This window comes from Oryctolagus cuniculus, chromosome 15 (assembly GCF_964237555.1).
Source record: "Oryctolagus cuniculus chromosome 15, mOryCun1.1, whole genome shotgun sequence".
Classification (NCBI taxonomy): Eukaryota; Metazoa; Chordata; class Mammalia; order Lagomorpha; family Leporidae; genus Oryctolagus; species Oryctolagus cuniculus.
The window spans coordinates 61,499,715-61,641,267 of NC_091446.1; the positions used below are offsets into that span (position 1 = coordinate 61,499,715).

The following is a 141,553-nucleotide window of genomic DNA, read 5'->3' on the forward strand; positions in this document are numbered from 1 at the left end:
CTGTAAGGCAGGGTGATGGCGGAGGGTGTAGACAGAGGAGCAGGGCAGGACAGGCGTCCCAGGCAGAAGTTTGGAAAGGACTTGCATCTGCAGGGGTGGAGGTGGGGGTAGGGGTGAAAGGCACAGAGAGGTGCTGCACAGAAGGGGCCAGGAGCTCTGCCAGCGTCTGGCTGCATGGCCTTGGGGTACCAGTGCCTGGCTGCATGGCCTTGGGTACCAGCGCCTGGCTGCATGGCCTTGGGGTACCAGTGCCTGGCTGCATGGCCTTGGGGTACCAGCGTCTGGCTGCATGGCCTTGGGGTACCAGCGCCTGGCTGCATGGTCTTGGGGTACCAGCACCTGGCTGCATGGCTGGCCTTGGGGTACCAGCGCCTGGCTGCATGGCCTTGGGGTACCAGCACCTGGCTGCATGGCCTTGGGGTACCAGTGTCTGGCTGCATGGCCTTGGAGGAGTCACTCACTTTCTCCTCTGTAAGCTGGGGTGACGCTACCTCCTGTGCAATGGCAAACACTTAGCATCACGTCAGGCACCTAGTGATGACCACAGAGGTGTGTGCACTGGCGATGGTGGTGGTGGTGGCAGTGATGGAAAAACCCTTGGCATCGTCACGAGAGTCTCTCTCACTCCAGGGGACCCAGCCATCTGCATTCCTGGCAACGGCTGAGGGCTGAGTTCCATAGAAGCTCCCCCACAACACCTGGTGATACCTGTGCAGCTGAGGCTGCCCGAGCTGCAGCCTGTGTCCTCTGGGTCGCCCCAGAGTCTGGCCTGACTCAGGCCCTCTGCCCTCCGTGTGACAGCCCCACCCACAGGCCGCTGTGGTCACCAGCCTGCTTCTTGTGCTGAGGCTGCTCCCCACAGCTGGCCGGCTCGGCCCCTCTGGCAGGCTGAACTCGGGGGATATTTTCAGAATCTTGGTGACATTCCCCTGCCCCTCAGCTTAATCGGGCCCAGATGCCTCCCTCCCCTTCTGTGCTCCTACTCCGAGGTCTGGAACCCTGAGTGTCGGCCCGCCTGGGGCGTGCTCTCCCAGCCACTGCAGCTCTCTACTTTTGTTTGTTTGCTTGTTTTGAATTCAAAACATTGTGTTCCCCTTCACATGCTGACTTGACAGTGGCCAGCGTGAGTCAGGCTGTTGCCTCCTGGGTGGGGACCAGGACGGAGAAGCAGGCAGGTGAAGGAGGGGTGAAGGCAGCGGCTTGGGGAATGCAAGCTGCGAGGGAGACCCAAGGAGTCTTTATTGGCCGCTCATAAAAGCAGCAGCTGAGGTCCAGTGGCCAGGTCACCAGGGCCTGGGCAGGTGCGCCGTGGGGCCCAGCGAGGACTTCTGGTTCCCTCTCTCCGTGAGCTTATCCGTCCTCCCTCCCTGTCTCCCTCTTCTTCAGAACACTTGAATTTGCAATTCTCTGTCTCTTGTCAGTAAGGAGATAGCGCTGCTACTGAGGCCTAGGGGAGGTGGGAGGGCGGGCGTGGTGACCAGCAGGCGTGGGCAGCAGACCCAGGGGGATAGAGGGCCTGATTCATGGCCCAGCAGAAACCAGGGCAGCCCGATAGACATCGGCCTCCCTCAGCCGCTCTCCCAGCCACTGTGTCCTGTCAGAAGCTGGTGGGGGCTGGGAGGCAGTGAACCATCCTCATCTCTGGACCTTGCTCGTGCCCGTGCCCACGTGTGCACAGCAGCCTGGAGCACGGGTTTGCACAGGTTTTGTGCGATGAGAAGCTGAGGTCTGGGGACCACGGCTGGGTCTCCGGCAGGCTCTGGATTTCTCATCTAATCCTGAAAATATGGAGATGAAATAAAGGGGGAAGAGATTATGCTGGTGAAAGTGGGCCAGGAAAATACAAACTTCGAGGACCAGATGCAAACCCCTGCACTGAAGAATTCTTGGACGCTGCTGCTCTCTCCGCCACTCCCCTCACAGTGACACTGACTCCGGAATTCTCTCTCTCTCTCTCTCTCTCCCTCCTCTCTCTTTCAGGACCTCCTGTAAGTACTCAGGACGCAGCCCGGTCTCATGCATCTGGAAGGCCTGTGTCGTCTGCGGGTAACGGGTCGGGTGCTGACAGTGCAGGCTGCTCGGGCGGGGGTCCCTCCAGATAGTCACACAGGGAAGGGGGCTGCTGTGAGCATCCCACCCACTCAGCACTCCCAGGGCAAAGCAGGCCCCAGGTTACAGTCAGAAGGGCTGACAAGCCCCCACCCCAAGAAGCATCTGGAACCAGGTATGAGACAGGACAGGTATGAGTTCACCTGTCCTTGGCTCCACTTCTTGAAAGTCCTCCTTCCTGTCAGGAAAATAGGTTGGGAGGCAGCTCTGGGGCAGTTGTCTGCACCCCGACATGGTGGCTCCATCCCAGCCAAGTCACTCGCGCAGGTGCTGGTGGAGGTGCCTGTCAATTGGCAGAGCGGCGTCAGCCAGTTAGACTGGGGGACGGCATGGAGATCCCAGGCTGCAGGTCGCCGTTCTTCCCTGGCCTCGCTCCCAGCACAGGGTGGCTTCCAAAGAACCTGAGAGGAGCTCAAGGAGCCGCCTCCCCTAAGTAAGGCATCCAGGAGGGGAGCACGCGCCCTTGCGGCCAGCATTTGATATCCCCATGGAAGCCCTAGGGGCCCTGGGGGCTGGAGCTGAAAGGACCCAGCCCGCATCAGATCTTTCCCAAGGTCCCTGGAATCACAGGCATGGTCCCTTCTTCAGAGAAGCCATGCCCATAGCTCTCTGCTCCTGTCCTGCTTTGAACCAGACCTGTGTGTGCCTGGCCAGGCCCCTGCACGCAGCTGAGGATCCCGCAGGGCCTCCCAACCGAGCAGGGAGAATCCTGTCGGAGAGATGGATCGTGGTGAGCTGGGGATGTCAGCTCAGTTCCTGCCATCTGTCTTCCAGAGTACACTGCCACACGAACTTTGACAGCCACCTGCTGGGAACGGAGAGGGGCTGCTTGTCCCCCACCCAACCCTGGGGCCCCCTCCATGCAGTCCCCAGGGCTCACCACAGCAGTGGTGGCTCTGGGTCTTTGCCCGACTCAAGGATCCTTCTGAGAGCTCTACCGGGCTGTCCCCTGGGCTGTCCCCAGCCAGAGAGGCGCTGCCACTCACTTGCCACTCACCTGAGCAGGCTGCAGGGAAGGGGAAGGTGGGGACAGGAACTGAGTCCCACAGTTTCATCCACCTGGCCACCAACTGAGCCATGGGGATGGGAGAGGCCAGCTGGGGTCCCCTCGTTCAGAGGCCAAAGCCAAGAGCTCTGGAGTTTGGCCCGGTGCTGGCTGAAACCCAAGGCAGGAGAAGGAGGGAACAGGAAGCTGGCCAAGGTGGGAATCACCTCCTCAGCCCCGTCCTCTCTGCTTCCTGCAGAGAAGAATACCAGTGGCCATGGTCAGGGCCAGCCAGAGTCCCATCCACTGCCCTCTGCGTGTATCTGGGGGCTGGCTCTGCCCTCCAGCTCAGACACAGGTTCCTGTTGGCACAAGGCCGGCCAGCACCTGGACAACAAACCCTGGGGGAGGCACTGAAGCTACAGCAGGAACCATTTAAGTGGAAGCAGATTTGTGGCCGGCACTGCCCCGCTCCTGGTGCCCATGGCAGACATTGCTAATCAATTAGGAAGTTTTTCCGCATAATCCATTAGTCACTCTCAATCCACCAGAGCTAGCAGTGCTCAAGCTGACATCTATGGGCCTTCCCTGGCTTACATTTAAAGGAGAATTTCTTAATACTGGGAGCTGGGAGGCCAAACCAGGCCACCCAGGGGAGAAGGGATGTCTCTTTCTGCAGAGGAATACAAGGAAATATTCAATGTCAGATGCCAGGCCCGGCTGGATCTCCTTGCTGAGACACTGGCTGGCGCGTACTTGGTGCCAGGCCCTGTTAGGTTTCAACATGGCCCAATAGTGGAGTGACAGTGAGCACAGGCCCTGGGGCCAGATTGCCTGCTTCCCGAGCTTGGCACAGCGACTTCTAGCTGGCTGACCTCGGCAAGTGACTTAACCTGCCCGTACCTGAGTTCCCTAAACTGTACCACGGAGAGTGACAGCATCTGCCTCAGGTGATGTCGGGAGGGATGTATGTATTTGTATGTATTATGTATATGTATGTATCAGTTCACCTTGGGCTTCCCTAGATGACCCCAAAAGGTTCTTATAAGACCTTTTTAAGGAGGAAACTATTATTCTGAATTGTTATCAGTTTATGATTTTGCCTGTTTCTAGCCCATCTCATTGCAAGAAGCATGTCGCTAAGGAAAGGGGGGAGGGTCTGGGGCACGGAGAGCAGGGGTGGGAGGTGCTGAGCACAGCCGTGACGTCCCCTGCAGGAGAGCCGCGGACTTGGCTCTCAGCTTTCTGGTGGGCAGAGCAGGAGGGAAGCAGAGCTCTTGCAAGAGGCAGGCTGCGGCAAGGGAGGCAAGCAGCTGACACGTGGGTGGTTACCGGGCCCCGAAGCACCTCCTTGTCAGAGTGGTTCAAGGTGCTGGGAGCAGTGAGCAAATGGCCCCTCTGTTCCTGCGAGCAGCTGTGTGGGCCTGAAACTCCACCCCTGGCCCCTTCCCCTCCCGCAGGGGGGAGGCAGTCCCCAGCCTGTAGCTGGGCCCCTTCCCTGATGTAGGTAGCTGGGCTGAGAGGTGCGAGCAAGAGGACCAGGGCTCACAGCACAGAGGCTGTGCCTCCAGGAGGGCTGCCCGGCCCCTGGGCTGTCCTGGGGAGGTGGGGGTGGTGCTGGGGCTGGGCAGGCAGGCGACTGCGCTCCCACGGGCATCCATGCGCGAGCGTGGACTCAGCCCTGAGCTCAGCACTCCTCCAGGCCCTCGGGGAGCCTGCCTGGGAAGCTCATGCTACAGGGCAGAGTGAGCCGGTGAGTTTGCTTCAGCAGCCCTGCAGGGGACGGCCTGGTCTCCTGGCAGACAGTCTGCAGCCCATTCCCTGTCCTGCTTTTGTTCTCCAAGAACAGTGTGCCTGGCAGGTGAGGAGCCGTGTGAGACGCTGAGGCCACCTTCCTGAATCTCTGCTACCGTCCTCGGCTCTTTAGTAATCCTGGTGCTGCTCTAGCACTTGCTAGACTAATGCTAGGGGATGAGTCACAATTGTCCTTCATGTCAAACTAGGGAAAATGAGGCACAGAGCGACCCCTCCCCCCCCCCCCACCACGACCAGTTGCTCAGACAGCCACATAAGAGGTGGCAGAGCCAAGAATTGGGCACAAATGGGCCCCAGCGCCTGTGACCCTGACATAGACGGCACTGTCCCACTCACCAGGATGGCCCCACTGCCCTAGACCCCAGGCCCTAAGGCTCTCCCTGGGGATCTCCTCCCATTTTGCAAGGGGCCCCATTATGTCCCAGGAGGCAGCTGTTAGGGCCCTTGCCCCACCAGCCCCTTGTACCAGAGCCGTCTTGGGCTTGGCTTGGGCCCTGAGCACCCCCTGTAATATTGTGATGGTAAGAATTATTAGACTTAGTAGCAGATTCTGTTGAGTTGTGTCCTCTTTCCAATCCAGTTTCAGACCCATTTCATGGAGCGTTCTGTCAGTGCCCAGAACCAGGCTCAGCAGGAGCCCTAGGTTACAAATAAAGGATTTGAGAAAGACAACTGTGGTCAGGGGAAACCGGTGCTCTCAGATGGGGGCAGGAACATCCCGGTGTGTGAGAAGCCCTGCACCTGGCTTCCCCTGGGTAGTGGACGGGGAAGACCCTGACTTTCCCCACCCCCAGCCCTTTCCCACCCCCAGCCCAGCACACTCGAGTGGGCCAGAATCTTGCACTGGGCGAGGCAGGACTCAGAGGGCACACTGGCGAGATCACAGCCCTGGGTGAGGTTTGAGGCATAAGAGGCGTCCTTCTCGTCTGGTCCGTGGGCCTGGCAGGGAGGAGAGCCATGCTAACTGGCTTTCTTTGACGCTAGAACTGGAAGGAAGCTTAGTGGTCAAGACCCCCCGCCCCCCACCTTTATTCATAAACTACCAGAGGCTCTCCTAGCACAGGTCACTTGCCAGGGCCACCCAGCTGGCCGGGGCAGTGCTGAGCAGGTGGGTGCGGTAACAACCCTGACCTACATAAACATCGCTCTGTCACCCTTTCTTCTAGGGTCCCGCTGGCAGGCCTGGACTCCCGGTAAGTAATTTGTGTTTTTTTTCTCACCTTTACATCTCTCTCTCTCTTGTGTGTTCTTTCCCAGCCTGAAAGACTGACTGGGGTGGGTGGGGGTGGGTACCTATGAGACCATCCCTCCAAGCGTCTCTAATCTGTAGCTCAGAGTGCAGCCCACTCTCAGCTCCTCCCCCTCTGAGACCTGGGGCAACTCCAGCCTGCAGCTGCAGGTGCAGGGCCCAGGCACATGGCTCACAGCACGCAGACCCTTGCGGTGCTGGCAGCAAAGGTGGGGAGGGGTTCAGCGGGGCTGGCAACCCCCTGGCTCACTGAAGACCACCTTCTCCCATGGCCTCGGCAAAAGAGCGGACTCAAAGCCTTTGTTTTCTCCCTTGACCATTTCCGAATTCCAGAGAAGGTATCTTGGGCGGACTTTAGGACAAAAGTAGAAGAAATATAAAAATAAAACTTTAATAGGTGCCTGGCACCAGGCAAATCATTCCTTATACATTTGATTTGCTCAACAACTCAGTATAACAGGTGTTATACCCATTCTGTGGATGAGAAAACTGAGACTCAGATGAGACTGACAACACTTTGGTTGTAAACCTGCTGGCACCCGCCCTCCTGTGTCTTGAAGTCATGCTCGATATTGAGAACCACGTGCAAAGGCTTCATGGGCAGTTGCTCCGTGGAGTTTACCAGGGGCAGAGAGGAGCTAAGTCCCGGATGAGGGTTGTGTGGGTGCTTGATGCTGGAGCCAGTCAGAGGGCAGAGGTGGGCATGGAGTGGGGCCCAGGGCTGGCACCTGCTGCCTTGCTACTTCCCTCAGATTCCAGAACTTTCAGTGCATTCCTCTTACCCAGTCATACCCTTTGAGACGTGAATTATTCTGTAGCCCTTTGACGGCTCCAACAGCTTCTAGAAGTTGGGCCGTCTCTGTCTGTCTTAATGAAATGCATGTGGGAGAAGGCCCAGCCTTGAAAATGGGCACCTGCCCAGCAAGGAGGAGTCTGGGGCAACCAGGTCCCATGAAATCCAAGGAGGGGAGCAGTCAGATGACCGAGGCGGCCGTGGGCAGCCTGTGTGTGTTTTCTTACAACACCCACCTTTAAAAGGCATTCCGGGGGCAATCACAGAGCAGGGGCCCTGTGCATATTTTCCAGTCATTGGCCATGCCGTGCCTGTCCCTAACCCAAGCACTTTTATGGCCAGGACTGCAAAGAACATTAGCTTTTCCAAAGAAATGAAAAAGAAACAGAAACACACATCCTGAAATATCATTCACAAGCCCAAGAGTGGATGGACCGTGGGGATGTCACAGCCGACTCCATGCATGGCCTGGGGCTCACAGCAGGCAGAAGCCAGCTTGGGTCCCTGGGTTACTGTCCTGTTGATGCTGAAGAGTCCTGGGAGTGACCCCTGAACAGCTTTGTGGACGCCAGCTGCTGGTTGTGGGATAGGAAAGGTGTGACATTCAGGCACGCTGATGTAATCCATGTGCTGTGACCGTTCGGGGCCCAGCGCTGGCAGAGGACACGCTCACCACATGCCAGGCCTTGGGCATAAGCCCCTCCAAGGCATCATCTCCTAGGGTCCCCTCAGACAGGTTTCCCTTGTGCCTCTGTGGGGCTGGCAGGTGCAGTGTCCCCAGGAGCTCCCCCATGTTTCTCACCGCAGAGCCCAGTTCTCTGCCTAAGGGACCACATAAACCCCATCCCATTCCCTCCACCTCTCCCAGGCCCCACCCCAGATTTTATGATGTCTGCATGCGAGTGATTGCAAAAAAATGTTTTCTACCAAAAGAGGGAGGAACAAAACTTAATAAGCAGATGTCCAGCGTGAGAAGATGTAACCCTGGCTACAAAACAAAGCTTGCTTGCAGGCCTCTGAAGCCAGTGATGTAGCCGAGTCCACACGGCGCGAGGTCCTCCCTGGCCGGCTGGAGGCGGTTGTGAGGAGGGAGGAGTGGGGAGGGCGCTGCTCTCCAGCTCCAGCAGGGACAGACCTAGGAAGTGATCCATCTGCTTGTCTGCCACATGGGAGCTGCCACTCATCTTGCTCTGTGCCTTGAAGTTAGGTGTGGTGGGGGTGAGGCACAGCCCGGCCATGGCTGGAAAAGGTGTCTATGGAGAGAGGGGGACAGGGCCTTGGAAACACTCAGGGAAACTGAGGCTCAGGCTCCTACCTTGTGCTCTGTGCACACCCCAGGCCTGAGTGCCAGTAGCCATAGGGATGGCCATTTGCTGGACAGTCCGTGATGGCCACAGGGGAAATCCATCCATAGGACATTTGCATATTACCCGGAAGTTGCCCCAGCTGCCCCTTGCAGAGCAGGCTGGCTGTGCCCAAACTCGGGTGCACGGCCAGCTCCCAAGACCCTCTGGCCTTGCTCTGGCCACTTCTCACTGCTTCTGCCTCCTTTATCAGGGGGAAAAAGGTGCCCTTGGGATGCCTGGACGTGTGGTGAGTTGGCCTGTTTGTACCTGCTCGTGTGGCCACTGCTTGCTTCTCCACGCTGGCCCATCCTGCACACCACGGCCAGGTGCTGCCTGCCACAGCCATGAACAGAGGCAGGGCTGGCCCACTCCCTTCCCCAAGCCCCAGGCTGCTTCAGGGTTGGTGGGACGGGGAAGCAGTTTTAGCCCAATCCTTTTGAGCTTGCCTGACAGCTTCCCAGTAGTCCCTGAGTCTATGGTTTCATTGACCTGTGGACAACCCTGACCCAGACATTACCTGTACAGGGAGAGAGTGGACATTCCCATAGCGTTCCTTACAGTGCATTATTATAATTGTGCTATTGTATCATTAGTCCTGTCATTAATGTCTCTCTGGGCCTAATGTATCAGTTGAACTTCATCCTAGGTACGTCTGTGTGGGAAGAACCTAGCACAGGTAGGGTTTGGTCACAGCTGCAGTGCAGGTATCCACGGCACGTCTTGGGCCACACCCTCCCCCACCCCAGCCCCCAGTTGAGTAGGGACTGCTGCACTCTCTAGCAGTGCCACAGCAAAGGAAAAATCCCGCAACGTTGCATGAACAAAGCTCTTTGCCATCAGCAAAGATGGTGATGGGCTGGGGCCTGGGTCCCCACATCAAAATGACTGCCACTGCACCCCAAGGCAGGCGGCCCAGCCTCCCTCACTGGAGTGGGCATCTTGGGTGGACAGAGATGCACTAGAAGATGGTGCTGCTGGCTTTGGGACCCCATTGGGCCTCCAAGCCTTCCCTAGGGGAGCTGAGCCATCTCCTCCCGCCCACTGAAAGATAGAGACCGGGGCGGGGAGGGGGCTGTTTGGAGAGTGACTTCTGGAAGCTTCAGAGGCACCTGGAGTTTTCTGGGGGCTTTGGGATGACAGTCTCCCAGTCTCCCAATGGCTAGAATGGGGCAGCCTAGGGCAGTGATGGCCACAGCTGGCCCCACTGCTACCCATTCTGGTCAGGCATGGCCAGGCCTGCACTGTCCATCTGTCCTGCATCATCCCAGCAGCCATCAGTTCCTACCTCCCCCAGGCTCCCCAGGCCCCTGACCGCCCCATGTCTTCCCCTCAGGCAGCCTGGTGTGAATTTGCCGGCCTGGTGTGCTGAGAGGTTGAGAAGAGGCACCAGTGAGAGCTAACACTTGCAAATGCTAACCGCATGCTGGGCTTTGTGCTAAGATCCTCACGCAGCAGAGGGAGGCGCGGCGCCCACCTATTTTCCAGATGAGAAAAGTGAGGCTCAGAAGAGAAATATCTCTCCCAAGGTCGCACAGCCAGGAAGTGGCTGAGCGGGTATTTTAACCCAGACAGCACTTGGCCCAGCCCGTGCCTGTGGACATCACAGCTCTAAGCGGGGACTGATCTTAGGATAAAGCCCCAGAGCCCTGTGACCCCTCAGCCCTTAGGCCAAAGGCTCCATGTTACAGACCTCTGAGCTCCCCAGGGCCACCCAGAGCCTGTCTGCCGAAGAATGGAGGCTGGCGGCTCTGAGCCACCCCACAGGACGCCCTCTCACTCCTTCCCGGACCAGAGCATGTGCAGTTGCTGCCCGACCCTCTCACTGCTTCCGTTGTCCAGCTCCAGGGCCCGAGTCCACCGGAGCAGTGGCTGGGGCCTGTACAGAGCAGGGACCATCATACAGCCATCCTCGCAGGGACTGTGTGCAGGTTCGAGCCCGGCGTGGTCCCCAACACAGCCCTGTTTTGTGGATAGATTACGGCTCAGCTTACGATGTAGGGGCTAGAGTTGGGTTTTGTACCCAAGCCGACTGGGGGACAGAATCCTTGCTGCTGATCAGTTAGCACCAGGAAGCTCCAAGGGCAGCCGCTGGGCCACAGGGGGGCCTGCAGGGTGCCTGCCCCTCCTGCCTGCCCGCTGGAGCCCCAGGAAGTGCCCGGTGGCCCACAGAGGGTGGCCCACTTCCTTTCAGGCAAGGCTATCTTCCAGCCACTTTGGGCTCTCCTGCTGCTGCTATTTTACATGTGGCAGTGGGCCCATTTGGCTGCCCAGTAGGGACCCTGGCCTGAGCCCCTAGGTGTGAGATGCCTGGGTCATTTCCCTGCTTCACCAGAGGGGGCGCCACTGGCCTGCCTGGAGCAGAGTGGATTGGGGCTGTTGGTCTAGCAGTTTGCTGTGGTTAGGAGGGGGTCCTGGGGGACTACCCAGCGGCCTCTGCATGGCTGACCCATCCTGCCTTCTGTCCATTCACGGCCCCCAGCTTCTCCCTCCACCTCGGGACCAGCTTCAACAGCTCTGGGTTTGTCTGGCTTGGCAGAGCTTTGTCCTTGGTGCCCCGCTGTCCAAGCCTCAGCCCCCATCGCATCACAGCCCCAGAGTCTCCCCAGCCCTGCCCTCCACCCAGGTGGACTCGGCCGGTGGGCCCTGGCTTCTCAGACACACTTCCTGCCCTAGGTAGGCTCTCTCCCTCTCGCCCCCTCTCTCTCACACACACACACACATCCCTTCTGTTTTTCTCTCTGTCACGAGGAGCAGCCACAGCCGCCTGCACGCTGACGGGACCGGTGGTGTGCCAGCGTCTGTGTCCTGCTGTGTTTCTTGTTTCATGAGGATCTCTTCTGTTTGGTCCCTGTGCCATCGGCACAGGTTCCTGTGGGGGTGCCTCGCTCTCATTCTTCTCCTTTTTCTCTCCCTCCCCCTTGCACCCGCACCCGCGTTGCTCATGGCTGCCCCAGGGGGTCAAGGGCCAACCAGGCGAGAAGGTGAGTCCCCCTCTGCCCTTGCCCTCCCACCCTCCTCCCTGCCCCCTCTTCTGCCAGAGGACTCCAGGGGACGGGGAGGGGGCTTTCAGAGGCACCCCTCATCAGCCCCTCCCACCAGGCGGGCCCCAGCAGGGCATGCAAGGCTGCTGTGCCCTGGCAGCCTGTGTGGGTCAGTTCCCTAAGAGCTTCCATTCCACCCGGTGGGAGCCTCCCCTGCCCTGTTGGGGCTGATCATGGCCTCATCTCCGCTCCCATCCTGGCCCCCAGGCCAGGAGAGCAGCCCGGGGCTGTTCTGTGTAGCTGGGAAATGCCCAGGGGAAGCCCAAAGGTCGCAGACCCGATACCCTTAGGAAGCCGGAAGTCCAGGAGGCCTGAGTGCGACACATATGGCCAGCTTGTCATAGATGAGAGAGGACCAGAGCCGGAGCCAGGCCTCCTCGTGCCCAGCCCTGTCCTTCCTTGCTTGTCTTGTGGCATTTCTACCATCGAGTCTCTCGTCTCCAAAATAACCACATGGCAGCTGTGGTCATCGCAGCTACCACATGTTAAAGCGGAAGTACGTCAGGCTGAATTCTAAGCGTTTTGCCTCTGTATTCCCAGTTGACTTGGACACAGCCTTTCCAGGGAAGCTGGACGAGAGGCCAAGTCACGTGCCCAGGGTGGCTCAGCTAGAGAGTGGCAGAGCTGGAGAGGGAACATGCGTGTCTGACTCCAAGGCTGGGGCCCTTGACCCCCAAAAGGAACAAGCCCATGTTCATACACACATGTATACATATGCACATGCCCTGGACACATGCGTGCAGACATCGCTGCCCACGCATACAGGTGTCCCTGCATATGCGTGCACGTATACACATGTGCAGCCCATGTGCACACACACATTCATGCACAGTCCATGCGCACACACACAGTTTCTCCAACTGGCACAGACACTCATCCCTGATGGCGCTGAGCTCCTAGCCCGGCAGTGCCCACCAAACCTCTTGGGGCTGAAAATGCTCCTGCTCCAGTGTTAATCCCTGCCCAGCATCGTCCTCAAACCAGGGCCAGGAAACTCACCAGCCCACCCTGCACGTGAGCAGGTTGCATCCCCACCCTCTGTTTTTGCAACCCCCACCTCCCGTTCAGAGCAGGTCACTGTGTTCCAGCTGCAGGGGTGCAGCCTGGTGGGTACTTAGGGATGGGGAAGAAGGCCCTGGGGGCTTTAAAACTTGGGTCGGGCCCAGCAAGGTTGGACGCATCCTGCTCAGGCCCATGGGGGTGAGGCCCAGCTGAGACCTGGGCAGCCACGGCTGAGCCTCCCATCCCTGGCCTCCCTCCTCCTGTCACTCCGTGGAGCCTGTACCCCTGCTGACCTGAACTGGACCCTCCCTTTCCTCTGGACCCCATGTCTCATGTTCTTGCTGGCCTCTCTTCTCCCTTCATCCCTGCTGGCCCTGCCACCCTTCTCACCCCTCCCTGAGGCTTTTATGTCCCTCCTGGGGTCACACCTGCCGCACCTGTAGGCTGCTACTTCATTGTCTCCCCCCTCCCCACTTCCACAATCCCTCCTCCCACTTCCCTCCTCTCTGTCTCACAGGGTGCCCCTGGGGACGCCGGTATGTCCATCATCGGCCCCCGAGGCCCCCCGGTAAGTCGCTGTTGCTCTTCTTGGGGTGTGGTGGGGGATGGGTGGGTTGATGAAAGGGGGTTATGGGGTAACCAGGGAGACAGAGGTCCGGCTGGGCCTCTGGGTATGGTGGCCACTATATGTGCTGTGGTCAGCCTGCCCGGCATGGGACTGCTGATGTTAAAGGCAGTGGCCTGACTAAATACACCCAAATTACAGCCTGCGTGGGGTGGGGGTGATGAAGGGCCTAGACCGGAGCCAGGAAACTCAGGCAGACCAGCAAGTGCCTGCTCCCCTCCAGCGGGCGGTTCCAGCCATACCCAGCAGGAGCTTTGAGAGAATCCTTGTTCACGGACCCAAGCACCCACTCTGGTGCTCAGCAGAGGCCCAACCCACAGCTTGCCGCCCTCAAAGGCTCACTCCTGGGTTCCTGTGGTAATCAGCACCCACCCAGCACAGGGAGGGAGCGCAGGAGCATCAGTGAGGCCGACAAGGGTGTCGGTGATGAAGCTGGCTGGGCCTGCGGCAACCACAGGGAGGAGCATACCCGGGAATACAAATCAGATTGCCAGTGTCAGGGGAAGGGACCCCGCAATGGTCCCTCGCAGAAGGGGAAACCGAGGCCCAGAGGGAGGAAGCGACTTGGCCAGGGTCCCATGCATACAGGCAGGAGCAGGATTAGAACCCAGGTGTCCTGGCACTCCAGTGTCTACCAGAGCAGCAGGCTGCAGGCTCCATGTTCTGCTGCACTGGCCCTGACCTGTCACACACAGCGAGGGGTGGGGAGCACAAGGCTAGCCCCTGGGAGACCTAGGCTAGCCCGGTGGGTGGATGAAACCAGTTGCCAGGGCCCATGTCATCAAGAGATAGCCAGGGGAGGAAGGAGCCTCTTCTACCCACCCATGGGCTGAAGAGAGGGAAGAGAGACTGGATTGCTGCAGAGTGCTGGGAGCCCAGAGGTGGAGCAAGTCTAGGGAGCCCAGGGTCCAGGGAAGGAAGGAGGGGCAGCAAGATGTACTGGGCCAGGCAGGCCTGGGCAGTGGAGATGCAGTTTCTCAGCAAGGCTTCCTTCCAGGCTCGGACCACACGACGCTGAGGACTCACGCTTGGCGCTCATGCCACGGCAGGCGCGACCAACTCACTTAACCCTCCCCGGGAAACAGGCACAGAGAGGTCAAGTGACTTGCCCAAAGAGCGCTCGCTCGCTCTCTGGCATTGCAGGCAGTGGCTTAGCTCACTGTGCCACTGTGCCCAAAGACTGCATTTTTGCCCCAACACTGCCTTCCGTCCTGGGAGTCTTCCTCTTTAAAAAGGATCTTTGCCTTCAGCAGAGCCGAAAGTTCTCCCTGTGGGTTCCTACACTGGTGCTAGGAGAGATTTTGTGGACCAGGCCTAGCCTCCTCCAACTGTGGCCTATGGGAGTGACCATCACTAGATGGGTCAGGCCCTGCCTGCTGTCCTCACCGCACAGCAGGAGCAGCTCCCAAGGCCCCTCCCAGGAAGCCCCCCTGAGCTGGTGAGAGCAGGGACAGGGAAGACAAAGGGTCCCATTGTCATTAAGGGGCAGAGGTCAAGTGGGCCAGCCCAGCAGAGGCTGGGGACTGCTGGCAGACTGTGGCTTCCTGCTGAGCCAGGAAGGGCCTGGAAGAGCTGCTGCTGATTGGAACCAGCCTTTCGTGGCTCCTCGGACCGCCTGCCTCCTCTCACACTTCGTCCAAGGGCTGGGCAGAGGGCAGCCGTGCAGGCACCCTGCTGGAGCAGCGTGTCCAGGCATGTTGGCATGTAAGCGAGGGACGGTGGGCACCAAGCTGCAGGCTGTGCCAGCAGGCACTGGACAAGTGATCCACCCAGTTTAGGAAAAAGCCCCTAACTCAAGGTAGGCCAAAAAAAGGTGATGGTTTGCAGGCTCCGCCCACAAGGTGCCAGCTCACACCAGGTGGACACCAGTGCCTCCCAGGGCCAGGCAGACCACAGAAACCTGCACAGCCTGCCTGCCCCTTCAGGGCCTGTGATCGCTTGAGAGACAAGCAGACACATCAGCCTGTACCATACAGAGACACAGACAGTGCTAGGACAGGGGACGGTTAGGGAGCTGGGGGGCCCCGGGCTTGGGGTTGGGGACAGGCAGGGAAGGCTTCCTGGAGAAAGGGGTGACTACACTGCAAACAGGGATCTGCAGATATTACTCAAGTAAGGAGGCCTGGGCAGGAGATGCCCTTGCAAAACACTGAGGAGGGGGGAAGCCTTCTCTGGAGCAAAGCAAGGCCAGGCTGATGAGCAGCAAGGCCGGTGAGGTGTGCGAGAGCCGGTCTGCAGTGAAGGGGCCATGTGAAGGCTGTCCCTGAGGGCGGAGACCCACAGGTTGTCTTGGGCTGAGAGGGACAAAGCAGACTGGCAGTTTCAAAAGCTGGCCCTGTGCTCCCTGCTGCAGCACGGAGCATGCTCAGAAGAGGCTCAGTCCGGGGGGGCTAGTCTGTGGCACCTGGGAGCTCCAGCACCTGGACAGGAGAGCGTCCGTGGGCCTGGGTTGGAAGAGTGGGCTGGAGAGAGGTTTCAGAGGTGGACTGTGGGGAGCAACTGGGAGCAACTCTGACTAGACTAAGTTACTGGAATTAAGACTTATTCTATGCATCTGCTCTCCCACAATATGGCGCTGGGAGAGGAGGAAACAGCTTCTACGCAGCTGCCTCTTGCCAACTTGAGTGATGACCTCCAGGAGCTGATCCTGCTCCTGATTGGAGGAGAGCAGCGTACTCGGCGTGTGGGTAGCAGAGTTGGGATTGGCGGAGGAGGACTATAAAGGAGGAGAGAGACAACATGCACCAGGAACATCTAAGGGGAACATCTAAGAGGAACACCTGTGCAGCCCCCAGGAGAGCCGGCCGGCGGTGTGCCGCTCCCCCGCGGAAGTGGGGAATGTGGCAGGGGGAACCGCCCTTCCACGGAGGTGGAAGGGTTGGTAGCCAACCCGGGAAGAACCAGCAGCAAACCCAGGGAGGGCCGAGCAGACAAAAGAACAGCGCAGGGTCCTGTGTCGTTCCTCCACGAAGACGGGGAGCGACAGTGGACCGCTGGGATTTTGTGATGATGAAAACGGAGCACAAGGGAGAAGCAGGAGCTCAAGATGCCACCATCTCTGCCTTGAGTGACGGATGGGGGGGAGCAGGCTTGCTGGGGCCTGAGGCCTGTGAGACGGCTTGGTCCTGTGCCAGGGAGCTGTCCATTTGGTGCAGGAGGGCCAGAGTGTGAGGTGTGCGGGAGAGGACAGAGCAAGCCCCTCCCAGCTGTGTCCCAGGGTCCCAGGGTGGCCGCGGTGGAGGCTCTGTGCCACAGGCAAGGGCCACATGGATGCTTGTGGGTAGGCGCCGACGGGGCCTGTGCAGACAAAGGACGCACCCTTTTCTGGGAAGGGAGACTTGCTGGTAGGCTGTTTGCATCTAGAACTTTCTGTCTGCAGCACACCACCCTGCACGAAGTACAAGCAGGGAGAAGGCAGGGAGGAGCAGAGCTTGGGGTCCCTTTCAGAAAGTGGGGCACACACTGCTCCCTTCCCCTCCCAGCTGTGAATGAAGGGAGATTTCAGAGGTGAATAAGAAGCTCATTTGTGGGGCCAGCGCCACGGCTCACTTGGCTAATCCTCCGCCTGCGGCGCCGGCACACCGGGTTCTAGTCCTGGTTGGGGCGCTGGATTCTGTCCCAGTTGCCCCTCTTCCAGGCCAGCTCTCTGCTGTGGCCAGGGAGTGCAGTGGAGGATGGCCCAAGTGCTTGGGCCCTGCACCTGCATGAGAGACCAGGAGGAAACACCTGGCTCCTGGCTTCGGATCAGCACTTTGAATCGATGTGGTGCCCTCTGTAGCGGCCATTTGGGGGGTGATCCAACAGAAGGAAGACCTTTCTCTCTGTCTCTCTCATCGGTCAAATGAAAAAAAAAAAAGAAGCTCATTTCCTTTGTTCTTATATAGAAGGATATGATGTTAATCCAGAAATTAATCTATAAGCAAAGCTATTACCTATAAAATTTTTAAAAATCTGTATTCATTTGAGAAACTAAGAGCTCCCGTCTGCTAGTTCCCTCCTTAAATGCCTACAACCAGGCTGGAGCCAGGAGCCAGAGCTCAATCCAGGTCTTCCACATGGGTGGCAGGAACCCACGCACTTGAGCCTTCGCCACTGCTGTCCAAGTTCTGCACTGCCAAGACGCCAGAGGCAGGAGCCCGAGCTGGGCACTGAGCCCAGGCACTCTGATAGGGGCTGCAGGCATCGTGACCGCCGGGTCGCCTGCCTCTCCCATTGCCTGTACGTTAGTGCACTCCTGTCCCAGTGAACCTCTCATGGGGCTGGGAGGCCAATAAAATACTAAGTTTCATCTGGAAGAAAATGAGTATGTGAGAATGTCAGGAAAATTCTGAGAAATGAAGTAAGGGAGACAGAGTAGGAAAGGACCAGGTGCTCTGGGCAGTGAAAGGCAAGAAGAACACAGGGCAATCAGGGCGCATGAATGTGACGGAGCAGGGCCAGAAATAAAGCCAATGCCTACGGGGTTTGGTCCATGAAAACTTATTTCACCATAGGAAGAGAATCAGATTATTCCAGAATTTATGCCTGGGCAATGGGCAAGTCATTTAGAAAAAGGTAAAATTTTTAAATTGAATCTCTATCCCACTCTATCAGAATAAATTCCCAACGAACGAAGCACTAGGAAGTAAAGCGTGAAACAGTAAAACACAAGGACAAAGCACAGATGAGTGTTTTATAATTCTGAACTGGTGAGGACCCTTTTGTAACATGACTTAAAACCCTAAAACCAAAGGAAACATCTCAAAGTCTGTCTATGTAAACATAAAACCTCGGTATGACAGCAGATGTGGCACAGACCAAATCAAAGGCAAATGCCAAGGTGCCAAGGGTCTGCAATACCTGTGACTATCCAAGTTATTATCCTTTTTTTTAAAAAAGATTTATTTATTTATTTGAAAGTCAGATTACACAGAGAGAGGAGAGGCAGAGAGAGAGAAGTCTTCCATCCGATGGTTCACTCCCCAGATGGCTGCAATGGCTAGAGTTGCGCCGATCCAAAGCCAGGAGCCAGGAGCTTCTTCCCGGTCTCCCACGTGGGAGCAGGGGCCCAAGGACTTCGGCCATCTTGTACTGCTTTCCCAGGCCATAGCAGAGAGCTGGATCAGAAGAGGAGCAGCTGGGACTAGAACTGGCGCCCATATGGGATGCCAGCGCTCCAGGCCAGGGCATTAACCTGCTGCGCCGCAGCACCAGCCCCAAAGTTATTATCCTTGACAAAGAGCTTTGCTCAGATCAGTAGGGAAAAGACAAATAACCTTGTATACAATATTAGCAAAGAGTTCAAACAAGCAGTTCCCAAACAAATAAGACCGGCAATTAGCACTGGAAGACAAGCCTAAACCCAGCCTGTAATTGAGGAGATGTCAATTCAAATCCAGCTCCAAGTCTCCCCAAGTGCCCTCCCCAGACCCACCCTCTTCAGGAAGTGGAGTGCTGGTTTATGACAACATTCTTCCCGAGATCCCCCAAAAAAAACCCTGGTCCGCCCGGGCCCTGGCTCTGGGCTGGAGAGATGCCGCCCGCTCCCAGTCAGGCTCTGTAATTAGCCGGCCGTGTGATTACCTCCACCGCGGCTGCTTTCCCCGGAGTGGGAGTGGGACGTGAAGACGGTTCTTGGAAGCCTCTCCTGCTGACCTTAGCTTGGGGCTCTCAGCACAGTTTACAGAAAGCTCGCTGGAGGCTGCAGAGATTACATTGCACGGTTTCCGGGGTTTTCTCCTGAGCGCTATTCTTAGCCTCACTTATCCTTGCGGAGAGAGGCACTGGAGTGGGGGCAGCGGCTTCTCTTCCCCCTTGCCCTTTTGGACGCTGGCCACGAGCCCACCCGAAGCCCATTCTCTCCCTGCAGAGCCAGTACACCTACCAGGGTCCCATCCCACCCAGCTGGAGGGACTGGCATGTGCCCTGAGCAGAGGCCACGGGGCACTGATGGCCAGCCTGGAGATGCTTCAGGGCCACCGCACAGGGATCCAGAGAAATGGCGCTCTGCACAGGATCAGCTCTGGAATTACTGCCTTAGCAGGACTAACAGGCATTGGTCCCAAGATGCACAGGACTCAAAAGCCAGTGTGCTGCATTCTGGTGCTCCTCTCTGCTCAGTTCAACAAACGCCCAGAGACAGCAGCTGCCCCCACAGGACTGAGTTCACTTCAGGGGCCCTGTGAGCTTCTACTGTTGTCCCCTCTGCAGAGGAGACTCAGAAAGGGTAGGTAACTTGCTCAGGGCCACACAGCCCTCATTACTGGAGGCAGCATTAGAATCAGTTGGCTGAAGTCCACACCCACGCCTGGGAAGAGACTGTGGCCGTCTTGGACAAGGGAGATCCCAGGCTGAGAGCTGGATGTGAGGGTGCTGGGAGCCTGAGCAGAGTGGGCGGAACAAAGGGCAGGAAAGGACGGTGACGTGGTTGATGGGGACAAGACGGATGGTGGCCTGGAGTGACCCGTAAGTGGAAGGAGCCCTTGCTGGTTGAGGAGAAGGGGAATGGCATGACTCGCACTTCACCCCGTTACCCTTGACCTCCTGGTCAGCCCTCCACGGCCCTGTGCTTTGCGTCCCCTCAGACTAGTGTCCCGCCTGAGTGTCTGTGTGCACCACATCCTGTACCTCGAGGAAAGGGGCATGGATTGCCCTGCATCCCACAACGTCTGGGATCATCCAGGGCTGATCTAGCTTCTAGGAGGAGCTGCTGGCCAGAGAGAAGAAGGAGCCATCTCACCTCTTCCAGCCTGTGAATATCCATTCCAAAGGTCAAGTTCTCTCTGCTGATGTCCAAACCATGCTTAGATAAGTGGCTGGGAGCAAAGACTGTGTACACGGAGAGGACTTGGAGGAGCTCAGGGCGCTGTGTCCCTGCTGTCCCCGCCGTCCCGTGTTTACATGCTGAGGCTCCTCCGAGTGTCCGCAGCAGTGAAGAGCTCTCCAGCGCCTGCTTGCTGGACATAGATGCCAAGAATGCTGGCCCCGGCTTTCTCTGCCCACTCTGCTCCTTCAGGAGACGTCCTATGCTGCCCCAGCTTCTCCCTGCACCTCTCCCCCCTGGCTCACGTGATGGGTGCCCCCTGGGTGAGCAGGCAGGAGTGGAAAGGAGGGAACTAGCGACTGGCTCCTCCCCCTTCACGCTCACACTCACAGCTCTCCCATTCTCTGCAGGGCCAGCCGGGCACGCGAGGCTTTCCTGGGTTTCCGGTAAGTGGGGCAGGCCTGGGTTGGCCGTGTGGCCTGGGTGGGCTCTGGGCTTGGTTGGCTTAAACGGCAGGTCAGCCCTGCCACGGCTTATCTGCAGGAAGGCCTCTGCAACCTTCCGTGGATCCAGCTCACGCGTTGCTCAGGGCCCAGCTCGTGGTGCGAGAAAGGACAGGGCAGTACTCAAGGAAGGACCAGCAGGACAGGACAGCCCTGGGCAAGTGAGGCCACAGGCTGATACGTCCCAGTGCTCTCTCAGAATGTGGACGGCGCACTGCAGGAAGCAACCAGGGCTCTGAGCAGGGACCTTGCCACTGGCCAGGTGGGGGTGCCTACTGGGTGTCCTTTGACCCCAGCCCACAGGGTATAGGGTGAGTTTTGAAAGGCTCTCTCTTCTTGGGCTTGGTGCCAGCCAGCGCCAGGCCCTGTGCACCCTCCTCCAGAGGACCCCTTGTTAGGGGTTCTGTTGTCCCCATCTTAGGATGGGAAATTGGGGCCTGGACTCAGGCATAGCCACGTAACTTCTGCTTTTCACCACTGCCCCCCAGCTGCCTGGAGTCTGGGACCCTTGATCTTGACACCTGCTCTTTCTGCTTTCAGGGTCCCATCGGGCTTGATGGCAAACCGGTAAGTGGTCCAACTGCAGGCTGGGGGTCCCTCCCCCATTTTGGCAGGGAAGGTTCACTAGCCTTGAGTCTCTGTCCTTCTGCAAGACCCCGACTCCTCGCATGATGCTTGACATAGAAAATCCCTGGCCGGGAAGGGGAGGGGCTTTGCAAAATCACCCTGCCTCCCAGGGCCTCCCTGAGGCACAGGCCTACAGCCGCAGGCTGGGCTCTCAGCAGTGGAGTCAAGGCCATCCCTGGAATATGCTGATTCTGGGGGGGTTCTTAGAAGGGGCCTGGTGCAGGGAGCGAGGCAAACAGAGAGACCAGAGCTAGTCCTGAAAGGAGCCTGGCCCTCGTCCACACACGTGCCCTTGCTCCCCTTCCCCCCACCAAGGTCCTGTCATCTCCTGTCCTCTGGGTCAGGGTCTCCCGCCCCCGCCAAGGCCCCACGCCCACGCCCAGGTCAGCATGGAGCTGCTTCCCCGCCAAGATCCCTCTCGGTTCATTTGAATCCTTCAGACCTGGTCCCCTGACACAAATGTTCATGGAAGGAGCCTCCGCCCACCCCACTCCTAGAAGGAGTGAGCTGGAGGAGGGCAGACCCCTCCCAAGCCCTCAGAGACTCCCACAGGGGAAGACAGGCTGGGTGTAAGGTGCCACCACCCCTTCCCCCCAGGCCACAGCCAGGCACACTGATGGTTGTGTCCACTCACCTCTCAGGACCAGGCAGTCCTGTGTGTGTGGACAGGGTGAGGCTGGGGTCCCCGGAGACCACTCCCCTCCTCCGTGCCTCTCCCCTGCTGTAAGGTGCAGAAGGGCAGTGGGCCGGTGAACCTGTGTGAGGCGGCAGGGTAGGGCCAGCGGGCGACCACCCAGGGAGGGATAAGGGCAAGCTCATGCCTGGAGTGTGGGAGTGGGGCGGGGCAGGGGTATTCCCGTTGAAGGTGCCTCACACTGTGTGCTTCTGCTTCCAGGGCCAGCCCGGGCCGAAAGGGGAGATGGTAAGACCTGAGCTTGCCTGCCTTCCTGGGATGGGTTGGGGCCGGGTCTGGCAACCCTGCCTGATGAAGGGATACAGGAGGGGCTGCCCCTCACCGTCACACCGCACAGGAAGGAGAGGCAGAGGGGGCTCCTCTGACTGAAACAGGAGCAGGGGAGGCCCAGAGAGAGCCAGTCCTCCACACCTTGCTGCTCGCAACCCCGGGGAGTCCTGGGCAGCTCAGCACATGGCCAGAGTGGGAGAAAACGGAGGCAGGAGGCCCCGAGGCAGGGCTGGCAGAGCCGTAGGGACATCATGACACCCACAAGCAACAAGGCGGTCATCCCCAGGCGCTGCTCTGTGATCCTCAGCATGGCCTAGCTCCCCAATCTCAGCGCTGAGATTCAGGCACACTGGGGCAGGGTCTTCCCCTGGGCAGCCCCTCCCCTCTGCAGGGAGGCCTGCACTGCGCCCCTCACCTGACCACCCAGGAGCCTCCCCGTCTCTCTGGGGTCACAGCTAACCCAGGCGAAAGGGCATGGCCGTCCCATCTCCCGGGAGCCCACGTCAGAGCCGCCGGCTCCGTCGTCATCCACCAAAATCCCACCGGCCACCGAGCCACTAGGCTCCTGTTTGCCTTGGCACAGGGAGCCTGAGCTATTATTCACCCGGCCGCCAAGCGTAACGGTCTTGGCCTGCTCATCATCTGTCTGTCTCTGCCTTGGCTCCCTCCCCACATGGCCTCCCCGTGCTGGGCGTCCGGCGGGAGGAACCGGGGCTCACCCTTCAGTGCCTAGCTCGTGTCCTCACCTGGAGCCCCGTGGTCCTGAAATAAGGTGTTGAGAGGACACGGCCCTACAATTGTGCAGTCAGGGGATTAGAAAAGATCAGGAATGCCAAGCACTGTAAGCAGAGCCTGGGCTCTGAGTTCAGATCCTACCCTGCCACCCAAGGGCTGTGCTCGGGTAGGAGGCACTTCTAAGCATTGAGCGCTGAGAACAGCACCTGCCTCACAGGAAGCAGAACAAGTGCTTCCCCTTGCTCAGGTGGTCCTCATCAAGGGAGGGCTGCTGGTAGCATGAGAGAGAGAGAGAGAGAGAGAGAGAGAGAGAGAGGTGTTTTATCTACTGGTTCACTCCCCAAATGGTCTCAACAGCCAGGTCTAGGGGAGGCCAAAGCCAGGAGCCTGGAGCTCCATCCAGGTCTCCCACGTGGGTGCAGGGGCCCAAGCACTTAGGGCATCTTCCACTGCTTCCCTAGCTCTAACAGAGCTGGGCCGAAAGTGGAGCAGCCAGGACCTGAACAGGTGCTCCAGCATGGGAAGCCATTGTCACGAGCGGTGACTTAACCCACTGCACCATGACACCAGCCCCTCAACTGTGACCCTTAAAGGGCAAGCAGTTAGCTAAAGTTAATTGATATCATGCGTGCTTGGACCTTGACCTATTCAAGATAAATTCAAAATTCTGATTTTTATTTGCATTCTTTTTGCCTTTCAATGCTGGAAAGTAATTGAAATAAAACTAAATGGGATGCACACAGTGCCCAGAACACTGCTGGGGCACCTGGACTCAACCTTCCCCAATCCCCAAGGTCTTAAACCTGTGTGTTCTCTTTCTCACCACGCATCCCACTGCTCTCTGTCCTGGGGCGGGATGGCCAGGGTGCCCATGGTGTGGCCCTGGCTCCCTGCAGGTTAGTCTCACGGTGCTGAATGGATTGCAAACACTTCCATCCACTAGCTCACTCCCCAGATGGCCACAATGGCTGGGGCTGGGCCAGGCTCGAGCCAGAGCTGGCAGCTCCATCAGGATCCCCCGTGGGAGGCAGAGGCCCAAATATTTGGATTATTTTCCACCACCTTCCCATGTGTATTAGCAGGGAGCTGGATTGGAAAAGGAGCAGCTGGGATTTGGACTGGCACCCATATGCGATGCCGGCGTTGTGGGTGGCAGCTTGACCTGCTACACCACAATGCTGGCCCCAGCCCTGTGAACTTGACAAGATAGCCTTCAAGGAAGCCCCAAGACCCCTGCATTGCTCTAGGGAGTCCAGAACATGGCTTAGGGTGCCCCTCTCCTGCCGAAGGTTTCCCCAGAGCTCCCAACATCTGCAGCACTGGCTGGGCTCCCACGCCCACCGTGTCCCCCAGAGCCCTTCGGGCTGGTTGGTTCCACCAAGACTGAGGGTAGAAGGAGATCATGTCCCGCAGGCTGGGTGCGCCCAGGCCGGGCATCCTTGGCAGCAGGACGGCACCTGGCACCCGGGGGCGGCCTCCCACCTGGCTGGCCTGGGAGACGGTGATTCTGGAGGAGTGAACGGAGGGTAGCCTTTGTTCCAAACACGCCCTGCACGGGAAGAAGCTGAGGCTTGGTGTGTGAGGCCACATCACCCTGGAGGCATCGGGCACCAGACGCCCTGCCCCAGGCGTGTGTCTCTGATCTGCCCACTGACCTGTGTCTCTTTCCTCCCCAAGGGCCCGACAGGTCCCCGAGGACAGCAGGTTGGTGCCTCCCTTCACGTCCCCCAGCAGCGGGGTTTGGGGCTGCGGCGTCCCCAGCTCTCATCTTTACCTCTCTCCTTTCCTTTGCAGGGACCTCAAGGACAAAAAGGAGAAAAGGTCAGCATGGTGGGGTCTTCCTAGAACCTCTCCCAGGCAGCTGCCTTCCCCCGGGGGACAGGGGTTCAGAGTGGCTATTCTCAAACTTGAGTTTCTGTCCCCAGCCCCTGAGATGCCACCATCTGTAAGAGCAGTGGAGGGGAGCTGCTCCAGGGGGCACACGGGGCCCCTCCAGCTTCTTCCTCTGCAGCTCCCTTCATGTACCCTCTGCTGTTTGTGACCCACCTCCGTGAACCCCCGGGGTACTGAGGTGTCCATTAGTGAAGTGCTCGCTGGGCCCCTTCCTGGCCTCCTCTCTTTCTGTCTCATTGAGGGGCTTGCCCCTAGGCGGATGGCATGGCGTCTGGAACTCCTGGCCTGGGGACAGCTTCTGCTGCTCCCTTCCAGGAGCTCTTGTCAGTCTCCAGCAAGCCAGGGAGCATAGCTCCTGGGCAGGCGGTATGTGGCAGAGTCCTGCCCCCACGTACCATGACGCCACTTCCAGGCAGGCCCCGGGGACTTCTTGCCTGCTGCCAGCCAGAAGTGAGGGAGGGAACTGGTTCCCCCGCCTCCGAGGGCTCAGCCCAAGACCAGAGCAACAGGTCTGGTGGGTGATGAGTCTCAAGGCAGGTCAGCAAGTTCTGGGGGTGCCCCTGAGGGACAGATAGCTCCACAAATACCTCACACCCCCCTCTCTTCTTTCTTTTCACCAGGGTCAATGTGGAGAGTACCCACATCGGGTAAGTGAACCCCACAATCTGAGCGGGACCCTCTGACCCATCCCAGAGGCACAGCTCCTGTGCTGCCTCACCTCCCTGGGGTCTCCAGCACTGGGCAGAGCTGGGTAGGGGGAGGAGCAGCAGCAAAGCTGACAGGTGGGCTGCAGTGTGGCCAGCAGGCATGGCTCCCCAGCTCCCCGGCAGGGTGCTGAGGGACCCCACTGGGCATCTGTATGGGGCTGGCCTCAGGTGGGCTTGTCCACCTGTGTGTGCGGTTCTGTCTGCCCTGCAGCTGGCCGGGATTCTTGTGGGGAGACTGTGTGGGGCCTGTGGTTCCCGGCCCAGCCCCTCCTTGCTCTGCCATGTAACAGGTGTCAGTCCGTGTGTCCCCTCCCCCTCAGCGTGCGTGTGTGTGTGTGTGTGTGTGTGCGTGCGTGGCTGTGTGGGTAGCCACCCGCCCTGGCCAAGGAAGAGGGATGTGAGGGCGAGTCAGTTTCAGCTGCCCTAAACCTTGATGCGAGGAGGCAATTGAGAGCAAGTGTGTCCAGTCAGGGACACAGCCTCAGCTCTGCCGGGTGAAGATCAGGGTGCTCCCAGCTGGGTGGGGGCTCCTGCGCTGAGATGGCTCCTCCCCCAGTCCGCCCAGCTCCTCCCTTCTCCACCCTGAGATACAGGACCCACCCTGCCAGGGTCCCCCAGCGGGAGTCCAGGGTTCAGCCTTGCCGCTGCCCGGCCTGAGCAGTGGGCATCAAGCCGATGGGCATCCCCGGGTGTCTGTCCCTCCGCTATGGACCTCAGCATGCCCAGAAATAGTGTGGTTCCCCTGGCCTCTCCCCTGTGTCAGGAGAGTCCTAGAGGTAGGACTTCGGGGTAGAGCTGACCCTGGGTAGGCCGAGGCAGGCCAGTTCCTGGGCCAGGCAAGGTCCTGGAAGACCTGGCATGTGAAGGGGCAAAGCAGGGCTGGACCTGGGCGTGGGGGGCGCACAGGCGGGCAGCAGTGCAACCATGGCCGGCCCACCATCAGCGGCATGTACTCCTGCAAGGCGGGGCCCGGTGTTCCGGCCGGCCTGATCCCGATACAATAATAGAAGGTCAGCTGTGTTTATTTGAAACGATGGGCTCACAGGCTTGTTATGTTATCCGAAAGAAAGGCGCGTCCCCCGGCGCAAACCACAGCACAGATGCAGACACGTTGGCGGCGTGTCAGCCGTCCCCTGGACACTTGCGGTTGGGGGCAAGGAGGAGGGGGCTCTCTGCCCACCCCAGCCCAACACAGGAAAGGGAAGGGGACAGTGAGAGAAGATTCCAGAAGCATCCAGGCCACAGGCTGCCAGGAAGCACAGTTAGGACCGCACAGTCTAGGGGTGAGAGTGGCTTGGGGCCCCAGCTGATGGGCAGAGCAAGCTTATTAAGAAGGTGGGAATGCAGGTGGCTCCTAGTGGTCTGTGGGCTTTCCAAGGGGTCTGCAGGGACGGTGGGGGAGGAAGAGCTCAGGCCCAGGAGACACCAGGGCAGGTGCCCACCTCTCTCCCAGCCCCAGCTTCTCCGGGGGGGTGGGGTGGGGAGCAGGCGTCTGGGGGCTCCCCCTTACTCTCCTCCTGTTCCCCCGTCTCTGCCCTCGTTCCCACCACCTCCCCCCACTAGGAGTACCTAAGCAGCACGCTAGCAGCTCTGCGCTCCAACCAGATAATTACCTTGAAGGTTTGTGAGTTCTAGAAGGTCTGCGAACCTCTCTGCTAAGAGGCTTCCTGCACGGTGCCCAGCACTGCACGTGCCCAGGCCCCACCCGCGGGCGGGGTGCGGTTCTTGGGGTGACCTGGGAAGGCCAGGGGTGGGCTCCCAAGCCCTGAGCTGGGTGCATTCACAGCCCAGATGGCCCCCGGCTCTTAGCACTTGCCCAGGGGGGCTGGTGTGCATTTACGTGCCTTTCAAAGCAAGTGGCTGATCCTGCGCTGTCTGCTCACTCGTGGATTCTAACCACTTCCGAGAGCCTCGACAGGCAGAGGGGCGGGAAGCAGCAAACAGAATCAGAAACCAAACTTAGAGCAGATAACGTGACTGCAAGTTCCTTCCCCCCTCAAAGTGGTTGAACGTTCCAGAGGCTTCTTTGCCCAGCTTTTATTTTCCAAGCCCTCCAGCCACAGGGTGAGACCTCGGTAGCACTTAGCAAGTACCCACACTGGCCACACCCTCGGCCTTGGCCTCACCCTCGGCCAGCCTCCTCAGTTTTGCCGACATCAGCCTTTTGCATTCAACCAAAAAAAGAACCCCAAAGTGGCCACACACCAGCCGGGCCTCAAGTACCAATTTATCTGGTCCTGCGGCTCCCTGGCCAGAGCCTCTGTCCACCCTGCGGGCATGGACGGGGCTGGCTGTGCAATGCTGGGCCACGTGTCAAGCAGCCTCTGTGGCTCAGGCAACCTAGCCGAGCAGGGCTACTCTCGCTGCCCAGGGAGCTGCTGACCACCACCCTGAGCTCCAATCTGGAGGCGGAGGCAGGGTGTGGACCGAGGGCCACTCCTTCTTCCGTGGGATGGTCACACGCTGTGAGAGTGCCATGTCCACACCGTCCCTCCTGGACTTGCGGCTCACGCTGATCTCTCTTCTCTCTTCTCCTCCTGTCCTTCCTGGCGACTCGGCGTCTTTCTGGATACCTACGATCTTTGGCCTTTGCCCTCTGACCTTCCAACTCATCTTGCTCCTCAGCTGCTGCCTCTGCTCAATTCAGTGCGACTGGCTCCACCCCCAGTCATAAAAAGGCGGACCTTCCAGGTAGACCCCTTCTGTTTGCCCGGACCGTGGGTGGCTTCCCTGAGGGGCTCAGCAAACCAGCCCGGCCCTGCCAGGCCAGCAGCGGCCACAAAGCCAAACCTCCATCTAATGCAGCTCAGTTAAATGGGCCCATGAACACCGTGCACATGGGAAGACACAACACTCCCAGGAGAGTCGCACCTGCCACCACGCCACTACTCCCATCTGCCGCCACACCAGCTATCCCTGTGTGCCAGACACCGTGGCATCTATTTGATAGGCTGGTTTCCATTCTCTGAACGGTTTCGTGCATTGGGCACGATCATCCTTACTTCCCAGACGAGGAAAGCAAGGCTCAGAGAGGTTAGGTCAGTTGCCCAGGGTCACACAGCCCATGAGCTACAGAGCACCCGAGTCCCCCCACCCATCCTATGCCATGTGCGTCAGCTTTCTCAACTACAAAATGAGGATGATAGCAAGGTCTACTGCATAGCACTGCTATGCTGCATCTGTAGCTCTGGGAACGGTTCCTGGTCCGGTCCCAGTGCTTGGTTGAATGTTAGCTGTCACCTTATGTTGGAGACCAGGAGGGAGGCTCAGAGAAACAAAGGGCATTGACCAAGTCACCCCAACAGCTGGAGGCAGAATTGGAGCTGGCAGCCGGGTCCTCAGACCCCACACCAGGGTGCTCTCAGGTGGACCTCTGTCCTGCACACTGAGAAATGCGCACTGCCCGGGGCCTGCCCCTTGTACCTGAATCTGAGGGCCACGGGAGTCTGCAGACGGAACGCAGCCACAACAGACAGGTGTCCTCCCCGGGAGCAGCTGCTCCCGCTTCCTGCCTCGTGGACCCGTGGAGGCTGGGGCAGGGCCAGGTCGCAGAGAACGACACAGTCTCGGGCCCGCCCTTCACGTGACCAGGGCTTGATTCTGGGCCAGGCGGTCCAGGTCTGCCCCGCACCCCGACCCCTGCCCCCTCACCTTCCCTCCACTGCCAGGGCCCAGGGCTCTGAGCTGCTCTCTGAGAGCCAACTGGGCGCCAGGGCTGCAGACTGCCTGTCAAGTTACAGCAGCCAAACCCTCCATGGCCTCCGTGGGCACCGAGTAGGGCCGCTGGCAGCTCCAAGCAGCACCAGGCCTGCCTGAGCCAGCCCACATCCCGGGAGCGGTGAGTTCCTGTGGCCTTGGTTGTAACGACTGCTCCCTGCTGAGCCCCCGCTGGGCTCCACGCCCTGCTCTAAGAGTGCTCCAAGGGTTCTCTCCTGGGATCCCCACCCCAGCCCCCCAGTGGTGGGGTGCCACCACCCTCATCCCCAGGAAGAACTGGAGAGGGGCACAGAATTGGGTCTAGGCCCCTGCATGTTCCTGCCTCCCTTTCCAGGAGCTAGGGGGTAGGGGGAGGGGGTCTAGCAGAACTTTGTGTGCTGCCCTCACCTGCTGTCCTAACTAGTAGGAGATCAGGGCCCCTGCTCTGCCTGCTGCAGATCCTGCCTGGAGAATGAGGGTTTTGTGCTGGCAGCCATCAGGGGACATAAAATGGCTTATCCATTTCCTATCAATAAACCCAGTATTGATTTTACAGGCTCTGCAAGACGCATGAACACAGGGTCTTGGATGAGTTGAAAGAGGAAACTTTCTATGAAATATGATGTGCTTAGCAGATGCTGTTGGAGGTCATTTCCAGAGTGCAGAAAGCTGGGCAGGGGGCCCGGGTGGGTGGGGGCTCGTTTGGAAGAACCAGAAATACAGTCTCAAGCTCTGAGCTCCACGCTGAATTCTCTGTATGGCCCGGCAGGGAGCTCAACTTCTCTGAGCCTCACTTTTCTCTTCTGTAAAATGGGACTTGTGACCATTCTAGGATGTCAGGGTCAGAAGGGACTTCAGGGTGCTTATTCCTGGTCTTGATAGGTGTCCTTCAAAACCATGGACACCCTGGGGAGACTCTGAAGCCTCTTGGAGCCTGAGGGTTCATTAGGCTTTCTTGGTTCAGGAGAGACACCAAGAGACCCATCCATATTCAGTAAGAAGCTGGTGTGGCCTGGAGGCAGGGCTGGCACCAAAGCAATTTCTGTGCCTGTCTCCCTAAGCCGGCTTCTCCAAGGGGGTGGCAGGACGAGGCCCAGGTCCAGGTGATGCCTCAGGGTGCCATCTGCCCTGGGATGTTGCAACCATGAGAAGGTACAGGCAGGTGTTGCTAAACTCCTACCTGTCTCCTCCCAGCGTGTGCACTCCTATGACGCCCACGGCACGGCCCAGAGAGTGCAGGGCAATCCCCCTCAGCTGGCTCCCTCATGGGGAAGAGGGAGGCCCAGGGAGGGGTGCCTGTGTGCCCTGCTGCCTCCAGGCTGGGGCTGCTGTTCTCTTTAAGAGCCAGTGGGCCCCTCCCTGCAGGAGCTGAGCCCAGATGGTCCCTAGTGGCACTGTTCTGGCAAGATCACAGTCTCCCAGACCAGGCCCCTGCCTCCTGCTCCCGTGAGAACACAGTGGCACTCATGCCTCCTTGGGCTCTTGGCACAGCTAGGGACAGGCACGGGGGCAGTGAGGCTGGGATCAGAGAGCTGACGGAGGCAGTGGCGTGGGACAGGAGCAGTCAACCCATACAGACGCAAAGCACCCAGCAGCTACGCTGCTCTCTCCACCAAGCCTTGGGCTGCACACAGCTGCCCTCCAAGGCCAGGCACATCACAAAGTGACAGGTGCAGGCTGTATGTAAGAAAGGAGTGGAGGACTCGGCCCCTTTCAAAGGGGCGGCTACCCCTTGACCCAGGAATGTGCGCCCGGCTCTGCCAAGGCCCCAGGTTTGCATCTGAAGCCACCGATCCACATGTGTTACGTGCAGTCTCCCGCTTGGCTGCAGCGTGGCTGCACCAAGGCCCGTGGCCTCTGACGGAAGGATCACGCTTGATCCTCTGGGCCAGACAACCAAAGACAGCAGAAAACTGGAACAGCAAGTGAGCAGGCTCTGCTCCCGCCCAGTGACCCGGAGGCTGGGCTCAGAGAAGTGCTGAGACTCGCCACGTGGTGAGAGGATGACAGATGCAGGCCCAGGCCGCTGACCCCCTGGGCTGGATGCTGGCCATCTGGCCAGGCTAGGAGCAGACTTTTGGGCAGGCTGGGCTCACCTCTCTCCCACAGCCTCTGGCTCTGCACAGCAGGTCCTCTCCTCCTGGGAGCCTGGTGTCTTGGCCATCTTCTCACTGCCACCAGCCTCTGCATGTAGTCCCCGCCCCCTGCGCATCACCGGCATCACTCCCCATCTTGTGCCCACTGTCACCGCTGCCTTCCCAGCAGAGCCCACGGCAGGCCCTTCACTGGGTGCATGGCGCTGGGCTGGGAACCAGTCCACAGCTCCAGTTCTTCTCTAACATTTGTCTCCATGAACCTCAGGGTGAGCAGGGCCAGGCCGGCATCCAGGGCCCACCAGGGCCACCGGGCCCCCCCGGACCAAGTGGACCTCTGGGGCATCCAGGACTGCCAGGGCCCATGGGGCCACCTGTAAGTATCTCCTTCCCTCTCTCCTGCAAGGTTTGTCCCGAGAAGTTTCTGGAAGCTTCCAAACCTTGAATAACTGATGGGAACGTGGGTCCCCACCAAATGACAGAAATACCTTGGCAAGGCTGCTGGAGGCAGGCGGCCCATTCAGGGAGCTGCCTGTCCCCGCACACCTGCCAGTGGCTCCGAACGCACACGTGGTGGGGCCGTGGCCAAGTCCTCACCTTCCAGGGAGGAGACATCCATTCATGGGCTACCCCGTTCCCAGCCTCAACAGTGAGCAGGCTGCCCATGACCCCGGCACTGAGAAAAGCCCGCATCAGAGGCAGTAGGTGCTGAAGGTGCAAGGGGGCGTCCCCCATCCACAGCCTGCACAAACATGGCTTTCAGGGAATGTGCAGGGTCGCACTGCTGGGCCAACCCAACACCTCCCCCACACCCTTGCTGGGCTGGGTGCTCGGGGCCCTCCATGGGGCCTGCCTGGCTCCAGGTCCGTCAAACTCCATTCAGGAGGCCTGGCTGGGCCCCTGCTGTCTTGCCACCTGACAAGCTCAGCAGAGCCCCTGGGCTTCCTTGGAGAGAGCGGATCCTGCACCCACAGGGCAGACGAGGGAGGGGAGACCCAGAGGGACAGGGGTTGGACACCAGGTTTGCCTGCCTTGCAATTGCTGTTTCCCTCCCAGGTGGCAAAACAAAGCAAGCACCTGTCCTCCCTGTGTCGTCCATCTGTGTGTCCCTGTCCCCCCCCCCCGCCCCACCCCAAATGTGCAGAGAGCGCCCCTTCTCCCTGGTCCTATCTGCTCCTAAGCCTGCTCCAGGTTGGTAGTTCTGAGCCATCCGACAGTTTGTGTCCTGAGCTCTTCGCTCAGGGTCATAAACCCGGCCCTTTGCTGCATCAGGAAAGAGCCTCCCTGTGATGCCCCTACGAGAGAGGGGATCTAGAGCTGTTTGTACTCAAGTGCGAGTCCCTCCCACCAGCTACGTCTGGAGTAGAGATGCGGCGCGCCCCTGAGGGTTCCCCTGACACATATCCCTGGAGGTGGCATCCTGGGGCCTGGGTGTCCCTGACAGATAGCCCTCTCAGGCTGGGCCACATTCACGACCCCGGGTATGCCGCCTGGCCCCTGGGCTGCCCCAGCTGCTGGTGTTGGGCTGTCTGGGCTGGGCAGCAGCTGTGGCTGCCCACGGCATCCAGTTGATCAAGAAAGGCTGGTGCAGTGCTGTGAGAGCCAGGGCTGTTGGGAGCCGGCTCTCCTGTTCAGCTTGCCCCCTCACTCCCGCCCAGCATATTTTAAAGTTTTCATCATGTTTCCCCAAAACCCCAGAGAGGGAGATTGGTCTTGCTCACATCAGTTTTTAGATGGGAAGATAGAAAACCTGAAAGGGTGTGAAATTCAGAAAAGTGAACCCAACCAAGCCAAGGATACCGAAAGTGCTCAAAATCCACTTCTTTGCCGACCGTTGCCCTCACACCCAGCATCCGGGGCCCTCGCTCGCGGACCCCACGCCAGGTGGCTTTCTCTGTGAGGTTGTTTGTAAGGGAGCAGCAGAGAAGAAAAGCCCAGACAGCAGGAATAGGCAGGGTGGTTTTCTACACCCGTGTGTGCTGTCCAGACTCACACCCGAGACGGTGGTGCAGCCAGCCGTCCCCCTCCCCCGGGCAGGGGGAGACAGTGGCTCGTCCAAGGGCCCAGTCCAGGCTGTGCTGGGCCAGGTCGGGAGGGGACCCAATTAGGAGGTGGGTGGGTGGGAATCTGCACCAACCACACCATCAATTTAGCGTGATGCCACTGACCTACTTTCCAGTGGGCAAGCCCAGCAGGGCTGCCCATGGCGCCCACACGGCTCCAAAGAGGGGCCCGAGCCTGCTGTCCCTGTGTGCCCTCTGCAGGTTTCAGATACCCTCCTGGGACCCTCCAGTGCCAGTCTCTCACGGCAAGAGGGGATGTCAGAAAGTTCTTGGCAAGACGAAATTTAAAAATAAGTTTATTTTGCTGCCCCCAAAAAAGTTTGAAATCCATGCATAGCTTTTTCTCAGTGTGCCTTTTCCATGGACATTTCAAATACCCTCTCATGGTTATGCGGGGGCTACTCCTGGCTAACCCCAACCAGTCACCAGAGGAAACCATCTCCACTCACCCTCTCCTTGCTTCCACAGGGCTTACCCGGGCCTCCGGGACCGAAGGTGAGTGCCTCCCTGGGCGATGCGTTGAAAGGCACAGGGGCCCCGGGGAAGGAGCTGAGGGCCACCTTGGCTGAGAAGTGGACCGAGCTTGGCTCACTCCCCAGACACCATGCTCCTCTTGGGAGTGACTTTGCTTCCAACAGAAATTGTCCCTCCTGTGTGCCCCAGCCCACCTGGCGAGTGCCACAGCTGGTGCAGAAAGCAGAGCCTGCTCTCTAAGGAGCTTAGAGTCTGGCTGGAAACTCGGGGCCCAGCCACAGCACCCCAGTAAAAATGTGTGCCACCAGGTGTCAGGACTGGAAGAGGCCTCCCGGCTCAGGCAGTCTCTCGGGGAACCTTGTCCACAGGTCCACGGCATGGCATGGGATCTGCCTGTGCAGCTGGGACCCCAGAGCTCTGGGGTGAGCAGGTGCAAAGCCCTGATCCTGCCCAGCCATTTTATCCACGTGGGAGCTGAGAGTTCTGGGGAAAGACACTGCCCGGGTTCCACAGAGTCGCAGTAGAACAAAAACTGGCCCTTAGGTCTCTGGAGTCCCTCCCAAGCTGACCCTCCTGCTGGTCCTGCACAAAGCAGAGCCCATTCTGTAGAGCAGAACCATGTCTGTTGGCTTCAGAGGAAGCCGAGGGTGGCTCTTTGAGGCAGAGATCTGGGGGGTGGGTGCGGAAAGGTTGGGAGGAAGAGAGTTGTGGGAGACACCAAGAACCACAGTTTGGCATTGGGAAAACTGTTAGAACCGCTTCTCTCTGTTCCCGCAGGGAGACCCAGGGATCCAGGGCTACCATGGCCGGAAGGTAAGGAAGAGGGGAAAGACCCCAGCACCACCCCTACTGCTCGCCCGAGGGGGCCCCCACAGTGCGCCCAGGGTCGGGACTTGGCCGTGCACTGTGCACACGTACACTGAGTGTGAGTCTTGCGGTGTTTGTGAAGTTGGCTGACTAGGACTTAGCGTCTGTCTCCACTTGAGCAAGAAGGAGGGACAGAGAGGGCAGGGCCCCAGGCAGCGACCTCACCCAGGAGGTCTCTCCTGCCAACCGGAGTGACCACGTCCATGGCACCCGGGTTGTCTTTGGTTCCCTGAGAGCCTGATAGACGGGAGCTGGATCCCTGGGGTCCAGCCCAGGCAGAACTCCATGCTGAGCTCGCAGGGAGCCGTGAGGGGGCCCAGCCTGCAGCCCCCACGCCAGCCAGCCACAGTATTCCTGCGCAGACAGCGCTGGGAAGGCCGGCTGTGCTGACTGCCAGCGTGCCGGGGTGCAGTGCGAGCACAGGAGGTGGAGAGAGAGATCTGGCTCGGGAGGATCGCGGAACCTTCCAGGAGGGACAGCCTATGGGCCCCACCCTGGTGTGTGGCAGGTGTATCTGCTCTTGATTGGCATGTAACATGCCATCCACGCCTCCTGGCTGAGCGTGGTGACGTGTTTTTCCTGGTCCCGTGCATTGGCAGTGTGGGAGTCTCCGCAGGGCTCACTCGCGCAGTGGTCTATGAGTTGGTGGCTGGAGGCACCCAGAGGGGCCAGGACCCCTCCCTCACAGCTGTGGTGGTTGCTGCTGGCTGGGGCCAGAGGCCTCCGTGCTGCGCGTGGCCCTCTTCCTCCAGCTAGGTGGGCTTCCTTACCGTGGGCAGGCTCGAGGCAGCCGTGGCACCTGCTTGCCTCACGTGTCCTAACACCGTAATGACCGGAGCAAGTCACATGGTCGAGTCACGTGCATCAGGGTGGGAGGGGACTCGGTCGCCACTGCTTGGTCTCTGGAGTAGCAAACGTTTGTGGCCACATTGAGCCCATCAGAGTGGTCCTTGGACCAGTGGATTTGAGGTCTTGGTGTCTTAGGCAGGGTCCTAACGTTAGCTGTAATAACACGGTGATGATGCCAGGAGCGGTCAGTGCTCACTGGACACTTCCTTGTGCCAGGCATGGTTTCTAACCCTAAACCCACCCCCGCGAGGCCGTCAGCACTGTTCCGTTTAACGACAGAGGAGACAGAGCCTTGCCCAACTCTCGTGGCTTTTAAGTGGCAGAGCAGGGCTTGGAGTCCAGCTCTGGGCCTTTCCCGTGGACCTGCTGTGCCCAGCCCTGCCCACCAGCCCTGGCTGGGAAGACTGCAGCCTGCGGGGGAAGACATGAGGCAGGGGGAGGCGCCTGGAGCGGCAGGAATGCCGGGAACGGAAGCGTCCGTCCAGAGCCTCACGTTCCATGCACGCCGCAAGCCGACGGCTGCCGTCGCCCCGTTGTTTTATGGGTGCTTGGTGGGCGACCCGGTAAGACCTGAGAGGCCTTTAATTAGTTCTGCATAAACCGAGACGCTGCCTTGTGTCAGGAAGTGGGAGTGACAGCGCCCACAGTCGCAGTCGCCTCCACCTGCTCAGCGGCTCACAGAATTTACGGCCCGCCGCCGCCCGGGGCTGGTTTTCCCATTAGCCGGGAGCCCCGGGCAGAGGCTGTGGGCTGGCAGAGGGGGCCTGGGGTCACAGCCGGGCCTGCGGCTGGCTTTGTGGCATGACGGGCGGCTGCTGTGCTGTGAACCGGAATGCGGAGCTGGGAGGCCGGTTGCTCTGGGCTGGGGTGTCACGACGCCAGGGGCGCGGTGCGGCCAGCGTGTTGTCCCCATCGCAGAAGCGTCCCCCTGGTGCTGCTGGACTTGTGTCACGTGGACAGGTCGCTCGCTCTAGCTGGGAAGAGGGGCCTACCTCTGTGTACAGCTAGGGGCAGAGCAAGCGAAAGGAGAGCCAGGGCCTGGGAGGGTAGGCGCGTCCGTGCCCTGCCGCGCTCTGGGGTGTGCTCAGAGCCACCTCCCAGCTCAGGGACGCCGTGGCTTCCTCCACAGCCCCTGGAGTAGGGCAGGCACCAGCTTTGGGACAAGCCCCAGGCTTTGCCAGCCTTTGTCCGAGGCTTTTCTCACCCATGCCCGGGGCTGTCTAAGCATTGCTGCTCTCTGGGTGCACAAGCAATGGAGAAGTAAGTCCCTTGCCTTCCTGCCCGACCCTCGCCCCCCCCCCTTCCCAACTGGGCCAGGGCTCCCCCCTCCCGCTTCTCTGAGTCTCTGGAAGGCTCCTGCGGCCTCCACTCCTCCCCCCGATGGTCTTTTCAGTGGCCAGGGCTGGGGCCGGCACCTGGCTAAGTCAGCTGGCCCACAGGTGGCCTCAGGCCCCTGGTCTCTGTTCCAGCCTCTCTCTGGCTGTCCCTGGCTCACCAACGCCTCCTCATCCACCAGCGGCCAGGGAACAAGCACTGGGGAGTGCTTCCGGGACTGGGGGCCCCTCCTTGGGAGGCCACAAGCGCCTGACCCACTACTGCAGCCCATTGACCCCACGGAGTGCTGAGCTGAAAGGAATTCCTGTCTTTGAAGCCAAGTGCAATGATGCTTCACATCTCTGGATTAACCCCCTGCCGCACTCGGCCCTAACCAAGGCTCAGCGGCCAGAGGAAGAGCTCAGAGAGGCTCACATGTTGCCCAAGGCTGCACAGATGGGGAACCCCCAGGCTGGAGCTAGAGCCAGGTCCCGGGAGTCCAGACCCAGCCGCCAGCCTCTCCCTGTGGTTCCTCTGGGTGTGGGGGGCTGGTCCCCCAAGCTACCTTCCTTTGCTCTTCAGCCCTGTCTCTTGCCTTCGCCACTCCCTGCTTGGAGTAAGGCTCGCGGAGGAAGCATTACCCTAAAGGGTGCCTGGGGCCCAGATGCTGGGAGGAGGGATCAGCCCTCTCCCTTAGGGAGGAGAGGGTGCTGTGAGTGCCAGCCCCTGGTGGCCTGGGCGTGGTGGGGGGGCGTGGCCTCCGCCTGAGCATCACTGTCACTCACCTACACTCCGGGAGGTGTGTCTGACCAGTGAACTGGGCTCCCCACAGAGACTCTCCCTGCCAGTGAAGGGTGCTAATCACCCGTTCCTAGGAGCCCCTCCTGGGCCAGCGAGATCCACCCTCACCCCCCCCCCCACCGCCCTCTCCTGGAGAGCATGCTCAGAGTGGTACTTCTCTGATCCACACTTATGACCCCGATCCACTTCAACTCTGCCACGAGACGCAAAGTGTGTTTAAAACATTACAACCTTGGCTCCCTTTCAGGAGCTCCGAGTGCTGTCCATGTTTGTCAGGCTGACTGGGGATCGCAAACGCTGGCCAGAGCTTATCTCTAAGTGCATGGGGCGGGGGTGTGGGTGTTAAGCCTCAGGGTCTCCTGCTTGCAGTGTTCAGACCAGAGGAGGAGGGAGGGGAGAGACTCGGGCTGCAGCACTGGTGACTGCAGTTACAGCTCCTGGAGGCCTCGGGGTGCCCTTCGTTCTGGCAAAGGGCGTGAGGATTCTGACCTGCAGGGCCGTGCGGGGGATGGACACGCCTCTGTAGAAGCACGCCGTGCTGAGCCTCTTCAAGTGTCGGGCTGGGGACACACGCTCGGCACGCACTGCTCTCGACTCTGGGAGGCAGCTTTCACTCTTGTACCCAGTTTACAGGTCAGCCAACTGAGGCCCACAGAGACCGTTTCCCCCAAGGTCCGCAGCAGGGAAGTGGCGAATGTGGGTCTTTCCGCCTTCTGGCCGCCGGGGATGGAGCCCGTGGCAGGGAACGTGGTGCTGGGTGCCCCGTTTCAGCCGAGCTGCTAAGGAAGCGGCGTGCTTTGCCCACTGGTACTGGCGTCGCCGCACACCTCTCCTGGGGACCCGGGTGCTCCCAGGACTGCGCATCTTCCTGTCCCCAGAGCACAGAGTCACTCAGCCCCATGTGGGGACAGCCTTTTCCCTGCAGAGTCATGAAATCCCCGCGGGGACACCCAGACCATGTAAACTAAAACAGATCAGAAGATTCAGCCCCCGTCTGAGGCCTCCGCCCCACCCTGGGCCCGCTCGGCCCTGTTTGTTTTGCGCTCAAAACCCGCAGATTAATTAGAGCTGACTTTTCCCTTTGGAACTAACTACAAAATCAACCGATCTCAAATGGAGATTACAAGCCAGCCGCCCTTCCAAAGCCCGGCCTTGAGCGGGGCGGCGACCCCGGGCATTCCCTGGCTCACTTCCTGCCGGCCTAATTGCCGGAGCCCTGGGATTTCCATGCTTCCGGGCCTCCGAGCTCTGCTGACTGCCTGGGGCAGGGAAGCAGGAACCCAGCTGCCCTTTTCCCGGAAGAGAGGCCTGGGAACGCAGCCGGGGTTAGGACAGCACCAGCCCTGCTCACCTGGCTGGGGCAGCCAGCATGGGGCTGTGGCCCGGGGCTGAGCTGTGTGCTCCCTCCCTGGCCCTCCCCGCTGCCCCTACTCCCCCCGCCCCTGCAGAGAACAAAGAGTCTGTACAGAGCCGCCTGGGCCGGGGGCTCCCCGTTCCCCACGCAGACCGAAGCCGGCTTCACGTCAGGGGTCGGGCACTCCATTCATCTCCCGGGCCTGACCTCCGCGTGGCTGCGGAGCTGACCTTGAGGCCCCCACCTCCATCCAGACTGTGTCTTCTTGCCAAGTGCCTGTCCAGCTTGTTCAGCCAACAGTCAATCACCAATTAAGAGGCCATTCCTGCGGGACGGGAGCACCGCCGGCTTACGCTCCCAAAGCTCCTTCCATCCGTCCCGTCGTCCGTCATGCCTGTGAGAGATGGGTCCTCCCCCCGAGCCCCCGCAAGCTGAGCAGGAATAGAGGAGCTATTGATTGTGGAGGGGGCCCCGCTGGCGGGGGTGGGCTGAGGGGCCAACTCAGAGGCTTCCACGCATCCTACAGCGGGTCCTGGCGCTGAAGCTAAAGAGCCAGTCCCCCAGCCATCACACTCCTCCCCCGTCCCAGGATGGCCCAGATCAGGGGGCTGACAGCCCCCCTGGGAGCCCCGGGGAGCCCCCCTGGGCAGGAGAAGGCAGAGGCGGAGGCGAGTTAAAGCCAGCAGTGAGTGCAGCTGCATGGAGCCCGCTTGCTAAGGGAGGCGTTTGAAACAAGAGAGGAGTTAACGAAGAAGGCGCTGTCCCAGGGGCAGCTCTGTGCACAGAGGCGCCACCTCCAGCCCCCGCAAATGTGCCCTCGGCACTGTGGGCCGCGAGCCCTTGGCGGTGACCCTGGGCCTCTCCCACCTGCCCCATGCTAGCTGGTTTGGGAGAAGCCCCGGTCCCCCGCTGGGAGGTCAGGCAGGGCAAGCCCCTGAGAGGAGCCTCAGAGGAGTGAGCCTAATGAGAGTGGAGTGAGCTGCACGGTGGGGCAGCCGGGAGCCCTGCTTCCTGGGATGGAGGGAGGCGGGGTCATTGGCGGAATTAAGTGACCTGACCCAGAGGGGAGCGGCAGGGCGGAGGTCAGCCACCCAAACAGGAGGCGGCCTCCCTGCCGGGTTCCCAGGTTCGGCCGGGCTGCAGACAGCTCCAATTAGCCTGCAGACTGTGGCTCCCTGGGGCTGCTCTGTAGTCGCTTAGGAGGCTGGGATAAGATGACCCTCTCCATGTTGCCTTGTGTTGCTTCTGGTGGTGGTGGGTGGGGGAGTGGAGTAAGGCCCACTGAGATTCCCTCCTATGGCCAAGGCTCCCGCCTCCACAGAGCCCTTCTCTGGAGCTGTCACCTGTCACCTTGGCCTCTCTTCCTAAGGGCCTTGCAAGGAGCAAAGACAGTGCTGGGGCTGTTGAAAAAGATACAGGAGCAGGTATCTTGTCTACCCTAACTTCGCAAATAAATAGCCAGCACAGCGAAGGACAGTGGCTTATCAGTGGTCACACGGCCTAACTCCCCTCATGGAGGTAGGCAGAGGTAGGTAGAGGAAGACAGGGGCACGGGGGAAGGTGAAGAAAAGGCAGAGAGAAGGAGGATAAACACGAGGCCCCCAAACAGCCAGGTACCCCAAAGCTGCATCCCCCAGGATGGGAGCCTGTCTGGAGGCCCCTGGGCTGAGTTGGCTTGTGGGGGGGGGGGCGTTGGCATGTCCACTGGGAACCTTGGTCCCAGAGTAGAGTGATAGGGCCTTCCCCTGGAGCCCCCAGCCCCAGCAGGGGCTTTAGGAGGGCAGTGCCACTGTGGTCAGACTTCAGATGCGATCCTGCAGCGCCCTCTGCTGGCCACATGCAGGACTGCGTGCGGGCAGGGCTGCGCCATGGTGGGGGCAGGCCTGGGGCGCTGGCTTGCCTGATGTGTGTACCTCCTGAGTCCAGCTGTGCCACCCCCGTCTGTGGCTCAGGGACAGTCACAGGGGGGTCAGAGAGAGGGAGGGCTCTGGCACTTGGAGCTACAGATTCTTGGCCTTCTGCCGAATTCAGAAACTTGGCCCAAACAGGGTGACAGAGAAGCCATTGCAGACAGATCTGAACCCATGCGTGCGGATCGCAGATGCCTGGTGGCCGTTGCTGCCCTGGGGAGCTGGCTCCAGCTAATGCGGGAAGAGCAAAAGGCTTCCGAGGGGACGGTATTTGGCTGGACTTGGAAAACTTCAGAAAAACGTGGGGTCAGGGAAATGGGTGTTTTTCAGAGCCACAGATAATAGTTGTTTTGCAGATGGGGCTGGGGAGGAAACTGGGCAGAGAGGCCCTGCCCGGCACAGAGCAGCGGGTGTTCTGCAATCACAGGGCTTGCTACCCAGCCTGGGCATTGGGAAGCTTGCTTGGAGCCAGTCTGGAGCAAGTCGTTCTAGCCTTGGATGGCGAGAAGCGGGGAGTAGAAGGTTGAGGAGGTGGGGCCAGGCAGAACCAGCTCTGCCCTCCAGCAGTGCACCTGTGGGAATTGCGCCCTGGCCTGTGGGCCACAGCCCTCAGGTGCTGCTGGCAGCTCTCGCCTGCTGCTGGACAGCATCCTGAGCCAGGCTGGATGTTCATGCAGGGGCTCCATGTGTGTCAGCCGCCCTCCTTCGGCCGCGACACACACAGCAGGTTATAGTCTGGCCCGCCCACTTCTGGCCTCCCGTTTGTCACTGGTTGTCAGCCCCAAGCCCTTCCCCTTACGTGTGCCTCTTCCAGATCTCACATCTCCCCTGGGCTGGGAAGATGGACAATCGAGCAGGGGCTGCACACGGCCAAGGCCCCATGTCCTTGGGAAGGGTTAGACCTGGGCACTTGGGAAGAAAAGGAGGAGTGGGACGGGAAGAGCAGGTGGCGTCCTAGGAAGCCTGCTGAAGGCCGAGAATGTCCAGGCAGGGCCAAGAGGGCAGGTGCACAGCGGGTGTACAGCCGGAATGCAGTAGGTGAGAAACAGGTGTGCAGGAGGTGAGCAGAAGGCATGCAGTAGGTGTCTAGCAGGAATGCAGGAAGTATACAATAGGTGAGCACTCACTCCTGCCCATGGCTATCCACAGCACACCAACTTCCAGGCCCAGTCCAGCAACTGAGTGATGATGGATCTTGAATAGTCACTTCCCTCACTGGACTCTCTCCTCCCCTCTCTCTCTCTCCCCCTCTCCCCTCCCCGGCCCGAGAACCTGCCCTGCCTTGTGATCTGTGACTCAGGCCCCCCTGCAGGCCCACACAGCTGCCAGCCGCCACAGGGGCCTCGGAGCTTATCACAGGCGGCCGGCGGCCCAAGCTTCCAGACAAGCCATTGCTGTGGGCCACAGGGCCGAGTGTGTGCCTCTCCTCATCATCTCTCGTTTCCTCCTCCAGGGAGAACGGGGCATGCCAGGGATGCCGGGCAAGCACGGAGCCAAGGTACCTCCCTCCCCATATCCCAGGCAGTGCCAGGACGCTCCCCCAGCACTCTGCCCTCTCCCTCCTTTCTGCGGCCCTCTCCCCCTGCCCCTGCCTGCCCTCCCAGGCAAAGTGGTGCTTTGGAAATAGATTGACCTTCAAGGAGGTGGTCTCAGGCTATTATGTTCACCCCTTGCCTGTTGGGGACCCCTGCCCAGCGCCATCCAGCAGCCCAGGGTCCCCACGGTGCCTCCCGCAGAGCCTGGGAGCTGAGCAGGTGGGCAGGCAGCCCAGGGGGTGGAGAAGGGTGGGCTGCATGGAGCCTCCTCTGCAGGACACACCGCCCCCTCCCCCGGGGCCCTGCTCGAGCCCACATCCTGGTGAGGGAGGGGGCGGGCAGCAGGCAGCTGTGGGCAGCCCCCCTTCCCTGGCCACCCCTCCCCGCTGCCTCTGGCTGCAGGAAACCTTCACGCTCTTCTCTCTCTCTGCCAGGGAGCTCCGGGCATCGCCGTGGCTGGGATGAAGGTCAGTGTAGCCACGTCCCTCGGGGCAGGGGCAGCTCTGTGGGGTGACTGTGCGGCACGAGGGGCAGCTGTGATGCCAAGTCCCTTTCCCAAGCCTTGCTGCCCACGCACAGCCCTCAGTGGGAGCCGGCGCTGGCCCCCTGCAAACCACACACCTTCCCGCCCCAGCCCAGGGCCTGCCAGCCTGTCCGGGGCCGGGGGACCCCAGCTCTTGCCTTTTCATTTTAGAATTCAGCCATACCGAGCTTCCCCCTCTGAGCTGATCGACAGGCAGATGTGCTGGGAGAACAGGAGCTCAGTGTCCAGGCCTGACAGGCCCCAGCCTTCCCCGGACTCCTCCTGGGGGGGGCCGCCCCCCCATACCTGCCACAGCCCTCACAGGTCGGAGGAGGCAGGCAGCCCGGCCAGATGCTTCTTGGTGCTTTGCTCATTCTGTCTCTCTCCCTCTCCACGCAGGGTGAGCCGGGGAGCCCAGGAGCCAAGGTACTGCTGCAGGCTGCGTGGAGCAGAGCGAGGTGGGGCGGGGCGGGAGGGGCGGCTGCTGTTTTGCTCTTGGTCCCCATGAGGCTGGCCCGGGGCCCTGCTGAGCGGACAGGGGCTGGCTTGTCGGGAGCTCCTGCGAACGCCGCCCGCTCCTCTGGCTCCTGGCCTGTGCACCTGCCAGCCGGCCATGGCAGGCAGCGGCTGTTGGCCCCTGTGTACCGGCAGGGCTCTCCCCACCCCGCCCCCATCACGGACAGTTAGAGGCGTGGTCAGAGGAGTGGGAGAAACGCGGGGTGGAAGGCATGACCCGGGCCTCTGCCGCGAGCCTTCTCGAAGCCTTCCTGTTCTCGGTTCACACCTTCTCTGGACCAGAGGACATGTGTTCCGTGGTCGCTGCCGCCCGCCCCTGCCCCCACCCCTTCCTCTCACCACTGACTCTCTCTTCTTCCCTCAAAGGGGGACCCAGGAGCAGCAGGGAAGCCGGGGCCCCCAGGTTTGCTGGGAACGAGGGGGCAGAGGGTAGGATACCGTGTACTGAGCGTGTGTCCCTCGTCCTGGCCTCGCCATGTGCCTGCTCCCGGCCCCGCTTGCAGCTGCGGTGTGGCCTGCCACGTGCTGTGGGTGCGTGTGTTCCAGGCAGAGGGGAGTGCAGGTTGGCCGGGCAATGCTTCCGAAGCCCACGCTCGGGGGGAGCGTGCCCCCCCAGAAGGTGCTGGGTACAGCACAGAGCCTGCAGGAGGGAGCTGCCTCCCTCCGCCGCTCCCACGGGACCCCTGCAGGGTGAGGCTGGCGTCCTCGTCCTTGATGCTGGGCCTGGGGCCCGGGATGCCCAGGCTAAGGCACATCCAGGAGCCGCTCACGCAAAGGCAGGGCAGCGGGGGCCTCCTCAGGCCTCACCTCCCTCCCTGCCAGGGCCCTCCCGGGCCCTCTTTTCTCTCCCTTGGCCGCCTTCTGCTTTACCCAAGGGCAGGTGGCAAGCAGGTGACGCCCCGAGACCTGGTGTGGCGTCTTCCGTGGCTGCAGCTGGCACTCAGCTGCTCAGACAGTGGCCACAGGCCACTTGATCATGCAGAGAACTGTGGCTCCTGGGTGCGGGGGGCCTGGGATGTCTGCTGACCTGATACTAACACCTGCTGACAGGGTGCTCGCCTGCTGCGGACTGACCTGGGTCCCTGCTTCATGCGTATGTTGGAGCCCCAGTCCCCAGTGCCGCCGGGCAGGCGTGCATCCCATGACACAGGGGTACGTTCTGAGAAACGCCTCGTCGGGCAGTTTCACGGTCATGCACGCGTCACACACACAAGCATGGTGTCTGTCAATCACTCGACGTGGCCTCTGGAGGCAGGCGGAGACTGTAAACAGGAGATGTCCCGGGGGCCACCACCCGTCACTGGCAAGTGACATCGTGGCCACCGTTGTTTCAAGCGCCGTGGGCCACACGTGATTGTGTGGGCCACACTCTTAAGTGATGGGCAGCGTCACTGGAGGTTTGTTGACGTGTGCTTCACAGCAGACACGTGGGTGATGCCTTGCGTGTGACATTAGGGCCATGTCACTGGGGGAGAGGACCTGTCCAGCTCCGTTGTAACCTTAAAGGGCCGCAAACGGTGTGTGTGCACCGAGAGTGCCGCTGTGTGCCGGGCGGCTACCCTTGGAGGTAATGCTGATGGCTGAATGAGGTCGCCACGGCGAGCTCCAGGCCGCTGAGATCAACAGCCTCGTACGGAGAGAAGGCGGCTTCCTCTCTTCTCTCTGCCACGTCCTCTCCATCTCCCGCTGCGAGCCAGGAAGAGCCCACACCAGAACCCAGCACCCTGCCTGTGGCCTGCTAGCCTCCAGGCCACTGTGACACGTGCTGGAATGACGGTCGATCAGCACCTGAGCGCACACAGAGTGAGGTCTCAGAAGCCACCGCCCCCACCTGGCGTCCCGTGTGCGACGCTCACTCTGCTCCCCCCACAACCAGCCTGCCCGCTGCCGCCTTTCTCAGAACCTGTCCCGACGCCGCATCCTGTTCCAACTCTGCATGATTGCAAGGGGGGCCTGGGTGCCGTGCACAGGGGAGGCGGAGCCCCGGGGGCTGGACCAGCAGAGCTGGCCAGCGAGGGGCCGTCACCAGTCCCAGGCTTCCTTTGTGGAAGGAGGCTGAGTTCCGGTGTCGCTGAGGGGCGCGGTAATTAATGTTACAGGGACAGCTGGTGGTGGGAGCCCCTGCTGGGGGAGGCGGGTTAGCCTGCTCAGGCTGGGGGCTTGAGAACCAGGAATTGACTGTCTAGCAAGGAACCAACTGGAGGCTGGAAGTGCCAGCGCAAGGCTTCGGCAGGGCTGGCTCCTCCCGAGGGCTGTGGGATTCTGCCCTTGCCCATGGAAGTTGCTGGTGACCTTGGTGGGCCAGGCTTGGGGAAGCAACACCCCAATCTCCACCTCCACCTTTGCACGGCCTCTCCCTGAGTGCAATACAACAGGTTAGGGACCCGCAACCCCCACCCTGAGTGACCTCAGCTTCCCTAACTGCATCTGCAGTGACCCTGGCCCCGGAGAAGTCTCGTTCTAGGGCTGGGGCTAGGACTTCAGGCTGTCATGGGGGGGTCGGGGGAGGGACACTGTCCAAGCCAGCAGGAGGCCGGCTCCTCAGAATCCTCCTCCCAGGGAAAAGCTCCGGTGGGGTGGCCTTGGTCTTCCCCAGAGGCAGAGGGGAGTAAGCAGAAAAGCGGGGGTCTCTGATTGGACTGTGAGAATGGGACCAAGAGCAGGAGGCAGGGGGCACTGGGACACGGAAGGGACCCAGCGCTGCTGCCCGGTGTTGCCCCTGGGGACAGGGAGAGCAGTGGTACAGGTGCCTGGGATGAAGCTGCCCTCCCTGGGGGTTCAGGAGGAAGTGCAGCCCCGGGTGGGGACAGGGAAGCGCAGTGAGGAAGGCCAAGGCCCTGGGCCCAGGAGGCTGGGCCTTCCCAGGCACCCTGAGAACCGGTTCCTAACCTGCACTGTCTACCTCTTCCCCACAGGGTGAGAAGGGGGCTGCAGGTCCCCCCGGGCTCCTGGGACAGAAAGTAAGTATGGTGGAGCCCTGGGTGGTGGGTCCCTCCTGCACAGTCTCAGGCCCCTGAGCTGCTCTGGCCTCTCCCAGAGAGGGGCTGGGGCTGGGGGAGGAGCCAGAGGATAAGCCCTGATTGGCTAAACAAGAAGCTGGAAGTGGGCAGATTTCCTCACAGCAGCGCAGAAGGCAGCCCTGCAGCCCACCCCCCACCCCTGCAGCCCCCGATCCCCCTCCCACTGCCAGCTCTGCAGTTTCACTTTCTGTGGTTTCAGTCGTCCACATCAGAAACTACTCGGGCCAGGGGGCCGGCGCCGTGGCTCACTTGGCTAATCCTCCGCCTGTGGCATCAGCATCCCATGTGGGCGCCGGGTTCTAGTCCTGGTTGCCCCTCTCCCAGTCCAGCTCTCTGCTGTGGCCCAGGAAGGCAGTGGAGGATGGTCCAAGTGCTTGGACCCCTGCACCCGCGTGGGAGACCAGGAGAAGCACCTGGCTCCTGGCTTCAGACTGGCGTAGCACTGACCGTAGCGGCCATTTGGGGGGTGAACCAACGGAAGGAAGACCTTTGTCTCTGTCTCTCTCTCTCACTGTCTATAACTCTGTCAAATTAAAAAAAAAAAAAAACACTACTCGGATGCGGTGAGGAAGGAAAGAGACCACATTCCCATGGCTTTTACTGCAGCAACTTGTGGTCCTATTTTATTGTTGTTGCTGCTGATCTCTCACAGTGCCTGACTTACAATTAAGCTTTATCACAAGTGTACCTGTGTAGAGAAGTCATTGATTATGCTCCTATGGGCAACCCCTGGTGGTCTTGAAACTTGTCCCCTGTGGGTAAGGGGTCATGGCTGCATTGCTTCTCCCTCCCTCCCTCCCTCTCTCTCTCTCTCCTCTCTCTCTCTCTCTCTCTCTCTCTCTCTTATCTCTTTCGTAAGATTTGTTTGTTTGGAAGAGTTACAGAGAAAGTGGGGAGAAACAGGGAGAGGGACTCTTCCATTCGCTGGTTCATTTCCTAAATGGCCACAACATCCAGCACTGGGCCAGGCCAAAGCCAGGAGCTTCTTCTGGGTCTCCCAAATGGGTGCAGGGGCCCAAGTGGCCATCCTCCACTGTTTCCCAGATGCATTAGCAGGAAGCTGGATAGGAAGTGGAGCAGCCAGGACTTGAACCCATGTCCATATGGGATGCCGGCACTGCAGGCTGCAGCTTTATCCGCTGCACCATAGCACTGGCCTCATATTTCATTTTTTAAAAAGACTCCAAGTCAAGTCAGTTTGGGGAGAGCTGCATGGCTCAGGCCCCCCAGGAGGTCCATGCACCCCGGCTGCGGAGGCTCTGAGCCCCGTGCAGTGAGGGGGACCCAGAGCTCCACACGACTGCATTTCTGGACACTGTTTAGCCTACAGACCTTTTGTTCATGTTCCCAATGTTCCCAGCCCCTGAGCAGTGTTCCGCGGAGCACACATTGAGAGACGCGGCTCAAGCCCCAGGTGCCGATGGGTCTCTTGCCTCAGCTGCAGGCTTAGCTCCTTTCTCTCCTCCAACCCCACGGCCAGGTCCGACCAGGCTGGGTTCTGAAGAGCTCTAGGGCCCCCAGAGCCCTTGGTGTCCCCCTGTGTTCAGCCTGCACTGAGGGGTGGCCTCTGCCGCCACCCCTGTAGACCGGGAGTGGGGAGAACAGGCGAGGGGCCCGCCATGCCCCGAGCATGGGAGAGCCAGTGGTGTGACTGCCCTTCCCTTTCCCGCCCCCCACCACCAGGGAGAGAAAGGCGATGCTGGCAACGCCATTGGAGGAGGCAGGGGGGATCCTGGCCCCCCAGGGCTCCCTGGCCCTCCGGGGCCAAAGGTAAGTCTTCCTGGGGTCGGTGTCAGGGAGATGCCTGTCCCTAACCCCTGCCTTCTGCAGCTCTGCCCTGCTCCAGGTGTGTGGTTTTTCCCAGTGAGTTCTCACAGGGTCATGCGCACTGAGCTCCTGCTTCCAGGCAGGTGTCGGCTGGCCCCCGGGGAGAGGTGCCCGTCCTGGAAACATGGATGGTCCCGTGGACTCGGGTGGAGATGATGCAACTGGGTCAGCCAGAAAATGCCCTTAGCTCAGCTCTGAATAGGCTACAGGGCAGCGGTCCGCTGGGCCCACCGGAGCTGGCAGGCGGGGAGGCACGTGGCAGCAAGGGGGCTACAAAGGGGACCACCCTCACCTTCCTTTCACTGGCTGGAAGCTGCCGCGGTGAGACTTTGGTTTTCCAAAGCAGATCTCCCCCATTGTTCGCTTTCCTTCAGCAGCCAGGGAAGCCGAGGGAGTCCCTTCCAGCTCAGAGGGGGAAAGCATGAGCTCCTGGCTTCTTTGAAAGCAGAGAGAGAGGTCTTCCACCCACTGCTTCACCACAGCTGGCGCTGTGCCGGGTCACAGCCAGGACCCCGGAACTCTATCTGGGTCTCCCACGTGGATGGGCAGGAGCCGAGTACTCGGGCTGTCTCCTGCTGCCTTCCCTGGCGCCCAGGGGCAGGGAGCTGGGTCAGAAGCAGAGCAAGCGGGGCTCCAGCTGGTGCTCTGACCTGGGATGCCAGCGTCACCAGCGTGGCTCAAGCCCTCTGTGCCACAGCCCGGGTCCCATGGGAGCTCTTCACCGTTTGAGGCTGTGCACTCACAGGGCTGTAGGGAAGCTCCTCGTGGCTTGTCCACTACCCAGCAGGAGGGACAAGCCCACAGTTCCAGGGGCACAGCAGGGCCGGGGGGCCCTGGAGGCACCCAATGAAGGGGTGGGAAGGGTCTCAGGCTACGCCCACATGCCCATCCTACGGTAGCCCGAGCCCCTGCCTCCTAGGCTCCAGGGTCAGCCCCTCTGGCCCCACAGGGCCTGGGCATCTGGTGGTCTGGCCACTATTGTCCTGCATCCTGAGACAAGAGAGGGGGAAATCTAGAAGAATTCAAATCCAGTTTACAGGCCCAGACAAAATGTTGGATAAGTGAAGCATTCGGAGTGCGCTCCTCCCCCTCCCCCTGGGCCTCCTGGGTCCCCCCACCCAACCAGGTGCCCAGGGCCTTCATGCTCCCCCCTGTTGCTCAGCTGGGACCCAGCAGGTGTCGCTTCTCAAATGATGCAGGCTCCAGAATGACTTTCCCCTACTACCCCAAGACAGCTAGGGACTGCGACACAAGTGACCACATGTGTGCTAACCAAGGACAGAGGAGGGCCTGGCAGGGTAGGTGGACTCCAGAGCATGGCACACAACTCAGAGGAGGAAGGGAGATAGCAAGGAGGGCTCTCAGAGGAGGTGAGACCTGAGCTGCGCCCAGACAGAAGTCCGTTAGACAGATGAGATGTTGAGAGTTAGTGGAAGCCAGCTGGGAGGTGGAGGAAAGACACCCAGACAAGCGGCAAGACCATCTCAAGCAGCTATCCCAGCTGCCCTGTATGCCCTCATTCCACCTCTCTGCTCTTTCCCAGGGAGAAGCAGGTGTCATTGGCCAAACCGGCCCCCCAGGACAGCAAGGAGAAAAGGTAGGAGTCCCACCTCTGGGAGATGTAGAGTGAGGCCCATTCCCCTGCTTGGAGACACTGTCTCTGTTGTCCCTCGGGCAGTGGCCATGACCCCTTGCCTCTACTTCGCCTGGTTGGCTTGGGCTTTAGAAAACCATCCCTCAAGAGAGCAGGTGTGCAAAGCCCTGCCCAGGGATGGGACATTTGGAGTGACACAGAACCCTGGCTTCTGGTAGCTTCCCCAGCCTCTGGTCCAGGTGGGATTCTCACTTCCCTCCAGCTACAAACGCTGCTGTGTCCCTCACAGGCACACCACAAATGAAATGCTATGGGGCGTGGGGGAGTAGGAGGGCAGCTTACCTGGAGAGGGCAGTGGCTTCACACCCCCCTAGCTGGCCGGCTGCAAACATTCATTTTTCCTTTCTATCTTATTTTTTAAGGGTCTTCAATTGGTAACATTATCCCAGAGAAATTGGAACTGTGACTTGTTTGTCACAGCTGTACCACAGTTTCATCCATTCCTACCCCTTTGTCCTATTGCAACAGGAACAAATGCCCCAGCCCACTCTGGGGGTTTGGTATCCCCATGCCTGTGTCCTCCTAGGACCTCCCTGGCCCCCATGCTTCATGCTGCAGGTCAGGTTTTGTTTTGTTTGGAAAGCTTTTATTTAATAAATATAAATTTCTTAAGTACAGCGTTTGGAAATAGCGGTTCTTCCCCCCATACCTGCCCTTCCTCCTCGAAACAGTCCCACCTCCTATTCCCTCTCCCATCCCATTCTTCATTAAGATTCATTTTAAATTATTTTTATATACAGAAGATCAAATCTATACTAAGTAAAGATTTCAACAGTTTACACCCACACAGACACACAAAGTATAAAGTACTGTTTGTAGACAAGTTTTACCATTAATTCTCATAGTACAACTCATTAAGGACAGAGGTCCTACATGGGGAGCAAGTACACAGTGACTCCTATTGTTGATTTAACAATTGACACTCTTATTTGTGACGTCAGTGATCAACTGAGGCTCTTGTCATGAGATGCCAAGGCTATGGAAGCATCTTGAATCCACAAATTCCAACATTATTTAGATAGGGCCATAAACAAAGTGGAAGTTCTCTCCTCCAGAGAAAGGTACCTCTTTCTTTGATGGCCCATTCTTTCCATCAGGATCTCACTCACAAAGATCTTTCATTCATTTAGTTCATTTTCTTTTCTTTCTTTCTTTTTTTTTTTTTTGGCCACAGTGTCTTGGTTTTCCATGCCTGAAATGCACTCATTGGCTCTTTAGCCAGATAAAAATGCCTTAAGGGCTGATTCTGAGGCCAGAGTGCTCTTTTGGGCATTTGTCACTCTATAAGTCTGCTGTGTGGCCCGCTTCCCATGTTAGATCATTCTCTCCATTTTAATTCTATCAGTTGTTATTAGCAGATACTTGGTCTTATTTATGTGATCCCTTTGACACTTAATCCTATCTTTATAATCAGTTATGAACTTACACTGATCACTTTAACAAGTAAGATGGCATTGATATCTGCCAACTTAATGGGATTTGGAGTCCCATAGCAAGTTTTTAGCTTTACCCTTGGGGTAAGTCCGAAGGAATGTGTGCTGAACTGTATATCTCCTCCTTTTCTTATTCCCACTCTTTTTTTTTTTTTTTTTTGACAGGCAGAGTGGACAGTGAGAAAGAGAGAGACAGAGAGAAAGGTCTTCCTTTGCCGTTGGTTCACCCTCCAATGGCCGCCGTGGCTGGTGCGCTGCGGCCGGTGCGCCGCGCTGATCCGAAGGCAGGAGCCAGATACTTATCCTGGTCTCCCATGGGGTGCAGGGCCCAAGCACTTGGGCCATCCTCCACTGCCTTCCCGGGCCACAGCAGAGAGCTGGCCTGGAAGAGGGGCAACCGGGACAGAATCCGGTGCCCCGACTGGGACTAGAACCCAGTGTGCCGGTGCCGCAAGGTGGAGGATTAGCCTAGTGAGCCGCAACGCTGGCCTCCCACTCTTATTTTTAACAGGGATTATTTTTCTATTGGTTTGAAACACCTAAGAATAATTTTGCATTAAGTAAAGAATTCAACCAATGGTATTAAGTAGAAAAAGAAAATACAAAAAGAATAAAATAGTAAACTGTTCCTTGACAGTCAGGACAGGGGCTGATCAAGTCATTGCTCCTCATAGTGTCAGTTTCACTTCTACAGGTTTCCTTTTAGGTGCTCAGTTAGTTGTCACAGGTCAGGGAGAACATATGATATTTGTCCCTTTGGGACTGGCTTATTTCACTCAGCATTATGTTTTCCAGATTCCTCTATTTTGTTGCAAATGACTGGATTTCATTTTTTTTTGCCGCTGTGTAGTATTCCATAAAGTACATATCCCATAATTTCCTTTTTTTAAAAAGATTTATTTATTTTTACTTGAAAGAGTTACACAGAGAGAGGAGAGACAGAGACAGACAGACAGACAGAGAGGTCCTCCACCCGCTGGCACACTTGCCAATTGGCCACAGCAGCCGAGTTATGCCAATCTGAAGCCAGGAGCCTCTTCTGGGTCTCCCATGTGGGTGCAGGGGCCAAGGACTTGGACCATCTTCCACTGCTTTCCCAGGCCACAGCAGAGAGCCAGATTGGAAGTGGAGCACCTGGGACTAGAACCGGCAGCCATATGGGATGCCAGGGCTGCAGGCGGAGGATTAACCTACTACGCCACAGTGCCAGCCCCTCCCATAATTTATCTAGTCTTTTGTTGATGGGCATTTAGGTTGATTCCATGTCTTAGCCATTGTGGATTGAGCTGCAATAAACATGGAGACGCAGATAGCTCTTTTATCTGCCAATTTAGTTGCCCTTGGGTAAGTTCTAAGGAGTGGGATGGCTAGGTCCTATGATAGGACTATATTCAGGTTTCTGAGGGATCTCCAAACTGTCTTCACAGTGGCTTTACTAGTTTGCATTCCCACCAACAGTGGATTAGTGTGCCTTTTTCCCCACTCCTCGCCAGCATCTGTTGTTTGTTGATTTCTGTATGAAAGCCACTCTAACCGGTGTGAGGTGAAACCTCATTGTGATTTTGATTTGCATTTCCCTGAAGGCTAGTGATCCTGAATATTTTTTCATGTGCCTGTTGGCCTATTGGATTTCCTCTTTTGAAAAATGTCTGTTTAGGCCCTTGGCCCATCTCTGAAGTGGGTTGTTTGTTTAGTTGTGGTGGAATTTCTTGATCTCTTTGTAGATTCCGGTTATTAATCCTTTATTAGTTGCATAATTTGCAAATATTTTCTCCCATTCTGTCAGTTGCCTCTTCACTTTCCTGACTGTTTCTTTTGCAGTACTGAAATTCTCAATTTGATGTAATCCTAGTTATTAATTTTGGCTTTGGCTGCCTGTGCCTCTGGGTTCTTTTCCAAGAAGTCTTTGCCTGTGCTAATGTCTTTCAGGATTTCTCTGATGTTCTATAATAATTTGATGGTGTCGGGTTGTAGATTTAGAACTTTAATCCATGTTGAGTGGATCTCGTGTAAGGTGTAAGATAGGGGTCTTGCTTCATTGTTCCACATGTGTAAATCCAGTTTTCCCAGCACCATTTGTTGAAGAGACTGTCCTTGCTCCAGGAATTGGTTTTAGCTCCTTGATCAAATATAAGTTGGTTATAGATGTTTGGATTGATTTTTGGTGTTTCTATTCTGTTCCATTAGTCTATCTATCTGTTTTTATTCCAGTACCAGGTTTTGATTACAACTGCCCTATAGCATGTCTTGAAATCTGGTATTGTGATGCCTCCGGCTGTGTTTTTGTTGCATAAGATTGCTTTAGCTATTCAAGGTCTCCTGCACCTCCATATGAATCTCAGCATCATTTTTTCCAGATCTGACAGGAATGTCTTTTGTATTTTGATTGGTATCACATTGAATCTGTAAATTGTTTTCGAGGAATGTACTTTTTAAAAATTCTTTTTTAAAGATTTATTTTTATTTATTTGAAAGAGTTACAGGCCAGCGCCATGGCTCAATAGGCTAATCCTCTGCATGCGGCACCAGCACACCGGGTTCTAGTCCTGGTCGGGGCGTCGGATTCTGTCCCGGTTGCCCCTCTTCCAGTCCAGCTCTCTGCTATGGCCTAGGAGTGCAGTGGAGGATGGCCCAAGTCTGTGGGCCCTGCACCTGCATGGGAGATCAGGAGGAAGTACCTGGCTCCTGGCTTTGGATTAGCACAGTGCGCCGGCCGCAGTGTGCTGGCCGCAGCAGCCATTGGAGGGTGAACCAACGATAAAGGAAGACCTTTCTCTCTGTCTCTCTCTCACTGTCCACTCTGCCTGTAAAAAAAAAAAAAAAAAAGAGAGAGAGAGAAAGAAAGAGAAAGAAAGAAAGAAAGAAAGAAAGAAAGAAAGAAAGAAAGAAAGAAAGAAAGAAAGAAGAAAGAAAGAAAGAAAGAAGAGTTACAGAGAGAGGTAGAGACAGAGAGGTCTTCCATCCGCTGGTTCACTCCCCAGATGGCCGCACTGGCTGGAGCTGTGCTGATCCAAAGCCAGGAGCCAGGAGCTTCTTCCAGGTCTCCTACATGGGTGCAGGGGCCCGAGGACTTGGGCCATCTTCTACTGCTTTCCCAGGCCATAGCAGACAACTGGATTGGAAGTGGAGCAGCCGGGTCTCGAACCGGAACCCATATGGGATGCCGGCACTTCAGGCCAGGGCTTTAACCTGCTGCGCCACAGCGCCAGCCCCAGAATGGACATTTTGATGATATTGAGAATGTTTTTCCATTTTCTTGTATCTTCTTCTGTTTCTTTAAAATTTTGCAATTCTCATCATAGAGATCTTTGACGTCCTTGGTTAAGTTTATCCCAAAGTATTTGATTTTTTTTTTTTTTTGTAGCTATTGTGAATGGGATTGATCTTAGAAGTTCTTTCCCAGCTGTGGCATTGTCTGTGTATATAAAGGCTGTTGATTTTTGTGTATTGATTTTATATCCTGCTACTTTGCCAAACTCTTCTATGAGTTTCAATAGTCTCTTAGTACAGTTCTTTGGATCCCCTAAATAATCATATAGTCTGCAAAGAGGGATCGTTTGACTTCTTTCTTCCCAATTTGTATCCCTTTAATTTCTTTTTCTTGCCTAAGGCTCTAGCTAAAACTTACAGTATTATATTGAATAGCATCCTGCCTGGTACCAGACCTCAGTGGGAATGCTTCCAACCTTGCCCCATTCAATATGATGTTGCCTTGATTGTGTTGAGGAATGTTCCTCTATACCCAGTTTGCTTAGAGTTTTCATCATGAAAGGGTGTTGTATGTTATCAAATGCTTTCTCTGCATCTATTGAGATAATCGTATGGTTTTTCTTCTCCAGTTTGTTAATGTGTATAACATTAATTGACTTGAGACTGTTAAACCATCCCTGCATACCAGGGATAAATCCCACTTGGTCTGGGTGGATGATCTTTCTGATGTCTTGTTGGATTCTATTGGCTAGAATTTTTTAAGGATTTTTGTGACTAGGTTCATCAGGGAATTTGGTCTGTAATTCTCCCTGTTGCATATTTTTCAGGTTTAGGAATTAAGGTGATGCTGGCTTCAAAGAAAGAATTTTGGAGGATTCCCTCTCTTTCAATTGTTTTGAATAGCTTGAGAAGAATTGGAGTTAGTTCTTCTTTAAAAGTCTGGTAGAATTCAGCAGTGAATCCATCCGGTCCTGGGTTTTGCTTTGTTGGGAGGGCCTTTATTACTGATTCAATTACTGTGTTGGTTATGGGTTTGTTTAGGTTTTCTGTGTCTTCACGGTTCAATTTAGGTAGGTTGTATATGTCCATAACCTGTCAATTTCTGCTAGATTTCCCAGTATGTTGGCATACAACTCTTTGTAGTAATTTCTGATGACTCTTTTTATTTATGTGGTATCTGTTGTTACATTTCCTTTTTCATCTATAATTTTATTGGTTGGGGTTTCTCTCATTTTTTTTGGTTAGTTGGGCCAATGGTGTGTCAATTTTGTTTATTTTTTCAAAAAACCAGCTCTTCGTTTTGCTGATCTTTTGTATTTTTTTATTTCAATTTTGTTGATTTCTTTAATTTTAATTTTTTTTCTCCTACGAGTTGGGTTTGGTTTGCTGTTGTTTTTCTAGATCCTTGAGATGCATTGATAGTTCATTTGATGCCTTTCTAATTTCTTGATGTATGCACCTTTTACTATAAAATTTCCTCTTAACACTGCTTTTGCTGTATCCCATAAGTTTTGATATGTTGTGTTGTTATCTTCATTTGCTTCCAGAAAGTTTATTTCTCTTGATTTTTTCTACGAACCACTGTTCATTTAGAAGCATGTTGTTCAGTCTCCATGTGTTTGCATATGCTATAGAGATTCCTGAGTTGCTGATTTCCAGCTTCATTCCATTGTGGTCCGAGAAGATGTGTGGTATGATTTTGATTTGTTTTAATTTGCTGAGATTTGCTTTATGGCCTAGTATGTGGTCAATCATAGAGAAAGTTCCATGCACTGCTGAGAAGAATGTGTATTCCGCAACTGTAGGATGAAAAGTTCTGTAGATATCTGTTAGATCCATTTGGACTATAGTATCAATTAAATCTGCTGTTTCCTTGTTGATTTTCTGTCTGGTTGATCTGTACATTGCTGAAAGTGGTATATTGAAGTCCCCTAATACTGTTGTATTGGAGTCTATGTCTCCCTTTGAGTCCCTTAGCCTTTCTTTTAAATAGCCAGGTGCCCTGTAATTAGGTGAATATACATTTATAATAGTTACATCTTCCTGTTGAATTGATCCCTTAATCGTTATATAGTGCCCTTCTTTGTTTCTTTTAACAGTTTTTGTGTTAAAGTCTATTTTTCCTGTTGAATTGATCCCTTAATTGTTATATAGTGCCCTTCTTTGTTTCTTTTAACAGTTTTTGTGTTAAAGTCTATTTTGTCTGATATTAAGATGGCTACACCAGCTCTTTTTTTGGTTTCTGTTGGCATGGAATATCTTTTCCCAACCTTTCACTTTCAGTCTGTGTGCATCTTTGTTGGTAAGATGTGTTTCTTGTAAGCAGCAAATAGATGAGTTTGGTTTTTTAATCATTCTGCCAGTCTGTGTCTTTTAACTGGATAGTTGAGGCCATTTATATTCAATGTGACTATTGATAAGTAGTGACTTTGCCCTGCCATTTTTCCAAAGATATTTCTAATTTATACGTTGAGCTTCCTGTGATCTTTTATTGAGATTTTCTTCCTTTACCTTCTTTCATACTGATGACCATGTTTCTATGTTTAATACATCTTTAAGCATCTTTTGCAGGGCTGGACAAGTGGTGACAAATTCTTTTAATTTCTGTTTGTCATTAAAGGTCTTTATTTCACCTTCATTCACAAATGAGAGCTTTGCAGAGTATAATATTCTGGGATGACAGTTTTTTTCTCTTAGGACTTGGGTTATATCTCACCATTCTCTCCTAGCCTTCAGGGCTTCTGATGAGAAGTCTACTGTGAGTCTAATGGGAGATCCTCTAAGAGTAATCTGACATTTCTGTCTTGCACATTTTATTTATTTTTTTTTAAATTTTTTGACAGGCAGAGTGGACAGTGAGAGAGAGAGAGAGAGAAAGGTCTTCCTTTGCTGTTGGTTCACCCTCCAATGGCCGCCGCGGCCAGCGCACTGCGGCCGGCGCACCGCGCTGATCCGATGGCAGGGGCCAGGTACTTATCCTGGTCTCCCATGGGGTGCAGGGCCCAAGCACTTGGGCCATCCTCCACTGCACTCCCGGGCCACAGCAGAGAGCTGGCCTGGAAGAGGGGCAACCAGGACAGAATCCGGTGCCCCGACCGGGACTAGAACCCGGTGTGCTGGCGCCACAGGCAGAGGATTAGCCTAGTGTGCCACGGCATCGGCCTGTCTTGCACATTTTAGAATCTTCTCTTTATGTTTCACTGTGGTGAGTTTGATTACAATGTGTTGTGGCAAGGATCTTTTCTGGTCATGTCTTTTGGGAGTTCTGTGTGCTTCCTGTACTTGGATGTCCCTTTCTTTCTCCAAACCCAGGAAGTTTTTTGCTAGTATTTCACTATAAAGGCCTTCTAATCTTTTCTCTCTCTCCATACCTTCAGGAACTCTTAGAACCCTAATGTTTGGGTTTTTTAAATGGTATCCTGTAGATACCCAACAGTGCTTTTTAGATTTCTAATTTCCTCTTCCTGTCTTTGGTTTGACTGTATACATTCCTGTACTCTGTCTTCTAAGTCCAACATTCTCTCTTCTGCCTCACTGATTCTGTTGTTAAGGCTCTCCACTGCATTTTTTATTTGTTCTATTGACTTCATTTCATTTTGATTCTTCCTTAAGATCTCAATTTCATGGGAAAGATTTGCTTTCATGTCCTGCATGGATTTCAGCATTTCGTGTGTTTGCTTTTGATTACTTCTATGTACTCTTATGATCAATTTTTTTTAACTTTTTTTTGACAGGCAGAGTTAGTGAGAGAGAGAGACAAAGGTCTTCCTTTCTCCATTGGTTCACCCCCCAAGTGGCTGCTATGGCCGGTGTGTTGTGGCCAGTGCACTGCGCCAATCCAAAGCCAAGAGCCAGGTGCTTCCTCCTGGTCTTCCATGTGGTGCAGGGCCCAAGCACCTGGGCCATCCTCCACTGCACTCCCAGGCCACAGCAGAGAGCTGGATTGGAAGAGGAGCAACTGGGACAGAATCTGGCACCCCAACTGGGACTAGAACCTGGGGTGCCAGTGCTGCAGGCAGAAGATTAGCCTAGTGAGCTGCTGTGCCAGCCTTAGGATCAATTTTCTGAGTCCCATTTCTTGCATTTCTTCTATCTCATTGTCTTCATAATCTAGCATTGAAGTGCTGTGTTTTTTGGGAGCGTCATGTTGTCTCCTTATTCTTGTTTCTTGGATTGTTGCATTTGTTGTTTGGCATTTGTGGAGATACCCGTCGGTTTCTTCTTTTTTCCCCTGCTGTGGTGGCTTTTATCCTTGTACTATGACTGTAGATAAGTGGACTGTCTGCTTTCAGTGAATCTCTAGAGGCTTGTGATGGGTGTGGTCAGAGAGCTCTGTTCAGTTCTCCAGGGTTAAGGGCATGTCTAAGGTGACACTCCCAGGTTGGCATGGTAAGTCTTCTCTCTCTTTATTAAATCAGAAGGGAGGTATATTCTGCTCAGCTGAGCTCTTCTCCTCCATGGAGACCAGTGCCTGAGCACTGGCCCCAGTGGGTATAATATTCATCTGCTCTGTCCCAGGGACCACACAAAGGATCTGTGCGGTCCTCAGTGTGAGTTCAGATTCCCCTGCAGTGTCTCTCACCAGGTAACCAGGAACCCCACAGCTTGTGGCGTCTCCCACTGAGACTGCTCAAAGTCCCTCCCACACACCCTCAGGTTTTTTCACAGTCCCTGCTCAGAAGCTTCACACAGTCACAAGCTCCTAGCCCCCTGCTAGTTCTCCCTAACAGAATCAGGAGTCTCCGCTCAGCTGATTGCTGGGTGCAGATATGAGCTGGCACAGTTGTTATATATGTCCAAAATGGTGCCCACTCTATCAGCTTGTCAAACTACACCTTTGTAAAGTGAGCAGAGAGAAACATGTCCATCCTTTTCTTTTTTTCCTCTCTAGTTTGGCTGGAGCATTTTCCCCCATGGGGCTTCAAGCCTCATTCCCTCTAGGCTCTCCCTCTTTTTCACCAGTGGCTTGGGCTACTGCAGTCTCGTCTTACCTCACTTTCCAGTGCTGGTGCGTAGGCTCTCGGCTGTTGGAGTCCTGAGCCATGGGCACCCACCCTCTCCACGTAGGTCCACTTTGTCCCTCCAATTTTGGTAGTTTCCTCTGCCATTTTTTTCCTAACTCTTCCCTGAGACTACACTATCCCCACTTTTTAAAAATTATCTTCTCCTGGGCTAGAGCAGTAAGCTCCCTCCCTACTCCTCCATCTTGGAACCAGTTCCAAAGTTCAGGTTTTTTCACAAGTACAGTGGGCTCTAAAAGAACCTCAGAGGCTCCCCACAACAATTGTTGGCCACCCAGGAAATGGGCAAAATGTGACTGGGCCCCTCGTACCTGAGCGGATTGGACAGAAAGCAAGCAAGGGTTGAGGTCCCTATTCCAAAGGAGGTAGCTGACCTGGGGGACTGGGGAGAGGTGGCCAGAGGACATAGGCTAGCAACTAACCCAGGACAGACAGAACAGCACTCCAGAAGACCACAGGGAGCCCAGGGGAACTCGAGTGAGGGCAATGTGGCAGGTGCACTGGGACAGTTTCCTGAAGGGGTGGGATCTGTGCCTCAGTGACAGGAGGTCTGCGTGCTGTTGGCCTGAGTTCACACAAGCCTCCTGCCCCCACTCCACATCCCCTAATGCGTGATATGCCTGGGGATGTCAAGTTCTCTGTTCCCAGCTTTATCAGCCAGGGTGCAACAGGGGGAGCCTGGAACAGCCAGGGAGGAAGACGGAGCTGGCCCCAAGGCCCACGGCCAGACCACAGCATGACGTGGCTTCACCCTGGTGTCTTCCGTGCAGGGAGAGTAGGGGTGCGGAGGGGAGAGCACCCTGCCCCCACATGAGTGGGCTGCCATGGCAACTGTGATCAGACTCAGGCTTCTACAGACCCAACTGACCTAGACTGCTTCACCTGTTTGTTCTATGATGCCTAGGCATCCCCTGAGAGTGTATGGGGTCCCAGGCGGACCCCCTGCAGCTGCTCAGGATGCACTGTGTGCAGGCAGGTGCAGCCAGTGGGCGCTGCAGGCTCCGTAGAAGACAGAGCAAGCAGCAGCTGCTCTCCTGAGCCCAGCCCTAGGGTGAGCTCTTGCACTTGCCTTGCAGGGCTCCAAGGGTGAGCCGGGGAAAGGAGAGCTGGTGGATTACAATGGCAACATCAGCGAGGCCCTCCAGGTGAGTGGGGTCTCCCAGAGGCAGGAGGGCTGGGGCTGGAGGGGGGGAGGGGGGTGGGTGGAGCTGCTGCTGGCTCTCAGCTCAAGGCAGCTGATGGCCGGGCCCGTGGCCGTGCACCATATCACACTAGATGAGTAGCACCTGCCCTCAGTGACAACCAGAATGCGTCTCCAGATGTGACCAAATGTCCCTGGGAGACAAAATCACCCTTGGTGAAGAGCCACTGGGGAATCTGGGTACATGGATGAGCTCATTTACCACGTATGAAATCTCTTTTGCAGAGGCAGGACTCCTCCCTCACTTTCAGGGCTCTGCATGTTGCCATGTTGTGTCTCTTTAAAGCGAGGTAGCATTGCAACCTTGACAGGGGCTTGTGGGAGCCCAGGAAGGAGCAGGCAGAGTGAGAAGGGCAGAGGGCCGTGTGAGGCCCAAGGGCCTGGAGCCGCCGAGAGCGGACGCTGGCAGTGACTGCAGCTCTGAGCCGGGGAGACGTGGCATGAGGCTTCCCCTTCTCCCAGGCTCCTTGGAGGGCTCCAGCTCCAAGGCATCCAGGCACCTGCCCCGTGGCTCTTGCTTGCCCGCGACTGACTGCGTGGTGTTGGTTGTTTTTTTTTTTTTCCAGGAGATCCGCACATTGGCCTTGATGGTAAGTCCTCCTCCTTCCTCACTCCCAGGGCCCGGGAGGGCAGCGTGGAGGCGAGAACAGGCGCCCTCACCTCCAGAGAGCACACGCGGGGCTGCTGATGAGGGCTGACTGGCAGAGCAGGGCCAGGACTCGCACGGGGTGGCTCTGAGCTGCCCTGGCCTCCGGGCCAGCTCTTCCCCAGGCCTGCCGTGAGCAGTGCTGGCGGCGCTGGGGCTGAGTGCCAACCCCACGCAGCACCGAGGCTGCCTTCTCACCGTTTCCTTTTTCTCATCCTTCAGCTCGTAAAACCCATGCCCCTAAAGCATCCGTAGCAGCATGCACACTTCCCCTTTCCTAGACGCCCGTGTCACGATCGGCTGTTAGAGCCCGGTGCATGCCAAGCTGGGTTTTGTACCTGCGTCTGCCGGCAACGGCTGTCAGTAAGCGGCTGTGGTGAAAGCAGCCCCCACCATGTGTGACCTCCGAGGTGGGGGTGGGGGTGCTGGCTTCCTGCGGCCTCGTGCCCCAGGGCACGCTCAGGGCTGACAAACCCGGAAGCAGACACCGGTGTGTGACACCCCAGTCCCCGGGCAGGCGGTGGGAAGAGGGGTGGAGACACTGCAATGCATTGTTGGGCTAAAACTTCACTGGAAACATTTTTCCTTTAAAATCGACGCAGACCCAGTGAAATGGGCCCATTCCAGGGGCAGAGCTCGGTGAGGGTTGACACACGCATGTGCCACCCATCCCAGTCCCTCCAGAAGGTCCTGTGGTGCACCTTGGGAGTCAGGGTCACACTGAGCCCAAACATGGGCCACCACACGGCACTGCGCCGACTCCGCAGTGTCGTGTTGTGTCCCCATTTCCCTGCCACATAGACACATGGTGCATTCTCCCGTTGATGGACACCCGGGCATTTTTGAGTCACTATCTGGGAAGCTCAGCCTCAATTCTCAGAGCCCCAGGAGCCTCCAGGGCTGGCCCAGGGGGGAAGTGGAGGGCGCAGCTCCTGGGCACGGCTCCCACACCACCCCGGCTCGGCGCTCACCAGCTTGCACTGTGGGGTTTCCCGTCCTGTTTCCTCTGCAAAACAAAAAAGTTTATGCCGCTGAAGAAATATGTGACAACAGCAGACCCCCTTACCCACCCCCCCAAACAGCCACCCCCACCCCGGCCACGGAGTTCTCCCAGGTGTCTCTGCTCTTTCCCCAGGGCCCTCCTGGTCTTCCCGGGCAGATCGGCCCACCCGGAGCTCCAGGAACCCCAGGCCAGAAGGTGAGACCTGCCTAACCCTGAGCACAGGACTCTGGCTGCCCTCCTGCAGCTCCTCCCACCTCCCCAGGATGAACCCCCCCCCGCCCCCCCGCCCCTGCCCTTGCCAGCTGCTGCGCTGGTTTGGGGGCACCCCTGCAGGAACATGGCATCTGAGCCCCTCCCCACTCTCACCCCTCACCCCTACCTCTGCTTTCTCCCTGACCACCCGGCGGCACTGCGGTTTTGCAGACTGTCCTCTACTCTTGAAGCCACCTTCTCTGCAAGTCTCTTTCCCTCTTTCTTACCCTTCCACGCCCAACTCAAAAGCCACCCCCTCCATGAAGCCACCCCTGACCTATCAGGCAGAAGTCACGGCCCTTGGTGCCCTGTTATGCCCTCCCTGACCCAAGAAGGGCATGGGTGGGTGTGCAGATGAAGGAGTGCTCGGTGGGGCACCAGCCGGGGAGCCCGGGCTGTCCAGTGCCAGGTGGGCCATGGGGCAGGTCACCACCCCTGGCAGCTGTGGCCACACATCTCTGTGTGTCAGGGTCCCGATTTGTGAGATAGGAGGGAACCGCACCACCCCCAGGACAGCAGTGAGAGTGGAGCGAGCAAGTGCAGAGGGGGGAGGGTGCAGAGAAGGCTCCTGGTGCATGGCGGCGCTGGGTAGAGATGTATTCTGTATGCTGAGTCCCTGCGCTTGTTCTGACCGCAGGGGGAGATCGGACTGCCGGGCCCTCCGGGACTTGATGGAGAGAAGGTGAGGACGGACATTCCCAGACAAACCTGGGCAGCAGTCTTCACCCGGGGCTGGGAGTCGAGGGGGCAGGAGGGCTGCAGAGCAGGCCCAGCCGTGAGGCCTGGGGCACCTGGGGAAGGGGAGGGGTAGAGGGGGTTCACTCAGCTGCACGGGGAGCAGCAGGTGGGCTGGGCAATGCGGCCCCAGGGAGCCCAGTGTTCTGGGCCCCCCATTCCTTCTCGTTCTCTTTCCTCTCCTCTTTCCCCATTCACACGTCTGAGAGGTGCTGTTGCTGTCTTCTACAGGGACCTCGTGGCAAATCAGGAGACATGGGCCCCCCTGGTCCCCAGGGACCCCCGGGAAAGGATGGACCTCCGGGAACAAAGGGAGACAACGGGCCCCCAGGGAACCCAGGAGAGAAGGGGGAGAAAGGGGAGACGGGCCCGGCAGGCTCACCGGTGAGTGGCATGGCCCCCGACGCGTGCCGCTGGCTCGGCACAGCCCCAGCCAGGATTTGGTTCCCATCAAGCCTCTCTGTGAGGGCCGGGGTCCCACCTCAGGAGACCTGAGTGCTGGCCATGACCTAGGGAAAGTCCCTGGTCCTTGCAGAGTCTGCTGCTTCATCTCTGAAATGAGACGATAATCTCTGGGTACCTTGTGGATTGCTGGGCCTCTTTGGAGAGCATGCGGGGGCCTGGCCCCAGGAGAGGGTGCATATGCAACAGGGGCCTCGGCCCGGCCCACAGGGCAGCTGACTCGCCTCAGGAGCCTTCTCTGGGGCTCCACAGTTTCCCACCTGTGCCCTGGGGGCTGTCCTGGGCACCCTGTCTTGGAGGAGGAAGCCTTAGGTGCATGCACTGTGGGTCGCAGATGCTCAGCAGGTGGCCTTGAGCTCGACTAACAGAGAACTTTGCCGATCTGCAGGGTCTAGACGGCCCCACCGGGGAGAAAGGAGAACCAGGTGACCAGGGGAGGCCTGGAGCAACAGGACCGCCCGGCCCCATCGGGCTCCCGGGATTTACAGTAAGGCGAGAGGGCCAGGCGGCGAGGGCACGCGAGTGGGGGTGCTCCTCCCTGGGGCCACCAGCTGCAGGGTGCCCAGCTGTCCCAAGAGGGAGAGATGTTCCCGGATGAGGCACGGAGGCTTCCTGGCTCGCCGTGCCCCACTGGCCTCCCCTCCCCACCAAGGCTCTGGCTTCTGGAGCCACATTTGTTTTCTGTTCCCTGCAGCCTTAGCGGCTTCCAGGGCCCTTTGCCACATACACCTTGTAGTTTCTGGGGGTCGGGAGCCCGAGCGCAGGGTCTCCGGAGGCAGTAGTCCAGGTGCAGCTGCCCTCTTTCCAGCTCACTGGCTCTCAGCAGAATTCAGTACCTTACCAAGGATGGCCTCCTTCAGCTCCTAAAGACCGCCCACAGTTCCCTGCCAGGTGGCCCTCTCCCTGCTGGGCAGATGGCATGACAGCAGCCAAGGTCAGGGCCAGCGGGGCTCCCTCCAGTGGCCAGTGCTAGCAGGGCAGACCCAGTGTGTGTAACATTTGTGACGTTTCAACCTGTGATGTTTTCTGTGTAACATTTGTGTGCTGTAATCTAGCACACTCAAGGGGGTGGCACACCATCACCTTTGCCAGACGCCCAGTTTGTGGCTTGGAAACAAATCACAGGTCCACCCTAGGGTCTGTCCACTGCAGGGTCCACACTGAGCGCCAGCCTGTCCCCACACAGGCTGCAGCCTCAGTTCCTGGGAGGCAGTGCTCCGTCGCAGCACCTGCACTCTGTCTTCTGTCCTACAGGCCGACTGCACCTGCATCTTCAGGGGTGTCCCCTGCTGGCACTTCGATAGCAGCATCCCAATCTGATGAGTTTGTCACAGATGTGAGGTGTGTCTGTGCCCAGGCTCCCCCACTGCTGGCAGTCACAGTGCACTGTTTTGTGTCCACAGGGAGAGAAAGGACAAGCCGGGGAGAAGGGTGACCCGGGAGCAGAGGTAGGCTGCACCTGCTCTTCCTGTTGTGTCCTGAGAGATTATTTGACAGCGGTTTTGTCTGAAGTCAGTCATTCCAGAGCCCAGCGTTTCTGTGCCCTGGAAGATGGATCTCTCCCTCTCTGTCCCCCTCTCTCCTCCTCCCTCTCCCCCTTTCAAATTAAGTTTTCAAGCGTTCCCCCTGGGGCTAGTGTTGTGGTGCACAGGTTAAGCCAACCCCTGCAATGCCAGCATCCCTTATCAGAGCATGGGTTGCAGTCCTGGCTGCTCCACTTCTGGTCCAGCTCTCTGCTAATGAGCTTGGGAAAGCAGCCAAGGGTGGCCCAAGTGCTTGGGCCTCTACCGTCCATGTGGGAGACTAGAGTCAAGTTCCAGGCTCCTGGCTTTGGCCTGGCCCAGCTCCGGCTGTTGCTGCCAGAGTGAACCAGCAGACGGAAGATCTCTGTCTCTGTCTCTCCCTCTTGCTCTGTAACTCTGGGAGAAACATTTTCTTAAAAAGATGATTTAACTTCCAAAGTATTTAAAGTAAAAATTGAAGACAGCCTACATTTTACCAAGAAGAAAAGGGTGAAATGCTGTATGGTAATAACACTCGCAGTGGTCACCATGTTTGAGAGCTCTCCTTGTGCCGAGTGCTGCTGCAAGCCCTGGCTGCATAGTGACTCATCTTTCTTTCTTTCTTTTAAATGGTTTGTTTGTTTATTTCAAAGTCAGAGTTACACAGAGAAAGAAGGAGAGAGAGAGAGAGAGAGAGAGAGAGAGAGAGAGAGAGAGGTCTTCTATCTGCTGGTTTACTCCCCAGTTGGTCACAATGGCTGGAGCTGCACCAATCCGGAGCCAGGAGCGTCTTCTGGGTCTCCCACGTGGGTACTGTTTTCCCAGGCCCATACAGAGCAGAGAGCTGGATCAGAAGTGGAGCAGGCAGGGTTCGAATCAGCCCCCACATGGAATGCCCGCACTGCAGACCGGGGCTTTAGCCCACTGTGCCACAGTGTCCGCCCCATAGTAGCTCAGGCTACTTTACAAGGAGGCTTGTGGAGAATGTGCAGGAAGGGAAAATGGGTCTCATGCTCAGTGAAAAACCCCAGGAGACCAGATTGGCTTTGTAGGCATATATTTGTGTGTATGTGTTTAAAATCTAAGTGTATACATATTTTCAGCTCTAGTGTATGCATCAGCAAAGAGGGGAAAGAAATAGAGCAACATACAAATATTAGCAGTGCTTCTCAGCTAGGTTCTTTTTAATTTATAAAACACTTTAATGAGCCTGTGTTACTTTTAAGCTTTTTCTTTGCTACATTATGGTATTGGTCACATTGGCTGTTTGGGGGAGTATGTATGCTTTTGCAAATGTCAGCCTGTGCATGACCATGACCACGACCCCCCCCCATCTGTGCACCATTCATTTAGGTAATAACTTAAGAAGCAGTGGATTTGCTTTCAGGAAAACAGTTTCCAGAAGCAGCTCCAGGGAGCACTGGGGGCCACTGTGCTGCCCAGTGCCCCTCTCCCCAGCCACAGTGAAGGCAACGTAGCCCTGGGGCAGTGGGAGGAGCAGGTGCGGCCACTGTGCACGTGTGCATGTCCGTCTTCGTCAGAGACTGACCCTGACGGGCACCCTGCTCCGCGCGAGAGAGGATGGCCTGGAGCTCCTGCCCTTGAGGGAAATGGAGGCCAGCAGTCCCCATGCTGTCTGTCCCAAACCTGGGGGCACATGAGGAAAGTGCCCCAGAACCAGCCCAGCCTCCTCCCACTCCAGATAACCAGTGTCCAAACCCAGGGTCTCAAGCATATATGGCTGCCAAGACCAGGCACGCAACCACTGAGTCTGAGACACAGGGAGTGGGGGAGACCAGGGTGCACCAAGACTTCCTGCCCCACCCATGGTAGACAGCACTCATTCCTCTGCAGACATGAACAGGGCCCAGCACCACTTGAGTTTCTGGTTCTGTTCTGGAAGAGCCCCAGGTTTCCTGGCAATGTTTGCACCGGACACTATGCAAGCCAGTGGGTGCCACATGTTTCTAAGCTGTTCTAGACCTTCTGTGCCAGGCAGAAGGGCGAGACCCTGGCTGTGTCGGAGAGAGGCACGGCTGGAGTGTGACAGGGCTCCCTTTTGCCTTCTAGGTTCCTGGGCCACCAGGGCCAGAGGGGCCCCCGGGACCTCCGGTAAGTTCAGAGGGCTTGCTGGCTCTTGGGTCCACTATTGCTGGGCAGCTAACCTGTCCTCCCTGGGGTGGTCACTGGGCCCCACCCCCGTCCCTCCCAGGTTGAGCTCACAGCCCCACAGGGCCACCAAGGCATCCGATGCTCCAGGGACAGCTGACCGCCTGGCAGTGCCAGGCTCACTTCATCCCTGAGCTCTGTCCAGAGATTTAACCCTTTGTCACAAGACCTCTGCTCCTCCTCTCCCTCCTGCCTGCACTCAGCCAGCATAAGACCAGGCTTAAAACAGAAAGTGACCCTTAATGGAACCCCAGAACCCCCAAAGCTCCCAAGCCCACAAATGCTGTCTGCACAGCTCACGTCCCCATGGCCCTGGGCAATCCCTGCTGTCACTGGAAGGATACTGGTGGCAGCCAGCACTTACTACGTGCCCGCCACGATTCTAAGTACTCTGCAAATACCAGTTCATCTAACGTTCGCTATATTTCTCGAATCTGCCTTTCCTGACCCCTCCCTAGCATTCCCTCTGCCTCAGGGGCTTGGACCCCAAGCACTAGCTCCTCTGTGCACCAGCCTGTGGACCAGACTAGTAACTGGAAATGCAGTTCTAACACAAATGCCTTGTTTTGACTCCAAATGCAGGGGCTTCAAGGTGTTCCTGGACCAAAGGTAAGAGGAGATCATGTGACCGGGGCTGGGCCAGGGGTGGGAGAGGGGCTGCGTCTGTAACAGTGGCAAAGAGGGGCAGTGCTTCAGAGGCCCGGCTGACCCTCTCCCCAAATGGAGTCCTGGGAGATCCAGCCCGGGGTGGGGGGTGCAGTCACAGCAAGAAGGGACCCCAGGGTCCCCTTAACACTCACCACTGACACCTGGAATGCCCCACAATGTGACAAGTGAGATTCTTAGCAAGTGGTGGAGTCCCTTGGCCACCTCCCTGCCCCAGACCCCTGCCTCACTCACCCTGAGGTGCAGGGGGAGGTGGCTGAGGATGTGAACCCTGCCCACATCCAAGGCCACTGCATGGTGGCTGGGCTCTCCCCATCTCCTCCTCACATTCCGGTTAGGCCAGGAACTGGAGGCTGCTGTGACCCTGTCCTTGCCTCCTGCCCTGGGCAGATCCCTGTGCCCCCAGCTCCCAGGGGCCCCCGGTCTCTTCAGCTGGATGTACCCCATCCCCAAGCCTGGAGCCCTGGGCTCACTTCTGCTGCGGTGGGTCCCTTAAGAGCTGGAGGAGAATTTTGCAGCCCAAGTCATCAGGGCCTCAGTATGCTCTCCTGAGCCCTGGGAGCTCTGGGGGTGACAATTCCTGTACCTGCCAGCAGACCCTGCACGGCCCCAGTTGTTTTAGCCCCTCTCTACCTGTCCCATTTCCCTCTGGGGGCCTCAAAGTTACCGCAGGGACACAGGGGACACAAATGAAGGGAGTGACAGGCTAAGAACTTGGCGATTCTTGGTGTCCCCAACCAGCCACCTCCAGCCCTCCCCTCTGCACACCACAGCCCTGCACCCAGGCCTCCAGAGTGCAGGGATGAGGTGCCCGGGACACGCCCTGCTCTGATCTCCTCCCTTTCCTCCAGGGAGAAGCAGGACTGGACGGAGCAAAAGGAGAGAAGGGCGTCCAGGGAGAGAAAGGAGACCGGGGGCCTCTGGGACTGCCTGTGAGTATCTTGGACCCAGCGGGGGGCCTTCGCGGGACCAGGGGTTCTGATCCTCTCCTCGGGGGCTCTTCTGGGCCCAGCCCTGACCTGGGTGTCAAGGAATGGGAAGTTGGGCAAGACAGGGCCCACCCCAAGGAGCTGACGGCAGAACTTCTGGCCCTGGACATACCCGATCTCAGGGCAAGCAAGTCTGCCCCCACAGGGGCCAGGCATGGGGGGTGTGGGGGCTGGGGAACAATGGGATTGTGGGTATTCCCCACCTCTCTCCTGCTCTCCCAGAGGGGCCCCAAGAGAACCTCTTATCTCCTTGCCTTTTAAGCTCGGGCCACAGCAGAGAAACCCAACTGTGTGGCCCCCGCAGGTTAAGGTCACATGTGGTCTGCAGTTCTGTGACCTCAGCCAGCCAGGTTGGAGGCATCCATGTTCCCAGAGGTGGGGCTCAGCTGAGCTTTGTCCCCTGCCCCCGGAGGCCCCTAGTCTCTTCTGCTGGACACCTCCCACCTCCAAGCCTGGGGCCCTGTGCTCCACTCCCTCACTGCTGCCGAGGTGGGCCCCTTTGGTGCAGGAAGTCCCGGAGAGGGAAGGGGGTTACCTGAGGTCACGTATGAAGCTGGCAGCCGGGCCGGGCCAGAAGCTAGCTCCTCCACGGAGGCCACCGGGTGAAGAGTCCCTTCCAGCTACTCGGACGTCTTGTGTCACCAGCTCAAGGCCATAGCTGTAGGGAGCAAGCAGACAAGGGGAGGCCCTACTCTCTGAGCTTGGCAGAGGCTGACCTGGTCCATAGAATCCCAGAAACTGAACAGCTGAAGGTACGACTACGGCCTCACCAGAGCACCGAATGTAGGGATGTTTCCTAGCTACAGCGAGCTCACTTGACAGACGGCAGGACCCTGATGAGTTTAGCAGGCATTTTCCCCTGTCTTGAGCTGTGTCCGGAAGGACTAACACTCCTCCCTGGTGAAGAGCTGCTGGGCCTACTTAACCCCAAGTCTCTCCTGTGAGGCCCCGGCAGCCCCAGTGCACACTGGAGAATTCTGCATTTTGGCACAAACCAGTAACGTAAGCCAGCAGCGTTGCAGGAAAGGTGAAGTTCCTGGTTGTTGACAGAGGCATGGGTGTTTTTCCTTAGCTTCAGAAAATCATGAACAGGCATGTCCACAGAAGGCAGCGCCGATGAACTTCAGGGGGCCAGGGGCCCTAGACTGTGTGCTCCTTCTCAAAGGCAGCCGCCCCTTAGCTCAACTGGCTATGGTCTTGGAAGAACAAGGGTCCAGTATTTCTGCATCTTTCAATTATTCAGAGGAAGCTGGGCACCTGGCACTTGGTGTGAACCCTCCTCACTTTCTAATATTAGATCAAAACTATTTGCCATACTGCAGACCACACACAGCATGTCAGTGGCCCACACAGGCCTGAGAGCCCCCAGCTCACGCCCTCCACTCCAGACCGCAGCGTGGATGCTGCACAGACATAAGTGGTGTCGAGCCACCGTTCTGTTTCCAGGCTTCTCCTGCATGCTCTAGTCCACGTGGTAGAGCCCTGTTTTCCGATCCCACTGAGTTTCTCCTATTTGCCCTACAGACGTGGTTCTCAGTGCTGGCTGCATGCTGGGATCCTCCGGGAACTTTCCAAAAGACGTTCGAGGAAAGTGGGCTGAACCAATGAGTTTACTTTGGGGCGCCAGTTTTTTGAAATCCATGCATGGCGTTGTCCTAGTACTCATTTTGCTTGAACTGCTCACAGGCCCCTGTGTTTCCACTTGGGCCCTAATCTTGGACACTCCAGCTGAAGCAGCCCAGGAGACACTAGGGTGCAGCCAGCATTAAGACCCACGGCTCCCTCTCCTGGTCAGTCAAGGTCGGCCCAGGAACTATCAAGGCCTTGTAGAACGGTGCTGCCCACACCGCCTCCCGGGCAGAAGCACCTCCCTTTTCTGGCGTGTTTCCCCACCTTCAACACCTGAGACTGCGGCTCAGTTGAAGCAGTTTTCAAGAGCTCCATCCTCACTGGCTTGAGCCTCTGCCGCTGCCTCCCCCTGGTTTGTCACATTGGAATCTTAATTTCCCCGTGGTCTTCCTAGAGGGGTTGCAGGGACAGCTTTGTAAGCCAGGATAGGAGCCAGAGTCCATTCCCACTGCGAACGCAACACGCAGCAAGGAGTGAGGACGCAAATGGGTCTCGAGAGTTTCCCACCCACCTGGCCGTCTGCTCTGGAGCAAGGTGGCCTGAGCGGGTCCCGGTGGGCCGTCTGCAAAGCCTCTTTCCACGGGAGCCCTTGTGAGCGGCAAGGGAAGGGCCGAGTGGGGCCGAGCTCTGTGTGCTCAAGTACAGGGCAATGCAGGCTCTTAGTCAGGGGCTTCTCCTCCCACCTGCTCGCATAGGCACGGGCCAGCTTCCACCCAGGTAGCGGAACCCGGAGCTGTAACACGGGTTACCCTCAGAGGTGCAGACATGGCCTGGTCTCACCCAGGGCCCGTCCATGTAAGCACCACCCAGAAGAGCCCAGCTCTGATCTCAGACGTCTGTCCAGGAACTCCTCTGTGTCCCTTTCCCCAGGCGTGGAAGCCCCTGGCGGGGGCGTGGGAGATGCTTCAAGGAGGACAAAGCAGAACAGGGATGGAGGGGCGTGGAGGGTCAGAACAGCCGTCTGCTCCGGGCTCGGCGTGCCCCGTGGCGGCCCTACCTGCGGTGTCTCCGTGTCCTCGTCGGTGTCCCTGTCCTCCAAGCTTGTTCCTCCGTGGTGTTTGGTGGCCGGCGTTTGTGTCTGTCCAGAGTCACTGCTTTACTCACCTCTTCCCTCCTGTTCTTCCCTTTCTCTCCCTCCCGTGCCTCCCTCCCCCCTTCTTTTGGTCACACTGTGCCCTTCGTCCAGGGAGCGTCAGGTTTGGACGGCAGGCCTGGGCCACCGGTGAGTGTCGCTTCTCCATCACCCCCGCCCCTCCCCCGCCTGTGGTCCCTCTTGTCTTCCCGCTGTGGCCTCGTTTTCCCCTTGAGTCTGGCCTTGTCCCACCGACCTCAGGAGGGTTCCCATGCTCCGCTCGGTGTCTGTGGCACACAGCTGGGGGCCTCAGACCTGCCAGGGCTAGCAGGGAGGCATTGCAACAGCTCTGCCCCAGATTCCCAATGCTGCGTCCAGCCCGGGACCACAAAGCATCCCCAGCAAACACAACAGTGTCTATATGTGCCATCACGCTGTGTCATCTCCATGCTGTGAGCTCTGTCCATCTCCCGTCTGCCCACAAGGCCTGTCCACACAGAATGGTGTGTATGGGGTGGGACAGCAATGAAGGGTGAGAGCAGGTGCAGCATGGAGGCACCCCGAGGTCAGCCCCAGTGCAGTGCCCCGCCTTCACTGTCTGTGGCACCACAGTGCCCACAGCCCACCACAAGCCACGCCAGCCTGGGGAGGACATCCCCCTTGCCACCTCCCCTCACCCCTTGCATGGGACCAGCAGAGCAGAGGGGGCCTGCCCAGGTGCAGGGTCACCTTCTATCAGGGGCCAAGAGGCTGGGCTCTCCTGTTCAGGAGCCACCAGCGGAGCTCAGCAGGTGCTCCCCGCCCCTCCCTCCAGCAAGGCCAGCTGTACCCTGCGGGGTGCTACCAGGGCCACGTCTGCCCAAGGTCCTCATGAGCCGGCCAGAGTGACCCTGCAGGGAGACGAGGGCCTGCAGACGGAGAGGAGGGATGTGTTGAAGTCCAGCCCTGGTGGGAGGGTGCCCAGCCGATTCCAGGGGAAGCCTGGGGCTGCTGGAGGACCAGGAGTGACCCCTCAGGGCCTCATGCTCTTGAATGCCCTCAAGAAGGGGAGGTGAGGCTTGCCCAAGGTGACCTCCTTTCAGAGCCCCTTCCTCCGGGGGTCAGTGGGGTCAGCACCATAGACTTTCGCACACTGAGAACGCACCCTGATTTTCCAGGCATTCTATGGCTTTGCGCCTCCACCCACAGTGCCTCCTTTCCTGTCGTCCCCTCACCTGGCGCACCTGTCTCAGGAGCTGGGTCAGTGGCTGGCATCAGCGAGCACGACTTTCCTCCTAACTGCCCACCTCATCCGTCTTGGGCAAGAGGGGAGCAGTGCGAACTCACGTACTCTGTTCCCTTGGACTTGAGACCTCATTTTTCTCAAAAACTCCATATCATAAACAAAGAAAAATACAGGGACAACGTTGTGCCCTGCTAACGTCATTAGCATTTCCAGGGCACTTCCTGGGTGTCAGGTGCAGCACCAGATGCAGCCAGGCCTTAACCCTGGCACTGGCTGAGGGGGCAGGTGCTCACGCTCCCAGGCTGATGGCACAGATGGGGAAACCGGCACTCAGGCTGAGCAACTTCCCGGCTATCCAGGGGCCTCTGGGGCCGGGCTAAGGCCAGCCGGTGACTCGGGAGCTCTGCTCTGCCCCGTCCCCTGGCCCGGCCTGTCCCTGCCTCTGCGCTGCTGCTAGCGCCGCGATACTGCTTCCCTCCTCCCCTCGCGGTTGCCAGGGGCACCTGCACACCCCCTTGCCTTCTGTTTCCATGGGAAGTAAACGCGCACTTAGCTGCCTGTCACCATTGCCATTGGAGCCCCGCGGCCCAAGCCCACACTCCACATTGTCGTCTGAGCAATAGGGAAGTGTAGCTGGGCTGCACACAGGGAGCTGGGGAGATGCTGGGTGACATCATGGCAAGCCCTGCTCTGTCTCCAGGCACCGCAGCTCTGAGGGCTGTAGCCCCTGGCCCTCCCACAGCCCTGCATAGGTCAGCTCACCACGCACCTCACCGCCAAGCCAGCGTGGTGTGACACCTGAGGCATGCTAATCCACTCCTACCTAGGAGTGGACCCGAGGCCCGCGGCCAGGGTCTGCAGTGGGGTGGGCGGCAGCTGGAGGACCTCCCGCGTCTGCCTCTGTGTGTGCACCCCCATCACTCTCTGTGGCATGAAGACCCTCCCGCTGCATGTGGAGCTGCGACAGCCAAGGGGATGCTGGTCCGACCCCTGGGAGGGGGGTCGCCTCCCTCCCAGGTGCTTCTGGGAGCAAACTAATCAACGGTCCTTCTGCTGTTTTCAGCCTTGGCGAGCTCGGCTGTGATGCAAAAGGGTTTCGCTCCAGGAATCTGGCTCTGAGGCGGGGAGAGGGGGCACTGTCTCCCCTGAGGCCCCCAAATCCAGAGGGATCATGGTCCAGACGAGCCTGGCCTCGCCAACCCTGAAAACTGGGTCTGGCTCCTTGCTCACAGCCAGGCACTGGGTGGGGCTCCTGGGGTGCGGGGACCCTCACCTCTGCTTTCTCTCACCTCTCCAGGGCACTCCAGGACCAATTGGAGTTCCAGGCCCGGCGGGACCAAAGGGCGAGAGGGTGAGCACTCCACGAGGAGGGAGGGGCAGGCCAGCCCCCACAGCCCTGGTGCCTGGGACCTGACAGGGTCACTGCTTCAGCCCCAGGAGGCTCAGCCCTTCCCCCTTCCCCGGTCATCCTCACAGCAGCCTGGAGGAGCCGGCTCTGCGGGCACACTCATGGCGTGCCTGTGAGTGGACAGACATGGGGAGGCAGACAGCTCCCTCCATCTGGGCTCCAGCCCCAGCCTCCCTGACATACCAGCTAGCATGGCCCCAGGCGCCACTGTCCCCGTGCACACCTAAACCCTGTAATGACTTGGGGCCTCTGCATGGAACAGAGGGCAGGGGGTGTTCATGAAATCCCCGGGGGACATCCAGAAGTCAGGAGGCTGGAGAGCTGGACCTGGCTCCCAGTCAAATGATTCTCCAGGCTTGGGCCCAAGCCCCAGTGGAGGCGGCAGGGGTGAGGGTGAGGGTGGAAGGACCAGGCCCACTGGTGGGGAGAGCTTTCCACGTGGGCCCCTCCCAGCCAGCCTCAGGGCTTCTCAGGGCTCAGATCGGCTCAAGGCAGCTCGGACACGGCCCTGGGTGCACAAGCAGCCCCCTCTTTCCCTCCCTCCACCCACCTTGCTGCCAGGAGAAGGGCGGGTGGGGAAATCGGACTCCCTGCCTGCTTTCCCTGTCCCTGCCCGTGTCCTGCGCCATCTGAGCCTGCTTCAGAGTGCTGCCTCAGGGAGAGGCTCCTGCAGCCCTCCCCAGCCTGGAGTCCACAGGGCCCCTGCTTCCTGCACAGCTCTGGGACCTGGCCAGAGCTGCTGTGTGGGTTTCACAGCAGAACAGAAAGCGGGCATGGATGTGGCTGTGGCAGCCATGCAGGGAGGACCTATGGTTCCCTTCTCTCGTTTCAGGGCAGCAAAGGAGACCCTGGGGTGACAGGACCAACAGGAGCAGCAGGACTTCCTGTGAGTCTCATGGGATGGGTGGGTTCTCTCTGCCCACCTCCCCAACCCCCCCACCAGCAATGCGGTCAGAACAGAACTCCCAGAACCTTAAGCCAAACCCTGGGCCAAAGGGCAATTCTCATTTCTGTGACAAAGGAAGCTGCACGAGGCCACTGGTGATGGCCTAGAAACCCCTGCAGGGCCCTGATAAGGAGATGCCACTGGACGGGGTATAACAGAAGGTCCTAGTCCCTTCCCTTGCAAGCTCTGCTGGGTGCAGGTGAGTGGGCCCAGCCCCAGTCCTCCAGGAGGCACAAAGTCAACTCCAGATCTCCCGGATACAAGAAGGAGCGGGCCCAGGAGCACAGCAGCTTGCCCCAGGGAGCTGGACCTTGGAGAGCTGGACTTACTTGGCTTTGCATCTGCAACCTCTTTTCCCGTTGACTTGTTTTCCAAGTTGACTGGCTGCGTGCGAGAGCCTGGAGCTCCGTTCCTGGCCGTCTTGTAGGTCATCCACACAGGTTAGCAGTCATGTGTCCTGGCTGGAGAGCAGATGGCAGCTAGCACCTTGAAGAGGCTCTGAGGAGCTGTTGAGTCATTTGTCTGGCAAGCACCTAGCAGGACAGCCATGGGGACACCCATCTGCCCTGAGCGCCCCATGCTGCCCGACCAGGTCCTCAGAACCCCACCACCACCACCCCGGATGACCACCACTCACACTGGGACAGGGGCTGTCGGGCGAGAAATCCCCTACGGCACTCTTGGCTTTGCCCAGGACTCCTCGTCTACCGCAAGGTCAAGTTCCTTGAGCGCCGTGTTGCACTGCCCCCCTCTTGTAGAATAGGAGCACTTCACCGTGTCCCCAGGGAAGAGCTTTACGAGCCCGAGCAGCCATCCCAGGTCTCCTCACGTGGCCTCCTGCCTCTGATTTATTGCAGGGCTTACACGGACCACCCGGGGACAAAGGAAGCCGGGTGAGGCTGAGCCCTCGCCGTGGGCTCTGGTGACTGACGTCTTCATGGAGGGGTGGAATGACCAACTGGGGACTCCTGATGCAATATGGAAAATGCAGTTGTCCCTGATAAATCACGCTCAGTTGAAAGGCCTTCAGTGAGGGCTCAGTGTGTGGCATGCAGAGATCCTGGGGCCTACGCCTGACACCGAGGCATGTAATTTTTTTCCTTATGACCAGGGGACACTAAATCCCATGGTGGCCGTCAGGTTCACACTGCCATCCAGTCACGGGAGCCTCGTGTGCGGCTGTGTGTTGCCCTGATAACACACCCCTAAATGGCGTTTTAGTGAGAGACATTCTCGCCACTGAGACTTGTTTTTTCCAGGCATTCCAGGCTACCCGGGAGAGAGAAAATAAATTCCAGTTCTGAGAACAAGGAGACAGCTGTTGTAAGCAGCCAAGCCTTAAAAAAATATATATATTACTGCCGCTGTTTCTCTTGGAGAGTCAGCAGGACTGAGACGAATGGTGCCTGCGGTGGCCTCTCGTTCTCCCTTTGGTTTCCACAGCTTTCCTGGGACATGTTTACCCAAGGTCTACAGCACCCAGGCCACGTGGTGGTATTGCACCTGGCCACCAGGGGGCCTTTTGGCTCCCTTCTGGAATGCCTCACCTGCTGCTCCCGCACAGCGGCTCTCGGGGTGGTGCAGGTCCCCAGAGGCCCCACTAGTGGGTCCTAAAATCCCAGGATCTTAGAGGAGGAGAGGGAGGAACAGGTGGAGAGGCAAAGGCCCAGAACACTGAGGAAACATGCTGAGGGCCCACGGAGAGCTGGCGGCAGAGCTGGTGGCTTCTGATCTTGGAACATGACTCCGAAGTGCCAGAATCAGTGTATTTGCATCCGGCACCAGGTAACCCCATTGCCTTCAGTTTACAGTGTATTGATCAAACCTTTCTATGTCCTCAAATACTCCTCGTTGGCAGCGGATCAAAAGCAATGCAGTTTTTCCCACAAATTCTGTAAATAAGGAGGCAGGCAGAGCTACCCCACCAGGTTGTCCATAGGAAGACCAGGTCCAGAAGCCACCAGAACAGACAGCTACTTCCGGACCCACGGCCAGCCTTTCAAGGCAGGCTGGGAAGCCACTTTTCCGGGGGCGGCGGGGGGGGAGGCATCAAATCAAAAACTCAGGACTCTGAAAAATTTGGTCATTCCACCTCTCTGTTGGTACACTAACCTGCTCTCCAACTAATTCCTAAAACGTTCTGGCTTTCTTTATCCTGTTCCATTAATATTCTCTAAACCTATTTCTGAAGAGGCTTTCAGCTGGCTGGAGACACCAAGTCACTTGAAGGCCACACACGCGGCCCTTCAAGTGGTGGTGCAGGTGCTGCCATGGAGGTGGAGGCAGGCGCAGTGCTCCTGTCACAGCCGGAAGGGCGGGCTGTGGCTGGCGGCTCAGATACCGCGGGAGTCAAGGTCGCCGAGCGAGCCACTGATGCCCAGGAGTCAGAGCGTTTCACATACTTTCCCCCATCCCACAGATAAAGGACAGACATGAAAGGACTTCAGAAGGTTCATGGAAAATGCAATTAAAAGATAATTTATTTTGGTGCAAAAACTATTTTATGGCTATGCCTAGTGTTTTCATAATATACATTTTCCCAGGTGAGCGTTTGGCACAGGAATTAAGACACTGGTTGGGCTGCCTGCATCTCGCGTCAGAGCCAGGGTCCAACACTGCTCCCAATTCCAGCTTCCTGTTCACCAAGGCCTCCGGAGGCAGCAGATGAGGGCTCAGGTGGGTGCTCCCTGCCACCCACAAGGGAGGCCTGGACTGAGTTTCTGGCTCGTGGCTTTCGCCTGGCCCAGCCCTGATTGTTTGGGGCATTTGGGGAATGAACCAGTGGATGGGAATGCTTGCTTGCTCTGCCTTCCAAATAAAATATATTTTTTAAAAAATTAAATTCAAAAATACACATTTTCCATGGACTTCTGGGGAGGTTAGAGTTACTTTTTAAAAAGATGTATTTAGTTATTTGAAAGAGTTAGAGAGAGAAAGAGAGAATCTTCCATTTGCTGGTTTACTCCCCAAGTGGCCAAAACAGCCGTGGCTGAGCAAGGCTGAAGCCAGGAGCTAGGAGCTTCTTCTGGATCTCTCACGTGGGTGGCAGGGGCCCAGGCACTTGGGCCATCTCCCGCTGCTTTTCCCAGGCCATCAGCAGGGAGCTAGATTGGAAATGGAGCAGCCGGGGCACAGACTGGCACCATATGGGATGCTGGCATCGTGGGAGGCTGCTTCTCCCACTGTGCCACGAGCCCGGCCCTGGTCTTGTTAGTTTTGTTCACATGCAATCCTAGCACATTGTGATGGGGAAGCAGCCTTCCCACTTCCTCATCCTTCCTTTGTGGCTGGAGCCCACCAGCTCCTCTCTCCCAGGTCCCTGATCTTTGTGGAGCAGCTTCATTGGCACCTAGTGGGGGTCAGGTTCAGACAGCACGGGGCTTCCGAGTGGACAGCCGGCTCACTCCAGAGAGCGGGTTTCTGAGTGAAGGAGCAGGTGTTCCCGCGTTCCAGAGACTGGCCTCTCAGGGTGCCGGGGCCTCTCCGCTCCCCTCCTCGGTCAGACCTCTTATACGCCAGCCCGCGCGGCCCTTTTGGAGGGGATCCGAAACAAGGAACAGCCTGGGCACAGCCAGCACTTGCTCTGCTCTACACAGTTCTTGGCTAATTCATGACAGAGCTCAGACCCTGGTCAGGATAAAATGCCAGAGAGCTAAGGCTGTCCCCTGGGAAGGTGAAGCCCCACCCCGTGTGGGTTCCGGAGGGCGACTGCCCGTCCAGCTACCCCCAGACTCTGCCCCATCCTGCAGGGGACCCCATCGGGGGTTTGCTCTATCTCACGGTGAACCAAAACCACCCTGAAAGGTGTGTCTCCCCATGTCCACTGCAGGATGGGCGGGAGCCTCTTCGCTGCCCAGAGCCCAAATCGGGGACCTTGCTAAGGAGACATGAGTGCAAAGAACGCTCTGCTCTGGTAGCTAAAGGCGATCCGCATTGTCTCAGAGGAACTCTGTGAATTTGGCCCAGGAACTAAACGTTGTAGGACTTAGGAATCAATCAAAAAAAACAAGTGGGGTGAATCTAACAATGCAGTCATCAGGAAGAGTAGGGGCTCCCCAGGAGCCACCTACAAGCCGGCAATTGACAAGGCCTGCGCCTGCTGTGAGGTCACCTGTCCCTGCCTGAGCCACCTGCCTGGGCAGTGCACGCGTGCCTGCACATGTCCTGCTGGCCTGCGTCGCCTTGTCTCCTCGCCCCTCCCCACAGTCGCTTCTGTCCGCAGCCTGCCTCCCCCTTCCTTTCCTCCTCCTACCTTTCTCCCCACTGGCTGTACTATAAAAATCCTCTGCCTCTCCCATCCCGTTCCCCTCTGCAAGCTTCCAGTGTATTTCCTCCAAAATCAACTGTCTACACTTAATCCTATCTTTAAAGGGCCCTCTGCCCTGGACTTTTCTTGCTCCACTCCCCCTACTTGCCATGTGCCCCCTCTGCAGGGCCTCTTCCATGTCACTCCCTGGGCGTGGGGAGCAGTGAAGACGTGGATACAGCCACAGCTCCAAGGCCTTTGGGAGCACCTGACTGAAGTGATTGCTCACACCCACCTAACACGACGCCTGTGGTTAAATGGCCACAGTGAGAGCCTGGCACACGCCCACGCCCCTGTGCCCACCTCCCTAAACAGGAAGCTCTGCTCATCATGCAGAGAGCATGAGGGGCCACACGTGCCCATTCAAATAGCCAACAGTGGTTCTGCTGCCCCACCTCATGATGAACTCACTGGCAGACATGTCTTTTCCTAAAGATTTATTTTATTTTCAGAGTTGGGGCCGGCACTGTGGCACAGCGGGTAAAGCCACCACCTGCAGTGCCAGCTTCCCATATGGGTGCCAGTTTGAGTCCCGGCTGCTCAACTTCCGATCCAGCTCTCTGCTATGGCCTGGGAAAGCAGTACAAGATGGCTCAAGTCCTTGGGCCCCTGCACCCGCGTGGGAGACCTGGAAGAAGCTCCTGGCTCCTGTATTCAGATCGGTGCAGCTCCATCCGTTGCAGCCATTTGGGGAGTGAACCATCGGATGGAAGACCTCTCTCTCTCTCTCTGCCTCTCCTCTCTCTGTATAACTCTTTCAAATAAATAATAAATAAATCTTTTTAAAACATAAAAAAGAGTTATAGAGAAAGAGGGAGAGACAGAGATCTTCGGTCCACTGGGTCACCCCCAGATGGCCATAACGGCCAAGGCTGAGCCAGGCTGAAGCCAGGAGCCAGGAGCTTCACGTGGGTCTCCAAGCCTTTGTGTGACCAGTATGCGTCAAGATCTTGTCACCCTAAGGAACACTGTGGACGTCCCCCAAGCATTAGCTAATTGGCCTGCCAGAGAGAAGAGTGCCCAGGAAGACGCCCTCTGCGCACACTGGCCCCTTTCTAGAAAGAAAACACAGCATATGAAAACCCAAATCGAAATTCACTGCAGAGGTGAATTCGCTTCTAAGAATTCTCCATAGCCTTTCTTTAAGTAGACGCTGACAAAAACAAAATCAGGTTCAATTTTGAAGGATGACTTGTTTTTTAAAGCTTTATTTATTTGAAAGGCATAGTTACTGAGAGGGAGGGAGAGGGGAGGGGAGGAGAGGGGAGGATGGGGCGGGGGAGGGGAGGGGGAGCACTTCTATCCACTGGTTCACTCCTCAATTGACTGCAATGGCCAGGGCTGGGAAAGGCTGAAGCCAGGAGCCTCATCCGGGTCTCCCACATGGGTTCAGGGGCCCAAGGAATCGAGCCATTTTCTACCACCTTCCCAAGCACATGAGCTGCATTGGCAGGAGAGTAGCCCAGACTCAAACCAGCACCCACATGGTGGCTCAACCTGCTGCACCACAGCACCAACCCCTAGCAGGATGACATCTGCAGCAGCTTTTCAGAAGCCAATGAGTTCCTGGAACCAACATGTCCATGTCCAAATCGCCATCTATGACCTTGGAATGGATGAACCAGAGCCAAGCATAGACTGCAAGGACCCAGCTAGGAAGGAATGCACATGCACACGTGCACACACTCATGCACATGCGGATACCCACCTGCACAAGCGTGTACATGCATGTGCTCCGGCACGCTGTGCTCACATACACATGTGTGCACACACCTCCGCACTCCAGCCACAATCACCTAACTCCCAAGAAAATATCACAGGGGTGAAAAGCAATTGTGACAAAAGGTTTTCAGGCCCAAGGCTCTCACACATGGACCCTCAGAGAGAAGGCAGGTGGGCCCCTCTCTGTTCGTCACACCCCACCCGAGGCTCAGCATTAGCAAAATGGGCCATGGGTGTCTCCAGGCCACATTCCCCTCCAGCTCCAGCCCTGGCCTCCCACTGCCTCCCAGCCACTGCAGCCAAATTCCCAGGAGCTTGCAGGGGAGGGTACTGACTCCACTCCCAATACCCGCAGTAAGAGAATCTGTTCTTCCCTCTTTACTTCTCTTTTTCTGTCTCTAACCCTAACATGTGAATGAGCCTCAAGTGTTGATGTTGTTGTTTTTTTCTTGGACTAAACCATTGTTTACAGGGGGAGAGGGGGAAGAAAGGCTCTAGAGGGCCTAAAGGGGATAAGGGAGACCAAGGAGCGCCTGGACTAGATGCCCCCTGTCCATTGGTACGTTTCATTTACCACCAGTCTGCTTTCTCCTTGAGGCTTGCAAGTTGGAACAAAGAAGGCAAATAAACCAAGACGAGAACCAAATGGCTACACTGATGCTACCAAAGTCCCCCTGTTCCTTTGAAATTCTGCCTGCTTGGGGGAAGGGGGAGGTTCAACCACAGCTGCAAGTCATTCTGCTCCATCCCTGCCCTTTGAATCCCTCCTCTCTGAAGAGGCAGAACCATTGATGTGTGCAAGTGAGGAAAGCAGAGGAGGCATGGAGTGCTGGAGAAGGCCCCAGCTCTCAGCTCCGGGATGCCTCTGGAAGCCAGGAGAGCATTTGCAAGCCATGGGTTTGCCTTCTTTGTTTCATGGTCACAGCCTTTCAAATTCTCTGAATCCCCACTTGGGCAGGATGCAGGACCCCAGTGTTAGCGTCTGGGGAGGGCCAGAGATGCTCAAAACTGGGCTAGACATGGTGCGCGCCTGCGCAGACATGGCCACACACAGAGTGCGCGCCTGCAGAGCCAGACGCATGGCCAGACATGGCACGTGCTCACAGACATGGCCAGACCCAGCACGTGCCCGCAGAGACACGGCCGTGCACACACACAGGTCAGATCACAGGTCACAGAGAGCGTGCAGGCTGAACTGGAGAGAGGGGCCCCCTGGGATGGAGGCCGGGTCTATAGACGCCTAGAGGGTCCTGCATCCTGGCCAGGGAAGGGTCTGTGCTCCACAGTCGGAGCCGGCCCTGCCCTGACCTCAATAATCATCGTGGTTGGTTTTGTGAACAGGGACACCGAGGTTTTAAAGGAGAGAAGGGGGAGCCAGGGTTACCAGGGCTGGACGGACTGGATGCCCCGTGCCCATTGGTATGGCATCACGCTCCCTCACCTGAATGGCCGGTGTGGGCTTCCCCACGTGTGTGGTTTGCACCTGCGTGCCTCCATGCCCATTGTGCACCCTCCATCAGTGTCCACTCCCTGCTCCTTCACTCTGCAGACCCGACCATCCCCTCCTCCTGGCGAGTGCCCCGGGGCTCCCAGCCGCACTTTCTTGCATGCAGTTTGTTGGGATGTTCTCTTGGCTTCCTCCTGCAGCTGACTGTAAACACAGCACCTCAGTGTCCGCCCTCTTCACCACGCTGAAGCCCGCTCTGGCTGTCTCTAATCCTGTTCTCCCAACTATTGCTAGACTAATCTGCTGCCCCGGATCAAAGTAGCGAGTGGATGCTCCAGACAGGCCCTGGAGCTGGGGCTTCCTTTCCTTCGTGCAATGCAGTTCCTTCGAGATGACTGGCTGTGCATTAGAATGAGATCACAATGAGATGCCTGAGCGCACTCCACCCTCTCCACTACTTCGAGTCTTGGGGGACAGAGATGGCAAAGTTCTAGAACAGAGGTGGAGGAGGGGCTGCTGTGCCTTTTTTTTTTTTTTTTTTTTTTTTTTTTTTTGTGACAGGCAGAGTGGACAGTGAGAGAGAGAGAGACAGAGAGAAAGGTCTTCCTTTGCCGTTGGTTCACCTTCCAATGGCCACCGCGGCCAGCGCGCTGCGGCTGGCACACCACGCTGATCCGATGGCAGGAGCCAGGAGCCAGGTACTTCTCCTGGTCTCCCATGGGGTGCAGGGCCCAAGCACTTGGGCCATCCTCCACTGCACTCCCGGGCCACAGCAGAGAGCTGGCCTGGAAGAGGGGCAACCGGGACAGAATCCGGCGCCCCGACCGGGACTAGAACCTGGTGTGCCGGCGCCGCTAGGTGGAGGATTAGCCTAGTGAGCCGCGGCGCCGGTCTGCTGTGCCTTTTCTTCCAGCTGGCACCATCAGAACCAGAGGGCGGACCAAGATCCTGCAGGTCTGTCCTCTGGCTGAAACCTCACCACTGAAAGAGTGGGAGAGCGATGAGGAGGTCAGGAATGCAGGGGCCTTCACAGAGCTCATGGAGATGCACATTGTAACCAAAGCAAGCTTCGCTTTTAGTTGCATTTCCCATGAGCTTTTGGAAGCACTGCCCCGGTCCAGGAGGAGACAGCCAAGGAGCCCCTGCCCCGCCTGTCCCGGGCCAGCAGCAGCAGTTTGCTCACCGCTGCCCCAGCCCCTCTTGAGGCAGGGATGTGCGTGGCTGCAGCTGCAGGCCTCTGAGCATCCTAACAAGACAGCAGCGGTGGCGGTGCTTCACCCAAGGCCCCGGCTCCAGAGGTTCCTGCTCGCCCCCACCCAGCCCCTCGGGAGCTTTGGAGTCCAGGGGCTGTTTTCGTAGCAGTGATAGACTGTGAAGAGGAGAGGTGACCCTAGAGCCCCTGGGCAGGCACCAGGGATGCGTTAGGACTACATGTGCAGGAGGAGGGGAGCACAGGACCAGCACCCAGAGCCGCCCGCTTCCTGACCCCCAGGCCTGCCTGTTGACCTGAGCATGCGCACACAGGCGCCTTTGTTGCCCCATTAATCATCAGCCCAGCTTCCCTGGGCCACAGTCCCCTCCCCACACCTGGGCACCTTCACTATCGCCAGCGGCAGCCTTGGCCTCCTGCTCTTCATCACACGTCTCTCTGGCTGCACCCCTCCCATCACCCCCCACCTGCCAATGGGAATGGGGCTGTGGCCCGCGGAGGCTCCTCTCCCTTCCAGGGTTGTGGGAAGCGTGCTGCACCGTGGCAGGGGCAGGGCGGGGCGGAGGGTCACCAGGGACCCGAGCATTGCTCCAGCTTGCCCTGCAGTCACCCACCGCCCTCAGGGGACAAGGACGGGCATCCCTGTTGGCCCCTTTATGTGATAACCGCATGGATCCATGTGTCACCTGTCTATTAATCACACCGGGGAGGTGTCGGCATCTTTCCGTTCTTGTCGCCCTGTCTGCCTCCCACCTCAGGCCAGCATGGCAGGGAGGCTATGGATGGTGATTTTAGCACCAGACAACAGGGCTCCCAGGCCCTCCCCGCTGGGGCCAGCTCCTGATGAGGGATGAGCAGGTCACACGCTTGGCCTGGGTGGGTGAGGTTGCTCCAGGACCAGAAGACCCCCGTGCCCTTACTGCAGCCCTGAACCCCTGGCCCAGGTTCCTCTCCACCCTGGAGCCTGGAATTCTAGAATCTGGGCTGCCTTCCTAATAGACGTGACCCAAGAACCAGCTTTGCCCTTGGTTCAGCCTCCCCGCCTTCCACGGTATGCCCTAGAGGCCAGGACATTAAGGCCCAAGAAGACCCAGCAGGGTTTCCGTCACCTGACCTATAAGGTGCTCTGTGGTTGCCACCATTGTCCCCACCCCACTGCTGCCACTGCCACCACTGCCACTTAACCACCCCCACTCCCAGCAACGCCCAAGGCAGGGTCAGAAACCAGGTCTCGATGAAGGCATCCCGGGGCCACGGGGCAGTGTCCCTTTGCACCCCCTGCCCATGCGTAGAGGGTGGGAGGGCTGGGAGGGGCCTCAGAGGCCACCTCAAGCAACTACTCGGCCCGGGTCTTACCACGCTCCGGGTGACTCTCCCCTGAGAGTCCAGCACTCCCCAGAGCCACAGCAGAGACTGACCTCACACGTCACGAAGGGTGTCCCTGTGGCCCACCCCGCAGCCTACTGCAGCCCCTCTCGACCCTGCCCATGGCGACACATGACCTTGGCCAGTGGGAAAACGGCCCCATTTCTTTCCCACCCCCTTCGAGCTTATGACGTGTAGTAAAGAAACAGACAACAGTGGGAGTGCGTCCTGACCCGCTGCCCAGCGTGCGTGGCCCTCGCTAGCCCTGTCCTGTCTGCCCACGCCGCGTCGGAATCTGAGCCTCTGCCTTCTTTCCCCACCACAGGGTGAAGACGGCCTACCTGTCCAGGGCTGCTGGAACAAGGTAAGCTTCCCCAGAGGTCGCCCCTGCCTTGGGCACGTGGGTGTCCCTGGGGCTCCACAGGGCAACACTGCCGGCACAGCTTCCATGCTGCCACTCGGAGGTGGGGGTGTGGCCTTGTGCTTCCACATCCTGGGCTCCCAGAGTTCCTGCCAGCAATGAGGTTTGAGTTTGCCTTATTCACACGTGCTTTGCATCTGCCTTTGCTAAAGCCATCTGGAGCCATAGGCCTGGGGCCACTGCCACAGATCACAGCAGTTCAGCCACAGCTCCCAAAAGGGCGGGGCTGCTGGCCTAAGAGCCACTGGCTTGCTAGCCTGAAAGCCCCGCCTTGGTCTCCAACAAAGGCCGCAGCTGCCACACTGCCCCCTGCAGGCGCCGCCTCCCCCACCTTGCCCGCAGCGCCCAGTCCTCTCGTAGCCTCCACCACCACTGCCTTGGACCCCAGCCTGTTCCGGCGTTTGTGCTCAGCTCACCCACTCCTGCGTCGGGAGCGGCGGAGCCACACTGACCCCTGCCCTGTTCCCACGCACTGCCAGGCATGCTCAGAACCCCACTGGCTCACTAGATGAGGTCAAAGGAAGGGTACCACCGAAACGCCGGGTCCTCGGCCGACTTCCTACTTGCCTGGGTACCTCAGAGAAGGGACACACCCAGCTTTAAGGGAGACGCCACCCCAGGAGGCAGCCCCCATCCTCTGTTGGGTCACTAAGTCCAGATCAAGCCCACAGGGGCAGGTCAGAGGGGTGCTGAATAAGACCTCTCCCCAGCCCCCTGCCTGCCCCAGCAGCAAAGATGGTCCTTTTGGAGGTTGCCAGCAATGGTGAGGAGACAGAAATGGCTGCGCTTAGGGAGAGGAGAGCCACTGTCCGGAGTCCACAGTGTCTTGCAGAAGCAACTTAGAAAGCCTGTTGGCTCCTTAAGTTCCTTCCTGGGCCATGTCTCTGAAGGCTGCCCAGAGAGATGTTGCCCTCTGGTGGCCAGGACAGGGAGTGCCTGGAGGTAAAAGCGGGCTTTCCCGCCTGCCCGGAGCTTCCAATCCAGGGGACTCCTGGTTCTCCAGGTTCTGCTACCTGGAGCCCTGATCCAAGGCAGGACAAGCTCCACCTCCTTTCTTCATGAACATCACAAGCCCACAGAAACTAACTGTGTGCTGTTTTGTTCTTGCTTTTGTTTTGCAGTGACGCCTCTAACCGTGGATTGGCCTGTGTGTGTGTTTGTACATAGAATATTTATTTTTATACAGTTTTCACTTTTTGAAAATGCCAGAAGTACGATGCATCTTACAGATTATTAAAAAAAAGAAAAACTGCATATTTTGTACAGAAAATGCAACCTCTTTCCTTTTGTTTACAAGATGTTTTGTACGAGTCTCTAATACATTTTTTGTGAGTACAGCTGGAATGTTTGCATGAAGTCTGTGCACACTTACTCAGTACTGATGCTTAATAAATCATTGTGTTCCGGTGCCAAGGGGCAGGGCGGGGCGGGGGCAGCCAACACTGAGGGGCTGGCTCACATATGCACAAATTCACATAAACATGACAGTCTATGATATTATCCAAGCTAGGTGTTTCCAAGAATGTTTTAAGCTCTTAACGGATTTTCATTATTAAAAAGAAATGAAACATGGCAGTTCACGGCCCTGATTAATCACTGAATTAGACACATTCTTTCTTGGGCAACCAGAGAGTCCCAGAAGCAGGGGTCCTCAGAAGTATGGAGAAATGTCTGGGAATGTTCTTGGCCAACTGAGGGAGGGAGAAGGACTCTGTTAGGCAACGAATATGGCAACACCCAGTTCACGGGAGTGCCATCGAGCGTTTAAGCTTCAGTTGTCGCAAGGGCCTCCGGGGTTGCAAAGGGGCCGGATGCTACTGCTCATGGCTGGGAGAGGGCTGTATTTGCTTGCCGTTTTGTTTTTCCCCTTTTGCACTATAGTCACTAGGCCCGGCTACTGCTGACCATGGCTGTTCACTTAATATGAATTTTCAAGGCGACACGTGTGCCACTCAGAAAGCACTCATAAATCTGGGTCAGATGGGGACAGGACATGGTTTTTATCTCTTAATAAAAATAAGATATTCTTGCCTTCCATTCACAGTGCACTGCTTAGTAAAAGTGTCAGGGAACCTAGTTTCTCAATTACTAAAGATTGATTTACTTGAGAGGCAGAGTTGCAGAGAGAGAGAAACACAGAGAGAGGGGCCTTCCATCCTCTAGTTCACTCCCCAAATGGCCTCAATGGCCAAGGCTGGGCCAGGCCAGAGCCACGAGCCTGGAGCTCCATCCCAGGCTCCCAAGTAGGTGGCAGGGGTCTAAGTACTTGGGCCGCTTTCCACTGCTTTCCCAGGAGTGTTAGCTGGATTGGAAGTAGAACAACCAGGACTCAGAATTGGTGCTCCTGTGGGTTAAAGGAAGAGCTGGCCTCGCGCACAGACACCCACACCTCCCTATTGCAGCCCCACACTGCCAGGCCAAGGGCCGTCCTCCCTTCCCTGCAGCCTGACTTCTGGCAGAATGGGGTGCAACGGAGGCAGGGAGAGTTGGGGTCAGCTGGTAAGAGATGGGGAGCACTGTGCATCAAGCCGAGACACTTGCTTCTAGTTCCTTCCCTTCCAGGAACTAAACGGTCTGGCCTGCGGCCACTCACAGCAGGTCTGCTTCCTGAGCCTTCCTTGGTGAACTTGGGTGACATCCGTGGGCCCAGCCTTCTTCAGCCCCCTGAAACCCTCTGATCGCATGGGCAGCTCCTGGGAGGGCTGGGGCGCCGGGCTATGTGGCTGTGAGTGCAGCATGCGTGGAGTTGATACTGCAGCACTGGGTGCAGCATGCGTGTGCTTCGTGACCCTGAGTGACGGAACCACGTGGACCTGTGCTCTGCAGAAGGGAGGTGGGCACTCAGCCCTCCGAGGGGCCAGAGTGGCTGGACGGTGGTTTTCCTCACGCTGGTCTCTACTGGGAGACTTTAACAAGTTTATTTAAAAGGGAGCAGGGATTAAAAGATGAGCTTGTTTTAATCACCAAAAAATTGGAAATGTGTGCTGAGTTTTTCATCACACACATTTTCCATGGACCCTTTGGAGACCCCTGATGCACTAAGAATTCAGAGAGTAAGCAGCATAGCGCTGGCCGCCTGGCACATAGGAGGATCCCCACGACCCCCCAGAAACACTAGGGGACCCTGGCTGGAGTGGTAACCCCTTCCCTCCAATTAGTCCCTCCCTGGCTTCCTCACGCCCCATCCCACACTCCGCCAGCCTGGCCTCTCCCCCACCTGGGACTGTGACAGGTCAGGCACCCAAGGCTCTACCTGGAAAAAGTGGAGAAGGGCGGACTCCTCGCGAGGGGTTCAGAGGAGCCCCAGCCAGAGGGAGGGCAGGGCAGGGACCTGGGAGAGGAGCTGGCGCGGCAGACGTTGGCCCCTGCCTTTGCGCTTGGGCCCTGCTCTAGGGAGAACCTTCCAGGGAGCAGGAGCGTGGGCTGTCTCACCTCTAAAATCCGGGGTAAGACAGAAAAAGGGGTAGAGAGAGAGGGTTCAAATCTCAGGAGCCTGGGGGTCCAGCAAGGTAACTGCTGGGACCTCCTGGCCCAGGGCGCCCCTGGAAGGTGCCAGTCCTCAAACGTTTGTTTCTCCCTGCCTCTGAAGGGCCAGAGTCCCTGGTTGGTGGCCAAGAAGTGAAGCCAGCCAAAGTCCAGAGAAAGGGGGAAAGCACCTGCCTTGGAGGAGAAAGATGGAGGAGCAGCCCCTGGACAGAGGGTCGCCGGCCCAGCCCTTCCCAGGGGCCTGGCTTGAGAGTGTGACCAGGCAGAGCGGGGTGAGAGCCCAGCCTGGGGCATCAGCCTCGCCCACCTGCCGTCCTCCAGCCAGTTCTGCCGCCGCCCCACGGCCGGGCCACCGCTGACGCTGCAGCTTCAAGGACCCTTAACTCCCGTTTCTCGTGGAGAATCGTGGTTCTTGACCCACCCCTTACAGAAAGGGCTGCAGCCCTCATCCTGCTCCCAGCCTGCAAAGCCTCGCAGGAGGCCGGGGCCGAGCTCTGTCACCTCGCTCGGCTCCTTCCCGCCAGAGTGTTTACTTCCTGGGGTGCTGCCACCCCCTCTACTTCCTTTATCTCCTGGGTGCTTTTCAACATCGTGAGCTGGCACATGTACCAGGCTGGAGAAGCAAAGCAGACGAGAACGGACAACTGTGTGGTGCACGAGAGACGCCCCCAGCACGACCGCGCTGGCCGCCTGGCAGGTGCAGGGCGGTGCCCTGCGGCGCCCCAGCCTGTCCTGAGTCTGTCCTGAGCCCACAGGGGTGTGCAGCAGCAGTGTGCAGTTTCGAGAGGGCCTCAACCCCTTCCTGCGGCAGAAGTGTGAAGTGTGGGAGGGACAGTGCTGGAGGCAGCCACCTGGCCTCTGCCTGCTTCCCGCACGAGCAGGGTGACTGCCTTCACGTGTCCACTGCAGGACAATGACACTGTGGCGACAGACATCACCCTGGCAGGGTCTCACATCAATGACAGCCCAACACCCAAGTCGCAGGTCAAGCCGGTACCCTAGCACCGCAGCCATGGACAGGTGGCCTTGGGTGGCCCGGGGCGCAGGTGGATTCAGTGCAGACCAAGGGAACCCTGGGAGGCCCGAGCCTCAGCAGGGAGGCCAGGCAGGAGCAAGGCAGAGAGCTCGCCAGGGGGTGTTCCGAGGAAAGAAAGACCTGCTTGGAGGATCTGACACCCAGAGGGACTCTCCACGTGCCCAGCCCAAGGCAGAGAGGCTGCCTCCCCCGGGCAGTCTGGGGCTTTAACCCTTGTCTAGGATTCTGACTTTGCAGCCAGAACATCCTTCCTCAGCCCTGGAAGGCTAAAGAACGTGCAGAAGAGCAAGGTGAGTTTGGTTGCTGTTCCAGTGTCAGCCCCACGGAGCCTGTCAGAGGGCGAGCCTGCCTTCACCTCCCTCCCCGTGTGGCAGCTCCTCGGGCTGACGGGAGTCAGAGTGGCCTGGATGGTGCTGGCCTGGATTGGTCTCCACCTGCTTTGGGGTCAAGGGCTCATGCATATAACTGGATGCGGCAGACCTCACAGCTAACGGACCCAGATGCGAGCCAGACACGACGAGGGTCTCAGCAGGGATGGTGGGTGACCAGCTGTCCCCCCAGGCCAAGAGGATGGGACAAGCAGCCCTGTGAGAAATGACACACAAGTGAGCGGGGCTGAGGCCAGGGCAACTGGCAGGATCCCAGGCGTGTCTGCATGCAGCCAGACCGGCCTGCCCTGCACCACACCCATCAAACACGGCCACCTTTTGAGACAGGAAACAGCCGGCCCAGGGCTCGCTGTAGGAAGTCTAGCGAAATGGCCTGCTCAGACATTTTTCTTGCACTCCACTCATTCCAAAGACAACGTGTTTTATCTCGCAAAGTCCGCCAGAATAAACGTGCCTGCAGCTCCCCCAGCCAGCAGGGATGCGCTCCAGGCTGGGAGTGAGAAGCCTGCACCCTTGACCTGAGCACGGCCCACTGCGGGGCAGGGTGCCCTTGGCAAGGGGCTCCCACGCCCGGAGACACAGGCTGGGGCTGCCTCTGCGAATGTGCCCGCAGTGCCACGCAGGGCGGTCGGTGCCACTGTTCAGGCCAAACAGCTCTTGCTGCTTGTAGACGACCCTCCTTGCACTGGAGTCCCTGGAGGAGCAGTCTACTGATGGTCCCAGACAGGGCGGCTCAAAGCGGGCCCTCCTTGACGGAGACACGCTGTGGGTGCTGGGTAACCCAGACACCAGGTGGGTCTGGAGGTTGCTGTCTGAAAGGAAATTCTGTAAGTGTTCATGGGGGTGCTTTCCTTTGGCCCAAAAGAGGAAACTCGGCAGGTTGGATTTTTTTTTTTTTTTTTTTTGGTGTTAAAATTCCAAGGACCCATTTTCCTGGAGCAATGAGGGCGTGTTCCTCTCTTAGGGCACCAGCCCAGGAGGCCTCGGAGGTGCTGGTCCAGCTTCCGGCTCCCGCTTCTTCCTTCGTCCACCTGGGCTCTCAGAGACGCGCGTCAGGCTGACGTCTGTGGTTCACAATCGTCACCCCAGAATTTAGACTTCAGTCCAGTGAACTGAGGGTGTCGTGCATGTTTTTAAGTCAGCCGGAACCTACTTTTCAGAATGGCACAAGGTCAACCACTTCTCTGGTTCTCTAGGTGAGGCAGGGGGGGAGAATGGTTCGAGGAGTCCTAAATGAAGGAAGCACTAATTGGTGACTTTTTCCTTGTGATAATGACCTTTGACAGGGACCTCTCCATACTGCAGGCAGAGGGTCTTTTATATGGAAGAACACGAGCTTGCAGATGGTTTGCTAACGGTTTTGGTTTTTTGGTAGTCCCTGTTCTGATGCGGAGGTGAGATGTCTTCCTTTTATGAATTTTGTAATTTTCCTACAACTTTTAAAAAGTTATTTTATTTCCTCTCCGAACTCTCCTTTAAATTGGAAGTGACTCGCATGAGGCATTCTGGTGCCAAGCCCCTTCCCCCGGCCCCACACACACGAAGACCCCCATCCTGCCCTGGCCAGACCCTCGCCCACCGTGGTGTGATGTCTTTTTACTGAAGAGAGCTCAATATTCTACATCCAGGGCCTTCCCCGGGCTGCCAGGCCAGTGTGGCTCCCCATGATGCACTGCTGCAATACCACCGGGAGCGCTGCCGGCCTCCTCGCCTGCGCAGGCCGCTGTGAGAGAACTGGCCTGGTTCTACCTCTCACTGCCTTCGGCTCTCCACCAGACCCTTCCCAAAGCCACAGAGCGAGCGGACTCTGACCCAAGGCTGATGACCCCGGGGCTCAGCACAGGCCGTCCTCTTGGCTTTGGCTTTCTCTAGCTCTGCCCACATTCCCTCTTGGCATCCTGGTGATTGCTCACCTCCTGCCCTTCCACCCGCCCTTGCTGTTCCTGTTTCTCATTTCCCACCCCAGACCACATGGCTCCCTCGTCCCTGTCCGCACCTTCTCTTCTGCCTCCATTCTCATCCTCCTTCCCACCCTCTAGGCCCCCAGGCCCCCGACACCTCCTCCGGTCCCTCCCCCTAAGTGCTCACCTCCAGTCAGTGACAGCCTCAGGAGAAAACTCCCCCACGTGCCCACGCCTGCCCAGCCCTCCTGCTGTCTTCCAGGTCAATCGGTTCTTGGACAGATCTGCCTTACCACTCTCTCCACAAGAGGGAAAACATAAACCCTGATTTTGGTTTTTAGTTTCTTTTCTAAATCTGATAACGCATTGTTATGAGGTCCCACTGGTGAAGAAACGCTTTGGTTCCTTTGGTTTTTGGCTTCAAGGTCATGAGCAAAGCCTCCAGGGTTCCCTGTTGAGCTGCAGTTGAATATGTCGCAGCCAACCTCGCCCTATGGGCCTGTGACCCGAGGATGGGGTCAGGCCGCTGTACAAAGGGCTGCGGTCTCCCCAGCTCCCACACACCGGGGGCTGGATGTTGTACCTTGCGATTCTGTGATTCACTGAGTCAAACACACTTTTCCTTATTAGGATTTCGTTGTTTTTGACCACTTGTCCGTTCTTTCCGAAGAGGTTTTCTGCCTCGAGCCTGGGTTGATGTCCATTCTCTTCCCAACCAGCCAGGATGAAAGGTAGAAGCAAACAAAGAGCAGGCCAATTCCCCGTGCTGGCAGAGCCCTGCTTGCGGCCTGCAGTAGTGCTCCTATCTCTTCCCTGGGGAACCACTTGGTCTCCCTTTGGTGCCTGGGTGGCTGGAATCTGGGATTAGGTCCCAGAGACAGGCAGAGAAACACAGGGCTTGGTGTTTGTAGCAGAAATCAAAGAATGAATCTTCTTCCTTAAAAACAACCTCTTTGGTTTATGGCTTAGCCAAAAACAACCAAGTCGGTTCCACGGCCAACCAGGATCCCCTGAAAGACCCTTAGTGCTTCCCATGAGTGATCAGAGGATGCAGGTTCTTGTTGCCATGACCACCAGAGCTCAGTGTGCATGTTTTAGGAGGATACGTGTTAAAACGTTCATCTCTCGCCAAAGAGGTTGACAAAGACTGTGTTCAAGAGAAAATTAGCCCCTTCATTTTATATGGTAATGGGAGGTTCTTGCAGGCTGAAATACGATTGTTCATAGAACCTGCCACAATGCCCACAAGCCCTCACCCGGGAAGGACAAGGCAGGACAGAGCAGGTTCCTGCCGTAACAACTGGCCGAGACAAGCCGTCCCCTGGCACACACACTGGGGGAGCAGCAGCTCTGTGTTGAGTCACAGCCTCCTGCTGAGGCAGCAACTTAATCAAAGGCCAGGGCTGTCCTCACCAGGGGCGGCCCAGAGGCAGTCTGGCTTCTCCAGGGGTTTTCTGAACTAGCTGCTGTGCGGTGGCCCTCTGAGGGCCTTTCCAAGGTGCTGTGATGCCGACCATTGGAGCTCACCGCTCTCGGCCTGTCCACACCCGGCTGCTGGCCGTGGGTGCGAGCGGTCTTCAGGGCTTCTCCTCACCACCCATAGCGGCTGCAGCCTATGACGCCGCCTGCACGGAGCACAGTCCTCCCGTGGCTTCTTCAGTCAATGACCTATAAGGGGCTCTAAAGAATTTACTTCTCCCCTAGGTTTGAGAGCTTTCTTTATAAGAAAGGCGATCGAGTCTCATACCATGTGTCAGGGCCTTCTAGCAATGGCCTCCTGCCAGGAGAGCAAGACTCTGCCCATCTCAACAGTGTAAACTTGCACGGCATCCCAGGCCCATCTGACCGCAATCGGATTTCACGCCTTCGCTGCCTTGACTCTCCCTTTCCTTTAACCTTCCTTTTCTCCTTTTCTTGGTGCATTTGATGTACAGAGTTTAAATGTGCAGCACTGATTCCCATGATGAGCTGAGGTTACGGAACAGTCTTCAGCTAATTTCAGAAATGTTTGCATCTTCACAGCCAACTTAATATATGTTGTACTGTTGCTAGCTTCGTACGTGTAAACGCCTTGTGGCATATCTTGGTGCTTTAAGTTCTGTCTTTCTTTGTGATTATTATCACTAAGACTCTCTTATCATTCTTAATTTTGAACATTTCTTCTGGTGCCCTCAGTTTATTTTTTTCATCGCCTTTGTTGTTTTGCAAGCTTGCTACTTGTTTGTGCAATTCAGCAGAGGAGAGTGCTTTGCTGAAGCAGTGAGCTCTTTGATAAACAGATATTGACCCGAAAAGCGTGGTCCTTTTAAATGCTACCTATGTGGTTTTCCTCCCATTATCAGGTGCTATTTCAAAACGTGTCTCTCCCTAGATTGTTTTGTCCTTTCCATATCTGTCTTTGATTTTGAGCTGCCAGTGCCTGAATCCCAGGTCAGTGGTAGGTATTTACCTGGATGGTGGCACTGCTTCTTCATCTCAGTCCTTCCAAGCAAACATTGGGTGGCAAGAAAAATGCCCACGTGGCCAGGTTTGCCTAACAACCCAATGACCGATGGCTTCACAGTCAGGTCCTCGTGTGTTTGGGGAGTGGGGGACAGACCCCTGGCTGTCCCCATAACCTCATCTGTTTGGAACTTCTTGCCCCCCACTTCCCCACCTCTAGGTAGGTTTCAGTGTGAGGCTTCAACCTGGCAATCTAGAAATATTTGGTGAGCCAGGCCCTGCTCACCACTGAGGCACATGCTCTCGGCCCATGGGAAATCTTCCTTGCTGGTCTGAACAACCCCGTCCCAGGCAGTGTGATGCCTGGCACAGGTCTCCGAGTGGCGAGATGGAAGACTCAGGTTCTGGTCCAGGTTCTACCACTGGTGCACTAAGTGACAGCCATGCCAGGCCTGGGGTCTACAACGGGCAGGGCTGGTTGTTCACTGCAATGCAAATATTACGTGTGGAAGGACTTAGTTGAACAAAAAAGCCTGTTTCTTATCAGGTATTTGTGCTACTGCCCAAAAGTGGAGGAGTTTAGCAAAAAGGACAAGTGATCTTTTAAGTAGGAAGCCTGCTGCCTGGAACCCCACAGGGGATGGGGGGCAATGACTGGAACCACAATGATATCATAGTTACCCCAAAGATCAAGGGTGAACAACCCAAGGGAGGAATGTGGGAAGATCACTTACTAATCGTGCCAAACAAAGGCTCTGTTGGAGAGCACACGAGCTGAAACCGAAACAGCAGCTGGCTAAATTAGTGAACAGGGTTGGACAAGAGTTATCTTGATGCCTCTCAACTTAGAAGGAAAAAAAATCAAAAGCCAGAAAATTCCTTGCTGAAATTGTGACCCTTGCTGTCTGTGTTGTCCTAGAATTTTATATACTATTTTGTACTTATTCTCTATGCTGTAAATACTTTCGGTTGTAAAATATGTCAATATTAAGTATATATTTTGTTCTCTCTTTTCTAAAATGGAAGTGGATCCAAGGAATAAATCACAAATCATCTATATCTTGCTCTTCCTTTTTTCCATTTTTAAGAAATTTTTTACTTTTACTTTAATGTCCTTCAGAGGGGCAAGTGTCTCATGATTAAAGAGAACGTTCATTCCTGACTAATTGGAGTAAGATGGCTCTACAGAGAGAGGAGAGGAAGTGGGGTCAGGGAGGGGCATTCAGCGCCCACCCTCCCATTCACAGGTGTGGGGCCCAAGCTGAGCTGCTCAACCTCTTGGGGCTCCATCTGAAACTCAAACCAGCTGTCACTGTCACACGTCCAAAGTTGTACTCGAATACATGGAACTACTATGACTCAACTGTCCGTGTCCAGGGGTGGGAGCAGAGTTCTTACTGACGCTGCAGTCATGCTCAGTCAGCCTAGGGCTCTCCAACTGCTTAGGCCATCAGAGATGCAGCCACTGACCTGTGTGCTTTTGGGATCTGCAGGGTGGATCCTGGAAGCAGAGACTACACATTTCCTTTTCCAAACAGGGGGACAGAGCCAGGAGCCAGGAGATGTGGGTTCAGGGCTGCCACTGAACGTGACCATGAGCCCTTCCTGCCCTGCCAAGCCAGCCCCGGGTAAAACAGCTTCCCTGGTGCTCACCCCTGCCTTCCCCTTACACACTGCCAGTCCTGAACTTCTCACAGACCCTTAAGGCAAAACTAGCAAAACAGGTCGGTATCTTAGGTGCACAGTCCTGTGATTTCCAGTGAAACAGCCCAACAATTCAGAAAACGGCATTAAAAAAAAAGATTTTTGCTGTGTTTTGTTATAAATGACTGATGCTTGAAAGTTCTGGTTTGAGAGTCTCCAGAGAACGGATCTGAGCAACCAAATCTTGGAAAGACGGGGAAAGAGTGGCTGACCTTCCCACGAGCAACCAAGCTACAGAAGGGTTTTGTTCAGGAAAAGGTAAAATCCTATACTCGTGCAAATACAACATGAACACGTGTTAAAGATTTTATTTCGACTCTTGATGAGGGAACCAGGCAGATGTTTTTAACCAGTCCAGGAAACCGTGAAGAAAGCACAGATAGGGAGTAAAGGAATTTGAGCTAAATCACCAATGGAAACAGTCCGTTACCACTGTTAGGACACTGATCAGTCACTTACAAGCTACAGAGGCCCCCACACAGCTCACAGACCTGGAACAGGGCTAGAATTCGGTAGCCCTGCAGGAGGGGCTGCTGACCAGGCAGCTCTCCGTCAGAACACAGTTGCAAAGCCCGGACCTGTGTCACAGACACACAAACTGCTGGCCATGCTTAGCTCACACACTGCGTGGCTGGACGTGCACTCACGGAGGCCCGTGTCTGCGTGCTTACCTCCTGACCTCTGAATTCGCCAAGCCTTTCTCCTCCAGCCCCACCCCCACTTAACTTGGGGCTAAGAATTCTTGACGCAAATAACTCACTCCGCAGAGCTGATCAAAAGCAGATGTGATGAAGGATGTTGACCCTGGATCTCACAGCACTCATCGCTGGCTGAGCAATCAGTCTCCTGGTCTATGTGGCTGGAGTCTTTCCTCCGAATTAAAGACCCCTGACCCTTCATGTCTGTGACTGTTGCCTGGGAAGAAGCTCTTTGCTACCGGCCCCTTAATTCGATGTGCTGACAGTCCAGGTGTCCTCAGAATAATGAGTGGCAATCTCTTGTCTCTCTGACCTCAGAGCCCCATCCAGAGATACTTCATGCCTATCACCCACCTGGTCTCATTACCTGGGCTGGCAGAGTCCTGTGGACTTTCCCTTTCCCCAGCGTTAATGCTAATGAGTGCGGCCATTGTATTCCTGCCATTGCTGAGCAGTGTTTTCCTTAACAGATTATTATTTCAAGATGTGGTGTGGCACTCACAAGTTACATGGCCTTCAACAGCCCTTCATCTCCCAAGGCCTCTGCTTCTGCATAGATATGAAGACATCGGACTCTAAATCTCTGATACTATCATGGTCTACCGTGACAGCTGAAGTCAGATTGCATCGCTGGCATTTTCAATATCATGTGATTATAGCTGCTATTGACAGCTGTAAGTGTGGCTGCAAAAAGGCAGTGAACAGCCTCTTGGAGGAGAGCTTTACAGTGTGGAAGTTGAGAAGAGATTGGTTTGGACAGCCCCGAGCGCTTGTAGATTCTCCTAGTTCATGCCTCATTTGAGAAAGCAGTAAATTCTCAAAAGAGCTACTAAAGGGCATTGCCAAGGATTCTGAACTTCAACAGGTCTTGAGGAGTCTAGGGACTGGATATGCCAAAAGTGGATGGTATAGCTCCCTGGCTTTTGAAGAGGAGGGGTTGCGCTGCGTTAAAACACACTCTTAGTCAACCTGTTGGTCTCCAGGTTCTTATTGGCAACCCCAGATGTGCAAATGTAGCATAACGCAGGGACACGCAACAAAAACACTGGCCTGCACTCTCTGAAAACACCAATGTCATGAAAGACAGGGACCAAGAAACTGGCCCCATGGATCAAGAGCCGTGGAAATTAAATGGATTCTGGGCCAGAAAAAAAAAAAGTGCTAAAAATTTCATTAAAGGACAACTGGCAACATCTGAATCCAGTCTGAGGTTATGTAAGTAAACACTCTCGCCCTTACAAAATACACACAAAACATTTCAAAGTTCGGGGGAAGGATGTCTATAACTTGATCTCAAATTAATTCAAGAAAAAAAAAAGAAAGAGAAAAAACAGAATACCAAAACAATGTGGACTAATCTGGGTGAGGGTTAGGCAACAGATCTTTAAACTACTGCAATTTTTCCTTGTTTGAAACAAACTCAAACACTGTATTAGAAAGAAGACTCCCAAGTTCTACGACAAAATACTTTTGAACCTAAATTCTATATCCAGTCATTATTCCAGTGTTAAAACGGAACACAGACTTGTCCAAACTGCAGCACTCAGAGCTTGCTCAGACCATGAACTCTCACTGAAATTAATACTAGAAAATGTACTCCAGCAAAAAGGAAGACAAGGAATACAAGTAGCTATTATTTGCATAGAAATTAGTAAAATGTATAGTTAAGCTGAAGGAATTGCTGTTGGTATTTTACTGAGAGAATGTAGAACCAACAAAAATCCTAAGAACCCCAGCAAGGGGAAGCGGCAGATGTCCGGGGAAGGCAGAGCTAAAGTCACACACAGACTACCCCTTATTCCGGAGACTGACTGACCATGGACATACAGAAGAGATGCTGTGTGCTGAACACCTGCCAGTATCAGGGTGACCCCAGCGGGCACGGCAAAGGAAGGAGCTCTGAGTAGTTGTCCCCCCACAAAGTCAATTGCAACAATGGGAAAACGGCCAGAGCTCTGGGAGCTAACGAAAGGCAGAGGGCCATCCAGGGAGCAGTCATTCCAGAAAACTGGCCTAAACCTGGTAAGAGCAGAGAGCTGCCCCTCCTTGGCTCGGTGGCAGCCTTGACTAGGGGCTGGGGCTGAGGGGCTAAGGGAGCGGTTACACGGGAGGCAGAGCCAGCCGGAGTTCACCCAAGGCCACGCTCGCACAGAACTCTCACGACGTCATCTGTGTGGCCACTCCCTGGAGGACCCTGTTCACAGGTGTGTCTTTATCGGATTTGCCTAGGCTTGGCCCAGTGCAAAGAGCCCCTTCTCCTGGGGGATCTGTCAGAAAGAGTCAGCAGCGGCTGTTTAGCACTGGGGCTGCGGGGGTGGGTAACAGCTGGAACAACCATCTCACCAAGTCTAAAGGGAAAGTCCGGGGGATGGGTTCTCAACAAAGGATCTTTTTCAGAAGCTCCAGCATATCCCAGCTGGTCAAGAAGAACACACACAGCCGCAAGGCTGTGCACCTGCTCTGTCACCCGAGGTGGCCCTGGGCACCAGCTCTGGCTGACCTCACACCCTGTATGCGCTGTGGGCGAAAGCTAAGGCGGGGACAGGCACTTGGCGCAGTGGGTGAGACGCCATGAGGGGGCCCACTTCCATACTGGACTGCCGAGGTGTGGGTTCCGCCTCCATTCTCATTCCAGCTTCCTGTTAATGTGCACTTTGGGAGGCAGCAGTGATGGCTCAAGTAAGTGGGCTCCCGTCACCACCTGAGAGACCTGGATTGAGATCCCGGCTCCTGACTTCAGCTGTGCCCAGCCTTGGCTGTTGCTGGCATTTGAGGAGTGAACCAGTGCATGGGAGAGTCTCCCTTCTCTCTCTCTTTCCTCACACCCACCTTTCAAATAAATAAAATGTCTGACCGTCAGCTGTCTAAGTTAACTGATAAGAGATTTCAGCGATCACACACGACGTTACAGAATTACCACTGAAAAGTCACTAAGAGTGAAAACAGTAACAACACAGCAACAAAAACGTATTCTAGGGGAGAAGGGAGTAGAATCTGATTTCCAGAGACTGCACCTATCATCATTTAGTGCTCTAAACCTGTAGCTAGAAGGATAAAAGGCAGAGAGAGCAGACTCAAATGACTGAAACCAGAGTGAAAGAGGTGCATTATCACAAAGGCTACAGAAACAGACAGGATCATAAGGTAACGCTATCAGTTACTGAATGACAAAACATTCATATAACCCAAATTCAATGGACAGATCTATAGACACAACGATTAAAAGTGCCTCTGGAAGAAATAGAAAATCTGAATATACCTATTACAAGGAAAGAAATTAAACTGGTAATTTTTTTTCAAGATTTATTTATTTTACTTGAAAGTCACAGTTACACAGAGAGAGGAGAGACAGACAGAGAGAGAGAGAGAGAGAGAGAGAGAGGTCTTCCATCCGCTGGTTCACTCCCCAGTTGGCCGCAACGGCTGGAGCTGCGCTGATCCGAAGCCAGGAGCCAGGAGCTTCTTCCCATGTGGGTGCAGGGCCCAACAACTTGGGCCTTTTTCTATTGCTTTCCCAGGCCATAGCAGAGAGCTGGACTGGAAGTGGAGCAGCGAGGTCTCGAACTGGCGCCCATATGGGGCGTTAACCCGCTGCGCCACAGCGCCGGTCCCAATATAATAGTCTTAAAAATAATAAAATACAGGGGCTGGCCTTGTGGCTCAGCAGGTTAAGCCACCACCTGTGATGCTGGCATCCCATATGAGTTCAAGTTCAAGTCCAGCTGTTCTACTTCCAATCCAACTTTGTGCTAATCTGCCTGGAAAAGCAACAGAAGATGGCCGGAGTGCTTAGACCTCTGCCACCCATGTAGGAGAGCAGGATGGAGACTTCCTGGCTCCTGGCTTCAGCTTGGGCCAGCCCCAACCATTGTGGCCATTCAGGGAGTGAACCAGTAGATGGAAGATTCTCTCTCTCTCTCTCTCTCTCTCTCTCTCTCTCTGTGTCTCTAACTTTTAAATAAATAAATACTTTAAAAAATAATAAAGTGCTTAGAAATAATTTTAAAAAGGGAAAGCCTTGTACAATGTAAAACACAAAGCATCATCTAAAGAAATTAAGACTTAGGACCAGCACTGTGACACAGTAGGTTAAGCCTCCGCCCATGATGCTGCCATCCCATACGGGTGCCAGTCTGAGTCTCGGGCTGCTTTACTTCTGAGCCAGCTTCCTGCTAATGCACCTAGGAAAGCAGTGGAAGATGGCCCAAGGACCATCCAGCACCCATATGGGAGACCTGGATGAAGCTCTTGGTTCCTGACTTTGACCTGGCCCAGCCCCGGCTGTTGCAGCCACTTGGGGAGTGAAACGGTAGATTGAAGATCTGTGTCTCCCCCTCTCTCTGTAACTCATTTTTTTAAAATGTTAAAAAAAAGAGATTAAGATTCAACTAAGGCCGGCGCCGCGGCTCACTAGGCTAATCCTCCGCCTTGCGGCGCCAGCACACCGGGTTCTAGTCCCAGTCGGGGCGCCGGATTCTGTCCTGGTTGCTCCTCTTCCAGGCCAGCTCTCTGCTGTGGCCCGGGAGTGCAGTGGAGGATGGCCCAAGTGCTTGGGCCCTGCACCCCATGGGAGACCAGGAGAAGTACCTGGCTCCTGGCTTCGGATCAGCGCGGTGCGCCGGCCACAGCGCACTGGCCGCGGCGGCCATTGGAGGGTGAACCAACGGCAAAAGGAAGACCTTTCTCTCTGTCTCTCTCTCTCTCTCTCTCTCTCTCACTGTCCACTCCGCCTGTCAAAATATAAAAAAATAAAAAATAAAAAAAAAGATTCAACTAAATGGAAAGATATCCCTTGTTCATAGATTAAAATACTTAGTATTGTTATGATGGAAATACTCTCTAACTTCATTTGTATATTCAATGCAATCTTTGTCAAAACCTCAGGTGGTTTTATTACAGAAACTGATAAACTGGTCCTAAAATTAAAATGAAAATATAAGGGACAAGGAATATGCAGAACAATCTCAAAAAAAGAACAAAGTTGGAAGACACACACTTCCAATTTCAGAATTTACTTATGCACTAGTCAAGATTATCTGGTGCCGAGATAAGGCTAGACCTATTGACGTCAGTGTAATTGAGTGAGATGGTCAGAAATAAAACATCACATAAATTGATTTTCACAGTTCAGTGGGAGAGAGTTGTTGTCTTGTCAACAAAAGGTGTCTCAACTCTAGACATCCACAGCGGAAAGGATGAAACTGAACCCAACCTAACCCAGCATACAAAAGACTACACAAGGTGGATCACAGAACTCAGCATTGAAACTAGAAATCTATTCAAATAACAGAAGTCAACTGTCATGATCTGTGTACTGGTCAGTTTCCATTACTGTGAAATTACTTGAGATGGCCTCCTTTATAAAGAGGTTTACTGGCTCGTGGCTCTGGAGGGTAAGTCTTAGCAGTCTCATCTGGGGACGGCTCTCCAGCTGGCAGTGTCCCAGCATGGCACAAGTGTCACGCGGCGAGACCGGCGGCACACGCGCCTGGGTCTGCTGGTCTCTTCCCCCTTCCCTGAAGAGCCGCCAGGATTCAATCACTTTCTAAAGGCCCCGCCTCCAACACCACACTCAGATTGTGTCCCCCTCTTGCCACCATTAACATGAGACTTTGCACAGGAAACTCCTGCAGGAACTGGGGGAATAGGTCATGGTTAAATCGTAACATCAGGTTAGGGGAAGCCTTTTTAGAAGAAAAAACATATATGGGAATCCATCAAAAATTTAGACTTTTGCACTTCTCAGGAAAGTAAAAAGGCAACCAACAAAACAGGAGGAAATGCAGATACTTGAACATCACATATCTGATAAGAGGCTTGTATGTATAACATAGAGAACCCTTCTATAAATACAAACAACTGGGTTGAGAAGCTGGAAAGAATCGTGATAGACATTTCTTCAAAGATGATCTATAGCTGTCCCATATAGACATGAAAAGATGCTCAATCCATTAACCATCATGGAAACGCACAACAAAACCACAACAAATCTCACTCCACACTCATGTGCATGGCTATAATAAAATAGAAAAACAATATGAGATAAATAATAGGAAAAATAAGAATACAAAAAAAAACAAAGTCTAATAATCTACTAATAGGATGTAAAATGGTGTTTCAGAGAACAATTTAGCAGTTCCTCAAAAAATTAAGCACAGTGAACCAAAAGTTCCATTCCTATGTGTATACCTAACAGAACTGCAAACACTCATTCACACAAAAACATGCACTAATGCTCATAGTAGTTTATTCATAACAGTCAAAAATAGAGGGGCTGGCGCTGTGGACTAGCTGGATAAGCTGCCACCTACAGTGCCAGCATCCCGTATGGACACCGGTTCAAGTCCTGGCTGCTCCGTTTCCAACCCGGCTCTCTGCTGATGCACGTGAGGAAGCAGCAGAGGATGGCCCAGGTGCTCAGGCCCCCGCCGCCCACATGGGAGACTTGAGTAAAGCTCCTGGTTCCTGGTTTCAGCCTGGTCCACCCCTGGCTGTTGTGGCCATCTGGGGAATGAATCAGCAGGTAGAAGCTCTGTGTGTGTCTCTCTCTGCAACTCTGCCTTGCAAAGAAACAAATAAATCTTATTTTAAAAACACACATCAAATGCTAGCAAGGATACTGGTAGGATGCAAATGAGTACAGCCATTAGAAAGACTAGTATGGTGTTTTCTCAAAAAACTGAAAGTAGATCTATTGTGTGACCCAGCTATCCCACTTCTGCACACCTATCTGAAGGAAGTGAAGTTGGCATCTCAAAGACACCTGCACTCCTACGTTCACTGCAGTGCTATTCACAATAATCAAGACGTGGAGTCAACCTAGGTGTCTACCAACGGATGAACAGATAAAGAAAATGTGGGAAATGTACACAGTGGAATATTATTCAGTCACAAAAGGATGAAATTCTGACATCTGCAGCAAAACAAATGGAACATGAAGTCAGTAGGTTAAGTGAATTAAGCCAGACACAGAAAGATAAATAATGTATGCTCTGGGGCCGGCGCCGCGGCTCACTAGGCTAATCCTCCGCCTAGCGGGCTGGCACACCGGGTTCTAGTCTCGGTCGGGGCGCCGGATTCTGTCCCGGTTGCCCCTCTTCCAGGCCAGCCCTCTGCTGTGGCCAGGGAGTGCAGTGGAGGATGGCCCAGGTGCTTGGGCCCTGCACCCCATGGGAGACCAGGAAAAGCACCTGGCTCCTGGCTCCTGCCATCGGATCAGCGCGGTGCGCCGGCCGCAGCGCGCCGGCCGCGGCAGCCATTGGAGGGTGAACCAACGGCAAAGGAAGACCTTTCTCTCTGTCTCTCTCTCTCACTGTCCACTCTGCCTGTCAAAAAAAAAAAAAAAATGTATGCTCTGGGGCCAGCGCTGTGGTGCAGAGGGTTAACGCCCTGACCTGAAGTGTCAGCATCCCATATGGGTGCTAGTTCTAGTCCTGGCTGCTCCTCTTCCGATCCAGCTCTCTGCTATGGCCTGGCAAAGCAGTAGAAGATGGCCCAAGACTTTGGGTCCCTGCACTTGCGTGGGAGACCTGGAAGAGGCTCCTGGCTCCTGGCTTCGGATCTGCGCAGCTCCGGCCGTTGCGGCCAACTGGGGAGTGAACCAGCAGATGGAAGATAGCTCTCTCTCTCTCTCTCTCTCTCTCCCCCTCTCCCTCTGCTCTCTCTGTGTAACTCTTTCAAATAAATAAATAAAATGTTTTTTAAAAAATGCATGCTCTTTGTCATTTGTGGCAGTTATAAAAGCAAAAAGGCCATCTTGGGGTAGACGTTCTGCCTAGTGGTTAGGACACCCACGCCCGTGTCAGAGTCCCTGGGTCCATACCTGCCTCCAGAAACTGACTCTAGCTTCTCTCAAGTGATTTGGTTCCTGCCACATCGGAGACCTGAACTGAGCTCCCAGATCCTGGCTTTGGCCTGGCCAAGTCCCAGTCATTGCAATCATGTGTGGAGTGACCCAGGAGACAAGAGCTCTCTCTCTCTGTGTCTCCCTCTATCTCTCTTTTAAAATTTTTTAAAATACACTGAAATATTTTTAATAAAACATAAAATTCAGTCAGGAATATGTAAAAATCATAAATCTTTTGCCAAACTGAAATACATACATATAAAAGGAGAAACTTAAAAATCCAAAATAATAATGGAATATTTCAGATCTACTACTCTCAGGCTAAGTAAGCAAATAAAATCGTAGACTATAATTTAGACTTGATCAGGCGTGTTCAGGGTGGTATGGCGGTAGACCAGAGACTACAATTTAATCAACAAGTTCAAAAATTTCATTACAGGCACCATACTGCCAAAACAGAATATGACTTTCTTGTAAAAAGTTATGGAGGGGGGCCAGCGCCATGGCGCAGTGGGTTAAAGCCCTGGCCTGAAGTGCCGGCATCCCATATGGGCACTGGTTCTAGTCCTGGCTGCTCCTCTTCCAATCCAGCTCTCTGCTATGGCCTGGGAAAGCAGTGGAAGATGGCTGAAGTCTTTGGGCCCCTGCACCCACGTGGAGACCCAGAAAAAGCTCCTGGCTCCTGGCTTCAGATCAGCTGAGTTCTGACCATTACGACCATCTGGGGAGTGAATCAGTAGATAGAAGACCTCTCTGTCTCTACTTCTCTCCTAAGTCTTTCAAATAAATAAAAATAAATCATTTTTAAAAAATGTTATGGAGAATTAGCAAAATTGGACTATATTTTAGACCAAAATTAAATGAATTATAAAAAACAGAAGTATAAAATATTCATTGACTTTGTCCAAAACACTACTTAGGAGTAAATAACAAAAAGTAATCAAATAATATGTGCATTTTTATTCACATGGGCATTTTTAAACATAATTGTTAATATTCTGATTAAAGAGGCAATCAAAATAAATTATAAACTATTTTGGAATATGTGACATGAACACACAAATGCACAGGTGTAAACCACAGTGAGAGGAAATCTTTAACTTTCATTTATTTAAAAAAGAAAGAAAATAGCTCAAAGGCTGAAAAAGGAATGACAAATCTAATAAAAATAGAAGAAAAGAATTAGTAAAGATAGAAATAACTAGGCCGGCACCGCAGCTCACTAGGCTAATCCTCCGCCTTGTGGCGCCGGCACAAGGGTTCTAGTCCCGGTCGGGGCGCCGGATTCTGTCCCAGTTGCCCCTCTTCCAGGCCAGCCCTCTGCTGTGGCCAGGGAGTGCAGTGGAGGATGGCCCAGGTACTTGGGCCCTGCACCCACATGGGAGACCAGGAGAAGCACCTGGCTCCTGGCTTCGAATCAGCGCGGTGTGCCGGCCGCAACGGCCACTGGAGAGTGAACCAACGGCAAAAGGAAGACCTTTCTCTCTGTCTCTCTCTCTCTCACTGTGCACTCTGTCTGTCAAACATTTAAAAAAATTTAAAAAAATAAAATGAAATAATATAGAAATAACTTACACAAAACTTTGATAAATTTATAAAGTTAGGAAAGAATGGGAGTGCCAAAATAAATATATAAATATATAAAAATATATAAATATATAAAGAATATCAGAAATTAGAAAACACTGCAAATTTAGGGGAGGATTTTTCATTTATGAGATAGTATCGTGCATAATTTTATACCAATAAATCTGACAACCTTGGGGTATGCATTTGACATAGCAATTTAGACATCACTGGGACTCCTGCATTCCATATCAGAGTACTTGGGTACAAGTCCTGGCTCTCCCCCCAGTTCCGGCTTCTTGCTAATGCAGACCCTAGGAGGAAGCAGGTTCAAGTACTTGGGCTGCCATCACCAACATGGGAGACCTGGACTGAGTTCCCAGCTCCTGGCTTCAGCCTGGCTCAGCCCCAGCTGCTGCAAGCATTTCAGGAGTGTATCTTTGCCTTTCAAATAAAAATTAACCAATCAACTAATTAAATTTGATAACATTGATAAAATTGATTATTTTCAAGGGCAATAATGTGTACTAGAATTAGCTGAATTAAGAGCTGGAGAATCTGAATAAACAATTACCAAAAAAAAAAAAAAAAGAGGCATCAAAGCTCTACTGATAAAATAACACCAGGCTGTTATAAGCAAGTTCTGCTATAGTTCCAAGAAACAGATAATCGCCATGTTACATCAACTACAAAAGTGTGTAGAGACAGATGGGAAGATTTTATGCCCTGGACAAAATATAAAAACAAATACTGAAGTCACTGGAGAAAGACCAAAAGCAAGGAAACTTGGAAAGATGCTGACACTTGAAAATACGGGCATGCCATTGAGTTTCACGTTTTCATGGCTTCTGGCCTAAGGGCAGGCTTCAGTCTGTGCCATTCAGGGTAACCGAAATGGATCTAGAGCTTGCTGCCATTCCCACTGGAAAACCAGAGGACAGCATTCAGGCAAACTGGAGACCCCGCAAAGGGGGGTGGTAGCAACAGAAGAGAGCCATAGCGATGGAGTCCTAACTTCCGTGAATAAACTCTGCTCACGACCCTGGCTAACTCCTGCAGCACACATGAGCACATGTGGGAAGATGCCAAGCTGCTGGCTAAGGCAAAGAGAGCTGTCACCATACACATAAGCATACAGTGTAGTTTGAGTCAAACCAAATGCAGCACCATTCTTCACAGGATTATAACAAAAACCAGACTCTCCATAACGTAGCATTTGTAATGTCCAATAGAGGATAGAAAATTACTCAATACCCAAATAAACAAAAAAATGTGGCTTATTCTCATGAAAAAAGTCAAAAGTGTAAAGCAATTTCAAGATGACCCAGATGTTGAAATTAGCAGACAAGAACTTTAAAGCAGCCGTTTTAACTAGGCTCGAGGCATAAAGGAAAATACGCCCGTAATGAATGAGAAGATAGGAAGTCTCAGCTGGAGGAAAAACTACAATAATAATCACAAGCAAATTCTAAACCTGAACACACACTATTTTTTTAAATGCCAAATTGAATATAATGGGAAAAAGAAACTGTCATTAAAATTAGATCAAGAGAAATTACACAACCTGAACAGCATGGAGAAAGACATTTTTTAATGAACAGAGACTTAGTGATATGTGGGATTTTTTTTTTTTTTTTTGACAGAGTGGACAGTGAGAGAGAGAGACAGAGAGAAAGGTCTTCCTTTTAGGTTGGTTCACCCTCCAAAGGCCACCGTGGCCAGCGCACTGCAGCCGGCACACCGTGCTGATCTGAAGCCAGGAGCCAGGTGCTTCCTCCTGGTCTCCCATGGGGTGCAGGGCCCAAGCACTTGGGCCATCCTCCACTGCACTCCTGGGCCACAGCAGAGAGCTGGCCTGGAAGAGGAGCAACCAGGACAGAATCCGGTGCCCCAACCGGGACTTGAACCTGGTGTGCCGGCGCTGCAAGGAGGAGGATTAACCTAATGAGCAGCGGCGCCAGCGGATATGTTGGATTTTTAACATTCATGTTATTGAAATCTACCATGAGGAAGAAAGAAAATGGAGCAGAAAATTATCTGAAGAAATTACAACCAAAATTTTCTCTTCTGTTGTAGAAGTAAATTCCTATATTCAAGAAGCTCAGTGTATCCCAAGAAGAATATCTGAAGAGGGGCCAGCACTGTGGCACTGCCACTTGTGACACCAGCATCTCACATCAGGGGCATCCCAGACTGGGGTGCTGCTTCAAGTCCCGGCTGCTCCACTTCCAAGCCAGCTTCCTGCTAATGCGACTGGGGAGGCAGTGGAAGATGGGCCAATCCCTGGGCCCCTGCACCCATAGGGAAGGAAGAGTTCCTAGCTTCCAGTGTCAGCCTGGCCCAGATCTAGTGAGCCAGTGGGTGAGATTCTCTCCTTCCTCCCCCCACACTTTAAATAAATAGATAATTTTTTTAAATATCAAAAACCCACACCAAGGAACATCATAGTCAAACTCTGCAAATCAAAACTAAAGAGAAAACCTTAAAGGTGGCCACATAAATACGAAGGGACTTCAAAAACTTCTGGAACAATGTATTTTATGAAAGACCTGTGTGGGGGCCAGCACTGTGGTGCAGCAGGTTAAGCCATGGTCTGCAGTACTGGCATCCTATACGGGTCATCTGCTGCTGCTTTTCCCAGGCACATTAGCAGGGAGCAGGATCGGAAGTGGAGCAGCCGAGACTTGAACTGGCATCAGGTGGCAGCTTAATCCACTATGCCACAGCACTGGCCCCAACTCTGACTTTAAAAAAAAAAAAAAAAAAAACAAACCTGTCATGGATTTCAGAAACTTCACAGACAATGTGTAGTGTGCATTATGAAAAACATACACATGGATTTCAAAAAATTTTGCAGCAAAATATACTTATCTTTTAATTCCACTTTTCTGTGAATAAAGATGCACACATATATATAATAGAGAACAATTATTTGAATGAATGTTGACTTATCATCATAAATAACAAAAACCAAAAACAATACATATATAAAATGTTATAGAAAAAACTATTAATCAAGAATTCTATATTGTATATAACAGCATGCCAAGAATGAAAGTGAAAAAACATTTTCAAGTAAAAGTAAGAGCCCACAGAATTGCATTACAAGAAATGCTAAAGGAAGGAAATAATTTCAAATGAAAATTAAGATTAAGATCTTCAGGAATGAGTGATGAGTGTTGGAAATGACAAATATCTAGATAGATGTAAAACAATGTTTTCCTCTTATTTTCTCCAAATACTATATAAAGCAAAACTTAAAACATGATATTCAGAAATTAAATAGATGCAATACATATGTCAACTATATAGCATAATGGATGAGAAGGCATAATTGGATCTGGTCAGTTGCCAGATTTCTCAAGTTTATATAAAGTAGTGCAGTATTAACTCCAAATGAACTGAAGATTTGAGGTTATATATGGTAAGCCTAGAACTACTACTAAAAAAGTAACACAAAGAGTTGTATAAAAAGTGATACAGAATTTACAGGCTACTAAACTGAAACCTAAGTAGCTTTATTCAGTCCAAAAGAAGACAGGAAAAGGAAAACAGAATGACCTCGGAGACAAGCAAAGGGAAATGAAACCCATGACGAAGATCTCTACCGAAGGACGTGCGCCTGAATAAACGGAGATGCGACATTTCTGCGCGAGCCCATCAGTGCTGTCACACTGCCCAAACTCCCACAAGCTATTCGCCACATTTAATGTAATCCAGAGACAAATTCCAGAAAAAAAAATTGTGCAATTTAAAGCTGATTCGGAATAATTTTCTGGTAGAGAAACTCTTTAAAAGAACAAAGACATCTTTACAAATAAAAAGGATTTGATTTGTTTATTTATTTGAAAGAGTTACAGAGAGAGAGAGAAAAAGAGAGAGAGAGAGAGAGATGTTGCATCTGCTGATTCACTCCCCAAATGTCCCCAACAGCCAGGGCTGGGCCAGGCTGAAGCCAGGGCCTTGGAGCTTCATCCGGGTCTCCCACAGGGATGACAGGGGGCCAAGCACTTGGGTCGTCTGCTGCTGCTTTCTCAGGCACACAAGTAGGGGGCTGATTGGATGCAGAGCACCTGGCACTAGAGCCAGTGCTCACGCGGGACACTGGCATCACAGGTGGTGACTTAACCTGCTGTGCTACAGCAATGGCCTCCAGTGTCATTTTTTTTTTTTTAACTTGGAGTTGTCTATGGAAGACTGAGATGTGCAGTGGCACATCTGAGGTGCACTTTAAATCAGCATGGCAACTAGAGGGAAAAGGGACAGAGTAGTAAAGTGTGGGAAATGTTGGTATTGCTGAAGCTGAGCGATATAGTGCGTTTATTGTGCTATTCTGTACTGTGGCATATGTATGAAATTGTTCACAAAAAAGCCTTTTAAGTAATAGGTTACTAATAATTCAGAATAAAATAAAAAGAGCCAGAAGACAAGAAGAGTTTTCCAGAAACTGATCCATGTACAAATGCAAGTGTTTTCTAAGGAAAATGCTGTCATTTAAAATCAATAGACAACTGATGGAGTATTCAATAAACAGTGCTATAATAAATCAATATCCATTTGTAAAATTTAAAATTAACATGAATTAGTCCCTATCTTGTATCTGCACCAAAATGAACTGCAAAAGGATTAAGAACATTTTACTGAATAAAAAGAGTGGGAGTGGGGTAGAGAACGTATCATCATCCTAGAGTAGAACTGTTTTCACAAAGAACACTGAAACCTAAATGCCATAAAGCAGATTTCAGAGATGGCCTCATGACAGTGGAAACTTTCACTCTCCAGGGGTAGGCATTGCAGCTCAGCGGTTAAACCATCACTTAAAGCTCTTGTATCCCATACCTAATCACTCTCCCCCTTCCTCTCCACCCTCTCAAGTCCCGGCTACTCCACTTCTGATTCAGCTTCCTGCTAATGTGTCTGGGAAGACGGCACGTGATGGCCCAAGTACGTAGGTCCTTGACACCCATGTGGGAGACCTGGATGGAGAGCTGGCTTCTGGCTTCGGCCCTGCTTGTTGTGGGCATTTGGAGAGTTAACCAGTGAAAAGAAGCGCTCTCGCTCACGCGCTCACTCTCTCTCTCTCTCTCTATATATATATACACACACACACACACACACACACAACAGAGAGAGAGAGAGAGAGAGAGATGTATTTCTCTGAATCTTCCCTTCCAAATAAATGAATAAATAAATCTTTGTAGAATCTCACCCTCTGCCGGCACTGTGGCACAGAGGGTTAAAGCCCTGGCCTTGGGCCGGTGCCACAGCTCACTAGGCTAATCCTCTGCCTGCGGAGCCAGCACCCCGGTTGGGGCGCCAGATTCTGTCCCGGTTGCTCCTCTTCCAGTCCAGCTCTCTGCTGTGGCCCAGGAAGGCAGTGGAGGATGGCCCAAGTGCTTGGGCCCTGCACCTGCATGGGAGACCAGGAGAGGCACCTGGTTCCTGGCTGCAAATCGGTGCAGCGCGCCAGCCACAGCAGCCATTGCGGGGGTGAACCAACGGAAAAGGTAGACCTTCCTCTCTGTCTCTCTCTCTCACTGTCTAACTCTGCCTGTCAAAAAAATAAAATAAAAATAAAAATAAAAATAAAATAAAGCCCTGGCCTGAAGTGCCGGCATCCCATGTGGGCACCGGTTCACCACCTGGCTACTCCACTTCCAATCCAGCTCTCTGCTATGGCCTGGGAAAGCAGCAGAAGATGGCCCAACTCTTTGGGCCCCTGCACCTGCGTAGGAGACCTGGAAGAAACTCCTGGCTCCTGGCTTTGGATCGGCTCAGCTCTGGCCATTGCGGCCATCTGGGGAGTGAACCAGAGGATGGAAGACCTCTCTCTCTCTCTCTCTGTGTAACTCTGACTTTCAAATAAATAAATAAATCTTTTAAAAAAAAAAGGATCTCACCCTCTGAGGGCATTTCTTTTTGCTATGCCCTATTGGACGACACACCACAAAGACAGAATTTCCAGTGCAGTTGACCAATAACTCCCAGGTGTTCATGAGTTAATTCCACTAACCAGTTTAATGTACCAGTTTTTCTTCCAACATTATGGAGTATTTGGAAAAATTGAAGGAGACAAAAATAATATAAGACACAGTTCATGCCCTTGGAGAAGCTCAATTCCCAACTAGAATGGAAAGATGCACAAATATACAGAAAATAATCAGAGATGCAGGCAACCAGTCTATCAGAACACTACAAAGAGCTCTGAAGTAAGGAAAAAGATTACTCAGTGCTCCAATGGAAAACTGTGATTTTAGTGCACACTCTGAGTTAATCTGACCTAGCCCTGTCATTGCCTATGAGGTATTTGACAACTCTGTGAGTTGTAGATAATTGCTATTAATGCAAAATAATTCTTGTACAAGCATGAAAATAAATTTTGTCCAGTGAGGTTTCCATTGACATCCTTCTTCTGCTATGCAAGAAGCCATTTTCACATTCATTTCAATATTCCTGTAACTATGATCTATAAGTGCCGTCTGCTTGGATTATCCTTTCAGTTGCTTATAAGATCTTACCACTTCTCATTAAAAATAAGTCAACTGGCCAGTGCCGTGGCTCATTTGGCTAATCCTCTGCCTGCAGCACTGGCACCCTGGGATCTAGTCCTGGTTGGGGCACCGGGTACTAGTCCCAGTTGCTCTTCTTCCAGTCCAGCTCTCTGCTGTGGCCCGGGAGGGCAGAGGAGGATGGCCCAAGTGCTTGGGCCTGCACCCTCATGGGAGACCAGGAGGAAGCGCCTGGCTCCTGGCTTTGGATCGGCGCAGCACCGGCAGTGGCAGCTATTTGGGGGGGGGGGGGGTGATCCAATGGAAGGAAGACCTTTCTCTCTGTCTCTATCTCTCACTGTCTATAACTCTCTCTCTGTCTCTCTCTCACTGTCTAACTCTGCCTGGCCAAGTAAATAAATAAATAAATAAGTCAACTAAAAGCTTTAATGCATATTCATTTAAAAAATTTATTCTCAAAAGACATAAGGTTAGAGACAACAGGAAAAAAATATTTGCAACATTTTTAACAATGGAGAAATCTTAGAATGTATGGAAAATAGCCATTAAGACACAAAAAGTGACCAGAACCTAAGTGAAAAATAAGCAAACGGTTTGAATAAGTCATAAAAAGGTGTAAATATCCAATACTCTTGAAAAGATGTATGCATTATTTAGTACAGGAGTAAGCTGCTATAAGAAAGAGACCCCAAATCACAGCAACTCAATAAAAATACATATATTTATTCCTCTCTCACTTAATAGATGGACCAATGGGGAAGTCCTACTATCCTTGCTATCCAGCCTTCCAAAGCACTCCGATCTGCACACTCCCAGCTGCTGGAAAGAGGAAAGCTCACACGGCACTTGGCCTCACATCTCGTTGGCCTGGACTGAGCCACGTGGCCACAGCAAGCTGAAAAGGTGGCTGGAAAGTGCATCTTCAAGAGCTAAAAGGAAAAAGGTGGCTATCAGAGCACAGCGTTTCCTGCCACGGTACAAAGAAATGCAAACTGAAACTCCTAACAACATTCCTGATCACACTGCCAGCGTTTTCTTAAAGTTTTGCAGTGTGAAAATCGACAGGAATAGAAGAAAACAGGCAGCAAGGCAACACTTCTCACGTGACAGAAACTCTACTCAAAGGAATTTACCACCTAGGAATTCTGACTGGTTCTTGAAAGCGGATATCATGGCAGCACTGTCTGTTCTAGGAACAAAAGAAACAAGCCCAAATGCCTGTCCATGGAGAAAACGTCGTCAAATTCTGGGAATAATGTAGCACTAACATAAACTAGCTCTCCAGGACACTCTAAGCTGAGAAAGCAAGAACCAGAGTCACGGACATGCCAGCTCCTCATGACCACGGGGAGAGGCCTGCCACAGACAGTGGAGGAGATGACCAGAACCACGCAGCCCACGGTTCTGGGGTTCTCGAGGCAGACCCTGGCGAAGGCCCCGTGAGGGACAGCGAGGAGTCGCAGAGAGGACCCACGGCACACCAGGAACTGAGAGGAGAGACTGGGCCCACACTTGGTTCTATAACAATTGTCTCACAAGAGCTGGGCACACAGAACCTGCCGTGAGGCCCACCTCCTGCCATCCCTGGGGTGAGTCTCCACCCTCCCTGTTCCATTCATTTATGGCTGTGGATTTAAAGTCCTGGATGGGGTCAGGGGCTAAATCATACTCAACCATAGCAACATAAAATGAGCCTATTTCTTGAAAGACAAGAAATCACACCTATGTCCTTATTTGTATGTGGTCACAGGGAAATAAAATTGGAATTATGTTCGGGCTGGCGCCGTGGCGCACTAGGTTAATCCTCCACCTGCGGCGCCAGCATCCCATATGGGCGCCGGGTTCTATGTCCCAGTCGATCCTCTTCCAGTCCAGCCCTCTGCTATGGCCCGGGAGGGCAGTGGAGGATGGCCCAAGTGCTTGGGCCCCTGCACCCACACGGGAGACCAGGAGGAAGCACCTGGCTTCTGGCTTCAGATCGGTGTAGAGCCAGCCGTAGCGGCCATTTGGGGGGTGATCCAACGGAAGGAAGACCTTTCTCTCTGTCTCTCTTTCTCACTCTCTGTAACTCTACCTGTCAAATAAATAAATAAAAAATTAAAAAATAAAAAGACTCTTCTTTTAAAAAAAATTGGAATTACACTCACTCAGGAGGGAGTGAGAGTGCTAGAAGGAAGGGGAACTTCATGGCTTCCTCTCCACCTAACAACTGCTTTAATCTTTTCCAGGAAGAAGGTACCTGTGCATTCTTTTGTATTTTTAAAAATGAAGGACATGGGAAGAAAAAGAAACCCAAGAGGAAGATGCTGGGGGTCAGCGGGATGAAGCGCAGGAAATGCTAACACAAAACACAAAGAGTGGAAGGAGATAATACCATGGGTGTGTCAACGGTGGGATTAGACTGATTTTGCAGCACAGTAATCCCCAAGTACTTATATTTCTCTAACTTACACCCTGAAACGTGGCCCGGCTCTTCTGAGCAGAGACCAAAGCACCTGTGCATCCTGGGAGTAAAGGGAAGGACCATTGCTACCACATTTTAGGACAGTGTCCACCACACAGTTAAATAAATCTATCAATTCATCTTTTCAATGTATCATTTAATCAAAAAAGAGTAAGATAATGATGGGGATGATGAAAGACTTTGTAGCTACACAAGGAAATGTTCTTAAGGATTTCAAGTGGAATTTAAAAAGCAGGAGGGGCTGGGGCTGGCACTGTGGCACAGCAGGTTAACATCCTGGCCTGAAGCACCATCATCCCATAAGGGCGCCAGTTCAAGATCCAGCTGCTCCACTTCCCATCCCACTCTCTGCTGTGGCCTGGGAAAGCAGTAGAAGAAGGCCCAAGTCCTTGGGCCCCTGCACCGGTGTGGGAGACCCAGAGAAAGCTCCTGGCTCCTGGTTTCGGATCGGCACAGCTCCAGCCGTTGCGACCAGTTGGGGAGTGAACCAGCAGATGGAAGACCTCTCTCTCTCTCTCTGTTTCTCTCTCTCTGCCTCTCCTCCCTCTTTGTAACTCTTTCAAACAAATAAATAAATCTTAAAAAATAAATAAATAAAAAGCAGGAGGGGCAAGCATTTGATGCACTGGTTTAGACACCTCTTGGGACCCTCACATCCCCCAGGTGGAGGGCCTAGGTTTGAGTCCTGGATCTGCTCCCCAATTCTAGTTCTTACTAATGTGCTCCCTGGGAGGCAGCAGACGATGGCTCAAGTAGTTGGTCCCTGCTATCCACACCAGGAAACCCAGGACTGAGTTCTCCACTTTCAACTTTGGCCTGACCCAGCTTTGGCTGCTCTGGACATTAGGAGAGTGAACCAGTGGACGGGAACTCTATTTGTCTTTGTCTCTGTCCCTGTCTGTGTGTGGGTGTGGGTGTGGTATCTGGCTCGGTCTTAAATAAAATAAATAAGTAAATATTTTTTAAAATAAGACTGTAAATACTACTAATTACATATAGCTAAATTAACAAAAAATTTTTAAAGATTTATTTATTTATTTTAAAGTTAGAGTTACACAGAGAGAAGGAGAGGAAGAGAGGGAGGTCTTCCATCTGCTGGTTCACTCCCCAGTTGGTCGCAATGGGAGGAGCTGCACCAACCTGAAGCCAGGAGCCAGGAGCTTCTTCCGGGTCTCCCACGTGAGTGCAGGGGCCCAAGGACTTGGGCCATCTTCTACTGCTTTGCCAGGCCATAGCAGAGAGCTGGATTGGAAGCAGAACTTCTGAGACTCAAACTGACCCCCATATGGGATATGGGCACTGAAGGTTGTGGCTTTACCCACTATGCCACAGCGCCAGCTTCAAAATTAAGAAACTTAACTCAAAGAAAATATAACTCACAAATGTTTCAGAAAAAGGGTTGAGTGGTTATGAAAAATATTTGGTCCAAGAGTTCACCAATCTTCCCTTTAAGATTATTCTGAGAATAGCTAAAACTCAAAGTGGTAGAGAAGGAAACAGGTAGAAAATAAGTAGGAAACAATTTCCCTAGAATACAGAGATATTGTCTATTCCAATAAAAAATAAGAAAATGCTGATCAATGGTTCCAGAAATTGCCTTCTGTACAAGAGAAATATTTTCCAGCCTGCACTGTATGTGTGTCAGGACATCCCTTCCCTGTTAGAAATGCGAACTTGGCGAGGCATTTTCTTGGAATCAAACTTGGAAGGACAAGATCTGAAAAGACTTTGTAATCTCCTTCCTGTAATACAGTCAGATTAACTGGATAATTGCATCCCCAGGGAAAGCCTGTCAAACATTTCCATTTCTGAGGGAAACTTAAAGACATAACGGAGTCTGTTCTTGGAGAACAAGACCGTGCAGCTTTTAATCATTGAACACAACATCAATACAACAGGCAAACAAGACCACAAATTACTCAAGAAAGTGGATGGAAGAACTGACATAAAATAAACCACAAGGATTTGGAATACAGACAATTCTATTTCATAAGAAAATCTTCCTGGATTCATACAACACTTGGAGTCGGAAACCATCAAACATCACAGAGAATGAGTGCCTGTGGAGCCACTCTTAGGAGCACGCTGGTTGCCAAGCCGAGGAAAACGTTGACCCGTTCCAGGCAGCACTGCCCACGGCTGCCACTTTGTTGAGCAGTCAACTCCCAGCACTCTCAGAGGGCAGAAATTACTTCTCTTCCCACGAATCTACTGCTCTGAAATTCCTAAAACTCCTAGACATCTTTCATTTTTTAAAGGTTTGTTTATTTGAATGGCAGAGTGGCACACGGTGGGGTTGGGAGTCAGCATCTTCCATCCACTGGTTCACTCCCCAGATGACCTGAACAGCTGGAGCAGGGAACTCCCTCCAGTCTCCCTCATGAGTGGAAGGAACCCAAGCACTCCAGCCTCACCCCCTGTCTCCAAGCACATTAGCAGGGAGCTGGATCAGAATCAGAGCAGCCGGGACTTGAACCAGCACTCAGACATGGCATGCTGGCTTGACTCGCTGCGTCTTAGACATTTTTCTTAAGATTTAGATTCCAACAATATTTTCAGACTCCACAACCTCTGTTAAACTTCCCAGCCAACTACTAAACAAAGCCATTTGCAGTTTCCAGTCTTTTAGGCAGATTGCGAACCATGTGACTGTTTCTAATTCCAAGCCATCCTACATTTTACTAGTAAAATGTGTAAACACTGAAATGTGCTGCAAACATTTACGCATATAACATCCACTGCATCTCCCTCATTTAAAAACCATGAAAATAAACTCCGCAATGTTGCCCAGTGTTTTTTATTTTTTATTTTATTTAATAAATGTGAATTTACAAAGTGCAACTTTTGTATTGTTGTGGCTCCCCCCGCAACCTCCCTCCCTCCCGCGGCCCTCCCCTCTCCCACTCCCTCTCCCATCCCGCCCTTAATCAAGTTTCATTTTCAATTACCTTCATATACTGAAGATCAACTTAGTATATACTAAGCAAGGATTTCAACAGGCTGCACTCACACAACCGCACAAGATATAGGGCATTGTTCGACTAGTAGTGTTGTTTTTAAGTTTCATAGTAAAACACATTAAGGACAGAGATCCTACGTGGGGAGCATGTACCCAGTGACTCCCATTGTTGATTTAACAATTGGCACTCTTATTTATGACATCAGCAATCAGCCGAGACTCTTGCTATGAGCTGTCTAGGCTATGGAAGCCCCTTGAATTCACCAACTCTGAACTTGTTTAGTCAAGGCCATATCACAGTGGAGGTTCCTTCCTCCCTTCAGAGAAAGGCGCCTCCCTCCTTGATGGCCTGTTCCTTCTGTTGGGGTCTGTTCACCAGGATCTTTCATTTAGATTGCTTTTTGCCACCGTGTCATGGCTTCCCATGCCTGTGAGACTTTCATGGACCTTTTAGCCAGATCCGAATGTCCCAAGGGTTGATTCTGAGGCAGGAGTGCTGTTTTGGGCATTTGCCATTCTATGAGTCTGCTGTGTGTCCTGCTTCCCCTGCAGGATCATTCTCTCCCTTTTAATTCTATCCTTCATTATTTGCTTACACTGGTCTTATTTGTGAAATCTCTTCGACACTTACCCTATCTTTTTGATCGGTTGTGTATTTATATGTATCACTTTACCAAGTGTGCTGGTATTGGTACCTGCCTCCTTGGTAAGATTGAGCTGAAGTCCCCTGGCACATTTCTAGTTCCACCATTGGAGGTAAGTCCGAGTAAGCATGTGCCGACCTGTATATCCCTCTCTTATTCCCACTCCTATGTTTAACAGAGATCACTTTTCTGTTAAACACCTAAGAATGATTGTGCATTGATTACAGATTTCAACCAGTGGTCTTATGTAGAACAAACAGAGCAACAACAACAAAAATACTAAAAGGAATAAAATAGTAAGTTGTTCCTCAACAGTCTAGACAAGGGCTGATCATGTCATTGCCTCTCACAGTGTCCATTTCACTGCAATGGGTATCATTTTAGATGCTCGTTTAGCTGCCATCAATCAGGGAGGACATATGATATTTGTCCCTTTTGGACTGGCTTATTTCACTCAGCATGATGTTTTCCAGCTTCTTCCATTTTGTTGTAAATGCCCGGATTTCATTGTTTTTTACTCCTGTATAGTGCTCCATAGAGTACATATCCCATAGTTTCTTTATCCAGTCATCCATTGATGGACATTTAGGTCGATTCCATGTCTTAGCTATTGTGAATTGAGCTGCAACAAATATTGAGGTGCAAATGGCTCTTTTATTCTCCCCTTTAATTCCATTTGGGTATATCCCAAGGAGTGGGATGGCTGGGTCCTGTGGTAGTGCTATATTCAGGTTTCTGAGGACTCTCCAAACTGTCTTCCATAGTGGCTTTACCAGTTTGCATTCCCACCAACAGTGGATTAGTGTCCCCTTTTCTCCACATCCTCGCCAGCATCTGTTGTTGGTTGATTTCTGTATGTGAGCCAATCTAACCGGAGGGAGGTGAAACCTCATTGTGGTTTTGATCTGCATTTCCCTGATGGCTAGGGATCCTGAGCATTTTTTCATGTGTCTGTTGGCCATTTGGATTTCCTCTATTGAAAAATGTCCGTTAAGGTCCTTGGCCCATTTTTTTATTGGGTTGTTTGTTTTGATTCTGTGGTGTTTTTTGATCATTTTATAGATTCTAGTTGTTAATCCTTTATCTGTTGTGTAGTTTGTGAATAACATCTGCCATTCTGTTGGTCGCCTCTTCACTTTCCTGACTGTTTCCTTTGCTGTAAGGAAACTCTTCAATTTGAGGTAATCCCATTTGTTTATTTTATCTTTGATTACCCGTGCCTCTGGGGTCTTCTCCAGGAATTCTTCACCTGTTCCAATATCTTGAAGGGCTTCCCCTATGCTCTCAATTAGTTTCATGGTGTCGTGGCGCATCTCTAGTTCTTTGATCCATGTTGAGTGGATTTTTGTATAAGGTGTAAGGTAGGGGTCTTGCTTCATACTTCAACCCAGTGTTTTTTTTATTCTAATATTTATTCTCTTTGCTCAAAACTCACAGCTTCATTGTCTTAGTGGCCATTAGCCAGTTCTCTCCATTTCTTTACCACACATTCACAAACATCAACGTTAGTTTTACATATGAATAGTTTCAAGAAAACACTCATCTTTAGAACCTCCTTACTTTCCTATGTTATAGCAGCAAATGGTTTCAGTAACTGAATGAGGATTTTCCTCCAATGCCCACCCATCTCAGGTGGGCCTCAGGTAGACCCCAGGAATGGCGGGGGGGGGGGGGTGGGGAATGTAGTGCAAGGATCACATCCCAAGAGGGCCAAAAGCTGCAGAAAGCCATGAGTTTAAGGCACAGACAGTCCTTTGCAGATAAAAACTGAGAGGTGGGTCTAAGCGGGAAAGCCAAACAAAACTGAATCAAAGCTCCACAACTCCAGAACAAGAAGCTGACTTCCAGCCACCTTAGTGTGGGCTCAGGATTCTCTTTATGCGCCAACAGGTGCCTGGCGCGTGACTTACAAGCATATAATATGCGGGGCCCCAGCTTGGGATGGCTGCATCCTATCCTGGAGTGTCAGTGAGTCCCAGCTGCTCCCCCTCCCATCCAGCTTCCTACTAATGCACCTGAGAAAGCAGCAGAGGACGCCCGAGTGCTTGGGTTCCTACCGTCCATGTGGGAGCCCACAGCTCTTGACTTCCATATGGCTTGCTCCCAGCTATGATGTGGGCAACTGGGGAACAAACCAGTGGACTGAAGATCTGTGTGTGTGTGTGTGTGTGTGTGTCTTTCAAATAAGTAAATAAACAAAAACTTTTTAAAATGAAAAGCTGGAAAACTCTTATCTTTGATCAGAATTTCCTCCACTACAACTGGTAAGACCTGCTTCACAAACTCCACAAATGTTTCCTCTGTCCCTCCTCAAAATGAATTACTCAAATCCCACCGGCTCGGTTAGACGTAGTCTCAGATATCCTTCTCCTTGGAACCTGTCTCCACCCCTCTGCCTCCACTGCCCACAGAACCCGTGGAAACCTGCTCAGGTTGGAGGGCTGCGGTCCTCCTTCTCCGGCCCAGCTCAGAGACTGCTGCAGCCCAGCTGCTCTGGCTGGAACGCAGGCAGGCGGGCAGACGCACATGGGACTGGTGGGCCTGCTGGGGAAAGCTTGGAATTCCAGCACATTCTCACAAGTCACCTGGCGGCAGCTACTGGCATTCACAGTGCACGGACATTTGGAAAACACTCCCTCTTATGGGACTTTACTTGACAGAAAAAAAAAAAAAAAAAAAAAAAAAAAGAATCTTCCCATAAGAACACATGTACAAGAATGTGTCTTGCAGTGTTATTTGTAGTGGCAAAAATAGGAAAAGTGTTAATAAAGACAGTGCAGAGACACTAAGGTATACTATTCACCTTTTAAAAATGATCAGTTTACCCTGAGATACAGCTCCAAAGCAAGAGAAAAAAAAATATCCCCAGGTCCAAAAAGGAGAAGGAAATGTAAATTAGAGGGGTAAAGCAGAAGAAAACTCAGGTCAGCTTTAGGGGATATTAGGCTTAAATCACAGAGGGGCAGGCAACAGCCACAGCAGATACGATGATTCTTAGAATGTCCCCCTCCCATACGGGAGTACAAGTGCTGGCCCTGGCTCCTGACTCCAGCTTCCTGCTAACACACTTCCTGGGAGGCAGCAGTGATGGCTCGAGTACGGGGGTCCCTGCCACCCACCTGGAGATCCGGGTGGAGTTCCAGGTGCCTAGATTCAGTGTGGCCTGGCCCTGGCTGTCGTGTTTATTTGGGGAGTGAACCAAACAACGGGAGAAGTGGGAGTTCTCTGCCTCTCTCTCTTCTGTCTTACTTCCTTTCTAATAAATAAATAAACATTTTTAAAAAGCATAAGAGTTTGAGTTTGGGGTTTTAATACCCACTAAAGGAAAGAACCAAGCTCTAAATATTATATGAGGCATGAAGCTAAAATTAAAATCCCTTGAAAAACTTCCTTTTTTAAGATTTATTTATTTATTTGAGAGGCAGAGTTACAGATAGAGAGGGAGGTCCTCCATCCACTGAGTCATTCCCCTAATGGCCCTAATGGCTGGAGCTGGCCATTCTGAAGCCAGGAGCCAGGAGACTCCCCCAGGTCTCCCCCGTGGGTGCAGGGGCTCAAGCACCTGAGCCATCCTCTACTGCCTTTACAGGCCATCGCAGGGAGCTGGATCGAAAGTGGAGCAGCCAGGACTCGAACCGGCACCTGTGCCATAGCACAAGCCCCACTTGACAATCTTTTTTGTCTTTACAAAAAAATAAATAAACTATCTGTGGGTACAGGATACAGCAAAGAAATGTGATGCTATTTTATCCTCTGTGTGGATGTTTCTTTGTTAAAGTTTTCTGGTATGGGGCTGGTATTGTGACACATCAGGTTAAGCCTCCACATACAATTCTGGCATCCCATAACAGAGGGCCAGGTTGAGTCCTGACCACTCCACCTCTGATCCAGCCTCTTGCCAATGTACCTGGTAAAGCAGAGCAGAGGATGGCTAAGTACTTGGGCCTCTGTCATCCACATGGGAGACCTGGATGGAGCTCCTGGCTTCAGCCTGGCCCAGCCCCAGCTATCATGGCCAGTTGTAGAGTGAACCAGGAGATGAAAGAGCTCTCTCTCTCCTCTTCCCTGTCTCTGTAACTCTGCCTTTCAAATGAAAGTAAAAAATATATATTTTAAGGAAACAAAAAACAAAGTTATTTTTTCAATAAGTAACATTAAATAAATGTACTACAGCAACACTATGGTATCTTATACAACCTTTAAAAATAATTAGCAGCCGGTGCCACGGCTCAATAGGCTAATCCTCCGCCGGCGGTGCCAGCACATGGGGTTCTAGTCCCGGTCGGGGCACCGGATTCTGTCCTGGTTGCTCCTCTTCCAGGCCAGCTCTCTGCTGTGGCCCGGGAGTGCAGTGGAGGATGGCCCAGGTCCTTGGGTCCTGCAGCTGCATGGAAGACCAGGGGAAGCACCTGGCTCCTGGCTTCGGATCAGCACAGTGCGCTGGCCGCAGTGGCCATTGTGGGGGTGGGGGTGAACCAAAGGAAAAGGAAGACCTTTCTCTCTGTCTCTCTCTCTCTAACTGTCCACTCTGCCTGTCAAACAAAATAATAATAATTAGCTGCTCTGCTATGGCCTGGGAAAACAGTAGAAGGTGGCCCAAGTCCTTGGGCCCCTGCACCCATGTGGGAGACCCAGAAGAAGCTCCTGACTTCGGATTGGGGCAGCTGCAGCCATTGTGGCCAATTAGGGAGTGAACCAGCGGATGGAAGACCTCTCTCTCTCTGTCTCTACCTCTCCCTCTCTCTATTTATAACTCTGGCTTTCAAGTAAATAAATCAATCTTTAAAAGAACTAATTAGCTGACTCAGAGACACAATTCTGAAACAAGTAGAAAATACCCTCCCCCAGAACCTCAATGTACCATTATAAATATGCTCAAGGAAAAGAAGATAAGGGAGGCATGGAGATGATGCCTCACCAACTGAGAATGTCAGTAAGAGGCAAAGCACAAAAAGAGAACCAAATGGAAATTTTGGAGCTGCAAAGTACAACAGCAGAAATTAAAAATGCACAAGAGGCAGAAAAGTAGATTTAAATTGACAGAACAAAGAATTAGAACCAGCAGATTTATAGAGCTTCTGCAGTTTCACAAACAAAAATACAAAAATAATGAAGGGTAACGAACAAAGCCTCAGAGGATGAGACATCATTAATCACATCAACATGCGAGAAATCGGAGTGCTAGGAGAGGAGGAAGAAAACAGTGCCAAAAAGTCTAAAACAAACAGTAGAGAACACCCCAATCGAATGAAAGATGTATTAAGCCACGTACTCAAGCAGCTCAGAGAACATAGGATAAGAGCAAAGTATGCACAAGTAGCGTATCAGAGTAAACGCTGAAAATGAAGGCAAAAATCTCTAACACAGCAGAGAAAAAACATCACATCTGAATGAAGCCCAGGAAGATTCACAGCTGACTTCTCCCACAAACGAGGGAGGCCAGGGAAAGTGGGATGGAATGCCCAGAGCCGAAAAAACCAGTGCCCAACAGGAATCCTGGATCCAGGAAAATCACCTTCCAAAAACGAAGGTGCCTTTTAGTGACTTAGATTTTCTAAAGATTCAGAGTGAATCTTTGGTGTCAAAATAAGCGACGCCAGACAATCATTTAACATTTAAATACACACACACACACAGTATGGAGATAAAGAAGACTGCAATTACAAAGGACAGCATATACGCATATTTGCTCTTTTTCCTCTGAATGTATTACACAAAGCAATCTGTGTATAATTGCACTGTCAGGCTTACAACATGTAGAAGTGTAATATATTTGACAACACTACAAAGGAGGTAGATGAAGCCAAAACCATACTGAATAGAAAATGACATCATTGGGATTAAGATCCAAAATATATAAGGAACACAAACAACTTACTAGCAAGAAAGCAAATACTCAGCTTAAAAAATGAGCAAGGGCCTGAACAGACATTTCTCAGCGAAGACATACAAATGGCAAGCAAGTACATGAAAAAAATTCTCAGGATCCCAATCATAATCATTAGTGAAATAAATGAGCTATCATCTCACGTGTGAAAGGGTTCTCATCAAAAAGATGAAAAAATGAGGCTGCAGAGACAAGGGGGCCCTGGTCCTTTGTTGGTGGGAATATAAATTAGCACAGCCATTATGGAAGATTCCTCAAAAACCTAAAAACAGAACACTGATATGATCCAGCAACCCCACTTCCAAGTATGTATCTGAAGGAAATGAAGTCAGTAGGTGGAAGAGGTATCTGTACTCACATGTTCACTGCAGTGTTGTTCTCAACCTAAGTGACCATAACAGATGGACAAACAAAGAAAATGTGTTAATATGCAAAAGAGAATTCTACTCAGCCTTCAAAGAAATGAGGAAAATGTTATTTGCAAGAACATGGGTGAACCTGGAGGACGTTGTACTAAGTGAAATAAGCAGACACACGAAGGCAAATACTGCGTTCTCTCACTTTTATTTGGACTATACAAAAGTTAAGTCCACAATTAACAGTAAAACTAATCTTCAAACAGTACTTTGTACTTTGTGTGTCTGTGTGGGTACAAACTGTTGAAATCTTACTTAGTATAGAGTTGATCTTCTGTATATAAAGATAATTAAAAATGAATCTTAATGAAGAATGAGATGGGAGAGGGAGTAGGAGATGGGATGGTTTGCGGGCGGAAGAACCACTATAATCCAAAAGTTGTACTTTTGAAATTTATATTTATTAAATACAAGTTTTCTATTTAAAAAAATTTAAGCTCACAAAGTAGAGACAAGAATGATGGTTACCAGAGACTGAGACTGGAAGGGAGACAGTGAAGAGATGTTGCCCCAAAGGCACAAAGTCGCACAGATAGGCGGAATGCTTCTGAGACCTACTGCACAGCAGGGGGACTATAGTCAAGGATCGTGCAATGCATATCTCAAAATAACTAACTGTAAATTTCAAATGGATGGTGCTGTGGCATGGTGGGTAAAGCTCCTGCCTGCAGTGCCACCATCCCATATGCACACTGGTTTAAGTCCTGGCCATGCAGTGGTTTAAGTCCTGGCTGCTCCATTTCCAATCCAGCTCTCTGCTATAGCCTGGGAACATAGTAGAAGATGGCCCAACTCCCTGGGCCCCTGCACTCCTGTGGGAAACCTGGAAGAAACTCCTGGCTCAGCTCCAGCCATTGCAGCATTCTGAGGATTGAACTAGTGGATGGAAGACCTCTCTCTCTCTCCTGCCTCCCCACCTTCATCTCTCTGTAACTCTGCCTCTCAAATAAATACATCATTTTAAAAACAACTTTAAATATCCCACCATCAAAAATGAGTAAATGACGTGATGTTAAACAGCTTGATTGGGCCGGCACTGTGGCATAGCAAATAAAGCCGCCACCTGCAGTGCCGGCATCCCATACGGGAGCTGATTCGAGTCCCAGTTGCTCCACTTCTGATCCAGCTCTCTGCTATGGCCTGGGAAAACAGTAGAAGATGGCTCAAGTCCTTGTGCCTCTACACCCTTGTGGAAGACCCAGAAGAAGCTCCTGGCTCCTGGCTTCGGATCCGCACAGTTCCGGCCATTGTGGCCAACTGGGGAGTAAAACAACGGATGGAAGACCGACCGACTGACCGACCGACCGACCTCGCTCCCTCCCTCCCTCTCTCTCTCTCTCTCTCCCTCCCTCTCTCTCTCTGTGCCTCTCCTTAATTTTCTGTGTAACTCTGACATTCAAATAAATAAAATAAATCTTTTTTTTTAAAAAAAGCATCTTGATTTAATCATCCCACTTTGTATGCACACTATATATCAAAATAATGCATTGTACTCCATAAATATATACTGTTATCATGTGTCGATATAAAATCGTGTTAATAAAAATATTATAAAATTATACCAAAACAAAACAAATAAATAGCTCTAAGTATTTTTTAAAAAAGAAAATGGCATCAGATGACGACTTGAATTCACAGTAACAAAAAAATAAAAATGATAAAGAAGGTAAAAAAAAAACAAATTATATAAATATATGCTGTTTTATCTTTTTAAAGATTTATCTGAGAGCCAGCATTGTGGCATAGCAGATTAAGCAGTCTGCAATACCAGTGTCCCATGTGGGTGCCGGTTTGAGCCCCAGCCGCTCCACTTGCCATCCAGCTCCCTGCTAATGCACCTGGGAAAGCAGCAGAAGATGGACTAAGTGCTTGGGCTCCTGCACCCATGTTATAGGCCCAGATGAAGCTCCTGGCTCCTGTTTTCAGCCTAGCCCAGCCCTGGCTGTTGTGGCTGGGGAGTGAACCAGCAAGTAAAAGATCTCTCTCTCCCTCTCTCTCTGTAAATCTGATTTTAAACAAATAAATAAATCTTTTTTAAAAAGAGAATAAATTGATGTAATACAACATGTAAAAGAATAGAGGGCAAAAATACTCGATCTAGGCCGGCGCCGTGGCTCACTTGGTTAATCCTCCACCTCTAGCGCCGGCATCCCATATGGGCACCAGGTTCTAATCCCGGTTGCTCCTCTTCCAGTCCAGTTCTCTGCTGTGGCTCAGGAGGGCAGTGGAGGATGGCCCAAGTCCTTGGGCCCCTGCACCCACATGGGAGACCAGGAAGAAGCACCTGGCTCCTGGCTTCGGATCAGCGCAAGTATCGGCTGTGGCAGACATTTGGGGAGTTGAACCAATGGAAGGAAGACCTTTCTCTCTCTCTCTCTCTCTCTCTCTCTCTCTCTCTCTCTCTAACTCTACCTGGCAAATAAATAAATACTTAAAAAAAAAAACACTCGATCTTTTCAATAGATACAGAAAAGCATTTGATTATATCCAACACTGTTTTATAATTTAAAAATATATGTATGGGGCCGGCGCTGTGGCACAGTGGGTTAAAGCCCTGGCCTGAAGCACCAGCATCCTATATAGGCACCGGTTCTAGTCCCGGCTGCTCTACTTCTGATCCAGCTCTCTGCTATGGCCTGGGATAGCAGCAGAAGATGGCCCAAGTCCTTGGGCCCCTGCACCCGCGTGGGAGACCCAGAAGAAGCTCCTGGCTCCTGGCTTCTGATCAGTGCAGTTCCAGCCATTACAGCCATCTGGGGAGTGAATCAGGGGATGGAAGACCTCTCTCTCAGTCTCTACCCCTCTCTGAAACTCTGTCTTTCAAATAAATAAATAAATCTTTAAATATATATAAATATATATATCAGTTCATTTGTGCTGCTCTAACAAAATAACACAGACTGGCTAGTTTATACAGAACAGAAATGTATTTCTCACAATTTTGAATGCTGAAAAGTACAAGTTCAAGGCCCTAGCAGGTTGGGTAGATGGCACAGTTGAGGTATCCTCACCTGGGGGAAGGAGTGGACAGAACACAGAGATAAATGTGACTTCACGTGGTATAAGGGTACAAGAGTTGCAGGGCGAGGGGGTCTGAGTTAGTTCCCTCCAGCCCTTTAGTAAGGCATTAATCCATTTATCAGGGCAGAGCCCTCATGAGTTAATCACATGCCCCATGCGATTTAATAACACCATCATGGGATTCAGTTTCAGTACATACTGGAGGGGATGGGCACATTCAAGCCAGAGCATACATATGTAACTCCAACCAACCACAGCATGCACACACCCACACGTGCACACACACACACACACAATACCAGGAAGGGGGGAACAGCCTCAGTCGGAAAGGTACAATGGTTAAAATTGGATGCTTTCCCCTCCAAAAGCAAATACGAGATGCCGGTACTGTGGCTTAGTAGGCTTAGCCTCTGCCTGCAGCACCAGCATCCCATATTTGCACCAGTTGGAGCCCAGACTGCTCCTCTTCCTATCCAGCTGTCTGCTAGTGTGCCTGGGAAAGCAACCAAAGATGGCCCAAGACCTTGGGCCCTGCACCTGTGTGGGAGACCCTGAGGAAGCTCCTGTCTCCCAGCTTCAGATCAGTCCAGCTCTGGCTGTTGCAGCTAATTGGGGAGTGAACCAGAGGAAGAACAATCTTTCTGTTGCTCCCTCTCTCTGTAACTCTCTCTCTCAAATAAATATATAAAATCTTTTTGTAAAAAGCAAATATGAAATAAGAATATCCGCCTCACCCCTTTTTTTAATATTGTACTGGAGGTTCTAGCCAGGGCAAGTGCGGAAGAAAGGAAGAAAGAAAAAAGAGTGGGGGGAGGGGCATGGGGAAAAATATTTGCTAATTATATATCTAGTAGATATATAATATATCTTATTAGATATTATATATATCTAATATATAATATATCTATTAGATATTTTATATATCTAATAGATAGATATATTAGATATATAATATATATTTTAAGTCGATATATATATAAGTCTATATATATAAGTCTATATAGATAGATAGATAGATATAATACATAATATATATATCTAATAAGAGACTCTTAGCTAGAATATACAAAGAATTCTTACAATTCAAAAACAGAAAAACAATTAAAAAGTAGGCAAGTAATCTCAATAGACATTTTTCCCAAAAAAAAGATATATAAATACTAACAAGCATATGAAGAAATGTGCCACACATTAGCCAACAGGGAAAAACAAATCCACACCACACTGCAGTGTCACCTCCCGCCACTAGAATGGTCATGATGGGAAAGACGCCTGACTGCACAGGTTGCTGAGGTGGGATTTTGGCACTCTCACACACAGCTGACCAAAATAGAAAATGGTGCAACCATTTTGGAAAACAGTGGCAGTTCCTCCAAAGCAGGGACAAGGAATCTTTCTTTTGCCAAAAGCCATTTGGATATTTATAACATCATTCGCAAGACATGCAAAATTACCGACTTAAAAATCTGCCTGCTATAGATCGACTGAATGTCGAGTCCAGCCTGTGGTTGCCTTGGCAGGGCCAGACCCAGTGAGTGATTCCACAGGCCAACCTGCAGGCCCAAAGGATAAACGCAATGCTTCCATACACCTAGTAATTCCACTCCTAGCTAAGCCTAAGAGAAGTGCAAACGCAGCAATCTATACACGGATGTTCACCGCAGCATTATTTATAATAGCCAAAAAGTGGACGGGGAGTACAAGCATTCAACAACAGGTGAATGGATGAACAAGGCAGGGCATCTGCCAACAAGGAAACATCATCCAGTCAAATGCAGGAAATACCAGCACATGCTGCAACACAGATGAGCTTTGGGAGCGTGCAGAGTGAGAGAGACCAGACACACAGGGCCACGCTCTGCGTGATTCTATCCATACGCAATGTCCAGAACAGGCAAATCCACAAGACGGAAAGCAGGTGGCAGCTGCCAGGGGCAGAGTAGGGTAGGAATAATTACCTCTAATAGACACGAGGATGACAGAAATGCTTGGGAATTAAAGTTGTGATGATTGTACAAATGTGTGCATATACTAAAAACCGCTGGATTGTACACTCTCGAATGCTTGAAATGGCAAACTTTGTTATATAAATTTTACTTCTTTTTTGTTTTAAAAAAACTGTGGATACGAGAGGATTTTTTTAAAGTTCATGGACAGATTAAATGAAAAGATCAGTTTGGGTGCAAAGAATTTTGAAACCCACACATAGTTTTTTGGTAATACATTTTCCATGATGTTTATGAAGACTCCTTGTGTTTACCTCAAAACCAGGCGGCAAGGTAGGTGTACAAACTGCCAGAACTCAAGATTCGTGCATTTTGTTGTTTGTGGATTATACTACAACAGAAAAAAACTGGGCGATAAGCTATCCCCACAGAAACCAAAATACACTGGGGGACAAAACCCTACACACACAGCCCGCAGCATCAGTACAGGGGAAGGGTCCAGGACACCTGATCAACCCGAGGACAGCAGACCTCCAAGACGTGGGAAGTGAAAGGGCACATTTTAACTCAGAGGCTGAATCAGTGCACCCCCAGCACTGACTGAGAGGGTAAAGCAGTCCCGGGGACACACAGAGGAACAGAGCCTCACAGCCCTCCTACGAGTTCTCAAGTGGCCTGCATGGGCTATTAGTCAGCAAGAGACACTACTTAGGAAGAAAGGAAGTTTATTCTAGCTCACAGTTTGGAGGTTCACACCCAAGACCAGAGGTCCCTGTGAGTCGGGCACCTGGTGAGGGCGTGGGTGACAGACCCAGTAGCAGGATCATGTGGCGAGCCAGGAAGCAGAGCGATGCACGGAGCACTAGCACTGGCCCTCCACACCCTGTGTCTCTCTCACCCTAGCCCGGGCTCCAACCCGCCGACCTAATTCCTGCCAATCACTTTCCAAGGCCCCACCTTCAGCCCCAGCACTCAGTGAAGTCTATCCCGAACCCACTGAGACTCCAGGTCCTTCAGGGAACACCCCAGTGATCTTCCAAACCCTAACAGGCTCCCTGGAAGGCAAGGCCCCAACTCATAGGGCAAGAGAGAGGCAGACATGAAGAGAGAAGGGCCACAGGAAAAGAGAGGAGACGAGCAGAGCCTCAGAAGCCCAGCACGATCAGCACCGGGTCTCCAACACTTCACAGAACAACAGTAGAGGGGGCTCTCGCAAGTCAGGAAAAGCTCCCTCGTGCCATCCCTCCTTGCAAAATCTCAGGAAAACCAATCTCACAGGACAGTGAAGAACAGAAAGGCAGACACATCCAAGTCCAGAACGTTTATTTTACAAAAAAAGAAAATAAGGAAAAAATAATAATAATAAACAATGAAAATATACCAGCAAAATAAGCCTTCGAATTAACTAGAATTGTAATCTTCTATTTCAAAATGAGCTAAGTAGCATGGTTATGTGAAACAAGACAAGAAATAGTAACGACCTAAGGACTGAGCAACTCAGAAATGAGCAGCCAACAGTTCACCACTAAGGCCACAGGGTGTCAAGCGTCCAGACAATTATTTGGCTGAGTGTGCAGCAAATGCCATGGAGGGGTCTCCCTTGCTGTCCTTTGCTTTATTCCCAGTAGCAGACCCAAGTGGTTGTGGCAGAGGGACCCGAGCAAAGCGGCAGCTATGAGACCTACTCACTAGTCCGGCAGCTGGACCGGGGCCCAGGGCATCCGTGCAGAGTTGATGTCGGTCACAAAGGAGCCTCAACAGCCTCCGAAAGAAAATGCATCTCTTAAGGCCACAGACAAAAGGTTTGGCTGAGCTTTGGTGTGCTGCGTCTTTTATTGTAGTTAAATTTTTTTATGTATTTATCTGAGAGACAAACAGTGCTCTCATGCACTGGTTCCCTCCCCAAATGCAAGCAATGGCCAGGGGCTAGCACTAGGAGCTGGGAACTCAGTCAGGTCTCTGCTTGGGTGGCAGGGACCCGGGTACCTGAGCTGCTTCCTCTCAGGGTCTGCATTAGCAGGCAGCTGGAGTCAGAGCTGAGAACTGAACGCAGGTACTCTGACGTGGGACACAGAACAGCCTGCTCCCTGTTGTTTTTAAATAAGACACCATCCCAGCTGCTGTCATCCCAAGGACAGAGGAGGCGTGACCTCGGGTTTCTTGGACGCTGCTGAGTGTCCCTAGCCATCCATCTGCCTGGACACCTGGCTCAGGAAATGCCCAGGAGGGGCCAGCGCTGTGGCTCACTTGGTTAATCTCCACCTGTGGCGCCAGCATCCCATATGGGTGCCAGGTTCTAGTCCCGGCTGTTCCTCTTCCAGTCCAGCTCTCTGCTGTGGCCCGGGAAGGCAGTGGAGGATGGCCCAAGTGCTTGGGCCCTGCACCCGCATGGGAGACCAGGAAGAAGCGCCTGGCTCCTGGCTTCGGATCGGCGTAGCTCTGGCCGTAACAGCCATTTGGGGGGTGAACCAACGGAAGGAAGACCTTTCTCTCTCTCTCTCACTGTCTAACTCTATCTGTCAAATAAATAAATAAGAAAGAAAGAAAGAAAGAGAGAGAGAGAGAGAGAGAGAGAGAGAGAGAGAAATGCCCAGGAAGTAGGAGGGGCAGGGCAAGCCCATTCTCAGTGTTACTTAGGGTGTGACGGCTGTTTGGAGGCTGCTTGGGGAGGGGGGTGATATTTTATCTATAAAGGAAAAAAGAAGATATCTATGTCTATCTTTTCCTCAAAAGTTATGCAAATGGCTGGCATGGTGGTACAGCAGGTAAAGCTGCCACCTGTGACACTGGCATCCCATATGGGCACCAGTTCTGGTTCCAGCTGCTCCACTTCTGATCCAGCTCCCTGCTAATGCACCTGAGAAAGAGGAGGAAGATGGCCGAAGTCCCTCGACCCCTGCACCCATGTCAGGGACCCAGATGAAGCTCCTGGCTTCAACCTGGCCTAGCCCTGGCCATTGCAGCCACCTGGGGAGTGAACCAGTGGATGGAAGATTCTCTCTCTCCCTCTCTCTCTCTCCCTGTCTTAAACTCTGCCTTTCAAACAAATAAGTAAATCTTCAGGAAAGAAAACACTGGGAGTTGGGCCTGGCACTGTGCACAGCGGGTTAACGCCCTGGCCTAAAGCGCTGGCATCCCATATGGGAGCCGGTTCAAGACCCGGCTGCTCCACTTCCGATCTAGCTCTCTGCTATGGCCTAGGATAGCAGTAAGAAGATGGTCCAAGGACCCCTGCACCCGCGTGGGATACCTGGAAGAAGCTCCTGGCTCCTGGCTTCGGATCGGCGCAGTTCCAGCCGTTGCAGCCAAATGGAGAGTGAACCATCAGATGGAAGACCTCTCTCTCTCTCTCTCTCTCTCTGCCTCTCCTTTCTCTGTGTAACTCTGACTTTCAAATATAATAAATAAATCTTTAAAAAAAAAAAAAAAGAAAAACTGGGAGAGTGGGAAGCATCATTATGTTCTTAAATCTGTATGTACATATGAAATACATGAAATTTGTTCAGCTTATGTAAATAAAATTTTTTTTAAAAAATTATGCAAGCAAAAAGGAGAATGCTGTGAAATATTTAAAGCACTGGCATAAAAATAACAAAACAGAATCCTGCCTCCTGTGTAATTACCTTTCAAAACGAAGGAGAAATCATTTTCTCGAACAGACAAAAATTGAGGGAATTTACCTTCCTTGCAAGAAATGTTAAAAGAAGTTCTTCAGAAACAAAGGAAAATTATGTATATAAAGAAAGGAAGAGGCCAGCACCACGGCTCACTAGGCTAATCCTCCGCCTGCAGCGCCGGCACACAGGGTTCTAGTCCCGGTCGGGGTGCCGGATTCTGTCCCGGTTGCTCCTCTTCCAGTCCAGCTCTCTGCTGTGGCCCAGGAAAGCGGTGGAGGATGGCCCAAGTGCTTGGGCCCTGCGCCTGCATGGGAGACCAAGAGGAAGCACCTGGCTCCTGGCTTCGGATTGGCGCAGCACGCGGGCTGCAACACACCAGCCATAGCGGCCACTTGGAGGGTGAACCAACAGAAAAAGGAAGACCTTTCTCTGTCTCTCGCTCTCTCACTGTCTAATTCTGCCTCTCCAAAAAAAAAAAAAAAAAGGAAGAGCCTTAGAAAATGGATAAGAGTAATGAATAAGTAAAGATAAAAACTTTTTGTTCAACATAACGACAGTAACCATGTATTCTATAATTAAAGTCCATGTGTAAGTGAAATGAATGACAGCAATGATCAAGGGAAGGAGAAAAAAGGAGAACTCAGTCATTATAAAGTGCTTTGGCAATCGTGAAGTGGTACAGAGTTACTTCAAAGTGAACTTGGATTATGTGTAAATAAATACAATAAACTGTAGGGCAGGGACTTTAAAAGTTTTAAGAAAGCAAAGAAAGTAGACTCATATAAATGGCCAATTTAAATCACAAAGAGCAAACAAGGATTAAAGACAACAAGCAGCACACGGTAACAAGTATGGCAGATGTTAATCCAATTATATTGACACACTATTAAACATCAATGAACTCAATAATGCCAACTAACAGGTAGAGATTCAGAGTCAGTCCACAAAAAAAGAAACAATATATATTGTCTACAGGAAACCCACTTTATATATAAAGACACATCGAGACTAAAAGTAAAGGAGTGAGCATGTTTGGCTATGATTTTTTGGATATAACATCAAAAGCACATGAAACAATGGTAAAAATAGAGAAATAGTATATAACATGCTTTAAAATTTCAGCACATAGGGACCATTGTGGCACAATGGGTTAAGCCACCACCTGTGATTTCAGCATCTCATATGGGCATGAGTTCGAGTCTAGCAACTCCAGTTTTGATCCAGTTTCCTGCTAACATGCCTAGGAAAGGAGCAGAGATGGCCCAAGTGCTTGGGCTCCTGCACTCAACATGAGAGACCCAGATACAGTACCAGGCTCCTGGCTTCAGCATGGCCCAGCTCTGATCAACATGGCCATTTGGGAAGTAAACCAGTGGATGGATCTCTTTCTCTTTCTCCTTCTCTGTGAGTGTGTGAGTTTGAGTGTGTGTGTGTGTGTGTGTGTCTGCCTCTCCTTCTCTCTGTAACTCTTTCAAATAAACACATCTTAAAATTTTTTTCAGTGCATCAAAAACACAACCTACAGAAAGGGAGAAAATGTTTGCAAATCATATATTGGGGGGCTGGCACTGTGGCGTAGTGGGTAAAGCCGCTGCCTGCAGTGCTGGCATCCCATATGGGCACCGGTTCAAGTTCCAACTGCTCTGTTTCCAATCCAGCTCTCTTCTGTGGCCTGGGAAAGCGGCAGAAGATGGCCCACTGCACCCAGAAGAAGCTCCTGGCTTCGGATCAGCACAGCTCTAGTTGTTGCGGCCAACTGGGGAGTAAACCATCAGAAGGAAGATTTCTCTCTCTCTGTCTGCCTCTCCTTCTCTCTCTGTTAACTCTGACTTTCAAATAAAATAAATAAATATTTTTCAAAAGTTTTTTAAAAAATCATATATTGGGGGGCCAGCGCTGTGGCACAGTGATTAATGCCCTGGCCTGAAGCGCCAGCATCCCATACGGGCGCCAGTTCAAGACACGGCTGCTCCACTTCCAATCCAGCTCTGCTATGGCCTGGGAAAACAGTAGAAGATGGCCCAAGTCCTTGGGTCCCTGCACCCACGTGGGAGACCTGGAAGAAGCTCCTGACTCCTGGCTTCAGATGGGCTCAGCTCCGGCCGTTGCAGCCAATTGGGAAGTGAACCATCGGATGTAAGAACTTTCTCTCTCTCTCTCTCTTCCTCTCCTCTCTCTCTGTGTAACTCTGACTTTCAAATAAATAAATAAATCTTTAAAAATATATATATTGGATAAGAGGTTAATACAATCTATAAACAATTTTTACAATGCAATAACAAAATTTAAAAACAACCACTTTTATATTGCCAAATGACTTGAATAGACATTTCTCCAAGGATGATATACAAATGTGCAGCAAACATAAGAAGAAATATTCAATATCAATAATTAGAGAAATGTAAATCAAAACCACATTAGTACAGCTATGACCAGAAAAAGGAAAAATAGAAAACAGCCAGTGTTGATGGGAGGTGGAGAACCTGGAGCCCTGGTGCACGGTTGCCAGGAATGTAAACTGACACAGCTGCTGTGGGAGACGGCATGGCAGGTCCTCACAAATTAAAAATACACATAGCCTCTTGGCCTTTTGGCCAAGATAAAGTATAAAAATTAAAAATAAAATTACCATATGATTCAGAAATCCTCCTTTCTGGGCACATATCCAAAAGAATTGAAAGCAAGACCTTGAATAGATATTTGTACGCCCATATTCCTAACAGCATTAGTCATAACAGCCAAAATGTGGAAGCAATCAAAATTTCCATCAGTGGATGAATGAATAAAGAGTGAACTATACACTTAGGAGTGGCTGAGATGATAAATTTTATGTTGTGTTTTTTACTAAAATTCAAAATGACTTTTTAAAGTAAAGAGAGAAAGGTATGCTGTGCGAACACTGGTCAGAAGAAAGAGTCGCCACATTTTTCAGACAAAGCACAAATCAGAGGAGGAAAAACTGTAGATAAAGAGAAGTGTTATGAAATTATAAAGGCATTAACTCTCCAAAACTCCATAACTTTTAAGGTAAAAACAACTAACAGAACATCGAAATACGTAAGAGAAAAACAGAACGCCAAGATTTAAATGAATCCAGTACTGGAGACCAACATCCCCGTGCATGTCCAGCAGGCAGAAAATCAGTAATGGCAGAGCTGACCCCAACAGCATCACCAATAAACCAGACATAACTGATATCTGTAATATACTTCATTCACCAACAGCAGAAAATACATTCTTCTCTAACGCATATAGAACAGCCAAAAGACCACATTCTGAACCATGAAAAATATTCAAATTCACAAAAAATGAAGTCATTCAGTGTATGCTCTCAGGCCACATGGAATTGAACTGCAATTCAGTAATGGATATGTGGACATCAACAACACCCTTCCAAACAATACGCTGATCAAAGGAGGGATCTCAAGAGAAACCTTAAAATATTTGAAATAATGAAAATACATCTTACTAACATTTGTGAGTTACAGTAAATGCAGTGCTGAGAGAGAAATTTATATAATTGGATGCATATATTGGAAAATAATAAATAATAAAATCAGGAGTATATTAAATACACTATAGGCAGAAGAAATTATAAAAATTGGAACAGAGATTAATGTAATTGAAAACAATCAACAAATAGACAAAAATCAATGAAACCAAAAGCTAGTTCTCCAGGAAGAGTAGTAAAACTGATAAACTTTTAAGATATATTTACTGGAAAGGCAGAGTTACAGAGAGGCAGAGGCAGAGAAAGAGAGAAGTCTTCCATCCACTGGTTCACTCTCCAGATGACTGCAAAACCCAGAGCTGCACCAATTCAAAGCCAGGAGCCAGGAGTTTTTTCCTGGTCTCACACGTGGGTGCAGGGGCCCAAGGACTTGGGCCATCTTTTGCTGCTTTGCCAGGCCATAGCAGAGAGCTGGATCAAAGTGGAGCAGCAGGACTCAATCCAGTGTCCATGTGGGATGCCAGCACTGCAGGTGGCAGCTTTTACCTGCTACGCCACAGTGCCAGCCCCCTGATAAGCTTCTAAGACAAAGAGAAAGCAGACACAAATTATTAACTCAAAAATGAAGAAGAGGACATTACCACAGATGCCATGGACATTAAGACAATAAAGGAAGCCGGTACTGTGACAACTCTGCCCATAAACGTGATAAGCTAGATGAAATGGACCAGTTCCCTAAAAGACACAACCTGCCAAAGCTCACACAAGAAGTGATAGGCAACTGAAATAGGATTATACCTATTAAAGAAATTGAATCGGGCCAGTGCCGCAGCTCACTAGGCTAATCCTCCGCCTGTGGCGCTGGCACCCCGGGTTCTAGTCCTGGTTGGGGTGCTGGATTCTGTCCCGGTTGCCCCTCTTCCAGTCCAGCTCTCTGCTGTGGCCCGGGAAGGCAGTGGAGGATGGCCCAAGTGCTTGGGCCCTGGGCCTGCATGGGAGACCAGAAGAAGCACCTGGCTCCTGACTTCGGATCGGCGCAGTGTGCCGGCCACAACACACCAGCCGTAGCAGCCATTTGGGGGGTGAACCAACAGAAAAAGGAAGACCTTTCTCTCTGTCTCTCTCACTGTCTAACTCTACCTGTCCAAAAAAAAAAAAAAAAAAAAGAAAGAAAGAAAGAAATTGAATCAACAATTAACTTTACCTAACAGAAGTTGCCAGAAACACATGTATTCACTGATTAATTATACCAAAAAAAAAAAATTATACCAAAAATGTAGGAGGAAAATGCACCAATTCTCTACTATTCCAATATATAGAAAATGAAGGAATACTTAATTCATTTTTCAAGGTCAACATTATTTCAAAACCAAAACCAAACCAAAGACAAAGAGAAATACAGATCAGTATCTCTCATTAATACAAATGCAAAAATCCTCAACAATTCAGCAAACTGAATCCAATAAGAATTACACACAATGACCCAATTAAGTTTATTCCAGGTATGCAAGACTGATTCAACATTTGAAAATCAGTTAATGTAATCCATCATATCATTAGGCTAAAGAAGAAAATTCAAGTATCAATAGATGTGGAAAAGGCATCTGACAAAGGTCAACATCCTTTCATGATTTAAAAATGTAAAAACCTGTCAGCAAACTGAGAATAGAGAGGAACTTTCTCAGCTTGATAAAGAACACTGCAAAAACTCCGATTACAGGGGCCGGCGTTGTGGTGTAGTGAGTACAGCCACTGCCTGCAGTGACAGCATCGCATACGAGTGTTGTTTTGAGTCCCAGCTGCTCCACTTCTGATCCAGCTCTCTGCTATGGCCTGAGAAACCAGCAAAGGATGGTCCAGTTCCTTGGGCCCCTGCACTCATGTGGGAGACCCAGGAAGCTCCTGGCTCCCAGCTTCAGATTGCCTCAGCTCCAGCTGTTGTGGCCATTTTGGGAGTGAACCAGAGGATGGAAGACCACTCTCTATATCTCTCTCTCTGCCTCTGCTTCTCTGTAACTCTGCCTTTCAAATAAATAAAAAATCCAATTACATTATATTTAATGGTGATAAAGGAGAAGCTTCCCTGCCTATATTAAAACATGTCAAGGGTATCTCTCTTTGTCTCTCCCTTTCTACATTGTACTGAAGCCCTACTTGAAGAAATAAAGCAAGACAAGGAAATAAAAAGTGTAATATTGGAAGGAATAAATAAAACCATTTTTGTTCACAGATGGCATGACTGTCTATATAGTAAATCCAAAAGAACTGACCAAAAAAAAGAAAAAAAACACCCTGGAAAAATTAAGTTCTTAAAAAAAAAAAAGGATGCAAGCCTTGGGTGATCACTGACATCAGAAATAAGAGTGTCAATTGTTAAATCAACCACAAAAGTCACTGTGCACATGCTCCTCATGAAGGATTTCTGTCCTTAATGTGTTGTACTGTGCAAATTAACAGGAAAACTAGTCTTCAAACAGTACTTTATACTTTGTGTGTCTGTGTGGGTGCAAACTGTTGAAATCTTTACTCAGTATAGACTTGATCTTCTGTATATAAAGATAATTAAAAATGAACCTTAATGAAGAATGGGATGGGAGAGGGAGTAGAAGGAGGGATGGTTTGGGGGCGGGAGGGCAGGTATGAGGGGAAGAACCACTATAATCCGAAAGTTGTACTTATGAAATTTATATTTCTTAAATGAAAGCTTTCTATAAAAAAAGGATTCAAGTTACAACTGCTTTCCAATGTACAGATACTCCTCAATTTACAATGGGATCACATCCCAGTAAACCCACAATCAGTTGAAAATACCAAACTGAAATGCATTTAATACATATAACCTACTGAATATCATAGGTTAGTCTATTGTAAACAAGCTGATAACACGTCCATTAGCCTAGAGTTGGGCAAAAGTATCTACCACAAAGCCTATTTTATAATAAAGTACGTAATATTTCATGCAATTTATTGAATACTGTACTGAATGTGAAAAACAGAATGACTGCATGGGTACACTTCTGTACCACTATAAAGTCAAAACATCCTGAGCTGGACTTTATAAGGTTGCGACTACTCATACTAGCAATTAAGAAGTGGAATTTGAAATTAAAAACACCATATCATTTACAGTAGTACCCCCAAAAAAAGGAATACTTGAGTATAAATCTATCAAAATATATGCCAGAGTATACAAGGAAAAAACAAAACTGAAATGAAAGAAATCAAAGAACCAAGTAATTGGAGATGTACTCCATGGTCATGGATAGGAAGTCTCAATATTGTCAATATGGCAGTTATTCTAAGTTATCTACACAGATGCAACGCAAGCCTAATAAAATTCCAGCAGTTATTCTGCAGATAAAGTGTACAGATAGACAAAGACCCAGCATAGCCAGCATGATATGAAAGAACAAAGTGAGATGACTGACACAATCTGACTCCAAGACTTACCACAAAGCCATGATAGTCAAGATAAAATGTTATTGACAATAGAAGAGACAAACAGACCAACAAAACAGAACAGAGCTCCCAGAAACAGACGCATACAGATATCACCACTTGATCTTTGACAAAGGAGCAAAGGCAACACAACGGAAGAAACAGCCTTTTTAACAAACTGTGTTGGAATAACTGGACAACCACAGGCGAAAAATAAATCCAGAAATAGACGTCACATCCTTCACAAAAATGAATTCAAAATGGCCCATAGAATTCTATGTAAAATGTGAATCTACAGAATACGTGGAAGATAACACTGAAAAAAATCTTGATGTCCTGGGATTTTTTAGATACATCAAAGATACAAGGCTTGAAAACATAATTGGGCCGGCGCCGCAGCTCAATAGGCTAATCCTCCGCCTGCAACGCCGGCACACAGGGTTCTAGTCCCTGTCGGGGCG

The 141,553-nt window shown here is 53.2% G+C and overlaps 1 protein-coding gene across 1 annotated transcript; it reads left to right on the plus strand.

Moving 5' to 3' along the window:
• Positions 1 to 1,983: 1,983 nt before the first annotated feature.
• COL13A1 (collagen type XIII alpha 1 chain) lies at positions 1,984 to 95,985 on the plus strand. The gene is made up of 38 exons (XM_051823837.2): positions 1,984 to 1,988; positions 6,076 to 6,102; positions 8,509 to 8,544; positions 11,252 to 11,278; positions 12,858 to 12,908; positions 20,118 to 20,153; positions 20,751 to 20,777; positions 21,733 to 21,759; positions 24,214 to 24,240; positions 24,331 to 24,357; positions 25,050 to 25,076; positions 27,762 to 27,827; positions 31,194 to 31,301; positions 33,457 to 33,483; positions 34,240 to 34,275; positions 42,011 to 42,055; positions 42,527 to 42,559; positions 43,015 to 43,041; positions 46,047 to 46,091; positions 47,835 to 47,921; positions 49,522 to 49,575; positions 60,373 to 60,441; positions 61,064 to 61,087; positions 62,279 to 62,341; positions 63,036 to 63,080; positions 63,365 to 63,517; positions 63,984 to 64,082; positions 64,999 to 65,043; positions 67,168 to 67,209; positions 67,849 to 67,875; positions 68,784 to 68,864; positions 71,737 to 71,772; positions 74,145 to 74,198; positions 75,088 to 75,141; positions 76,059 to 76,094; positions 82,571 to 82,648; positions 85,577 to 85,615; positions 86,794 to 95,985. The coding sequence occupies exons 3-38, from the start codon at positions 8,530 to 8,532 to the stop codon at positions 86,794 to 86,796; spliced, it is 1,740 nt and encodes a 579-aa protein (XP_051679797.1). The 5' UTR covers positions 1,984 to 1,988; positions 6,076 to 6,102; positions 8,509 to 8,529; the 3' UTR covers positions 86,797 to 95,985.
• Positions 95,986 to 141,553: the final 45,568 nt, after the last annotated feature.

What these genes read in the sequence shown, in the direction of transcription:
- COL13A1 (XM_051823837.2), top strand. An exon ending in CAGGTCCCCGAGGACAGCAG is followed by an intron (nt 24,241 to 24,330) that starts GTTGGTGCCTCC and finishes TTTCCTTTGCAG; the next exon opens with GGACCTCAAGGACAAAAAGG. An exon ending in CGGGACTTGATGGAGAGAAG is followed by an intron (nt 63,081 to 63,364) that starts GTGAGGACGGAC and finishes TGTCTTCTACAG; the next exon opens with GGACCTCGTGGCAAATCAGG.